The sequence below is a fragment of the Callospermophilus lateralis genome, chromosome 13 (assembly GCF_048772815.1).
Source record: "Callospermophilus lateralis isolate mCalLat2 chromosome 13, mCalLat2.hap1, whole genome shotgun sequence".
Classification (NCBI taxonomy): Eukaryota; Metazoa; Chordata; class Mammalia; order Rodentia; family Sciuridae; genus Callospermophilus; species Callospermophilus lateralis.
The window spans coordinates 38,827,076-38,971,254 of record NC_135317.1 but is presented as its reverse complement, the minus strand read 5'-3'; the positions used below and the strand labels follow the sequence as shown (position 1 = coordinate 38,971,254).

At 38.5% G+C, this 144,179-nt stretch overlaps 2 protein-coding genes across 2 annotated transcripts; one reads left to right on the top strand and one right to left on the bottom strand.

Annotated features, from left to right (window-relative positions):
- The first annotated feature begins 45,997 nt into the window (after window positions 1-45,997).
- Pter (phosphotriesterase related) lies at window positions 45,998-106,300 on the top strand. The gene is made up of 5 exons (XM_076831628.1): window positions 45,998-46,064; window positions 79,531-80,004; window positions 81,276-81,541; window positions 99,225-99,365; window positions 105,499-106,300. The coding sequence occupies exons 2-5, from the start codon at window positions 79,573-79,575 to the stop codon at window positions 105,707-105,709; spliced, it is 1,050 nt and encodes a 349-aa protein (XP_076687743.1). The 5' UTR covers window positions 45,998-46,064; window positions 79,531-79,572; the 3' UTR covers window positions 105,710-106,300.
- Window positions 106,301-108,889: 2,589 nt separating this feature from the next.
- C1ql3 (complement C1q like 3) lies at window positions 108,890-115,427 on the bottom strand. Its single transcript, XM_076832139.1, has 2 exons — window positions 114,840-115,427; window positions 108,890-109,069 (listed from the first exon to the last, which is right to left on the bottom strand). Exons 1-2 carry the CDS (start codon window positions 115,425-115,427, stop codon window positions 108,890-108,892), a joined length of 768 nt encoding a protein of 255 aa, XP_076688254.1.
- Between the last annotated feature and the right edge of the window lie 28,752 nt (window positions 115,428-144,179).

Here is a 144,179-nt window from a genome sequence, read left to right as displayed (position 1 = left end):
GCAGAGGGAGGGAGGTAAAAGGGGGAAGAGAGAGAGAAGAGAGACACTCAAATTAGGTAAATTAAGAATTCAGTAAAGGAATTATTTAAAAGACATGGACAAAGTATAAAAAGACATATAAGAAAGCACAGTAACCCAGAGGGTTAACAGCCCTAAGACTAGAGGGACCAGGAAGGCAGTGGTTACCAGGACATGGAGCAGAGAGCAGGGGAGGGCTGGCTTTAGGAGAAAGTAGTCAGCTGGAAACAGCCTTCAGGGAGAGGGAGGGATAGGGAGGATAAATACCCAGACTCCCTTCTCCCTCCCTACCCTCCTGTGAGTCAGTCCGCTTTGCTGAACACACCTGGAAGCCAGAAGGCAAGGAAGCTCAGCAGTGTGCCTGCAGATCAGACTTTGGGGTACAGAGCATACCTGTGGAGAGGCTAGAACACCAGATGCATAACTTGCAACTCCCAGTCCTTCTCCCTGCCCCATCTCCACCAGTTTGTATTTGGTAGCTAAACACTGGGCCCAGGAATTTGAACTCTTAAAAGCTCTACAGGTGATCTTGGAGTCAGTGCCTTGGACCACTTCACACATTTCTCCAGGTTGAACGTCAGCACATGGAATTTATAATATGGCACCATGGACACAAACGTCCTGAGATTTCATTCTTAATTATACTTATTTATTTACTAAGCATGTCAAAAGGCATGGAGCATTTATAACTCATGCTTTCTGGAAGTCGATGGAATCAGTACAACAGATAAAAGCATTTTATTGACAGTTAGACACTTAGAAAATTAAAGTATTGCAGCTAGGATGCCTGGACAAGAGATTGTTCAAGAGACAGTATGATAGAGTCATCGAGAGGAACAGGCAAGGGCATCTTCCCATAAAGCAGTAGCCATTGTTTAAAGGATCAGTTTGGCAAAAAATCATCTTTTATCTTTGGAAGGTGAGTTTAGAAATAGCTAGAAGGGGTCATCTGACTTCCCAGACTTGTTCAATTGCCTCCTTCTTCATCAGGAGTCTCTTCATAAAATGAGAGGAGCAACAGAAGAGAGAGAACACTTGTTCTCAGGTACTAGGGAGAAAAGTCAAGATTTCCCCAATGGCAAGGCACGTGGTCCACACCTAAATCACTCTGGATCAATTTCACTGGCAGACTAGAGTAAGGTGAAGAAAGTTGGGTTGACTTCAACATCAGTACAGATGCAAACACATCCCCAAGGATGTATTTTTTGATAGTACAAAAAGCTCTGTTTTTACTTCAAAGTACTTACAAGCAAAAAATAGAACTGAAATTACACTCTAAACTCTGTAAAGAATGCACTTTGAATGTATTTTTATCTTGAATACACGTAATAACAGTATGATGCATGCCTCTTGTGATAAGACAGTTACTAAGACATCCATGAGGCTTCCTTTTTATGTAAATATCACAGTAAGTAGGTGCATAACATTTTTTACATAGAAATAGTACATAAATATATTCATTCTTAAAATGACATAAAACATAAGCATAGTTTTAGGTAAAATGACATCTTTAAAGTGTTTCAATTTTTTTCCACAACAGGATATCAATCCCACTTTCTTTTTAGAAGAGTATCATTAGTCGCAGCCTTTAATAGTTTTGTTCTCTGCATCAGCATTTGGCATGATTCTACTACAGGAGGATATGCTTCTATAGACAAAGAAAATAGAGCAGTTCAAGAAACTTCTGAAATCAACAACTTTGAATATGGAACCATGATTAACAGACATAGAAAAATACATGGGTCAACGTCTATGAGGTCAGCAGGGAAGAAACAATTACTGCATGTAGCCATAAAAGATATTTCTGTAAAGTCATCTCTAGAAGTCAGTAGGAAATAGAAGTCAATGTTTCCTTGTGGATTCTCTACCATAACTCCATCTAGAACTGCTGCTAACATTTACAGAATGAGGGGTTAGCTTGACCAATCTAGATACATGTAATATTTATCTAAATATTTTCTCATTAAAAATATAGTTAAAAGTCTATAAAATAAACAAATTTCCCACCTTGACAAATATACCCTTTATAATATCAAAATAGAAAATTGTATATAAAGCAATGGCTTTCATATAACTAAAAATTGATAAAACAGCAGGTGATTGAATTTGATTATTTTTGTATGTATCAGAATATTTTGTCAATGAACCAGTGATGAGTAGATGAATGATAAAATAAAGACTATGGTTCATAAATTCTTATAGATAATTGCATAATTTTTATTTTGTTTTTTTGCCACATAATCAATAATTATGCTATTATACTGAATATATTTACATGATTTTTGTTCAGTAATCACCCAAGGATTTCTTTTAACCTTTTTGGATTGTTAAATTTATTTTATTGGTATATTTTAATTATACATAATTGTGGAATTCATCATGTCATATTTATTTATGCATATAACATAATTGGTCACTCTCATTCCCCAACACCTTCCCTTTCCTTCCTCTCTTACCCCCCTAACCAATCTGTTCACTCTACTAATCTCCCTTCTATTATTATTGTTTCTATTTTAATTAGTGTATTGTAACTATATATACAAGCAGAATTAATTGTGGTATATTTGTACATGGACATAGCATAATTTGGTAGATTTAGTTCCCCAGTATTTCCCTATTCCCTTCTCTCTTCCATCCTTCTCCATCACCTTCCTCTACTGCATTGGTCTCCTTTCTATTTTCATGAAATCCCTTTTTTATTCCTTATATATATCTCTATCTTTCACATGGTCCTTGATTTTTCTAAGTGTGGCTTAAAAATCGTGTTCTCCAGTTCCATCCATTGCCCAAAAACAATACAATTTCATTTTTTATGACTGAATAGAACTCCATTTTGTGTGTATATCACCTTTTTAAGCTATTCATCTGTTAATGAACATCTGGCTGGGTCTGTAACCTGTCTACTATAAATTGCACTGCCATAAACATGGATATGCATGCATCACCATAGTGTGCTGATTTTAGTTCTTTGGATAAATCCCAAGGAATGGGATAGCTGGGTCATAAGATGACTTTATTTCTAGTCTCTTGAGAAATCTCCATACTGCTCTCCAAGGTAGTTGAACTATTTTGAAGTACTATCAATCATTTAAAAGTGTACTCTCTCCCAACATCCTCAGTAGACATCACTATAGAAAATGTTTCAGGTTTTCTCCATGCAGTGTGATTTTGGTTTTGCGTTTGTCATTGACAGGCTTTCTAATGTTGAGGTAAGTTGATTCTATTCCTAGTTTCTTCAAAGTTTTTAACATGAATTATCACTGGGTTTTGTTAAAGCTCTTTCTGTGTCTATTGAGATGATGGTGTGATTTTTGTCTTTAATTCTATTTCTGTGATGAGCATCATTTGTTGATTTGACTTTATTGAACCATCCTTGAATTCCTGGAGTGAAATCAACTTGTTCATGGTGTAGAATCTTTTTAATGTGTATTTGAATGTGGATTGCTAATATTTTATTAAGAGCTTTGTCTATGTTCATTGAGATATTGTTCTGTAGTTTCCTTTTCTTGTATCTTTAACTGGGGTTTTGGTATCAGGATGATATTGGCTTCATAGAATTAATTTGGGAGTGTTCCCTCCCTTTCTATTTCTGTAATAATTTGAGGAGGATAGGCATTAGTTTTTCTTTAAGGCTTCGTAGAACTTGGCCGAGAATATATTTAGTTCCTGGCTTTTCTTTATTGGAAGCTTCTTATTACTGTTTCAAACGTATTGCTTGATATTGGTCTGTTTAAGTTTTCTATATCTTCTTGGTTAAATTTAGGTAAGTCGTATTTGTCTATAAATAGTCAATTTCTTCTAGATTTTATAACTTATTGGAATATAAATTTTCAAATTAATCTCCAATAATCCTCTGGATTTCATAAATGTCTGTGTTGATATCTCCTTTTTCATCTCTAACATTTGTTGATTTGGGTCTTCTTCTCTTTCTTTTGGTTAGTTTGGCTAAGTATTTGTTATTCTTGTTTATCTTTTAAACAACTCTGGTACATTGACTGACCCTTTGTAAATGTTTTATTTATTAATTTCAGCTCTGATCTTAATTATTTCTTGTCTTATACAGATTTGGCATTAGTTTGTTCCTATTTTTTAGGACCTTGAGATGTAGCATTACATTTTTCTAAGGTATTTTTTAATGCAGTGATTTTTAAATTTTTTAATTGTCATGTATTTTCTTTCATATGTGACAGCTAGTAATAAGGAAAAGAGAAATTTCATGAAAAATAGAAGCAAGACCATGGGCTTGAAGAAGGGAGAGGAGGAGCAGAGAAAAGGAGAGGTTCTGAGAGATAAAATTGATAAATTATGTCATGTGTATGTACAAAGATATGACAATGAATCAAACTATTATGTATAATGATAATGTACCAATAAAAATTTTCAAAGTTTTAATTGTGTTCAAAATTTGAGTGCATTTTCATCCAAAATGGAAATTAATGTAAATGTAAAAGATTGAATAATGTTTCATACACTATTTTAAAAGTCATTTTCTTCTAAAAGAGGATCACTAATTAAAATAAGGGGAAATATGAATTAGAATAAATATATGTTCAAAGTTTTGATTTAATAATTCAATTTAAATTTTAAGTGAAATTATTTCAACATTTAGTTTTTGAAAATTTTAAACATTTATTTAAGCTTTTTATGTTTTTATTAGTGCATTGCAGGTATACATAATAGGTTAATCTTGACATCTGCATAGAGGCATATAACATAATTGGCTCCATTTCAATTCTAAGTACTTCCCCTTTTCCTCCCATTTTCATTCCCCCTGATCCCCTTTCTTTATTCTACTGGTATTCCTTCTATTTCACTTACATTTTGAAACTTTGATTAAATATTAATAGATATGTCCATACACATAAAATTATCATATAATTTCTAGCATTCAATCTTCTTCACTTAATTATTACTGTAAAGAATTGATTTCATGCTTCCCTTACCTAGACCAGTTGATTAGAGATAGGAGAAATGTGGGAACTTGGTGAAAAGTAACACAATAGGCAGTGATGGAGCCCATGACAAACTGGAAAGGCCATGCCCACCCAAAGGAATTTCAATTCAAAGACAACAATAAACACTTTGGTGGTCTACGAATCCAAATTTCCTAGACAAAAATGGACTGTGGGTGGCATTTCTGAAACAACTCATCCTAAAGACTGATGTTTGAATTATACAAACTGACTTGCTCTACTGTAATAACAAACATATCAGTATATTATAGATGTCATGGTTACAGGTGATAATCAGGAAAGAACTGCCTATTCTTAGCCCCAGTCCACAAACACAATTTAGTCCAACCCTAGACTGTTTTCTTCTCTTATTCAACAGTCTCAAAAAAAAATGTAATTCCAGAAAACGAAAAACAGAAGTTTTTAATCACTTGGCATGTTTGAGCTTTCAATGGTGTTGTTTTGGGGGGTACTATTTCTTCATCTGCACAATCTCTGAAATTCAGGATTGTTACTATCAACTGAGAAATAATGCTCAGTTTATGACTCAATGATCCAAACAGCTGACAAGGTAAGTAAAACATCTTTTTTTAAATTTCAAACTCTAAAATTAAGCTGACATAGTAGAATGCACTATTGAACATAATTTATTATTTAGGCTATGGTTCAAATAAAAACAATATTTTCTTTTGATTATTAACCCTCTTTAAGTTTCCTGACCTGGGGAAGACATAAATTTCTAATTTACTTTAAAACTTCTGTCTTAAAGGCTAATCAAGATTTAGCATAGGTCAGGGGATGCAGTGGTAGAGCGCTTTCCTAGCATGTGTGGGGCACTGGGTTCGATCCTCAGCACCACATAAAAAAAATAAATAAAATCAAGTTATTATGTCCATCTACAACTAAAAACTTTTTAAAAGATTTAGCATAGGTCAAATTTCATTTACTATCAACAAAAATTTTGCTTCTTTTACAGCTCAGGCTTGAATTGTGACCCTTAGTGTTTTTCTTTCCTAAGCATGGAAAAAACTTCAGTTGGATCTTAAACCTTTGATGAGCATTTTAAGCAATCAGGAGGACTTTATCTACTTTTTAAACATAAACAAAAGCAGAAAGTAAATAATAACTCCCTCAAAAAATGAAATATTTAGTATATGCCATGTGCCTGGATAAAACACTCTACACCTTTGTTCCTTGGAATAAACCTATGAAGGCTAAAAGTACATTCACATCCACTTCAGTAGAGAGCAAAGCAGTTAACTCACCTGCCCAAGGTCACACAGCTAGTTAGCAGCAGGGCCAAGATTTCAGACCATGTTTGCTAGATGTCAGGGATTCATTATCCTCACCTTTCCCTTGTTTTCTTTCTGAGCATATCTGTGTCTCTAATTTTTTTTTAACTCAAGAGAGCTTCCCTCCATTAATTCAATTTATATCTCAATTCTCTACCTAAGTTATTATTTTTGTAGCTTTTAATTCAGATATGATGCTTAAATTAAGTATATTTATTAAAAACTCAGATGGCCTCATCTCTGATAGGAACTATCTTTTAAAATAAGACAATGAAATATTTTCTACATCATAACATTTAAGCATATTTCATTAGAAATTAACAAGAAATGTAAGCAGGTATAAACATATTTCCTCACAGAGACTACCTCATAACCTTAGTTCATATCTCATAAGAAGATCAAGGAATGACTTGAAGATTAATGGAATTAACTTTAAAAAGTGATGAAATTTTCATAAGGTGGAAAGTCTCACAAGATATAAAACAAACTTAAATATAATTTAATGAAATCTTAGAAGGGAAACAGGGCTGTCTGAAACTACTCTTGCTCTATGGAATTCTTTGTCAAAGAAATAGAAAGTTATGCTAAAAGAAAAAACTTACGGGAGAATGCACAAATCTACAACCACTGTAAATTTATTTTTACTAACATTGTTGACTAATTTTTTGACTGCATATGACTTACTGTACTTTGTCTGAACCAGTGGTTTAACCTAGACCCAGTGGTTGACCTTTATTTGAAAAGTAAATAATCATCTACAGAAGTTCTTGATTTAGAGATGACTCATTGGTAACCGCTGTCCGAGAGCACCATACTGGATGGATGGACATCTGCTTCATGATTAACCTCTGCTATGGGCGCAGTTGACTTGGAAACAGAGCAAATGATTAATGAGTCAAGAATTTGTTTGTCCCTCTGTTACTTATAGTGTTTGCACCAAAAGAGAATGCTATGGCAACCAGAATATAGAGAAGTGATTGAAGGATGAGGCTGATTATGACAAAAGCATTTTTCAGGCAGTACTGAAGCTATGGGAAAATGAATATGAAACAGAAATTAAGCCTTAAGAAGAAAAAAAATAGCCATCAAATGAAAGGATGTCAGGGAACAAGAAGGTTTGGCCTTTAGGAAAAAGAAAATAAAACTTCACAGATGTTAAATAAAACGAGAAGGTGCTGGATAACACAGAATACATAATAGTAATAGAATCCACAATTCAAAGGGTTTTGAAGATATCAACTAAAATTAGACAACTTTTCAATCACGTTCGGAGCAGGTGTGCTTTGCTAACCAAATGTCATAAACCATCACCATCATCTTCCAAAAGCATCTAGTAAATGTCAATTGTGAATGACTTGTGAGGTCCTGTTTGTTTTCGTTATTTTTGACTTTTGTTTTTGCAATAATTTTACACTTTTTGTTTTTACCTATAGCACATCAAATTCTTACACATCAAATGAATTTTACCACTTGTTTTGGTAGGATGACAAAGACCATCATGTATAGGAATATAGAATGGGAAAAATAATCAGAAATGGTTCATAATATGCCCCTTAGGAGTTATTTGGAGAGTACTACATCTTGGCAACATAAACTAATATGTGCATCATCAAGATAACACAAAAGAAAGCAGCTACATAGTTGAAGTGACTCAGCAAAGGGGGGCGCTTTACTTTCATCTCTGGGAAACCTGCAGGGAGGAGAAAGAGAAGAGGGCTCTATGTGGGGCCTCAGCCAGTTTAAGGACACCCTATGTATATACCAGATAGGTGGAAACCATTGGCTGACTTATAGGAAGCTCTCTGGGAAGATGGCGCCACATAGCAGAGAACCTTGAACAATTCCAAAGAAACAGATTAAGATGACTTCAAAAATCACATTTGGAGGAGAAGTTTGTGGGGGTGGGGCTGGGCACATTCTGGGATGCTCATCTGCTTTGCTAACATTCCTATTTTCTAGGCATGGAAATTCCAGTTGTGGGGAAAAAGCATTTGAACATAGGAGTTAGCATTGGCAGGAACGTGGGAGAATAACTTACACCGAAGTTAGGTAATCTGAACAGAGGGTTGGGGATGTAGCTCAGTCATAGAGTACTTGCCTAGCATGTGCTAGGACCTGGGTTCAATCTCCAGTAATGGGGAAAAAAAAACCTAAACAAAAAAAGAATACCAAACAAAGCAAATGAATCCTTTAACCATCCAGTGAATTTAATTTCAGCCAAAGGTTACCTACCTGCTCATTTACCTGGCTATATGACCAAGGCCCTTTGACCACTTTTACTTCAGAGCCTATAGAACCGTATGTACCTGTATATAGTAGAGAAATGAACCAATTAGCCAAACCTAGGAATCCACACACACTATTACCAGCTTGAATACCCTACAATCACTATTTGAAGACTGCAGCAGGAGCTCACAGAGGATTATGGTGCTCAAACCCACAATGGACTTTCTGGTTCCAGAACAGAGCTGATTAGACAATGCTTGCAAAAACAGGGTTGAGGTTCCCAAGGTCCAGAAAGGAGCCTGTGAATGGTCGTTTCATCTATAGCAAAGTCTCAGCAAGAACTGGGGAAGGAGGGAATGTGGTCTCCAGCTGGGCTGATGTCTAGTAATTGGTCTCTAAGAAGCAACAATTACTTTTCAGGTGTCCTGTCAATGAAGACCTAAATGCATGCGTACTGTAAAAATTTTCCAAGTATTTGTTATCTGCAAATCCATTACTTGCAAATAGCCTATAGCTTTTGGCCCTAAAACACTGAGATTCACCTCCTTCCTGCCGAATTTCTAAAAAGGGAGGAAAAAGGACAATGGTGCAGAATATGACTAACCCATCAGTCAGTTCACTTCTGTGACTATTTCCCCAGACCCTTTGTCCCCTCTCAGTCAGTATTAACTATACAGTCCAATTAAACCTAGCGCTGGTCGTCCACGGGGATTCTTTTCATACAAAAATGCAATTCTCTCCAAGATTCTCAGCATTACCTAATGGCCTGCATAGAATCAGTGTGATGGTCTCTGGCTGGTTCCCAGGGGACAAATTGATCACCATGGCAATAATCAGAGGCTCTCGCCCTATAGAGGGGCAAGGTAAAATCCACAGAGCCGTGGAAGAAGCATATCTGATTATCTCTGAAGGGCTGCCTCCTTGGAGTGGGCTGTGCTGCCGATTAGGCTGTTCCTACACACGCACGTAGGGCCTGTGCCAAAATGCGGAATGAGGCATATGGTTGGAAACTGAGTGAGGAAAACATGCCAACTTCTGATGCCGCCAGCTGCCTCTGCTCTGGTGGTCTGGGTCAGCACTCAGAATAAGACCTGCTCAGCCCCAGGAAAGGGCTCGATGTATATTCACAGATGTGGGTAGAAATCAATCAACCACCTCGCTCTCAATATAATGGTGTGGGGGATAGGGGGGATGCAGGAAACCCGATCCTATACACACATTAGAAAAAGAAATGTGAACCCAGTCCTAAACCCTACGGTAATTGTGACTTGTTGGATTTTACAGTATTTTTGTAGAGATTATAACTATGAATATTTCATAACTATTAAGGATAAACTAAAATTCATTTAAAAGTTTCTGCATAATATTGACCCTAAATAGGTTGGTGACATTTGCTTGAGACATTCCCTGAAAGCAATTACTAATGAAAATATAGATAAGGGGGAAAAACTAAAACATGCCTCTATTATACAGCCTCTATAAAATAACTTAAATGTCCAGGGTGCCAAACAAGACCAAAACTCCAGCTTGCTACTACTGTGCAAAGGGGGCAGGTTTTCACTCAATAAAGCCAGAATCAAATTGCTCCAGGCCATAGTGAATGTATGCATTCTCATTTCCTATTGTAAGACACACATATACTTTTATTACTTTGTACGTGCAAAGGACTTCAGAACTTGCATTCACAACCATTACTTTTCTTCAATGATAAGAATAATCTAGGGACAGTTTTCCATAGATAATCAAGGCAGAGAAATATTTTCTAAGCCCTCATGGAAAGTTCTCACCCTTGTAAGTTCAGAGGTTGACACATAGCCCCAAAGACAAGAAAGACGTGGGCCAACAGACCACTTCTCAGAGGGGCTCCCAGCAATCAGCTCTGGGTAGAAAGATAGTCCCTTGCAGGACTTTAATGAGCTTGCTGAAAATTGCATTGAACCTAAACACAGAGTGATTCCACAATTAGCAGTTGGAATTGTCTGTTCTCGTACTTTTCTGTCACATTTTTGTTCTGGTGTTAATAGGTCCTTCTAAGTCTTTTTAACTAACCCCTTTAATAGACTGCAATTAAAGAATTTCAATGATGCTATACTATGCAGGATAAATCATGTTCCATATCTGTAGAAATAAAGCTCATCTTATTATTCATTTGGAGAAAAACCATGATATTGTGTTAAATTCAATGTAGTTTTGACATGGTAATTTGTAGAAAAGCTCTATGTTTTAAACTGCTGCCATTTAAAATACATAGCAGTTCCTTCTTTGCTGTGAGAGTGGTGAGAATTTGACTTATTTAGTTGATCTGTAAGTCTCAGTTTCTTTAATCACTGAAGAAATTGAGCTTTGTGTGTCTTTTCCAGAGGTTAGTGGTGAAGATTACATGCTTAGTATGTAACAGTCTCCCAAAACATATAGATTACTTCTTTCTTCCTCCCTTTCCACTAACAATATTTATCAAAACTTTGTTTCAAATATCCTTAAATAATAAAACTTCTATTTTAGTTCTATTTGCTATTTCATAATAGCAAAATGCAAAAACAAATAGTTTTTAAACCCTCAGAATCATAATCCACTGAGTCCTTGGGAAACTGAGGCAGAACACACAGCTACATAACTCCTCAAGATATATTTGTCTTTCAAATCAACCAAATATCATTTCTCACTTCAAATTTTTTCACCCTCCCTTGTCCTCAAGATGGGAGTATGCAAGCTGGGTGTGGTGGCACACACCTGTAATCCCAGCAGCCCAGGAGGCTAAGGACAGAGGATTGAAAGTTCAAAGCCAGACTCAGCAATTTATCGAGGCTCTTGGCAACTTATTGAGACCCTGTCTCAAAATTAAAAAAAAAATTAAAGGGGGCTTGGAATGTGGCTCAGTGTTTAAACACACCTGGTACAAAAACAAAACAAAACAAAAAAACAGTGTGCCAGGATATCCCAAAACAAGATACTGCCCAAACCAAAAGCAGCTGGGAGCAATGCTCATCACTTGAGGGTGTACCCTTTGGAATGATGCAGATGGAATTTCAAATCCCAGTTCTACCATATCGGGCCATGCAATTCCAGCAAGGTGTTCAAACATACTAAGTCTTAGATCTCTCAACTGCACCACAGGTGAAACACAAGTATCTCTCAGCATTGTCAAAGACCCAGGTGGACTGACAGAACTCAACAAAGATGATCTCTAGGACTGCACAGTAAGTGTGGGTTTCTTCCAAGGCCCCATACCTAATACTGTATTCATTTTTTTAAAAACAACCTCTCAACCTGTATAAACTTCAGCACCCACAGACTTACATGTACTTTTGTATGATTAAAAAGGATAATAAATATAAAGTAACTGGCCCAAAGCAATGCCTCAATAAATGGCAGTGTTGTCACCAGACTCAAGGCCATTATTTGGATCTGACTTTAAATGCAGGGAGGGCTACCATATAATGACATTGGTTACAGGTTACACAAAATTTAACCTGTTCCAAAATATGCTACACCTTAGCCCATGGAATACCTGAAACAATCTCTAGTAACATCTGTGGTTGAAACCCTAATTTTGAACATGTAACCACACTTAGGTGCCTTAGGATGTATGACTGTACATAAACCACAGAAGGGTTAACTTCAATGTAGAGGAAGAAACATAAAAGTCAAGAGCAAATAATACCATTTCCCAGGGTTGCAGGGGTATCTTATCATGGAGGCTGTGGAGGAAGTAAGAGTAAAGAACAAGAGCCCAGCGTGAACTCTGTGTGGCACCGCTTGTCCACATGCAACCTGTGGTCATCAGAACCATCTAGGGAAGCTTCATGAGAGCACAATCTCACAACCCTACACTGGCTCTCCAAATCAGTACTCTAGGGTTGGCACCCAGGATTCTCCCTACCTGGTGATCCTGAATCCATTTAGTTTAAGAACTGCTTGTGTATTGAACCTGAAATAGAGAACTGATGACATATTTTTCAGGATCCCATATAGGTTCCTACCTAGCTCAGAAGAAGACCAATTTTTCTACCAATAGTATGACCCTTCTCTTGCATGGTAAGATACCTATATCTGGTTTGTACATTCTTTCTTTGACAGGTCTACTATGCTTGAAGCTAATGAGCTTGCTATTCAGACTCACATCATGATTTCAGCAAAACTAGGAGCCACTTTATGTTTGTTATGGTTTGTATGTGAGGTGTTCCCCCAAAAGCCCACGTGTGAGACAATGCAAGAAGGTTCAGAGGAGAAATTATTGGGCCCATTCAGTGAATTAATTGGGTTAAGAGCCTTAACCTAATCAATGAATTAATCCCCTGATAACTGAAGTGGTAGGGTGTGGCTGGAGGAGGTGGGAATTGGGGCATGTCTTTGGGTATATATTTGTATTTGGCAAGTGGAGACCTCTCTGATTGCTGATCACCATGTGAGCTGCTTGTCTCTGCCACACTCTCCACCATAATGTTCAGCCTCACCTTGAGCCCTGAGGAATGGAGCCAGCCTTCTATGGACTAAGACCTCTAAACCTGAGCCCCTGAATAAACCTTTCCTCCTCTACAGTTGTGCTGGTCTGGTCCTTTAGTCACAGCAGTGAAAAAGCTAACTAAAACACAGCAAGACTGGGAATCATTTTATGTTCTTGTAGATGAGATGGTTTGATATTAGCTAAAATACATATTACTTCTCAGAGAGGCCCCATCCTGCTGAAGAAAGTATTTTAACAGCTATAAAAGCCTGAAACAGGATTTCTAAGGGGTTGACTAAACACTGCTTCATTCATCTTTGTTATCAACAACTTGGAAAAAGAGAGACCTAGGAAGCATGCTTGCCTTACCTAGGAAGATTCAAACCTAGGGATATGCAGATGACACAAAATCTAGAAGGAATAAATGCTCTCAAAATGTGTAATAATCAAGCTACAAAGTAATCTCAACAAGTTAGATTGCAAACCAAACACAAATAACATCATAGAATGGATGGAAACATATGTGAAAAGGTGAAAAAAACATCAGAATGCTTTCTGTAGTATGTCATTGATACAAGTTTATTTGAGCCAACACAAAGATATTGTTATTGCAATAGTTTTACTGTTATATTTTTGTTTTTGTTTTTAGAATAAAATAATCCACTCTATTAAATGCAGCTTAAAGTACTATTGTTTTTTAACAGATCGATTTCTGAGCATGACATTTTAAGAAGAGACATCTTCAAATTACCAAGGAGCCAAAAGTAGATGGCAGGGATGATGAGGAACCTAGAAAACTACTATGTTCAGCTTGGAAGAAAAAAAATTGTCTTTCTTCAAATAATGGATTGTGTGTAGACCTATTCTGTTGGTACTAGGTAAGACCCTGATATGTGAGTTGTGAGACGGCTTATTAAGTTAAATATAAGACAGTGAAATGAACAGCTAAGTATCTCCAGAAATGCAACTGAGAATCCAGAATGGAAGTGAGCTCCCCATTGAGAAGGTAATCAAGCGCAGACGGAAGGATGACAGCCAGAATTGCTGCAAAATAGATTTTCTGTACTGAGAGTGTAGATTTTTTTGTGGATAATGCTCAGAAGCTTTCAGTGCCTTAGGAAGGTTTCTACGATTTGTCTTATCCTAGCAAAATCAGGTTTCAGGCAGCAAGTTGAAGCAGAAGAGTAAGCAACTAAGAACTGAAAGAAGCAAAGAAGAATGTAGACATTCAGCAAATATGCATGGAGCCTGGGCTAAGAGCCAGATTTCATTCTGCAGACACAGCCAGGGGAAAAACTCCACCCAAATCCCCACCCTCAGCGAACTTATATTCTTTAAGGAGACCATTATGAGAGGTAATTTACTCCTGCTATAGGAGCACAAAATAAAATTTTAAAAAAAGGGATGTGGGGAAGGAAATGGAAGCTTAATTGTGCCAAGAAGGACTTTTTACAAAGAACACGTTTCAGCCCAAACAAATCCCAAGACTGTTTATCAGTGAAATGCATTCTGCATTATGATTTCCCTGGCTTCCTCGAAGCACTGCAGTCTGTTCATTCAAGAGAGGGCAGCACCTTTGTGCCCTACCCCCTGTTAAACATCCCCCAATGACCATCTAACTCCATAGATATTGACCGCTTTCCAGGGTCACCACTTACCAGATGTCTCATCCATCAGGCAAACAAGTGCCCTTTGACATATTGATTATTTCATCTTTCTTGTCTTTCAGCCAGAACCTCCTTTCCAATTAACGTACCGTGGGTTCTATCCGTGTGTACATCTTTGATGTACCTGCGATCCTATCCTCTACTTGAATTATATATTCAGCTGCCTGATTCTGGTAGCTGCTGTTTCCAACCTCAGCTTAAATAATCTTGAACCCCCCATTTTTGGTGGCCTTGCTTTAGGAGAAACGTGACATTTTGCCAAGTCCTAATTCTAGTATTGCTTTACTTTACAACTTTATTTTTCCAAGCCTTTATTCCCCTTGTGCATATTTGGCAGTGAATGGCCCTAACTCTAAGAGTCTTAAACAATCAGGTAATGTCCCACTTTCTCTCTGCTTTTTTTTGGTCTGTTTTCTGCTTAATTCTGCTCACCTCCAGGAACGGAGCTGCTGGCCCCTGGAGGTCAACTACAGGGGGGTTTGCATTAATAACCTCAGCTACGCATTGATCTTTAGTTTCTTAGTGCACTCATATTTCTCTCCCTGGAATTAGATGCTCAGCTATCTGCCAGGGAACCTCTTGCCAGACACTCACTGATTTGAGCTAGCCGAGGACTCCTCATCAGGCCGTTAGGGAAGACGAACAACCACATAGCTCATACGGTACTTCCCTCTTGGTGAAGGTCGCTGCATTTTGCCAACCCGTCAAACCAATACCTCAATCACAGAAGATTAATATCACCTTGCTTCCATCCTTGAAGGGGAAAAATTGCTACCACGATTCTTTCCTTCATAAAGGCTTCTGTGCGGTAAGTGGCTGGGATTACATTATACAATCACTTCATCTATTTGTTTGAAAGCCTGTCACTCCTGGGCTGCGTCTGCCAATTTGTCCCTTTTGCAGAGGGGGTCAATCCTGCGGGAAGTGGAAAAGGGAGCCTGATGATGCTGGGTAATATAATTCTAAATACCATCAAGCTCATAAAATGGGGAGTAAGCGATAAATAATTTATATTTATCAGAATGACTGAATCTTATTACAAGTTCAGCAATATGATATCCTCCCTCACGGTACAGACGTGGATGGGAGAAGAGGATCAGAATTTCAATAGTTTGCCAGAGTTGGATTGAATTCCTGTTTAAAGACCTCTCAACTCCATGTGAACCTAGGGGGCTTTGTTTTCAGCAGTCTTTAGGAGAAGAAAAGGTGCTAGCCTTCTAAAAGGGGGGTCAGCAAAAAGAAAAAAGAAATTTGATACAATAAGATAATGGGAAAGAGAAGATAAAATATGGCAATAAATAATGAGACTAAAATGTCATTGATATTTCCATTCTTTTCTCCATTTCAACTCCACCCACATGAACCAAGCAACCCATTCATTCCTTTGGTCTTAACTCATTTCTTCATTTGCTCACTCACTCGTTCACTGTCTTAAACTCCTAGACTATGAAAGATACAGTACGAGGAGTTTTGGAAGCTGCAACAGTGAAGAAGGATCCAATTTCCACCTTCAAGTAGCTTCCATTCAAATACTGCACTGACTCCCGAGGAACCCCAGGGAAGCAAGCTCCAACTGAATGAAGGAAAAGTGAGCTAACAGCATTTCAACTGAAACACTAATAAAGTATCATTCTGCATCCTCCTATTTTGATGGTGTGTCCCTAAGTCAGAACTGGTCCCATGTGAAAAGTTGTCCTTGGCAACCAGACCCCTGCTTTGAAATGCAGAAGTTCAAATGCACCTTCATTTCTTCTCATCAGACTAAAGGTTATTAATGCAAAGCCAGTGAACAAGTAGACTTGGTTTGACGTGTATTTTTGCCAAGAGGAAAAACAACCCATGATCAGCGGAAAACCTATCTGAAAACCAAGTAATCTCTGCACATGATCAAAACTCCAGGCTGCCTTTTTTTTTTTTTTTTTTGGGGGGGGGGGGTAGGCAGGATTTATCTCATACCTGAGCATAAAGTAAGGTACTATGTGTTGGGATTTTTTAAGAAAATACCTGATAGTGTGCTCAATTAAAAGCAATAGCTTCATTTTATTTATTTATTTTTTTCTTTTCTGTTTTAGGGACAGTGATTGACTTTTAGTATAAAGACTGAGTCAGTTGTATAAGCACTGTCTGGGTATGTGGCTGTGTTTTCTTTTAGGACAGGTGCCCAAGAGAGGTTATTAAATAAACATTAAACTTTTTGCAATGTTTCTTTGTGTTCCCTTTGTAAGTTCCACTTAGGAGATGACCAAGGTGCAAAAACTGAGGGATGCAGCTGAGAGCTCTAGCTGCCACTGTTGAGTGACAGTAAGCAGAGGTGCTGGGCTGATCCTCTTTCCTTCTAGCTGTGACGATGGAGGCTCTGGGGCACATGTCCCTCTGTTCCTGGAAGAAGGAAGCACTGCTTTACTAACACCCTGACTTACAAATTTGTCCATTTCTCCTCTACACACACCTTATTATGTTCCCTTGAGAGGCCTGCTTTTAAAAATTACATCAAATCAGCAAGTGAATTAGCAAATTTCTCTAAATTGCCCAAACACACCAAATTTTGTGCCTCTGAGTTCATTCTTGTATCAATCGCTCTACCTGGAGAGGCCTTTTCTTCCCCAGGATTTTTCTCCCTTCAAAACACCACATTGGGGGCTGGGATTGTGGCTCAACGGTAGAGCGCTCGCCTAGCACTGGCAGGACCCGGGTTCGATCCTCAGCACCACATAAAAATAAATAAATAAAGGCATTGTGTTGTGTCCATCTACACCTAAAAAATAAATATTTTAAAAAAAAAACCAAAACACCACATTGTCTTCCAAAACCCACTTCAGGAACTCCCTCTTTATGTTCCTTCCTAGAGCCCAGTGCACTCTGGAGAGCTAACTCCCTGCCTCGCCTCACCTGGTTTTCATGACCTGTGGATGCTGTGACAAATTATTGTAAACTTGGTGACTTGTGACAACACACTTTATAATCTGACAGTTCTGGAGACCTGAGGTCCTAAAATCAAGGTGTTAGCAGGAATGTGATCCTTCTAGAGAGGAGAATGTGCCCCCTGAATTTCCCATCTCCTAGAAGCTGCCTACATTTCCTGGCCCCTGGTCTCTTCCTCAGACCACTCTGATCTCTGCTTCCCAGTTACATTTCCCTCTTTGCCACTGACTCTCTCACCTCACTTTGTCCCTTATTAGGACCTTTCTGAGTACAGTAGTCCCACCCTGAGGATCCAGGGTAATCTCTCCATCGCAAAACCCTTAACTTCATCACCTCTCTGAAGTCCCTTTTGCCATTTAAAGTCACAAATTGACAGGGGATTGGGACATGGACCTCTTTGGAGGACCATTATTCTGTATACCATACTCCATGTGAGCCCCACTCTCCTGATACAAATGTCCATGTTAACTGCAGAGCACTCAAGCATATTTTACTTACAGAAGTCACCCTAACAAGCTAATGTCCCCTAGAGGGTGGTATCTTGGGACTACAAATTATTTCTATAGTGCCTAGAATTTTTCTTGTTAGTTAACAGATGTTCCATAAATTAAACGTGAATGTTTAGAGGCAAGGAAAAAAAAGGAGCAAGGATAATTTAACTTCAAATCTATTATTTGACAAGAAAATATAATCAGCAAATAGATGCCAAAACAAACGATTAGTGAAATGCAATTGAATTAATCCTTTTGATATACTGATTCATAGATAAACACAAAACAACAAAATAAAATTCCACCAGTCTAGATGAGGTGTCAGCAAGCTCTAGCCCACAACTGCCTGTTCTTGTAAAATAAAGTTTTATTAGAATACAGCTGTGTCTATTTGTTTATATATTAGCCATGGCTGCTATTGTATTGTATTGGTAGAGTGGAGTAGTTGAAATAGAAATTGTATGTCCTGAAGGCTTGAAGTATTTATGACCTGGCCCTTTACATGAAGTATTTGCTGATAACCTGGTCTAGAAAATTGGAAAGGTTAAATCACAATTTTGTTCAAGGCAGATGGGATTAACCATTCTGAAAGTGGAATTCACATATTCAACTACCAAGGCTATGAAATGTCTACCTACTTAGCCAGGCTGCCTCTTACCTGCTGGATTACTGAGCTGATATAGTATTCTAATCCCTGGTCATGAAATTGTAAACAGTCTTCGTTCGTTTATTTTAAATATTTTAATGGTTGGGATAACAGGAGTGTATCCAATTACTTAAGCAATGATCAAACTTCAAATTTCCTGCTGGGTGCAGTGGAACATGCCTGTAATCCTAGCCACTCAAGAGGCTGAGGCAGGAGGATCACAAGTTCAAAGCCAGTCTCAGCAACTTAGGGAAGCCCTAAGCAACTTAGCTTATCTCAAAATAAAAAATAAAAAGTTATATGGATGCCGCTCAGTGGTTAAGCTCTCTGGGTTCAATCCCTGGTACCAACGATTTTTTTTTTCCTAACTCCTCCATTATGACCTCTTGGTTCAAATTGTCCTATCAATACTTTAAAAAAATGATGCTCTTAGAAAATTAATTCAGAATTCAGTCTGCATCACTTCTGCTTTCTGCTTGCCTCTTCGAAGGGTATTTAGAGGCACTGGAGGGAAAGTGTCACTTCTCTTTGTTTGTAAGAGGAAATCAAATGAAAATGAGTGTTTCAAAATACTTCCCTTTAATAAAAATAGCTTTACATTTTTCTTAAAGCTACTACTTTCAGTATTTGTGCAAAATTAGAACTTTTAGTGTATGTAACCTGAAGGAAAATATTGATGACATTCTTGCCTTGTCACTTTAAATACTACTCTTTTGTGTTAGTCAGCTTTTTGTCACTTTAAGAAATACCTTAGAAAAAGATTTATTGTGGCTTATGGTTTCAGAGGTTTTAGTCCATGGTTGGCTGGCTCCATTGTGTTAGGCCTGAGGCAAGAACATCATGGCGGAAGTGTGTGGGAGAGCATAACTATTCACCTCATGGGAGCTAGGAAGGAAAAGGAGAAAGAGAGAGCCAGAGACAAAGAGAAAGGGGCCAGGAATAAGAAATACTCTTCCCAGTAATGCCCCAGTAACTTATTTCCACCAACCATGATAACTTCAGTTCCCAGCACCTGCCGGGAGATCATTCAATCATCAAGGGATTAATCCAATGCAGAGGTCAGAGCTCTCCTGATCCAATCAGTTCCCAAAAGTCTCATCTCTGAACATTGTTCCATTGGGAACCAAGGCTTCAACATGAGACTTTTTGGAGCCTCTTAGAGTCAAACCGTAGCACCGCTCTAATTTCAAAAATGTAAGATTGAGCATCAGACACCACTACTTATATAATTTCTAATACTTAACCCAGTTTTTAATTCTCAGACATTAAAATTAAGAGTTTTCCATCATGATTCCAACTTGGCTGCTACTTGTCCTGTGAACTGAAACAAGTCACATTAATTTCCATGGCCTCAATTTCCCCCTATGTAAACTGATTATAACAATATTTTCTCCATCTAATTCATAGCAAGCTTTAACGAAATAAGGAAATGCTTGTGAATTTGCAAAAGCAAGATCCAAGTGGAAGATATTATTATTGTATGATTATGGTCTTAACATCTTCCCAAATGGTCTATGGTTGTTAAAACTGTGAGGGTCATAAAGATATAAAATAATATCCCGCAGTTGATTGTGAAATTCTCCTTGTGAATTTCATAGTTTGGGTTTTATTTTGATGTAATAAACGAGCATAATTAACTTTTATTGTGTGCATTATTTGTGAGAATGTTTTAACGCCTTAAGTACAGCCATATATCTCAGCATTACACAAGGATTACCAAACTGAGAAGAGCTATCTTTAAAAACGGGATGATTTCATTTGGAGGTTTGAGACTGGTTTTATTGCTGAGATTAATAAAATGTTGCTGTTTAAAATGAAACTGTTTTCTTTCCAGCACTTCATATTTTCGCTTGGTTAAAGAAACAGCAGTAACATGATTAGATGTCAGTAATTAAATATCTCTGCAGAACAGTATCTTAATAGCATATATTTAGAACACAGCCATACCAAAAACATTCAATTACATGGATACAGCTTTAATATTTAACAGCTTGTTTCTTAACTTCCAACCTTCTGGTGAGGCGATGTTGACTATAGATGAAAGAAAGCAAGCAGCTTAGTGTCAAATTAAGAAAAGTGGAATATATTATAATGGTACTTTTTATGTCTTGCTACTCTCATATGCAGCTAAGCATAATGTTTTTATTTAATATATCTAACTATCAATTCATCTTTCTTATTTCTAGCAATAGAAACCTTCAATTTTCTCTAAGCAAAGGGAAGGTTTATCCAGGGTCCAAAAAATCAAGACAAAACAAAAAGACCAGTCATTTCATAAGAGCATCATGTGAAAACAAACACATCTAAAAAGCAATAGACATTATCTCATGTTCCAGTAAAATTCTCTGGAAATAAAATGTTGGAACCACTGGAAAGGCAGCTCAGGATGTGGGAAGGGAAGTTACCCTATCTCTCTCTTAGTGATGGGAAGAGGATGGATGTCAGAATCCAGTCAGGAGATCGATCCTCTATGACATAAAATGAGTTTGTAAATAAATGAAATGATCCCTAATTCGTGTGCATTTTTTTAAAAAGACTTAACATTTTCCCAAAAATTTGGATTTTGATTCTAGTTTCATGACTGTTTACTAAAATCTTTGGCCTCTACCTACTGGACGTCAGGACACATCTCTTTTTACTAAGAAAATAAAAAGGTATCCATTTGCTGTGGTTGGGAGTGTAATGATCTTTAACAAGCCGTGAGAGTACAGGTATAGTTCCACCTATTTCTAGGCCCCATGGATGATAAGGATTTTTATAGAGCAAGGTGTTCATTAAATACTGATTGATTTCTCTGGCAGTGGAAGAATGAGCCCGTCTGTCAGATATAGCACATATCACTGAGTCTGAAATCAGGGTACAAAGTTGAGATCTACTACTTGTTCACTGGATGACCCTGGGCAAGTTGCTAACTATCTAAATTGCAGTCTGTAACTTCTGAAATGATAATTAATCATGGTTCCTACTTTCTGAAAATGCCAGAGTACTTAAGCCTGGTAGATAATTAGTGCTTAATAAATATTTGCAGAACAAAGGTGAAACATTGCTAAACAAAAATCATACAAAGGGGAGACTGTATATGCAGAGAAAGAGAGAGAGGGCTTATTTGGATTACAGTTAATCTTTCTTTTAGGGTGGTAGGAAGAAGGGAAGTGTGCAGAAAAAAATGACTTTCACAGTAGGTACACTTTTACAGTAGGAGAGTAAAATGAGATAATACCTCACTGGCACGTTGTGACTCCCTCGTATGAATTACAGTTCCTGAGGTTACCTGGAAATGAGAAGGTTTTTTGACTTAAGTGCAACTACTTCCTCTGGATCTTCATTCTTGAGAATATTGTTCAGGGCATCTGGCCTTTGAACCTAATTGTGATGATAATGACAATGGATGTGGATCTGGAGCAGCCCTCGTGTATTACACAGGAACAATTGCTTGTTCCACCCTCATTTACTGTGTTAATGGGCACTTGAGAATATTCGTTGAAGAGTTGCTATCCTGATGACCTTGCAGCTATTGTGGAGCATCAAGTGCCTTGTATATAGGTGGTGGAGGCCCAAGAGGCAGCTGGCATTACTTCCATCAAATAAGGACACAAGGCCCCAAGAAAGATGTCACTGAATGACTCTGCTTTGTGCAAACAGCCGTTGGAAGGAAAATGAGCCACATAGCAAAGGACAGCTCCCCTCCATTCCTTGACTGTGTTCTCTATCCAAGATTATGATCAATATTCTTTAGCAGTGAATGGCCTATCAATAGCTGAAATGGGAAAAAAAACTTATTTCTGATTTGTATTTCAAGAATCTCCAGAGCAGGAGATTTTGATCAAGCAGAGCAGTAAACATTCTCTGTACCGTGGGGCTGCAAGAACACAAACACTGTTCTCATTCAGTCTGTTTAGGAGGGGGGAAAAGTAAAGCCTGCCGTGGAAGCAATATTTCTATGAAATCCTCCCTGATCATTTCCACCAGGGTCTGCTCAACTTAAAAGCCACACTTTTAAAAAAGAAAGAAGAACGAATATTGCTGTGACTAATGCGAACAAGCAAAGGGAAATAAATGCACAGGGGGATAAGTCAGAGAGATAGCATTAAAATGCCTTTTCATATTCGACATAGAAGAAACCTTATCTTCCAAAAAAGAAAAAAACATCTGATGACTCTAGGAGCTAATAGTCGGCTAGAGCTGAGATTCCATCTTGGATGGAAAAGGGAATGATTTCATTGTGGTGTTTTGAAAAGAAACCTTCGGGGAGTGAAGAGCAAGTGTCCTCACTTGAAGATTGGATGGTGTGATACCATATTCTGAGAAGCTGTCTCCTGTTAGGAACTGTCACAGGATCCCGGATTTTTATGGGATTCGACACATAACAGAAGGGGGGTTGCAAAGAAAGCACTTTTTTAAACTTATGGTTTAAAAACAATGCCCAGAGTAAGGATGTTTCCTCTATCACAAAGTGGAGACCTATGTCAAGTTAGTAGCTAACTTCAAAGTCCTTGGGGTCAAAGAATATTGCGGATGGATAGATAAATTGCTAAAGACTTTGCACCTATGGCTTAATGGAAAATCAGCTATCAACCCATCAGAACTGAGCAGGCTGGAAATTGCTTTATTCATTTTGAAGTAATTTAAATCCAACTCCTTGAAAATATCCGGATACTTTTGAATGACCCTTGCCCAATGTTTCTCAATCTTGACATGATTGACATTTGGGGCTGGATAATTCTTTGTCACAGAGGCTGTGCTGCATACGTAGGGTGTCAGGCAGCATTTTGGCCTCTTTACCCCTAAAGGTAGTAGAGTTCCTTGCCTCTGTTTTGACAACCAAATGAACTGCCCAAGGTGTTCCTGGAAGTGGAAAGATGCAAAATCACCCCCAATTCAGAACTAGTGCCTGAGAATCCACCCTCTTCTCATTGTCCTGCCATCCATTCAGACTCTGTAAGATGTGGCTGGCACCACCACCAAAGTGCTCAAATATCTCAAGACTCTCCTCCAAATGGCCCAGAGCAGCCTACCCAGAGCTAGTCAACCTAAACATGATTTTCCCTAAGATGGTCCTTGTATGGACCATTTTTGTTTCCTTGGGCACTTGGCCAGCAGCTCCACTACTATGGTCTGAATGTCTGCATTCCCCAGAATTCACATGTGGGAACCTAACCCCCAAAGAGATTGCATTAGAACATGGGGCCTGTGAGAGGTGATTAGGTCATGAGGGAGGGGTCCTCATGAATGGAGTTAGTGCCCCTAAGAAGGAAACCCCAGAGAGCTCCCCACCTTTTCTACCATAAGGCACCATTTTTGAGCAGGAAGTGCATTATCACCAGACACCAAATCTGCTGTCACCTTGATCTTGAATTTCCTAGCCTTCATAACTGTGAGACATAATTTTTTTTTTTTTTAGTTTACAAACCACTTAGTCTAGGGTAGGTTGTTATAGCCACCAGAACAGACTAAGACATCCAGCAAACTCTTTTTAGATCTCTATCTATAGGTTGTGGCCTAGCAAGAGGGAAAGAAAACTTATGGCATAGTTGATTGGCCCCGGTTCAAATCCTGCCTCTGTCACTTAGAAGCCAGGAGATTTGGAGGCGAGTATTTTTCTTTCTGAGTTTTTACTTTCTATGAAAAAGAAAAAAGAAAGAAGGAGGAGGAGGAGAGGGAGGAGAAGGAGAAAAAAACAGAATAATTATAACCACTCTATGAAACTGTTGCTGATTAAATGATATCATATGTAAAGTCTCTACCAGAGTCTAGAAGTACTGGTTTCATGAGAAATTAAAAATTTATTGCTTACAATTTAAGGGCAATGTGTTAGTCAGCTTTCCATCACTGTGACAAAACACCTAGGAGAAATCAACTCAAAGGAGGAAAGATTTATTTTGGATCACAGTTGGAAGTTTCATCTATGGTGAAATAGCCCCATGGCTTTTAGACCTATGGGGAGGCACAATGTCATGTCAGAAGTGCATGGAGGGGGACAGCCTTTCAGTTCAGAGCAGGTTTCCACCACCTCTCCATCACCCATTTTGCTATGAATTCATCAAAGGATTAATGCATTTATGGGGTTAGAGCCTTCATGATCCAGTCATTTCCCAAGGCCCTACCTCTATTGCGATGGGGACCAAGCCTTCAATACATGAGCTTTGGGGGTCATTTCAGATCCGAACAATAACAGGTGACAAGAAGGGTCCATTTGGAGGTGAAAGAGTATTTGGATAAGAATCAAAATCAACCTTACTCAGAAGGAAAAAGTCAGGAATGATGGGCAAGAACACAGGTAAGCAGTTTAGTGGTTTCTATGGTCGGGTCCAGAAAATGCCAAATTAGAGATGTACAGAAATGGAAGTAAAAGCAGCTGGTTTCTACTAGGTGTGCTTAAAATAAATATAAATCAAGCTGTCAATTAGGGTTCAATCCGTTTTTACTTCACTGTATTTCCCTGGTCAACTATTTTTACCTCACTGATTTTCTTACTAATTTATAAGCGGCTACCTGTTTGTAAAATATCTACCCATTTCCTTTAGATTAATTTTTTTGCCACTTAGTGTTTCTCCTAATGGTTCATCACTTCAGAATAAAAAATATGTTATTGATTAAAATGTGACATTTCCTTTGCAATTATTTTTCTAATACATGAAAAAGAAAAAGTGCCCCAAAAGTCTTTATTACATATAAGTCATTCAATTCTTCATCTTAAAAAGAAAGTGTTAAAAATCCAAATAGCTTAAAGAATTAGAGTTCAAAAAAAAATCAACTCAAAATGCATTGCATTGTTAAATTTATCTGTAAAGTGGATTTATTTGGGTCTAGAATAGCATACTAATGATAATTGGGTAAGGTCTGAAGATAAATGCATTTACAATCTGCCCTTTAAATCCAATATTAATATAAAATTCCATTGTTGCTTAAGAAGGGCTTGAGATGGAAGGCCAACATATCTTTTTGTTGTAACAATAGTCAGAGAAAAAATACTGTATAGCGTCAAAATTATAAAGCAGAAGCTGGCAATTGCATTTTTCAATCACCTCGCATTCCTAATAGCCCCATACAATCACTATTAGACCAAGTCTCAGTGAGGAGTGTTGGGAAAATTAGAGCAGACAGGCATCGCTTTAAGGCACTTGGTACAATTTAGTTTGACTTAATAGGGTCTTTCTCCGGGAGCCTGAATGGAAGCATAAGCAGGTTCTGCTAAAATTTCCAGATCTTATTTGCATTAGAAATGTCAGCTGCTTCCGATCACGTTGACCACAGAGTCCTTTAATTCGCCTTGTACAAAAAAAAAAAAAAGGCTCTACATGACATTATCTCATTTCTCTACTCACGAAAGTGTTTCTCTGCTTTTGTCTCAGTTTAAACAAATGTGAATCTGGCAATGACTGGCGGAATTCTGTGCTTCCTCCCGTCAGTATTCTGTCCACATCTCTACAGCCTCTCTCTTCAGTTGCTCTGTGTGTCTCCTATCATATCCATTTTTAGGTGTCATGTATGTTATCTCTGCTACATCCAGTTTTATCACTCTATTTTCAAACAACTACAAAAAAGACCTTGCCCTTATAAAAATTACAAATAGAGTCGACTTATTTTTCATCTGATTAGAAGAGAAATCCTATCAATTTTTATTATCAAATGTCATCTCTGCTTTAAATGTTTAGAATGACAATGAATTTCACTTTTATTGCATTTCTATTCCATTTTTTAAAACAGATCAGGAAACATATATAAACTGTGAAACTTTCCATAGCAACAAGATATAAGAAAGAATAAGGCTTTCTTTTGCATTTTCTCGGATAAATGGCTGTGAGTTACTTTGATTCTTGCTTTTTAAATGCATTCCCATATCATTCACAAGTAGGACAAGCCCCAGAGTTTATCATGTGTCTCAATACCAACCGAGTAAATTATTTATGTTTTCTAACTGTATTTTTAAACATGACTAGTCGTAGTTACTGAATTTCAAGGAAGTAAAATTCTTTTTCTATGTGCTCCCATGAGATAGGAGACTCTTTTCTTTTTATAGAATTTGAAATATAAAGAAGTTAATTATTTAATTAAGGATCTTGAACACACAGGCATACACACAGCTAGCTATATAAACGACCCCCAGGATATAAATAATGGAGGGCATTTCTTTACCATCTTGGTAAAGAAAGAAGTGAGGGCCAGGCACAGTAGCACAAACTTGCAATCCCAGTGGCTGAGGAGACTGAGACAGGAGGATCATGAGTTCAAAGCCAGCCTCAGCAAAAGCAAGGCACTAAGCAACTCAGTGAGACCCTGTTTCTAAATAAAATACCAAATAAGGCTAAGGATGTGGCTCAGTGGTTGAGTGCCCCTAAATTCAATCCCTGGTACAAAACTTTTTTAAAAAGAAGAAGGAAGTGATGTAATGTGTTTGTATATTGGAAAACATGGTGCCGTGGTTGATGGTGAATTCCTTAAAGTGGGAGGAAATTCACAAGGTCTAAAATCTCAGGGATCACTGCTCCTTGTCATTTTCCCTGCTTTAGTAGATATTTTATCTCCTGTGAATGAGAAGAGTGTTCAGCTGCAGTAAGGGCATCATAAACATTTAAGATCATGTTTTCCAAAGCCTCAAAACCTACCAATCCACTGGCAGGAGACTCCTAGGTTCAACAGTGCAGCCGGGAAATCTAGACTCAGCATTTGAACCACCTGGTGTTCTTGTGAAAGATAGCAATTGCAAGGCAGTGCCTGGGTAATGAAATTTTTAAATGGATAATGATGGAGGATATGAGGAAGAGTAAGTCCTAATTTTCGATATTTAGGAATAAACAGAATTCACTTTTATTCAAATGTAGGAACTAATAATAGTTCTAAAGGGTGATGCTATGGAAATCTGGCACCAAATTTCTCTGTTTGCACAGTGCATGCCGTACTCAGTCCCTGTGGATACAGTGCTGGTTTACTTTAGCAAAGGTACTCATTACATATTTGTTGATGTTCTCTTACCTTGTGTTGTTGTTAGCTGTTTTATTTTTTACATGAAGAACCACCGATGTAAGAGATTCTGCTTCATATGGCTTGTGAAACATCTATTTACTTAAACATGAAAGTCCATAAAGAAAAAGAGAAGGAGCAAGGAAACATATGCCATAGAAGAGAGAAATTCATTATTTATCAAGATTTGCATATTAGGATTTATTTTTGTTTTTACTAAAAAAAAACTGAACAAATCTCAACAAATATGTGTAACATATATATACAATGTGACAAATTATGACAAAACTGACAACCATGTGCCCATCGACCAGGATAAGAGTGCTTTGGGTACCTTTGGAGGTAAAGCGTGACACCTTTTGTTACGTATAGAGGTGTGACATCATACTTCATTGCATGATGTCATACCACTTCTCCACAGAGGAAAGCACTGCCCTGAATTGATTTTGCTTGTCATTTGACACAAACATTAAATGTTCCCAGTTGATATAAATGGAGCCACTATCTGAATTCTTTTGCAACTTGATTTTTTTTCGTAGGAGAGTTTTTCTTGAGATGTATCCAACTGGATGTGTGTGCCTATGTCTTATCACTGCTACATAGTTACATTTTTCATTTTAGGAAAGAACATACAAAAGGAAGTTAGATGGAAAACAGCATATATCTTGACTATTTGTCATTCAAGAGAACTTCTACCTTCATTTCCATTTTAGTTTCTGACTCGATTTTACTTCCTCTAGAGGAAAAAAAATGATAAAATGAATATTAGTGCTCAAATGGAATTTACAGATAAATTTTCTCAATTGTCTTACCTTGAGTACAAAGTAACTAATGCTCAGGTAAATTAAGGGTTACAAAACAAATAGGCTTTTTGGCATCTAGCCCTGGCTATAGGCTAGGGACATTTCAGAGTCCTTCAAAAGGAAGAAAAGTGTTATGGTTTAAATATGAGGAGTCCCCCAAAGCTCATCAGTGAGACAATGCAAGAAAGTGAAATGACTGGATTATGAGAGCCCCCAACCCGGGGGCTAATCAGTGTGTTAATTCTCTGATAGGGATTAACTAACTGGGTGGTAACTGTAGCCACCTCTCAGGCTCTGAGGAACGGAGTCACCATCTATAGAGGGCAACCCCTGAAACTGTGAACATCCTCACCTTTCCTCCTCTGATCGTTCTTGTTAGGTTCTTTGGTCACAGGGGCGACAAAGCTGACTAAAATAAATAGCTTACTCCCTGTCACACACTTGTGACTCCTTTTTTTTTTTATTTTTCAGGAATAATTCGTTGAGACGTTAAAAGAGGGGTGCATCTGGACTCACTTCAAAGTGACACAGGTCCCAATATTTAGGGAAAAAAAATACAGCAGACCTCCCTGTATAATGCATTTTCATGTTATTAAGTAGTTGTTTCATTCTCTGTCATCTAAAAAAAATGGGCTCTTTGTGGATTGAAAAATTTGCTTTCCCCACTTAAGCCAGAAGAAACTTGTGATGAAAGTAAGTAAAAGAAAAAGGAAGAAGAAAGTAGTGATTCCAAAATTCAGTAAGCAAAAGAATCTCCCAGAACTTCAGAACTGGGGCCACACCTTCAGAAATACTGGTTCAGTGGGAGAATCTAGCAGTCTGCACTTTTAACAACCATCCAGATGACCGACACAAATGATCAAGTAACCCCAAGGGGAAAATATTATATAAAGGAAATAAGCTTGTTAATTGAGTTGCAAAAATCAGTTACCATGACTATTCCTGGATGCCAAGAATAGAAATTTTTTAAAGTTTTTAAAATTTGTTTTAATTAATTATACATGACAGTAGAATGCACGTTGATATATCATATATGGTGTAACATAATTTCTCATTCTTCTAGTTGTACATGATATAGAATCACACCAGTTGTATAGTTATATAGGTACATAGGGAAATAATGTCCAATTCATTCTACTATCATTCCTACCCCCATACTCTCTCCTCTCCCTTCACTCCCCTCTACCTAATCTAAAGTAACTATTCTTCCCTAGACACCATCACCACCTTGTGAATTAGCATCTGCATTATCAGAGAAAACATTTGGCTTTGTAGGGGGGATTGGCTTATTTTGCCTTGCCTGATATTCTCCAGCTACATCCATTTACCAGCAGATGCCATAATTTTATATTTCTTTAAGGCTGAGTAATATATATATACACATATATATATGTATACACACACACACACACGTGTGTGTGTGTGTGTGTGTGTGTGTGTATCACATTTTTTCAATCCATTCTTCTGTTGAAGGGCACCTATATTGGTTTTATAGTTTAGCTATTGTGAATTGAGCTGGTATAAACATTGATGTGGCTGTGTCACTGCAATATGCTGATTTTAAGTCCTTTGGGTATAAACTGAGAAGTGGGATAGCTGGGTCAAATGGTGGTTCCATTCCAAATTTTCTGAGGAATCTCCATTCCACATTCCGTAATGATTGCAGCAATTCACATTCCAGCCAGTAATGTATGAGTGTAATTTTTCCCCACAACAACAACAACAACAACAAAAGGACATGGGCATAATGTAACCAGCTAGAAGTTCAGTTTCAACAAATGTACTTAGGCCACAGAATACCAAAAGTTTAAATGCTATTGCTTTCCATGATAGCAAGAGCAAGTCTCCTAATAGTCTCCTAATGAAAGAAAGTTATTTAATATCCAAGTGTAAACCAACCACTGTTAAAACACAGTTCTATTTCTCCCATAGCACAATATTCATTACAGAGAGTAGCAGACTTGGGTGGTTGTTGATGGTTTTGATTTGGTTTGGCTTTTTGATTGTGCAACATCTGGACTTATTTTTTTTTACACTGGGTAATATTTACCATGTGGGAATTTGTAGGAGGCTAAGTCCAGTTCCTACTACAAAAGCTCAAAATACCAAATATTCACTCTCACAGGCTTCCTGGCAGCTAGGAAGGCTGAATAATATTTAACATAACTGATGACAGGTTAAATCTCCTTAATCTGTCAATACATACACCCTGGACTTAGAATGGGGGGATAATGGCAAGTCCTTTGTCAGCAGTGACAATAAAATCCAATTTCCAGAAACAATAATGGTAGATTAGACCTACATATATGCAAATTTAAGAGCAATGTGAACATAACACAAAAAAGTCCTCAGTTCCTATGTATATAGTGAATACTGCATTAATTAATGTGCATCTTCAGTATCACAAATTAGAACATAAGGCAAAGCAGGAAAATGAATGTTCTGCACACCGAGAAAGGTTATTTCCCTAAGTAAGCATATATTGCACTGATGGTGTCTGCGATGGATCTGACTAGTTAATTCCACTGTCTTGCTACCTAAGTTCCTTTCTGCTCAAATTTTCCCAGTGCTTGGAAGAAATGTCCATTTCTATGTTGGCAGGGATACCACCCACAGATTTTCACAGTGTTGTGTATAGTCACACCTTTTGTTTCACAGTATTGTGTAGAGCAAGAGATGTGGATAAGTGTTTTCCTGGACCCTAAATGGCATAGCCTCAAAAGCAGATGTTTAGGATTATGAGTCACATTATGCCAGCACTGAGTGCCAGGTCCCAAATGTCAAGTATGGCCTGGTGTGTGGGTGGGTGGCAGAGTGTGTGTGTGCATGTGTGTCCTTCTAAAGAGCAGAACCCAGTCTGCTCTGGCCTAGATTCAAGGTGTCAATGGCATTTTATCTAAGAAGAATCAAAGGTGACAACGCCCTTCTCAGAACATTCTGTGGTCCTACACACTAGATAGTCTTAGTTTCCCCTTATTTATGGTCTTATGCGTCTCCTTCCCAACAATTCTTGTTATAGGACATCTATCCATAAAAATGGGTACTTCACAGTTTAAATCCTCCAGGGCTTTTCACGAGTTCTGTAACCCAATCCAGTAAACCACAGGCACTTCAGATGCTCTGGATGCTAAATCATAAGGCCCCATGAGCGAATTGCTTAAATCAGCTATGAAGTTTCTCTTTTTCCTCCTGGTAAGTAGAGATGTGGAGAAAGGAAATGACCTTGAGAATTTTTTCTGTGTTTCTTTAAAAAGCCATGACTGTTGACATACCAGGAGAATTCCAGCTGTAGCAATTTGTCTAGCTCTTTACTGTGATCTAAAAGTATACAAACTTTTCTAATCTCTTCAAAAGGACCCAATAGAGTCCTGACTAGGTTCCAGGAAGACAGCTCTTGCCATCTTTGCATTTCAAAGAGGAAAAGGGAAGGAGCCTAAGAGCAGGAAAGTGCAGGGGTCTCCAGGTTATCAAAGCAGAGACACTCAGCTCCTGCCAAGGTCTTATTTACATTTAAAAAGAACTAGAGGAAAGCAGACTTCTTTTCTGGAGGTGAGCCAGCAGCAGCTTCTTCTTTTGAAAGACAAGGGAAACCACCTGGTGTGGTAGCAGGGGCCTGTAATCCCAGCAACTCAGGATGCTAAGGTAGGAGGATCACAAATTCAAAGCCAGCCTTAAGCAAATTAGTGAGATCCTGTCTCTAAATAAAATACCAAAAAGGGGTGGGGTGGGGGGTGGGAACTGGAGATGTAGCTCAATGGTTTAGTGCCCCTGCGTTCAATCCCCAGTACAAAAAAAGAAAAAAAAAATGGAAATACATTTTCTTTGTCTCTGCTGGTTCCTTAACCTGGTTCTCATCCTGCCATCTCAGGGGCAAGACTGAATGAAGCAACGGAAACTGGCAAACTTGTTATTTACTGTGAAGTGTATAATATGAAATTTGTCCCAGGTCTGATCCAGGACTCTGCATGCATGTATCCAGGATAAGTTTGATAAAGATGAACATTAACACTCCAGCAATAAGATATAGGCCGGATTTTTCAATACGCATTTGTGATGTCCTGCATCAAATCACCAGAGAGAGCTAGGGTTGGGGTGAGGATGTGAGGGGTGTGGTAGCAATTTTGGATTAGGAAAATTCTTGAGACTTGTCCCAAACAAACTGAATCAGGATCCCTTGGCGAGGAACCTGGAGATCGACATTTTAACCAATACCCTTAGGTGATCCCTGTGCCCACAAAGAGGCCAAAGGGACTGGATTTTAAGAGACCATTTGCTTCAGGTCAGCAGTTCTCAATATGTGACTTGAAACACGGGAGGTTTGCTGGCTCCCTTTCTGGGAATCCAGAATGCCAAACTCTTTTTATAACATTGTGTGTGTGTGATTCACCTTTTCTGCTCTTCTTCTGTCACCAGTGGACAGTGGAGCTTTCCAGAGACCACAGGCCCTGTGATGGTTTCAGTGCTCACATAGCTCATAGAGGATGCACCAGCCATTCTTGGTCTCTAAATGTCTTCAGTGTATAATTTCTAATACAATAAATATTGAAAGATATAACCAATATACAAAAAGTACTTGGGGATCCTCCCCAGGGTTTACAAAGTTTAAGAATGTAAAGTGTTCTTAAAACAAACAAACAAAATCTTTGACAAAGGTTATACTGGTTCACAGAGTACCAGAGGTTGATTCTAAGCAGATAGAATTTGCATTCAGATGAGTTTAACACAGAGCCTCTAATTCACAGAGTCAAAGATACTGTGGAAACACTGTTAAATTGGCACCATCAATGTCTGTGGGTTGTCTTGGTCACCTCCCCTGCACTATGCATTCTCAAAGCAAAGGTTTAGAAACTTGGTGTCCTCTTCTGAAAGGTCACATTCCCCTGGGTTAGAGTAAATATTCACTAAAAGACAGTTTGAATGTGTTTGGTAATTTTTAACAACAGTAAACTTTTGTTTAACTTTTAAGTTAAACAGAAAATCCTTTTTTATGGCAATACTTATTGTTGAACATCTTTCCAAACTGCGTTTACTCTTTGCTAAGAAGGAGGTGTGTGTGTGTGTGTGTTTATATCAAGAACAAACTAATAATATATATACATGTATGTGTATATGTAGGTGTGTATATACACACATATACATACATGTATATATGTATACATGTATGTGTGTATGTGTGTTTGTGTGTATTCTCATTAATCCAGTGTCTGCCAATGTTTTAAGTCAAATATTCAGAACTCCAATTTTTGGACTGGAGTATAGTTGGGCTTCTGGTATACTGGCAGGGGGATCATGGTTTCTTTTAATTATGTTTTTATTTAAATAGCTTACTTTCTTACAAATTTCCCCTAAAAACAATTTGGGATATTGTAACAGTTACTTAACCTGCTTCATGTTATTGTTATAAAATATTTTTCCATTATTATAATTCATGAAAAGTGCCAGTGGTTTTTTTTTTCTCTTTTTCACAGAGGGAAAAAATTGAGACTTAGTAGAGTTCAATAAACCTCCCAATTAGTTGGATTTAACCACATATTTTAAAAATAAAGCATTTTATCTGATCTGGTTTATTAGTAAAACTGACCATTTCTAAGCAATATTCAAGTCATGTTAAAGATTAAGAAAATACAGACAAATATAATAACTTCTATAGTATTTTTGAACAAACATTAAGATTCTAATGTGTGTCTTTTTTTAACCAAATCTTTTATGTTTTGGTTTGCTTTTGTAGAATAATATCTTCCCTCATGGATGCTCAAATAATATTCAAGAAAAATAGGAGAATCTACTTTTATTCTGTAAATTGCTATGTGATTATATGCTTTATTAAGCAGTTCATGACACTATTTACTTTTCACCAGAAATTATATACTCTACAGTGGTTTAAATTGACAAGTATTTGTGGTTCTATTAAGGTTTCTCTTTCCAATTTTAACTTGTAGAGGAATAAAATTATTGATATCATCCCAGATGAGATTCAAGTTTATTAAGTGACCCTAATCCCTGAGGTAAAGAGTTCCAGCACAGTCCAGAGTTTCTTATGGGGGAATAAAAATGGTTCCAAGTACAAAGTAGCTCCACCACCAATCGACCAAAGCATGAGAAAGAGATGCAATTTCCTGAACACAGACCTGGCATCCTAACTCCCAAAACATGAACAACCTTCTTAGTTTTCCAGATGTCAGCTGTGATTGCTGGGACTAGAATTGTATTTGGTGGGAGTTATGCATTGAATTATTAGTAAAACTGACCATTTCTAAGATTCTAACTGACAATCTTCAATATCATGGATTCTCTTCTCTGTGTGAAAAGTGGTCACCGTTTGTCCAGGAGACAAGATAAGGCCTTTCTTTATGGTTGTACCCTCTTCTCTCTTGGATGTAGTTGGAAGAGGGCTTCAAAATTCTGGAGTGGGGTAAAGGATATGTGATGATTTGTTTGATTTAACTTAAAAACAGAATTGACTATCTATTAAGGTAAACTGGTGTGACTTTAATTAGTATTGACTTCAAAGCGCTTAGCTTAAAGAGCCACCACAGAGTCTGAAATCTGCCCCATCAGACCAGCGCTACTTTGAATGAAAGCAGCATCTATCTCTAAGTGTGTTCTCCATAGTGCATTGGCAGGTACGTACTAAGGAAAATAAATTACACACAGGTGTTCATTAATGTCCATAAATTTGGAGAAATACTAATTTAAACAACTAGCTGTTTTTCTGTTGGACTTACTGGTGCTTGGAAAAACTAAGAATCACCAATAAATGGAATATAATAGGCAAAGTTTTCCAAACTTGATTGGTCATGAGATAGTGTTTTATACAATGCATCTTGATAGGCTGGTTTTCCTCAGATTAGAAAAGTGGTCACAGATGTCCATTTCTGTGTCTTGGTATCTTGGATGTGTCTTGGTCTATTATAACAAAAAATACCCTAAACTGGCTAGCTTTCAAGCCACAGAAATATATTGCTCACAGTTCTTGTTCTCTTGTTCATCGACGGTATTTACTTACTGAACCCCCACGTGGTAGAAGAGGCCCCCTAGTTCTAGAGCACGAATCTCATTTCTGAAGGTTCCATCTTCATGACCTAATCACATGTCAAAGTCCTCCCCATCTAATGCTATCACATTGGGAATTAGGTATTGATGTATGAATTTGGGCGGGACATAAATATTCAAACCATAGCAGTTTGCAAATATCATAACTAGATGGAACCACTCATGGATCCATGGTCAAGCATATGTACTTGTTTGTTTTGTTTTCCAAAAATAACTGCTTAGAGAACAACCACTTGCAGCAAAACCGAATTTTCATTTTGGAATGATTGCCAGTGAGTGTCACCTAGAGGGAACTGGGATTTGGGTGAGGAATATTGCCAGACTAGTGAGCAAGAAATCTCATGCTGAGAAGGGAGTTTATAATGGGGAAGTAATAATGCTTGAGAATCAACAGAAACTAAAATAGGAGTGAATTGTGAAAATGGTGGGAGATGCTAGGGGCAATTTTTCTTCATGGAAATCTTGTGCCCAGAACCATCTTTACCAGAAAACAAACAAATAAATAAATAAAACACTACTTCTTACTATCAGACACAGCCAGCCATTTTAGCCCTCCCTGATTATAAGGAAATTACCTAAAAATAATTCTTTTTTGAGTCAAATAGAGTATAATCCCAGTGTGCAAAGTAGTGAAGAACTTCGTATATGTTTATGACTCTCCAGTGCTGTAAAGTTGACCACCAACTACATCTTAACTCCCACCCTTTTCTATGGAAAACTAGTTGATTTCATTATTTTAAAAACATTACTCAAACCATGCAAGTTTTAATACTGTATTTTGAATTTACTCTTCTGATGGGAGTTAAAGGTTTTCCCTCCAAGGAAAATCACCCATAATCTTCTCCCACAGAATGTCAATTTCTTCTGTAAAGTGAAGTTTTAGTTAAGACCCTGCATTAATATGCAAATGCCATTCTGATTTTAAAATTTAATTTCTCCATTTACATGATTAGGGATTCTCTTTATCCTAAAAGAACTTTACAACATCGCCTCTCACTATAATGGAATATGGTTCAAAAGAAAGCAATGATAGGGGTTTTGTTTTGGGAGATGACCATATCTCATCAGCACCATAATTCAATGAAGACAAGATGTGCATGTGGACTGTCACTTTGAGATGCATTCTTTTCCAATTGAAGGATAAATGTGTCTTGCTGTAAGAAGAGGGTTTCTTCTTCTTCTTCTTCCCACCCATGTTTTCCACCTAATATTCACATTCAATGAAATATTTTCATGTAAAATTCCTACTGCCTGTCAAAAGGCGCAATCTGTCTATTATATGATGTGCTAAAATATTTGTACCTATCAACTGTTAATTAGCATGACAGCCTGCAACTTTTTTTTTAATTTACTGTAGCTCTTGGTGCCTGGGCTTAGGTTAATAGTGCAGGCTGACATAACTGTTCTCTTTTTACACTTACTCCATGTTCCCTGGGTGCTGACAGAAATATTTTTTTATGCTGATAAGTCAGGCTGTCCTGTTATCTGAAAGAGGAAAGAAGGCAAGCAAAAAAAGTTAGGGAAATAAACATTTCCATAACTTCACCCATGCCAGAAGGAAAGTAATAATCCCATCTCTGAGGGGTCTAAGTGATATCTTATTCCTACATGATGTATTGTGAAATATTGAATTTGCCTGATGTCAAAAAAATTGTTGTCTTCTATTACTATAATAAATGATGTGAGTCATAGTAGTTTGCCCCTTCAAACAAGTCTCTGACTAATCTCAAACTCTGTCTTTTCCACCTCTTTCCATCTTTGTCTTTCTGTTTATCCCCCATCAATCAGGAGGTCATCTTTAAATAAGACTGACTTAGGATCTTGAATCTGAAATGAACCACAAGGATGGCTTGGTTCAGGACCAACTGCAAGGTCAGGAGCAGGCAATGAAGAGCCACAGTAGGTTGTCATGCAATTCATGAGCAAGAATCAACTCCCAAGACAAATGAAGGGACTTCTAGCCAATCTGCTAATCAGGTGGAGGAATTTCACAGCAACTCTCAGCAGCACAGGGCCACTTTTAAATATAGTACAGCTGTCCTAAACAAGCACAAATTAGCCACCAGCATCTTCATTCTGAGATCTTTGCCAAGGTTATCACTGGAGCACAGTTTCTATTATACATAGCCCGTGGTCATGAGAAGTGTGTCAAAATTAGCTGCAAAACAAGACAGATTAATTTCAATTTTCAGACCAATGATATGAAAATACCACTCCACTCAAAATAATGAAACAAGATATCTACGATCATTGTCCTTTTATTTATCTATTCATTTAACTTTATGGAGTGAAAGATGAAGTCAACACTTCCTTACTTTGTCCTCTCCTCCATTCCCACTCCACTTCACATGGCTTCTTATGGCAAATCATCCTTGGGTCCATCCTGGTGTCTATAGTTCCCATGTTTCTTCCTGTTACAATGACCTGGGTCAGGGTGTTTCCTTGGACAAGACCAAGCAGTGTTAAGATGAAGGACTTCCCATTGTTAGGTGTTGGTTAGTAATGAATGGTAAAATGCAAGCCAGTAGCATGGCATGGTCCAGGTTTTCTTTAAATTGCTTTTAAGGCTAATGAATAATTGAGTAACTTGTAGAAAAATAAGAGGTGTTCAAACCCTGAGAATAAACACATGGAAACAAAGAGAGACAATTAAGAAATGAGTCAATGGGGTTAATTCCAGACAGGGTCTATTGAGGTCATTATAAACTTAGAACGTATGGCCACAGATGTCTTAATGTATATCAGAAGGAAATGTCTTCAGTAGTACATCACACTGTGGTAAAGTTTGTCTGATCATTGACCCCAGCACCCACATTAACATAGGTCTGACTTGTAGATATAGCCCCTGCCTGAACAGGATGGTCGATGTGACAGTTCCAGAGAGGACCCACTAAGGTCAAAAACTCCCCTGCCTGATATGAAGGAGAAGTTACACACCTGATTGACCAAGACGATAGAAAGTAGACCCCAACTTTCAAAGCTAAGATAAAGCAGCAATAAATTTGGAAGCAGCATTGTTTCTTTTGTTATTCCTGCTCAGAGATGACCCACTCTCACTCTTCTTGAGAGTGTTCTTTGCTTGAGCTTCACTTTCACTTGTGATAAAATTCTCTTGCCTGACTTTTGCATTTGACTCCTAAGTTTTCTTTCATTGGAATGCAAGAACTAGGGTCTGGAGCTTCAGCTGCCCACTCTCCAGTGACACCATGATGGTGTTCCTCACCTAACTTTGGGATTAAGAGGAATCCTCAAGTCTAATGTGACTTAAAGTTATTTCTGCCTTATTTTCTATGTCTTTGAAAATTGCCATCATTAGTTTCTTTTAAAGACAAGTGAAATTTTGGCAAAAACGTGTTAAGGAATATGGTGTCACTTTGCAGCTCCAATTTATAGTGGTGATATTTTCCCACTATTTGAGATGCTACATGCAGGAGATGGAGGTGGTGAAGGTGCCTGAAATACAGGGTCTTTCTCTGAATCACACACACACACACACACAAAAAAAAATGATTACCATAAAGTTCAGAAGAGTGGCTGCCTCCTGTGGGGAGGTAGGTGAAATGGGGATAAGGCCATGCAAAGGACATCAATGGCTGGTAATGTTGTCAGGGTGATCACAGCTGCTTGTCTTATTACTAGGCTTTGTAACTTGTGTAATACATACTGGATGTTTTCTTCTGTATCATTTTAGAAATACTATGTGCCTGATGTTCAAATAGGACTGTCAAAGCTTGCACACTTTCTTATACCTTAAGTTAGAAAACACAGTTCTTTATGGAAATGACCAAGCCAACCTCACATTCTATTACCACCTAAAAATCAGATTAATGAAACACTCTATTTTAAAATGTTTTAAGGAATCTTAAGGCAAGAATGCCAAAGCCTAATATAGAAGCTTTCCTATTACATCTGTTACTACTGACACTTGTTCCAACCTTCCTCTTTCACACATGCAATGATTATAAAATGCTCTCCGACTCATCCTGCTTCTCTAAGGTTAAAACCTTTCTCTGGGACTTCAGGCTCTTTGTGTTAAAAGCCCTTTTGAGTTTACTTGTTTCTCAGCAGTTGGTGATTTTTTTTAAAAAAAAAATCCCTACTTCCAAGAAGAAAGGGTTGGCTACTAGATTTTTTAAAGATCTTCTTCTAGCTCTAAAAATCTTTGATTCTGTGATAATCAAGGCAAGTGCTAGCTTCCCTTTCCAACACCCTGTCGTTATAAAAGTATCTGGTTCCTTCCATACCCAAGTGAAGAGAAAGAAGAATGCTCTGGAATTAGAAAGAATTTTGATCCTTGACTCCTCATTTTTTTTTTTTTTTTTTACTCTCTGATAGGAGTCAACTTTCCTTACTTGCCAGAAGACCACTCCTGTTTCCTTCTTCTACCTCTGGTGGCTCCCCTACACACATACACACACACACACACACACACACACACACACACACACACACAGTCTCCAGGTTAATTCTAACAGTTATTGACCCCTTCACTATGTACTGTGCTAAACAGTTTCCTTAGATTTCTAAATAGTTCTTAGCTTGGGTTGTAGAGTTATCAAGTCCTAGATTTGAATCTCAGCCACTTAATGGCTTTTAGACATTGAACCAAAAGAATTTATATCTCTGAGCCTGTATAAAATGGAGGATTATATAGATACAAAATCTTTAAAATGTTACAAAGAGCTACCAGGATACACACTGACACAGAGACTATCAGTAAATGGATGGTTATTCTGTTACCATTATTATCATTACTGCAAGTGTCCCTGCATTGCCACTATGTTTAACTGAAGTTCCTAAATCCTTGCTCCTAGGCTCTTCTTAATCCAGGGTCTGTAATTTTCATGAGCCCAGTCTGGGAGTCTCCTGACCTTTGGATCTTGAGCTGTTGTCTGCAGTTCCTGGCATGGTGCTCCCTTAGAGTACGGAAACCTGAAGCCCACCTACCCTCTCGTCTAAAAGCACATTGCTTACTCAATTCCGCTTGCTATTTCCAGCTTCTCTGTACTTAAAGTAATTACTCTCTCCTGTCTAGAAAACCTCCCCATATGATTCTGAAGACTCTAGATAAGACACTTTCTAATTAATCTACACACCAACCCCATGAAGATATGAAAGTCTTGGCCATCTTCAACATGTAAACTCTCTCTGTGGACCTTCCTTTGAAAAGAAGGAGGCGGCTTCTTCAATTCTCATCCTTTCCCCGTGGGATGGAGCACATGACAAATCTGCCTAGTTCCATAGCCTTGCCAAGCTTCCACAGAGTTCAGAAGTAGTATTATTAACCGGGTGGCCACAAGCCCTGCTAAATTACTAGTGTGACAGAAAAGGAAAATGAATCTTAGAGACAATAGTATTTCCATTTTATATGCGAGCACTGTAGCTCACAAAAATTAAAGAGTTTCCATTACAAGAAAATTGAAGAGCCAGGAATTAAGAAGTCCATCTGACTGCACAGTTACTGTGGGTACTGCCTGTGTCCCCATGTTCCCTGAGAATGCAGCTACCACCAGCACACCCTGGCAGGAGACTCCTTCCAAAGAAAAGGTCCGGATCCCTTGCTCATTCTACGTAGGTGATTGAAGCACATTGTTTTCTTCATTTATTCGAGCTACTACATGATTTTTGTATGCCCCAATAATTCTCTTAACAACATTTACTGCATAAGCAACAACATTCACAACCTACACGTGCAAAAGAGTTCTTTAGCAGTAAAGGCTAAAAGGCTTGTGTTCTTTATGTTAAACAATGATTAAAAACAGCATTTAAACAAAAGTTTCTGATTAGAAATTTAAACTAATTCCATGGGGGAAAAAATTAAAGATTTTCAAATGACAGTAAGAAATAGATTCATTTATTTAAAGAAAAAAGTTATTTGATTTATAAATTTGTTATCCTTCCAGTATTTGGTTCAAGTCTACATTGTTTTGCTTTTCAGTCCTGGGAAAACTACCATTTGGTATTCTACAGACAAGACACACATTCTTGGACTTAACAGTTAATGAACAGCTTTCCTGCCAACTTTTTGGGGTTTAATTCATTCTGTTTAACCTAATTTTCAACACTGCATTTATTAAATATCAATAATAACATTATTGTGTGCTAATAGATTCCTCTGATACTTAAATAATTATCTCAAGAATTTGAAAGCCATTTAATATTAAGTTATTAATGCCTGGCTAATGGAGAGTAGTTTTCAATTTGCAAATGGGTACATCCAATTCTCCTGCCAAGACAATATTCTATTAGTCAGGCTAGGCTATCTGCAGTAACAAATATGTAATTCCCATATCTCAGCGACTTAAAACAACAAAACTATATGCTTTCTGGTTAAAGTTCTGCTCAGTTAGCTCCAGAGTCATTCAGATACAGTCTCCTGTCTTCTTGAGGCTTCTTTCCCCACATCCTTAGAGTTCTTTACATCCAGACCACAGATGGAGGAGAAGAGGGGATGGTGATTGGATGGGAATTTTGTTGACTGGTCAGTTCTAGAAAGCACATGTCACTTCTACCAAGAGCCACCAATGGACCACACCTAATTGCAAGGGTGGCTGGAAAATACAGCATATTTCCTATGCTTCCAGTGAGCAACCAGTCACCAGATATGAATTAGCCTTTGTCACAAATAACAAAAGGAATTGCTAAATTATAAACATAAACAAGGCAATAGCAGCAGAAAAAAAAGCAAGGCCAATGATTTATTTTATATTAATGGCAATTAATTTTAAAGTGATAGCTTTTGTTATTTAATACTTGCAAATACAAGTGAGAGTCATAGGTATTCTAATTCAAGGTTTCACAGGATATCTACAAATGGCTATCTAAAGTCAAGCACTTTTTTCTTATTTATTGTACCTAACAACACAATTTACCAGTTTAACCATTTTTAAGTGTACAGTTCAGTGGCATTAAGTATATTCACTTTGTTGGGCAGCTATCACCAGAAAGTGTGCCTTAAATAACTTCTCATTTTCCCTGTAACTAACCCCTAGCAACCACCATCCTACCTTCTGTCTCTTTGAATCTGACTATCAAAGGTATTTTGAATAAGTAAAAGAATATGACACTTGTTGTTGTTTTTTTTTTTTTTTTTTGAGTCTGGCTTATTTTACTTGGCATAGATTCTTCAAGATTCATCCAAGGTGAAATGAAATCCTATTGCATGTATATAACACATTTTGTTAAACTGTTCATCTATCAATGGACATTTAGGCTGTCTCCACCTTTTGGCAATTGTGAATACTGTTACTATGAACATGGATGCCTGAATATCTTTTTGAGTACTTGTTTTCACTTCTTGATAACATAACAAGAAGAGGAATTGCTGGATCACATGGAAATTCTATATTTAGTTTAGTTTAATTTTTGAGGAACTGCCATAAACTTTTTCAAAGCAGCAGTAAAAGTATTTTTTGAGACAAACTTGTAATCAAATCTCTAAAAAAAAGAGTATAGTTATTTATTGATAAAGCATACTCCCTATTTAAAAGGTTTACTCAATTGGGGGGTTATATGTTTACAATTTAGCTCTTTAAAAACTAGAATAGTTTCAATTTCCTTTTTTCCACTATTAAGTGAAATAATAAAATATGTTGAATAGTTAGTTGTGTTCTCTGTGATATAAAAAGATTAATAATTTGATAGAAAATGATATGTGCTAAAAGTCCTGGGCCTCTTAGGACATTGGTATCTAAAAGTTTTTCTAGAAATGATAAGACTGGTTTATCCCACCATGACTGAAATGTAAACTAAGAACATCTCTGTACCACTATAAATGTTAACTTCTAATTAACAATAAAAACCTGACAGAAATGCTACTTAAAGAATTGACATAATTGGCCTTGCCTTTTTTTCTGCTGCTTATCTGATAATTATATCTAGGTTACTTTATATTTTATTGTGTGTAGATTGTTTCTATAGGGTAGCTTTGTATGAATATTTAAAACACTGAGGAGGGTGATGAAAACCTGGGTACATTCTAGAAATTTAACCCAAACAGCAAGGGGCTTTGAATGTTTGGTTTGGATTTCATTCTCTCTGCTAATTTGGCATTTCTGAGGAAATGCTGTTGAAATTCAAAGATACTATGAAAATGAAAAGCAAGTACCGAAGAAATGAGAGTGTATTTGAACTACACCCTTAACAGAGAGATTGATTTGGAAACCTTTGGTTCTTTAATACTCTGATTTTTAACTTTGGTATTTCAACTATAGGGCATTGGTATTGTAATTTCAAAAAAATATTTCCAAGTTTTTTTCTCCAGAAGGAAATACTTAAAAGTGAAATTGGGCACAAGTTTGAAACCAGATTATCATTTTTGATAGCAGAACATCATAAAAAACCCCTTCATGTTTGCCCATATCCAGGGCTGGTACATTTTGAGGTCTGTACTGAAGAATGTTTATTTTGCTTATTTTAAAATACAATAGCATTTGGTGCTCAATTAAGCACAATAGTGCTTAAATTACTTATGATGTGCAATGAGATTAGAGTATATATCCAGATACTATCTGCTCAATTTTTTCATTCTCATACCTTAGGATCATATGATCTTCTTGCCACTGGTTGGAACATGCCTTTTCAAACAGTTTGATACAGTTTCTGATATAAATCTTTTGCATTTTAATTTGAAGTTTCTTCGTGGACATTTCTTTCAAAGAGAAAACCTAGAGTGTTTTCTCTTTAACACTATCTTTTAAAGGGGTAAATTCATAGAAATAGAATCAGCATGTGAAATTCATTACAAATCTTGCTCAAAGGGTTTAATATAGGCAGCAGAGAATTTAGTAACTTCCATAAAGAAAAACCAAAGTCATTTTTTAGCATGAGCCTTGTGTATAATTTTACATCTGGCAGCATGGACCACTAAAGTACATAACATTATAAATAATGGACTTTTAGGCCTCTCCTTAACAACCATTATCAGGTCCACATTTGTATGGCTTTATGGTAGCAGTGAATGCAATCAAAGTGATAGCCAGCACTGAAATCTCTCAGAAGCCTCCCTCGATCCATCTGTTCATTATACAATCTCAGTAGGAGCCCAGTCATTCTAGGAATATTCAAGTCTCCCAGTACTCATACCTCTGTAGTTCTTAACCTCTACATTTGTTCTTGTCTCTCCTATTCTTGGGCACTACTTTTATCCTCATCCCTGTCCTAAGAGTTACTCAGTCATACTCCTTAAGCACCATTGTCCTTTCTCCTCAATATCTTCTCTCCCCCTATCCTTTACCAACCAGCCCCTTTTCTCAATAACTTCTCCTACTTTTACACTCCCAGAAAAGCAAAGCAAAACAAAATTTCAAAAGTCATGTATTTCTCCTTTTCTTCTTCTTCTTCTTCCTCCTCCTCCTCCTCCTTCTTCTTTTCCCTGACTTAAATGGGTATATTTCCTAGTCTTCTATAAAAGTATTCCATTCTCTAAAAGTACCCTAAAAAGGCATGGTGAACCAGTTGATGTTAATCAAACTGTTAATCTGCTTTATATCTGTAATTGGAGGGAAAGAGCTCTTACCACACACATGATGCTCTAAAAATTAAACAAGGCCTGTTATAAAGTCTGACAGAGTTGATCTCAACAAATATCATTGATTATTATTAAAACTCTACCTTCCTTTGAAATGGCTTCTGTAGGTTCTTCCAACAATGAATCCCCATCCTCTTTTTCTCAAATTTCAGGGGAAAATTGAGTGTGGTGTACTACCTAAAGGTATTCCTCTTTATTGTGACACCGGCTCCTAGTACCATGTTTTGCACAGACTCACCCATATTTCCGAAGCCTATTTCAAACACTCACACAAAGTTCAGGGGCCAGTTCAAATGCTGTCATACACCTCTCTAATTTTAAAGATGAGGAAACTCTGGCCCAGGGGCATGAAATTAAAAAAAAAATAAAAAAAGAAAAGAAAAGAAAGAAAAGAAATGGGAATACAAACCCAAAGTTCTATGTATTCAGCACAGGGATCCAGAACCTATCATGATACCAAATTGCTGGCACCACCTCTGGATTTTGTTTTCCTTGGTGAAAGGCCCCATTGTTCAGAACTGGGATTTGAGGGAAATGCAGTTGCTTCCTTTCCCCTTTGGGACCTGGACTTTAATTCTTTCAAACTATCCAAACCAAAGATAGATAAGAAATCTCTCTTTGCATGATATGTGGGGATATATACACAATAGACTCTTGCAACGAGTAAGTGGACTCCCAGTTCAGCCGCAGAGCCCATCCTGCTGCTGCAAGCCTGCTTGCATAGGTGTGGGCTGCCAGCTGGCTGGAGCCCAGACAGAGTCAGACACAGACCTTGGCTGGGGCAGAAACTTACTGGGCGTGGCCTAGGACTGGAGGCGGGGCGTGGCCAGAGCCTGACGGGCGTGGCTTTGAACTAGGTGGGGCGTGGCCGGGGCCCGTTGGGTGTGGTCTAGGGCTAGGGGTGGGGAAAAGACCAAAGGGTAAAGTGAAGTGGGAGGGGAGTCGAGGGACGGAAAAGGCGGGCAAGTTGGCCTTGCCCCGGGTCCCTGGGGAGAAGGCGGCGAGCTGAGTGGAGGGAAGGTGCCCGAGAACCGGAGCGGGCGCGGAAGCTGTGGGCCCGGTAGGAAGGGTGGGGCCCGACGCGGGGGCCGGGGGCCAGGCCCGGGGAGCCCGGAGGCGGCAGCCCAGGAGAAAGAATTTGAAGCGGCCTGTGCTGAGGCTCTGCTGCCCTCCCCATGCGCCCGGGGACGGCTGCAGACTGGGACGGCAGGCTGCGGGAGCTCGGGCCTTGGAAGCTGTCCTGGGCTCCGACGGCTGCTTGCCCCAAGTCTGAAGTCCCTCGAAGCCTGACTTGAAGGCAAGAGACTGAGGGTCGCCCCTTGCGGCGCCAGCTCCGCGCCACTGGCGTCTTTGCGCATCTGTGCCGAGGCAGGGGCGTCTGTTCTCTGCTCGTGCTCCCTTAATAAGCTTTGGACATCATACTGCTCAGCCTAGGGCCTTAGCCTTGGCATTTATTTTTACCTTCTCTCGGTTCTTCTGTCACATATTTCAAACACTCGGGTGCGCCTCCCTAGGGATAATGGGCCAGTATGCGCAGGCGTGGTTTGGGTGTTTGTAAACACGCCTCAGGTGCAGTGGTACCTGCCTGGGAGGACATGTGCAGATGAGAACTTTCGTGTTATGTAGAAATTCTAGTCCATTCGTCCTTAAATCACTTCTAGAGTGGAGGAAACTGACAAGCATTTATTCCTGTCCTAAAGGATCATCACATTCCTTGTCGCAGAGAATGAATGTTATAAGAAAAGAGGCCTGGGGCTTATGACATCTACTTGGCCTGTTACTTTTGATTTTACATAGACAGTAGGCATGTTCGGCAGCTATCCTCAAGGCTTGGTGTAATTCCAGAAATAACTAACCCCTTTCAAAAAGAAATCCCAGTGCAAACTGGAAAAAAAAAAAAACCTGAATTTTTTTAAGGGGGGGAGCTATCAGAAAATTTGCTGACTGTTGTTGTAAAACTTGCAACTTAAAAGAAGATAGTTGAAGCACCAGATTTGCAAAGTGTGAATTTATAATATCATATTTTCTTTTGTGAAAGTTGGATGCTGCTTTAGTGTTAGATAAGTCATTAAAATATATAATATAGATTTTTTTACATAAATGAGGAAATATATTTTATTCTTATTGCTTAATTTTGAAATCATTATAGGAATGACTACATGCTCACACCTACTTTTTTTTTTTCTTTTCCTTTTTTCTTTTCTTTTTTTTTTTTCCCCCTGACCATAGAAGTTAAGGCCAGGAGGAGTGGTGTCTGAGTCCTGCACTCTCTAGTGTTGTCTACAACACAGCACTGTAGTCTTGTGCTACACATGAGAATGTTAAGTAAGGCACAGGGAGCCACAGTGCCTGAAAGTTTAAAGACAGGAAAAAAAATGTTTTTCTAACTCTAAAGCCTGTACTCTTACCCTTGGACCACCCCACACTTTGTACATCACTCATCTGCCCTCTATCCAACAAGGACTAAAGGTACAGGGTGGTGAGAGTGGTTGCTGGTTTAAAGAACTTTGGACCTCTAATGAGGAGACTCTAATTCTAGCTCTTGTTCCAGCTCTGTGACTTTGTATAAGTTGTTTATCTTGTCTAGGCACATGAAGGTAAATTAATTTCTAGATCTCTGCTTGATTTAATAGTGTATGGGTTTATGAAAATCAGATCCTGATTTTAGTATTTAATGATATCTTCAGTATTCTTTGATGTTGAAATTATCAAGTAGTCAGGAAGGATGGATTTATTCAATCAATAAATATATGCTTGTACCTAGACATGCACTGGTACTACAATAGAGACCAGGACAAAACAGAGAACAGAAAATTGGAGAAGGGAGCACTTTGGACATAGTGATACAGAAGAGGCCTCATCAATGAGATTGCTTTGGAAGGAGAAGGACTTGATGTTCATTTCTATCACTGAGTCAACAAGGACAGAGGAGGCACGAAGGGATGATACACTCTAGAAATTGCCAGAAGGCTGGAGTGTCTACAGCTTGAGTGATTGGCTCAATAGCAAGTTGGAAAGCTGTGTGGGACAGGTTGTGCTGGGCTTTGGGCAGTCTGCTAAGGACTCTATATTTTAGTGTAATAGCTACTGGGAGCCACTGGAAGATTTTAGACAGGGGAGTGACATGAAAGTGGCTATGATGAAGCCCAAACAAATGCTGATGATGGCTCAGGTCAGGGTAGTACAGAGGAGACGGAGAAAGTAGAATTTTCAAATGTCACTTTAACACTAGTGCCTTCCTGACCACCTTGTTTAAAAGAACCTTCTGGCACCCCTCACACACCCTGGCATATTCCTACTCCCTTTACTTTCCCTCCATGTTATTTATTCCTGTATGACATGCTGTATGTTTTATTTGTAAATTGTTATGTACTCCTCCCTTAAGAATGTCAAGTACTTGAAGACTGAGTTTCTTTCTTTCTTTTTTTTTTTTGCCTGTTTTGTTTACTGTTGATTTTCCAGTAGCTAATGCTGTGTCTTATGCAAAGTAGAATCTTAATGCATATTTATTGAATGAATGGATTTGTTAAGTATTTTGGATTTTGATTCCATAGAACTTGCTGATGAATTGAATATAGTAGTGAGAGAAAAGGAAAATTCAAAGGTGATTCTCAGTTTGCTAGCTTAAAAACAGGGTAGATGTCAATGTTAATTACCAAGAAGAGGAAGGTAAGGGAAAGAACAAATTGGGGATCAGGATGGGAGCTAGAAAGTTGTATTTCATACATATTAAGTCTGTGGTATGTGGATTAGTTATCTACCGCTACGTTTTAAAGTGCCCTAAAATTTAGCAAATTAACAGCAGGCATTTATTATCTCATAGTTTCTGTGGGTCTGGATTTTGCATGTGGTTTGCTTGGGTGGTTCTGGCCCAAGGTCTCTTATGAGGTTGTCATCATCACAAGGCTTAATGGGGGCTGAAAGATCTGCTGTTTAGCTCTTTCATATGACTGTTGACAGACTACAGCTGACTCTTAGCTGAATATCTCAGTTCCTTACCTCATGGATCTCCATGAGGGCAGCTTATAATATGGCTTCATTCAGAATGAATCCAAGAAAGAAAGAGAACCCATAGTGAAGCCACAGTCGTTTTAGAACCTGATTTCAGAAGTGGCATACTATCACTTCTGCCGCTTGCTACTGGTCACACAGACCAAACCTGGTATGGACTGCAGGGAAGTACACAAGATAGAAGTACCATGAGGGTTGGTTGTTGGGAGCACTGTAGCGGCCACCTGTCACAAGGTCGGGTTGCTGTGGTTTGAATGTGGTTATTCCCCCAACAGTTCAAGCACTGGACAATGCCCAATGTAATGGTATTGAGAGACAGTGGAATGTTTAAGTGGTGTGACTTAGTGGGAGATAATTAGATCACAGGAACATGTCCTCAGAAGAGATTAACACCTATTTCTTGGGAGTGTAGTAGGTCTTGTGGAAGTGGATTGGTGAACAGGAGAGGTACCTGTTATAAAGCAAAGCCACTTTTCCTATTTGCTGTTTTCTGCACATGCTGCTTGCCACTGTCATGTGCACCTTCATCAGGTGTTGCCGTCTGCCATGTTGTGATGTATCCAGAAGACCCTCACCAGTGGCTGAACAAATGGGACTGCCTGATCTTGGATTTTCAGCCTCCAAAACTGTGGACTAACTAAATCTTTACTAAAAGTATCCAGTGTCAGATGTTTTGTTAGAGCAACACAAAATGGACTAAGTTAGATGTCTAAATGGAAATGCCACATAGGCTGTCGGGTACAGTAAACTATAGCTCACAGGAAGGGTCTGGGATACAGATAATTATTTGGAAGTCATTAGTCATGACATATTAAACTTTTTGGAAATATACAAGAGGACCCAGGGAGAGAGTATAGGGAGGAAGAGGACTTTTGACCTGGTCCCAAGAAGCCCAACACTTAGAGGACAGTAGAGAGAATCCAGTAAAAGTGTGACCAGGACTGGAAGAAGATGATCAGGACAGTGTATATTCAGATTTCACTGAATAAGTGTCCCCTTCCACAGGAAGGGCAGAAAAATGTTTTGTATATGGCAGAAGTGGAAAGCATTTCTGAAATAAAAGTGTAACTTAACTCAATTTAAAGTGTGAGCAGTTAAATTTTAAGCCAGATGGTAGCAGAAAACAGAGCACACAGAGATTGAACATTTATAATCCTGAGAAGTACATGTGTGTATATGGTATGTACCTGGTCTGGGACTTGTCAACAGCTTCCTGTGATTATAGTAAGTAGAGAATCCCTCGCCTAGCCTACTTACCATACACAGGTGAAGGTCTGAACCACAGATATCCAGGAATTTCTGTCTCCAGTTTACCAGACTTGGGAGCCTCAGAGAAGGGGCTGCACATGTTCATCTTATAAATAATGCACTTTTACTGTTGGAGAGATGGCAGGTGCATGAGGTCCCATAATGCTTAGGTCAGCCTTGTGATTTTAATCAAAGGGAAAAAAATAGTATTTCGATGCAAAGATTTTAGAGATTGCTCTTCTAATTAAACCTGAAGACAAAATGATGAACTGTATATATCATGGGATGAACTTGGACTATATTCACCCTTGCTTCTGAGTACTATACATGAGGAGTCAGTCTTCCCAAATGTCTCAAATATTTCAGTAAAACATAGAATAACTATATTGAAAATTCCTGGTTAACTCTATCCTGCTCAGTGGCCCTGTGAACTTGACTGAGATGGTTGTTAATGTATATTTTTTTATATAACAAATGTGGCCCAGTTATTTATTTATTTATTTATTTATTTGCTGCTCTTTTGTATTTTCAGTGGTCTAGGTTTTTCTAAAAAGACTTTTATAATAAAAGAACAAAAGTCTCATTCATGGACATGAAGAAGTAGGAGGACAAGAAGAAGCAAACACCTGGCCACCTGGTATAAACTGGCTCTGTTTATGAAAGCCATATCTCCCTGAATATAAATGCCTCTCAAATATCCTGCTTTCCCAATGTGGGAGTCATGAGTGTTATCCATTTCTATGTCTCCTTCCAGCCCATATGGCCCTGTGAAAGGTTTACCCAGTGAAATGTAAGTGGAGGGATGTGTGCTACTTCCCAGTGAAAGTTTCCAGGGCCAGTGAAAGCTCCATCAGAATCTCTTTCCCTCTGTCACAGTGAGCCTACAGATAGTGGCATTTCTGTCAACCTGGGCCATGGAATGAGGACAATGAGCATAAACCCCTGCCACCCTGTATTAGATTTATATGATGAGCTAGAAATAAATATTTGTTGCATTTAGACCCTCAGATTTGGGGCTTTGTTTGTTACTGCAACCCAACCTCACCTAGCCTACCTACCATACACAGGTGAAGGTCTGAACCACAGGTATCCAAGAATTTCTGTCTCCAGTAGACCAGACTTGGGAACCTAGAGAAGGGGCTGCATAGGCTCATCTTATAAATAATGCACTTTTACTGTTGGAGAGATGTCAGGTGCATGAGTTCCCATAATGCTTTGGTCAGCTTTTTGATTTTAATCAAAGGGGGCAAATAATAGCATTTCAGTGATTAATTACATTCTGTAAGGGAAGCCAGTGTTAAAGTATAAAGGCTCAAAACCTGCAAGAGGTAGAAATTAAGGCCCTAATTTTTAGTTTGATACAGTTTATATATTTTAAAACTTTCAGTGTGCTGCCAAGTTTTCTAACTCATGGGTGAGTTGCAAAGAGACAGTTCTTCCCAAATGTAGTTATCAGTGGATGCATCTCAGAAATCATTTTGTCACGAAAGAACCTTTGAAATGAATCCTATATACTTACCATCGACTATTTTTTTTTCATGCAGCTTTAAAGCATATTTTAAATATGATTTCCTGGCTCTCTTATTTCAGATGGAGGAGTATCAGACCTCAACTTTCATCCTGGAGGCAATGTGTTCCCTGTTTTACTGTGACTTAAACAGAAGTGAAGCAGGGAGCATTTTGCTTTAGGCAGAGCTTTGCTGCATTCTGAGGGATGTTGGCTATAAATCCAGCCTCCCTAGAGGTTAACAATCAAAGTTCTCCCCCTCTCGTACTCCGATGAGTTATATGATGATGATAAATTGCTTGGACATGACTGCCCCAAGCACTAGCGTGATGAATTGTGTTGTTCAGGGCACGACCAAAGATTCTCTATTGTCAGTCTGCAATGCAGAATATTGACAATATTCATAAATACGCTTCTGCCAATTTTGGTCTCTGCTTTGCATATTAAATTCTGTTTTCACAGGTCATGGTTCTTAGCTCTTAACCATCTCTATTTTCCACTAAATTCACATAGATAATCAGCCTTCTGTTCTTTGTTTTCAATTTCCTACTCATTAAAAGGGTGTGAGGTGTGCTCAATTGTGTATAGTAAACACTGTCTTTCTTCACAGAAACTGTTAAAATAATCATTATTAGTCTTTTCACTAAATCTGGAATAAAACAGCTTATCTTGCAGTGGCTTAATTGGGTAATTATTTGGTGTTTGAAAAGCACTTTGAATGGAATATTGGTAAATATTGTTAATTTAATTCTCTTCTGTGTAATTGAAAGCCCATTGCATTTACAAAATCCTCAGTATTAGTAGGTACCAACAAAGGATTCTTTCTGATATTGTTTACTATTACTAAGATTATTTAGATATTGATTTTTTAAATATTTTAACTATTTTTCATAAATTCTCAAAATTAACATTTCTGTATGTCTCATTAGATATCTCACATTTCTGAAAATTTAAATGTTGTCCATCTTACTGTTTAAAAGTTTGGAGGAAAGATCCCCAGTTCAGGGCTATTTTACATTACACAGCTTCTCTGTATGTTGTGATATCTGCTTAACTTTTCAACAAGCTTTCCTGTTATACCCTGACAAATAATTGAGACGATGATTTATTTGGTCTAGGTCCATACCCTAAGTTATAACCTGATTGTCACAAACTGTGTCAAAAACAGTTAGGCAATTTCACATGTTCAGCCAGGTTTTCTACAGATTTCCTGTTCACTTTATAGATCCAGAACCCCCAAGTGTAATTAAAGGCCATTTCTGTAACTTACATTAGATGATCTCCAGTACTGACTCTCTCTCTCTCTCTCTCTCTCTCTCTCTCTCTCTCTCTCTCTCATATATATATATATATATATATATATATATATATATCATTTTTTTTTGTTTGGGTTACCAAAATAAGACAAACTGGGTGGCTTACAAAATAGAAATGAATTTTCTAACGGTTCAGGAGACTGGAAGTCCAAGATCCTTGCGTCAGTGGAATTGGTTTCTTCCAAGGCCTGTCTCCTGGACTTGCAGATGGCGCTCTAACCCCTCTCTTGGTCATCACATGGTCTTTTCTCTGTATCTGTATCTGTCCTAACCTTCTCTTCCTGTAAGGACACTAGTACTATTACGAACACAATAACAACTACATTTAATTAAATACCTCTGTAAAGACCCTATCTGTGAATACAATCACATTCTAAAGTACCTTGGGTTAGTACTTTAATACATGAAGGTTTGGGGGACCAAATTCAGCCCATAATCCTGTCCTGCAATCATAATGGTCTCTGTTTGAAAAATGACCATTTTTGGAGTAATTTTCTTTGATTATCCTATATGAGCATTCAGGTGATGACTGCAAATGTTTGGAGGATCCACTCAATTTATTAATTTCTTCTTAACATTATTTGGGGGAGAGATTTATGCTTATTACTTACAACATTGAAAGAATTATGTAGAAACGGAAGCAACATTATTAAATGATTTTGGGAGAGATTGTTAAACAGTCAACCAAAAAAAAAACATACATAATGAACTACAACCATCAAAATATTTAAGTACCTGCAGATATTTTTACCCTAAAATATGTTTTCTGGATCAAAAACTTGCTATGATTAGTCTTCATACTCACACCAGCTAAAAGGGAAAAGGATGGAGTGTGCTTGGGCCTGTCTCAGCTCTTCTCTCCATGAGGTGGTATCTTCAGTTTATGTTGCTTAGTGTGTTGTGTATTGTTATCTCCAAATCATCACTGAAAATGTCTAAGAAAGCAGGAGTCTCTGAAGCGAGAAGTGAGCCCATGGAGCTAGCAAAGCCCTTACATTTGAAGAAATATTGGGAAATGGGATAGAATAAAAGACATCAGATTCACAATTATCTGTTCACATATACCAAGTATACTAGTGTGGATTTTGGAAAGTTTTGCAGTATTCCTTCAGAACAGAATCACAGTCAAGGTGTGGTGGCACACACCTGTAATCCCAGCTACTTGGAAGACTCAGGCAGGAGGATCACACGTTCCAAGCAAGTCTGAGCAATTACCATAACCGTGTCTCAAAATTAAAACAAAATAAAAAGGACCAGGGATGTAGCTTGGTGATAGAGTGCCCCTGGGTTCAAATCCCAGAACTGCCAGAAAATTTAAAAAAGAACAGAATCATAGGTTTTCATTTTTTGTTTCAATCAAACAAAACAAAACAAAAACCCCAAACATAACCTTTTCTAGAAAACCAGTAGGCAGAAATCCTATAGGTTCATTTTGTGGGTGTACAAGAGGATGTCAGTGAAGTTTGAGATATTGGTGGTTTTAAATAAGTTGTAAAAGGATGAATTTTACCTTTAAAAATTATTTTACATTGGAAGTTATTGTTTTAATGGTAACTATAGAAGGTTCACAATGCTGTGGCCTCTACATTTGTTAATTTTTTTTAAAAGAGAGAGAGAGAGAATTTCTTTTAATATTTATTTTTTAGTTATCGGCGGACACAACATCTTTTGTTTGTATGTGGTGCTGAGGATCGAACTCGGGCTGCTCGCATGCCAGGCGAGTGCCTACCGCTTGAGCCACATCCCCAGCCCACATTAGTTAATTTTTGAAAATGTTCATGTTAAAAAGTTTAAAATAACTTTTTTAAAAAGAAAAAAATGAGTAGAAATGAACATAGTATCCCAAGATGCAAAATTGGCTACATTTTCAGGACAGATTAAATGAGGTATAGACATGCATATGTTAGACAATATACATGTAAGTAGAACGTGGTTTTAACTACCAGTTGCTCCATAGAACAGTTCTGTTGAAATTCTCATCCAAGAATGGCTCTGAGAGTTCCTCTCCTAGTTTTGGCCTAGATTATTTGACACATATTTATTCATCATGCTCTGGCATACAATATGTCTATAATTTTCATGAGCCAGTGATTTTCTATAAGTTAGAGATTTTCCCAGGCTCTCAGACTGCACTTCCTCCAAGTTCAGTCTTTGATTTCAGAGACTTTCTGTTCACCACTGCACAAACCACTCAACACAGGAACTTAAGAAGAGGATACTTCCCTCCAATGCACCATGTCTGGCTGGTGCCTTCTGCCCAGGACTTTCTATAAGAACATCCTCTGCTATTGCAGAAGGAATCTTACTGACATTAGACAAGAATGTCATTAGGAAAGAGTAGCTCTTCCCCGAGTGTTCTTCAAAGGAGTCATGCTCTGAAGTCCTTTCCCTTTCTGTCACTTGCAGAGCCTATCCACATTTTCCCAGTCTTCACATCTAAGATTGGAAACTATTCTGGGCTTTACTTGTGAGTCTTGCATTTCTGCACAAGTCTCAAGCCTGATGTAGATTTCCTTTTGCTTCTGCGTGGCTTTGAACTTGCCCCATTATCATTCAGTAAAGTTCAACTTCAAGAGTGGTCCTCGTTCTCCTGTGTACTAATATTTTGCAGTAGTATAGAACCTGGTATTTCAAGTTCTGACAGTACTGACACTTTGACTCTGCAGCCATATTTGATATGGCAGATATACATAGAACGAGAAGGTTCTTGCAAATAGAGTGGCAATGCCCCTCTTTGACATTCTTCATTCCTCTCTGGCCTTAGCCTTTCACTTTTGTCCATCAGTGTATTTGAGTAGACAGAGATCAAATGATTTCAAGCTAACACTTGCAAGTTTAAAATGATCTCCATGAAAATTCTGTAGTTCTATTGGTCCATTGCATTTCATTTAATTATTAGATTTGTAATATAAAAGAACATGCTGCCTTTCTTCACATTAGGGATACTTTATAAATCATTGCTACTACTTATTCTTGCTATGTTGAGGTCAAAATAAATTAATTTCTAAACTCTTTTTTGATAAGCCAAATCAGGATTTAAAAATATTTGTATGTGTAATTTTTATGTGTTACATGATGACATTGTACTTTTTTGTGAAACTGTTCCCACTTTATTTTTATTTTTGTTGGTAATACGTTAGCCAAAATAAATTTACATTACTTATTCCTATGTAATAGAATAATTTCTCAATATTTTATTAGTTTGCGCTTTCTATTTTTAGTACTGGGGATTGAACCAAGGGTCTTGTGCTTGCTTAGCATGTGCTCTGCCACTAAGCCACACCCCCACCCCAGCCCTCCACATAAAGAGAGTTTCTTATATGTGGTTTCTTACAAAGAATGATGTATTAAAGTTTTAGTCTATAAATATTGCAGAGTTTAATAAGTAGCTGTACTGTGTCTGACAATAATGTCTTGATCCATATTCTTTAAACCATATATCATATTTATATTTTTAAACCAACATCATTTAAAGTAATGTCAACAATTACAGGATCAATACAAAGGTTTGAGAGTTAAAATTGGATAATAGCTTTCTCTGCTTAATTAGAAGTCAAGATTATATTTCTTATGAGTTGAATTCAATGTTAGGAGTTAGTCATTTAACAAGCCAAAGAAAATGAATGTGATATACAATATTGTATAGAGATCTATATGAATGTGATATAAAATATTGTATAGAGATCTATAGGCCCTTGAATTTTCACAAATTCAGTGTGATTTTTGTCAATTCTCTTGAAGCTTGAATAATTCCCATATCATCTTCAGGAGGGTTTGCGATGCCCGTGTACTACCTAATTAATACTACTAATTACTTAACATTTGTTTTAAAACCAATTCACTTTTTAACTTTAGCTTTATCCTAAGGAATGCCTATGAAATCACTGGCTTGTAATGTTTATTAATGTTTTCCCTAGAACACATTAAGATGAATAAATACTTGCTTAAACACTTTTAAATGCACATAGGTCACCTAAAATCAGTTTGAGCCACCAATGGGATATATGTCAAACTTTTGAAAAAGACATTGACAAATGCCTAGCAGATTACGGATCTTTCTTTCTTTCTTTCTTTCTTTCTTTCTTTCTTTCTTTCTTTCCTTTCTTCCTTTCTCTCTCTCTCTCTTTTTTTTTTACTTATATCATCATCTACTAAAGAATAAAATAATTCTCTGTTGTTCAGTTAGCCCCAGATTTTCAGCATAGTTTCTATGTTTGTAATGTGATGATTCGAAACTGTATAAAACTGTGTATGTGTACATATAGAGATGGATATGGATAATGGATCCTCTTAGCTGTTATTTGAGAAATAAAAAACAGTTTTCAGTTGCTTTAGCATCATTTATTTGAGGGCTCAAGAAGCCATCATTAGTTTTTACTTGTGCCTTTATTTTATTCTTACTCTCAAGCAGTATAAAGGATGATAATAAATAATTAACAATCTGTAACTTCTGGGTCTTGAAGTATTTTTATTTCATTCATCTGTTAGTAATAATCTGTTGTTTATAGTAAGTTGATAGTCAAGTAAATACTATAATATGGTTTGTTTGAGTGTGGTTTGCTTAATGGGATATCAAATAAAGAATTCTTATAGAGAAAGACCTAAACAGACTTCATATTCCCTGTAAGAAATATTCTAATTTTCCACTACCCATATACCCCTATTAAATTTTGGATAAACTGAACTAATGGAGGAAACACAGAGGCCATGTTAAACTGTTCCATACAGAGTCACAGAACTTGTACCTGGAAGGGATTTTGGAAATCATTTTGTTTAACTTTCTGTTGATAATGAGAAAACATTTCCACAAGACTAAGTGATTTGCTCAGAGATATGAATTCAGCATATTGACTCTGTAACATTTATGCAGTAGGAAAAGTTCTAGCTTTTGTTCCCCCTTGGGAAAGTAATGATAAGTTCAGAAAAGCATTCTGTTGAACCATCTGTGTCCATTCTTCCATTTTTGAAATGTAGTAAGTTGACAATTTTTGGTGATACTTGACATATCTTATACCTACTGTCATTTATATCAATAAAAGATTAACTTATTGAATTAGGGAATTAGCCTATTGAGTCAGGAATTATCTCTGTTTCTTTTAATACACTTGCAAGAGAAAAACTCTGATATTTTTCTAGGTAGTCTCAAAATATGCCATACATAATAAGGGTAATTTCTGTTCTCATGGAGAGTATATGTGGATTTAAACATTTTAAGTTCTTGATTTTTTGATCTATGACTATGCCTGGTAATAGAACCAATAACAAAATTTGATAATCATGTAATAATAATACATTTTAATATTAATACATAATGAAAATTTTATGAGCTAGGTCATTGTAAAGAGTAAACCAAGAAGTGAGAGTTTACTTTCATGTTGTGCTTAAACAAGTACTCAAAGAAGATTAGAATAGCAAGCACCATAAAGTCTTTACCTATGAAGTTAAAAATAACTTCCAAAGGAAGGACAGCTAATTTTGTTTATGTAATAGGTTTATATTACTCCACAGCTTGTTGATGAAAGTAGCTTTGAGCACTCAGAGAGCATATCTTTATCCTTACTGTGTTCCAATTAAAAATCTGTTATTACTTCTTTTCAGAAACGGAGCCTTGGAGTAGTTCTGAGGTCTCCCAGGCCCACACAATTCGAGAAAGGGAAAATTAGTGGCCATTATTCCTCAGAACGCTGTGATTTGCCATAACCAAGAAGGCAAGCAAGTTTTAATAATATGAGAAGCAATGCCAGTTGTTAATTCTTCTGCTGTTAATGCTACCAGAGAGTACATATTTCAAATCTATTCCGTGTTTTCAGACCCACAGCAACTCTGAAACCTGTACATTCTTTCCAGTCAAGTTAATTTATTCATCCACCCATAAACATTTATAGAATGCTTGCTATGGGCCAGGCATGGTGCTAAATGCTGCCGGTGACGTTTTTCTCACTTAAACATTGAGCAGAGCAGATTCTTTATGAGTTATGATAATCCATTTGCAATTCTCCTGTTATGTCCCCAGAGAATACTAGAAGATTAGAGGCCCCTCAAATGAACAAAATATCCTGCTACTCTCTGCAGTGTGTGCCATTTGTCATTGACACATGATAGTCATTTTCTACTGTAATTTCAACTAAGACAAGCAAACCAAGGAAACTTGGAGGCTAGGCAATGCTTTTCCAAACCAGAATTTGTTTTTTCTGATCCTTGATCTGCTGTTTCATGAGAACAGCTCTGCTAATTCTTCTCCTAGAAATAAAGAACAAGCTCCAGCTTCCATTTTTCTCCCAAACCAATAGAAGTTCTGGCAGAAAATTTTCCTGCCTGCATCAGTCCATTTTGTATTGCTATTACAAAATACCTGAAATTGGGTAAGATATAAAGACATGAAGTATACTTGACTTATGATTCTGGTGGCTGGAAAAATCAAACAGCATGTCTGGCAAGGACCCCCTCATCATGTCACAAAATGGCAGATAGATAGATATGTGTGTGTGGAAAGATCATATGTGTGAGAGACTGAAAGCAAGAGATCAGGAGGTGGTCAAGCTCACTCTTTTATAATGACCCACTTTCTTAGGAACTAATCCACTCAACCCATTCCCCAAGACCAACGTTAAATTCTCCGTAACAGAGATCATGAGCCAATCACCTCCAACGAGGCCTCACCTCTTAAGAGTCTTACCACATCTCAATATTGTCACATTGGGGAATTAGGTCTCAACATGATCTTTGGTGGGGACAAACCACCTTCAGTTCAGAGCACTGCCTAGAGTTCTTGCTCCTTTAGGATGGGGCTCTGGCCACATCTCCTATCCATATCTCTAGTCGGCTTTTTCTCTTTCCAGAGTTAGTGACTATAAAGATGCCAACCAAACTCTTACCAACCACAGCACACACATTCCATTTCGGTCACAGTCCTTGTATACATGACATTTAATTATTTTCTTAATTTCAACATTTCTTCCTCAGGAAAACCTAGTTTGGTTACTCTTACCCTCAGGTCACGCCAGTTACTTCAACACACTTTGTTTATCACAAGGGTGTCCATTGTGTTTACCTACATTCTGTATATAATGTGCCGTAAACCTGATTAAATTGTAAACTCCTTGAAGTCAGGGACCATCTGCTTTTTATTTCTATGCCATGGAGAGAGACTGACCCAGTTTATTAGTGTTGTATGAATCCTAAGCAAGCAAACAAAAACAAAATCCAAATGCTTGCCATATTGGGAAAGAACATATATTCAGTTAAGTGTGGTATGGTGACCTCACCGGAGAACGCATTGACCTTTTGAGAAGAGAAGTTTCAATGCCTTATAGCTGAGCATTATTTTTTTTTAAGCTCTCATATCACAACTTGGCTCCATCACAATTAATCGTATCTGGTAAGGCAGTGACAATGAGATGATTTCTCTAGAGAATCTATGCTAATACTATTAAAATGCTCTTACAATGTCAAAATGATTGCAGTGGAAGCATGTGGGAACCGTGCTTATGTGATTATGATATTATAGTGATGGGCGATTACCATAGGAAACTACTAATTCAACCCTGCAGGGACTTGCATTATGAAGCCATTATAACATGAGATTATAATGACACAATAACTTGGATGCACATTCGTGATGTGAAAACTAAAAGCTAATTTGAATGCAAGTAGTACTTCCATTAAATTGTAATTAAACACTGAAAGCAATGCTTGTTTAAATTTGAGACGGAGACATACAATTCAGAAATGAAAACTGTGAGTAAAAAAAATGCAAGCCGAGTATAAGCTTAGAATTGGTTAGCAACAATCAGCAGCTCTGCCCTTCAGTATTTACTAGACGGAAAAGCTCACATCAGGGTGGCTTCCGCAGACAAGCAGTATCAAGACTGGTACCAAGTTCTGGATCCAGTTATTCCTATCACAACCACTGATTAACATTTCCAGCCTTCTTGTTTCATTGTCGATGTGGGTATCACAATACATCCATCAATAGAAGAGACCAGAGAAAATTATTTTTCCACAAATAATAACCTTTTGATATACATTAAAATGAATGCTGAGTTCAAAAAGACAGGCGCAAAGAAGAAAAAGATTTTTAAAAGTTGCTGAGATTTTTCTACCCCTTTGAGATGACCTATGTTAGCATCCCTGATATCTTCTTTCAGACTTTGCTATTTTATTTATTTGTTTATTTTTTTGTAGTATCAAGGATTAAATCCACAGCCTTGTGCATGTTAGGCAAGCACTTTACCACTGAGCTTCACCCATCCCCCAAACTATTTTCTATAGATAGTATACTGATTTTTAAAAATTTTAAACTATGTATTCTATGCTTTTAAAACCTACTTGTTGATTCTTCTCACTCCTTCCAGTTGCAAGGTCTATTTCTTACCCAAGAGAATCCTGTTGATATGTTTCTTGTTATTAAAGGACTGATCAGACTGGCCAATTCTGTGTGTCACTTGGAAAACTGTATTTCACTATTAGGGAACAATATTTGGCAGGGATGCTCTCCATGGATTAGTCATAGGATAAACGTGTAATAAATCCTTCATATTCTAATACTATAGGTACTTAGCTCGGCTCTGTTTGTGAATCAGTCATGCCTTTGGGAAGTGAGACTTCTAATTTGTTCGCAGGTGGTAATTATCACATGGCATAGGTAAACATAAAGATAAATTATGAAAAAGTAAGAAAATTTAGGAATCAGCTATGCACTTTTTAGATACACACTTGCACTAGCTTCTCTGAATACTATAGGAACCCAGTAGCTCATGTGCACTCTCTCCTAATCGTGACTTCAAGTTCTTATTGCTGTGTGGTTTAAATATAGTTGAGCTGACTTTTTGTTATGAAGTATTTAGTTTGCATTTAGCTGTGCTGTATGCTTTAGAGTTATTTTTATGATAATTTCTTGTAACAACCAAATTAAAATGGTGGGTCTAAATTACTAGAATCTACATTTTTATGATTAGGAAAAGGAAAGTGCTGTGCAGTGCCTTCTTCACATCACCCAGTCAACAGTGGAGTGGGAATAGATTTTCTGGTTCTGGGTAGTTGTGGCCTCTTTTTGAGACCAATGAGTAATGTGAATCGTACTTCCATATTAATGGAGACTGGGTTAGCCAATCATGATGTTCATAGTAACTATCTGAATGAATTAATAATAGTCTTGGTTATCTGACCTTCAAAAGATCAAGGATTCAGTTTTAGCATCTAAATATGAAGACATGGAAAAAAAAGGATCCTCCTGGTTCCTTACATTTCAAAAATATTGTGATCAAACAGCATATAACATTAAAGGAATCTTAAATATTTTTATTATAAATATACATTTCAATATTTAATAAGAATATTTAATATCTTACCTACTTTAAAACCATTAAAATCAAAACCATTCCTTATTTGAAAGGCATTTAACAATTTGATATCTTTTAGCAGTAGATTTGTGGCTTGACTTAAAATGTCTCTTTTATTCAGAAAATTTACTGAAATTATTAAAGTTGATGATATAAATCAAGTCTAAAAAGTGATCAAAATTATAGTACTTTGGTATATTGACAGTGTTGACCCAGTAAAGTTAAAACTAAAATTAAAAGCAATATTTCCTTGGTGTTTGTTTAAGTATCTAAACAAGTATCTAAAGAGTTATGAATTCTTTAGAAGCAGGTGATAGAATGATTGAAGTACATAATTAAAATGTAGTGCTAGACAAATCTTTTTAAAATATTTTAAGGCACCTTATATTTATGGGGAAAATATATGAATTAATAATAATGTATTTACATGTATGTCTATGTGGGGGGGGTGCATAGATTAGTTAATTAAAAATTTGTTATTTGGTGTTTGGGTTTTTCTCCTAATTTTGTGAGACTTTTTCTCTAGAGAACTTAGAACTCCATTAGAGTTTATTTACAGTCATCTCAAACACTGGGAAGAGTAATTATTGCTCTAAGATATGGGGAGTTATTACAGATTTGCCCTTGATCTCTTCATAGGAAATAAGCTTTCAGGAAAAGAAATAAGCTGTTCATTACCTTACTTTTAGTCTTTCCCCAAAATAGGATCTCTGTGCCAGTGCCATGCTCTTTTAGTACTAAGAATTTTCTACCTTGACTTCTTTCCTGGACCCATTAATAAACCTTATGTTTAAAGCACTTTTTCCCTCAAACTTGAAGTTTCACAAATTATCAACAAAGTTTTTGGTTTGGGTTTTCATTGCTTTTGATAGTCTAAACAATTTTAAATATTCTGGATCACTAAATCCATTTTACAGCCAAAATTGCCACAGGATTTCATTATTTGTATCTCTAGTTCTTTTTAAGACCTTAATAATAGCAAATTATTCCCCCCAAAACACCAGTATTTATTTGTTTGTGATTTTTTTTCCTCCAAATTGAAGTCTCTATTTCCCTGGAAACCATGACTGTATTTTCTGGACTTTAGGAGATGGTTTGATTGACAGAGTGGTATCATAGTGTGGTAATGTCCTTTATAAGAAATGGAGTTGGTTTATATTCCAAACTCTCCAAACTCGTATATGATAGTTGCATACATGTTTGTTTATCAGAGTCTGATTTTAGGTTCTATACTCTATCCTAAGGGAAGTAGCAAGAGTCAGGACTTGTTCAGAGCTTTCTAGTTTGTATCAGTCCATTCTCTGTTGCTATAACAAAATACCTGAAACAGGTATTTTATTTTTTTTTAAAAAAAGAGATTTAGTTAACTCACAGTTTTTGAGCTTTAAGAGCATGACACCAACATCAGCTTATATCATGGGAGATAGTATGCAGGTGCTCATGTGACAGGGAGAGGTCATGTAGAGAAACAGGAAGCCAGTAAGATGCAGGAAGGGTCAGGTTTGCTCTTTTATAACAACTGTCCCATCAGAACTAACCAGGGTCTCAAGAGAACTACATCCGTTCCTTCCAAGGGCAGTAACCGCAGTGAGCCAATTACTTTGCACTAGACTCAGTCTCAGGAAGGTCCTACCACTTCTTACACTGCCACCCTGAGGACCAAACTCCCAACACATGCACCCCTGGGGACACTCTCAGATCATATCCAAACCATATCATAGGTTTCTCAGTGTTTTAGCTCTATAATTTGTGCCATGTCTTCAACATCATCAGCCCAACTCCTAACATGACCTCCTGAAGCCCAGTGCCACTCACCCCTCTGGAACTGAGGGAAATATGGGAATAGAGGGAGGGAAGCGGTAAAGTAAGAACTCAGCTGAGCTCCTGATGACCAGTGAAAGCTGAGAGCTATCCATCATAACAAACGGGGATTCATGTCCTACGTGCTTTTAAAAGAAAAAAGCATGTATTTTTCCTTTGGCCCACATTTTAGGAATTCACTTATAAGTGTTGGTCGACTCTCAGAGGAAGACCCTCTGGGGTCATGATTGTTGTAATGTTTTCAAAGTTCCCTAGGGGGTGCTTCCTGCGCCTACAGCAGCAGCGTGTTCTGCCTTTAGAGAAAGTAGCATACAGCTCCTCGTCCTTGTCTGAAAAATAACCCCCTTTCCCCGTTGGTGAAATGGAAACAACAAAAACAATAAAAGTGGATTTCATCTGAAAGTGCATGCTATGATCCAATCTTCCGCCCTTGGATACTTTTTGGTGACTCACCTCCCATTGGTCCCCTGCTGACTTCTCCTGGACATTAGGAGATTTAATTAAAGTGTACATAGTGCCTTAAGCTCTTCAGGGAAATGCCCGGCATTATTATTGTAAATGACTTTTTTTGGTATTCCAGAAACTCTTGAAGGTAATGAAACCAGCAATATAGAAAGCTGAGGTCTCCATACAGCTAGAATTTTATGAAGACACGTTCATACACTGTTACATTAGTAGCGATCCTCTCCAAGGGTTTCAGAGTGCAGAGTTCAATTACTGTGAACTTTCTCTAACTGTCCTAAGTGTTCTGAATTAATTTTTTCCATCAACAAATAACACATTTTAGAGGTCAGTTCAGTAATCAAGTCATTCTGGTTTTAGATAACTTTTAAGACTCACCTATTATTTTCAGACAATGGTCTTTACAATCCTTTTGCAAGTTCCAAGGGGAAAGAGTGTTCGTCAAGGCTTACCTTTGCCTTGAAATGTAGTCCTGCCCCGAAGATCCCTGAGGAACCAGGAAAATTGCTTTCATTTCCTAATTCTTCTCCTGGCTGCCTGTCTCTGCAGCACTCAGCCTACACTCCACTTTAATGATCAGCCCTGAATCAGGTCTCATCCTCTGGGCCATACCCCATGTGTCAGTGTTTTTCACAGTGGACCCTGTGTATGAGCCCCTATAGGCTTCTTTTTAGTCCTAAGACATGCCCTTAATTGCTCATGCTGTGACCATGCCACCTCCTCCAAGAAGCCTTCTCAGTTCCTCTGGTATTTTCCAGACCCATCCCACAGGGCATTTGCTCTGGGCCTTACTTCCTAACATTGGCAGCAGACTGCTTTACATCACTAGGCATCTCATTAGAATATTTAATATATCAATCTCTCACTGAGTGTTCACTGTGTAGCAGGCACTGTGTTGAGGGCTCTTTAATTTGCCAGGAGTAAGACTGTTTCCTTATTGTCTTTGTATTCCTTAATCTCCTCCTTCAGACATAGTAGACCCTCATCGAGCATTTGCTACAACTGAATTGAAATGTTACCAGGTGAAAAATGCTGGTGCCTTGACAACTGCCTTCCCTGTGTTTCCATCCCATATATGGAGAATTTATAGCCCAAACTTTCCCCTCTGATCTGTAAATCATAGCAGCTTTTGCTAATATTTCAGAAGAATAGCAATACCTGGTCATAAGACTATAAAGAAGACACAAGAATAATGAAAATATCAGATTGTAAGGTGACATTCTATAGTGCAGAAGTGAAAAGTGGGTAAGATAGAACAAAACATTGGTGGGTAGATATTTACTGAGCATCTACTTCTTCCTGAAGTAGATCATAGCTCACCATTGGTACCTACAGCTCTGTGTACAGGAAATAGTTGAAGGAGTTATCAAATGAAAGCTAGTTAACAAGTATGACCCTCCTCTCACCAAGCATGGCGTGGTGGTTCTCACACAGGTGTCCAGGTAGGCAGCACACAGCTCGCCAAAGAAAGACGACGAGGGCTGGCATCACCGGAAGTGTCTCTAATGCTCCTTGCAGTGACTCAGACCTTTTCCTGCCTTACTACCATTTTTTACACCAAGCAGGTTGGGTCTGACTGTGTAAAAACATATCTGGTGTGGTTCATTTGAAGTCTGAATTAGCTAAGCAGAGCAACAAAAATCAAGACATTTTTTTCCCAAAAGAGTCTACTGTGTGGCCTTTAAGATAAAGGATCTGAGAATATTTTGTGGGAAATGCCTTTTAGATATATAGTTAGTTGTGTAACTGAATCACAAAGGCTTTCTGCCATTCAAAGGAGATTATTTTAAAATTAAATTGCCTTAAAAAGAAATTAGTGTGGATGGTCTGTACATTTAAAACATTAGGATAAGAGTCATTATCCAGTTTTACTCCTTGTGGGGGAATGCCCGTGACCATGAATCACCTGCTGTAATTTTACTAGGTATTTATAGTTTTCTGATTTACAGTTGACTTCTACTAACTCAGAAAGGAACTGTCCTTGAAGATGAAGTCACTGGCTGTTATTTTTATGTGCTCAAATGTCTTGTTTTCAGTAAAGGAAGTTAAAAAAAAGAAAGAAAGAAAGAAAGAAAAGGTTTATATTCCTGCGTAGTGGGCACAGAAGAATCAGCTAAAGGCATGTTCATTATCTTCTGAGACCTGGGAGAGTGAAGACATAGAAAAGTTGAACACACATGGCTTCAAATTCTACAGTCCCAGATCCCAGGGGAAAACATTTTCCATGCTTTTTAATCATTTTTAAGTGTTCTGATTTAGGGAGGTAATGTGATATTCCATAAAAGAATCTGTTATGATCTCAGAATTATCTATTATCAGAAATATATTAAATAACTCTTCCAAGGAAAATGTGCAGCTCTTTCCTAAGAATTGTTAACTGCTATAGACTACACATTTACATTGTTCTTTATTGGTCCTGATTCTACTTCTATTTGTAATTTTCTTGCTCCTGCTTTAAAAAAAAAAAGTGATTTCTTCATTATATGTTTCCTTTGTGAAAGTCATGTGTGGAATAGGCTGGGTTAAAATAAGCAGGCCTATAAATATTAGTTAAACCATACTGTGTGCCAGGCATTGTGGAGAGCTGAGGACTGATGACAGATAAGACACGGAGGTGCCTCTGAGATTTCCAGGTCCCAAAGAGACAAAACAGAAGAAGTCCATTTTCAAGGTTAAGCTTCAGGTGCTATGAGAGTGCCTAAAGTCAGCACCTTGCTCAGATTGCTTGGGCAGGGACGAAGAACATCAGGAAAAGCTTCTAATTAGAAATCAGCCAAAGTCACATCTGAAGACCAGGTGGAAATCTGTCATGATAGGGACTGTGTTCGGGAGGCAGAGTAGGGCTGGGACGGGTTTTCCAGCTGAGACCAGAGAAGCAGAAACCCATTCAAAGAGCTCAAGGCAGGTAATTCTGAGTCCTGTCTGAAGCGCTGAGTGGAATTGGGGGTATTACCAGACTACCTTTAGATTTGTTTCTAAAGTAGGAAGAGGCTCGGGGAGAGACACACATGTGTGTACATTTCAGAGAGCACTGTGTAGGCTTGGTGTGATGGACTGGGAAGGCTGGAAGACCATTATGCACTCTTACCCTAATGCATCCTGACAAGATGGAGCTTCCCATTGGGGCTGTGAGGATAAAGAAGAAAAGATGAATTAAAGGTCAATAACAGGGAGTCAGACTTACAGATTTGGAAACCAAATGGATATTGGTGAGGCAGGAATCTTGGATGAAATCAGAGTTGTTTGTTTGTTTACATGTGTGTTGGTAGATGCAGTGTCAGAGAGAACATGGAGAATATAGACAGCCAAACCCTCAGGACTAAATATCATGACCTGTGTAAATTACCAAATGCCATGTTGGGCACATAGTAATTATTCAAAAGGTTGATATTGTTGTCATTGGAAGGTTAACTGGTCTGGTTAATTTTAACAGAATTATCCCTGGAGTGCCGTCCATAATCAATAACTAGCATCCTTTTAACACACCTGATTTTAGATTGAGACTTTCCAGCCCTGGGACAAGTTTTTAAGATTTGCTTGGCTTCAGTATCCTTGTCTACATCAACCTGGCAGCGTTTGTGAGAATTCAAGATAACAGATGCGAAGTGCTAGGGTTGTGGCTCAGCGGTAGGGTGCGCACCTAGCGTGTGCAAGGCGCTGGGTCGGATCCTCAGCACCACATAAAAATAAATAAATAAAGGTACAGAGAGCAAGGGGGGCGGGGGAGGGAGGAGGGAGGAGAGATTCAAAGTACTTTAAGTGGCACCTGTCACTTTGTAGGAGCTCTGTAAATGAATAAAAGGCACCATGTTGTCCCCAGCCTCAAAGTGAGGGTCCAGAATCCTCTTATTACTCTTTTTATCTCCCGTAGACTCTTCCTACCCAACCTAGCAACTTACACTTAACAGATGCTCAGCAAATATTTACCAAGTTTATGACAATTGTTTCTTATTTCATCTTTCTTCTTGTTTTTCTGCTCATCTGCCAAGGCTCTTCACCATCCTTAGAAAAGGATTCTTTTTATGGTTCTATCATTACATAATTTATCCTAATTTAAAATATCTTTTTCTTGATTTTTCTTTTTCCACTTACAAATGAATGATATCCATATTTTCTGATCCTTTCTTTTTTTCAAATATTTATTTTTTAGTTTTAGGTGGACATTATATCTGAATTTTATTTTTAAGTGGTGCTAAGGATCGAACCCAGTGCCTCATGCATGGTAGGTGAGTGCTCCACCACTGAGCCACAATCCCAGCCCTTCTGACCCTTTCTTATAAAGCATCTTATAAAAAACAACAACCTCCCCCATCTCTACTCCCAACCCCACACAGAAGTGTATTCAGGAGATCCTGGCTCACGACACTGAGCCTTCTCCAGAATCGTGTTTAGGCTCCAGGACTTCCACCTGGAGGCCTTGACTTCAGGGCCAGTCGACTTCAAGGTCAAATCCAACTTAATATTTAATATTGCTAAACTACATTTCATTTCATTACATTAAGGACTTGGTCAGGTAGTTTGAATTTAATCAGAATGACCTTAACCACTGAAATGGCATGCAATTTGATCTGAAATATCTGCATAAGAAACAATATGAAATGCCAGGAAAGACCAGAAATCAGCAAATCTATGACAATAAAGAAGAATCCGAAATAACTCTTGAGTGCATAAATCTTTGCCTACTTGTGTGCTTTAGTTGGGAAATTCAAAACCTATAATTGATGATTTTACATGTGAAATTCCTATAGGCATCTGATGGGTGTACAGTGGTAACATTGATCCTTTTCCATTTCATTCCCTTTCACTGATTACTGACATCATATATAAGCATAAAAAACTAGAAATTACTAAATTATAAAGAAGAAATAAAATGATCTATTTCTGCTCCTCCTACCACCCAAAGGAAAACATAACATTTTTGTATGTGTAGTTGGTAATCTCTACACACATATACTTATCATACTTAGTTTTGTGTTTTGCTTTTTTACATATCATAATTAGAGCATCTTCCTATGTCATTATTCTTTGAAAATACAATGTGAATGGTTATACATTGTATATGTAAACATTCTCTTATACATTTTTGTTGCTATTCTAAATAATATCATGATGAGATCTTTGTGCATAAATATTTTTACACCTGTCTAGATCTTTCCTGAAAACAGATTCCTAGTGGCAAGTAACATTTTTAAGACTAAATAATATTGCTAAACTACTTTTTATTACAGTTGAGGGAACTCAATTTTGCCAGCATTCTATTTAGGAGAACTCTTGTATCATTGTGTTCACTACAGTCTTATCTAGTCAATAAAATAGCCAGATGTCTTTTAGCTGAGTCCCAAATTATGCTTTCTATTGGATCCCACAATGTGGCAACTTTTGTAATTTTTCAGGACTAAGGTACCATGTAAAATGATAAGGTTTTTTTTTTTTCCTGGAATGTGAAAACTAGATTTCTATTCATGAAAAATTCCAGTTGGTTATTTGGTGTTCCCTGTATTGTGTTGCTTGTATAAGTTAAGTTTCTTAAATGTTGTAATGTTGTATACATTAAAGTTCACAAAAACTGTGACCCTTTTCCCCCACCATGTCTTGGAACTTATCTGGCAGTAATAATTCCAAATAAATGCCTTGGTATTCCATGAGTTGACTTCAAAATATACTAAAAAGCTATAGTAAACAAAACAGCATGATATTGGCATACAAACAGACACGTGGACCAGTGGGACAGAATAGGAAACTAAGAAGACCACCTGCTCATCTATAGCCACCGACCTTCAACAAAGGAGCTAAGAATACACATTGGGAAAGGACCATCTTTTCAAGAAACGAGGCTAGGAAAACTGGAGGTCCACAGGCAGAAAATAAAAGTTCACTCCCATCTCTCGCCGCACACAAGAATCAAGTTAAAATTTAAGACCTGAAATGAAACTAAGTAGAGGAAAACATAGTGGAAAAGTTTCAGGATATTGGGATGGGCAGGGATTCTTTTTTTTATATGAGACCATTGAAGCACAGGAAATGAAAACAAAAACTGTCAAGTGAGATGATATCAAGCTGAAATTCTTCTGCCCAGTAGAGGAAACAAGAGAGTGAAGAGACAACTTACAGAATGAGAGGAAAATATTTATAGGCTCTACATTTGACAAAAGGTTAATATCCAGAATATATAAAGAACTCAGACAACTCAACCACAACAAACAACAACAAATAATCCGATTAAAAATGGGCAATCACCCTAAATAGACATTTCCCAGAGGAACACATACAAATAGCCAATAGGAAAATTTAAAGTGTTCAGCATCATTAAGCATCAGGGGAATGCAAATCAAAACTACAGCGAGATATCACCTCACTCTAGTTACAGTGATTATGATCATAAAGGCAAAAGATAAGTGCTGGTGAGGATTTACAGAAAAGGGAATCCTTGCACACTGCTGAGGGGAATGTAAGTGAATTCAGTTACTATGAAAAACAGTAGGAGGGGCATTTAAAAATTAAAAATAGAACTACCATATAATTCATCAACCCCAACTACTCGGTACTTATCAAAAGAAATAAAGTCTGTATATCCAAGAGATATCTAAACTCTCATATTCATTGCAGCAGTATTCACAATAGCCAAGAAATGGAAGCTGATAAATGAATAAGAAAGTGTATTATATATATACACAAATAGAATACTATTCAGTCCTTTAAAAGGAAGAAAGCCTATCATTTATGACAACATAGAAAGAGCTAGAGAGCTAGAGCGATGTGAATTGAAATAAGCCGGAAATAGAAAGACAGATACCACATGACCTCACTCATATGTGGAATCTAAAATAGTTGATCTCATAGAAGTGAGTAGAATATTACAAACAACAATAAACGTTGGTGAGGATGTGGGGAAAAAGGCACACTCATACACTGCTGGTGGGACTGCAAACTGGTGCAGCCAGTATGGAAAGCAGTATGGAGATTCCTTGGAAAACTGGGAATGAAACCCCCTTTTGACCCAGCTATCCCACTCCTCAGCTATACCCGAAGGACTTAAAAACAGCATTACTACAGGGACACCAGCCACATCAATGTTTATAGCAACACAATTCACAGTAGCGAAATAGTGGAACCAACCTAGATGCCCTTCAGTAGATGAATGGATAAAAAAATGTGGCATATATACACAATGGAATAAATTCAGCAATAAAAGAGAATAAAATTATGGCATTTGCAGATAAATGGATGGAGTTGGAGAAGATAATGCTAAGTGAAGTTAGCCAATCCCCAAAAACCAAATGCTGAATGTTTTCTCTGATGTAAGGAGGCTGATCATAGTGGGGTCAGAAGGGAGAGTATGGGAGGATTAGATGAACTCTAGATAGGGCAAAGCGGTGGGAGGGAGCATGAGGGTAGGAAAGATGGTGGAATGAGATGGACATCATTACCCTAATTACAGGTATGAAGACACGAATGGTGTGAATATGCTTTGTATACAACCAGAGATATGAAAAATTGTGCTCTATATGTGTAATATGAACTGTAATGCATTCTGCTGTCATCTATAGCAAATTAGGAAAGAAAAAAAAAGTGAGTAGAATAATGGTTACCGAAGGCTGAGAGTAAGAAGGACAGGGAAAGATTGGTCAATGGGTTCCAAGTTACAGCTAGAGAGGGATTAGGACTTCAGCATATGAATTCTCGGGGGGACTCAGGCATTCCATCCATAGCACCAAATAACAGCCATTTAATTATCTCCCACAACTCTGTGGGCGGGTCTTGGGTGTCGCTGGCTCTGCAGTTAGTGAGGATATCGGCTGCACTTGAATGTCCAAGATGGCTCACTTACTTGTCTGGTATCCCACAGGAACAGTCCCAGGCAGAGGCTCAGTGGGGACCTTGGATTGCTGGGAGCCCCCCTGCCTCCTCTCCCTGTGGTCTCAAAGCATCTCTTTCTCTGCAGGAGGCTGTAGCCAGACTTCTCACACTACAGCTCAAGTTTTCCCAAAGCACAAAAGCAAAGCTGTTTTGGAAGATTTAGGTCCCAATCTGGTATTGCATCACTTCTGCCATATTCTCTTGGTTAAGACGAATCACAGGCCAGCTCAAGTTCAGAGTGGAAGGAGCCACACACCAGGGTGAAGATAGGAAAGCATGTTCACCGAAGGCCATCCGTGGAGACTGCCTAATGCATTGTATTAAGTGCATTCATTTAAAAAGGCATTTCCAGTTCCAGTTGCCCATGGATAATGAGGACCTCCTGCAGCTGTAATCACTTTGGTGGGCATGTCCAAAAGCCTAATGAGTTCTGATGTCAATCGCAACAGTCAATCTACTTTTAACAGTCACAGGCCTGAAGTGAAGGCATTCATTTTTAAGCAAATTAGAGCCTACATTTGATTCATACACTTCAACCCCCTATTGTTAGTTTTTAAAAGAATAAGTTTAGGTTCATTTGCCTAAGGATACTAAGCAAATATTTGGAAAATAATTCAAAGTTTGATGTACAATAATAATTCCACACATTTGTAGGGTGCTTTATAATTTAAATAGTGCCTTTAAGTATCGTCTTATTTGCTTTTCATATCTTATGTGGTAGGTCAAGCAGGTTTTATTCTAGTTTCCAAGTGAGGAAAATAACTCATCAGAAGCTTTTAAATTTTTCACAGTCACACAGTAAGGAAACATTGAAGCCAAGACCCTGAATTTCTGGTTCTTTCAAACCATTCATTCCTTCTAGAGCTCTCTTTAAAATTTTAAAGCCCCTGAAACTGAAATCCAACCCCCCCATTACATGTATATGTATGTCTGTACACGTATAGAAAATGCACATTTTAAACACCATTCTTAAAGAATGCTTCAGTGATGGTTAATATCTATAGAAGGCCAATAAAATCCACTTCAAGATAAAGGACCCCACAGAAGCACAGATGTCTTTGAAAAGTCAACTGATTCAGCATCTTCATTACACAGATGGGAAAACACGGCCAAAGTGACACACAGTTATTTAGTGGAAGAGCTACAAGGACTCTTGACTCTGAACCCAACTCTTCTTCCACCTAGACCTGGCCCCCTTAAGAGCAGACTTCCAAATGAAATTGTGTGGAAAAATATGGACATTTCATGTATTTAACACATTAGGAATTAAAAGTATCAACAATTTAAAGTTCTTTATTAACAAAATTAAGTGACATACCCACTATAAGACTTCCTCAAAATATTGCTGTTTCTGGGTAACATCCAATTGCTAGGAATCCATGGGATAAAGTTCTTTTTATAGAAAATTGAGGGTTGCTGGGTGTCAGGGAGCACAACTGTAATCCCAGCAACTCAGGGGACTGAGGCAGAAAGATTGCAAGTTTAAGGCCAGCCTCAGAAACTTAGGATCTAAGCATTTTAGTGAGACTCTTTTTCAAAAGAAAAAAATAAAAAGAACTAGGGATGTGGCTCAGTGGTTAAGTGCCCCAAGGCTCCATCCCTAGTTCCCCCCCCCCAAAAAAAAAGTGAGGTCTCGCCTCAGTGTGGAGGGTTCTTGGTGAAAGGAAAAGACATACCTGTTGTATCTGGCAACTAGGTAACTGTCTCATTCTCAGGACTATATGTTAGTAGTGAAATCAAGATATGGACCTGAAACATTTCCACAACATTGAGTGTGGAAACTTCTTCTGAGAGGTAGAAGGGTTGAGATGAGATCTTGGCTTTTCAACTTAGGAAAAACAAAATGTCAGTTATTTGCCAGTGTTTTGACAATACTATCCCACTTGTCCCAACTCTAGGCTGTTACTCCAATAAATAATGAATATGTTACATTTTGACCTAAACAGAGATGGTGTTTTCTTCTTCCCATTGCCTCCCTCCTTTCCTACTCTTTTTTCTTTTAAAAAAATACTTATTTAGTTGTAGATAGACACAATATCTTTATTTATTCATTTTTATGTGGTGTCTCACATGTGCAAGGCAGGCGCTCTACCCCTGGGCGATAGCCCCAGCCCACCTCCTTTTCTTTTTAAAATAAAACCATATTTGTATTTAGTTTACCAAAAGGCAACAAATTGAAGAAATCAGTAGTACTAATTACCAGAATCCACAGAGTGTGCTGACTTGAAGGGTTGACCAGATGGCCCATATTTGACTGACCTGAAGAATCAATGAATTATGTCATAAGCTGGATTCTTTCAGTCAAGCACTCTGATATCTTTTCCAGCTTGTCTAATAATAATACCTCCAGATTTTCACTTTCTTTGTCAAATGGGGAAAAAAACCTTAGGAATGAAACCTACCATTTTTGTCTCAATATAAGATACGAGCTGTCCATTTGTATCTCTGAGCAGTTTTGTTTTATTTGTGTCACAGTTTGCAGAACTTGCTGGGCTGGGTCCCCTTATTGTTCTGTGTATCAAAGAGGGTGGATTTCTTTCTCTTTATCTGGCATAGTTTTTTTTAATTTTTTTACAGTGTTAAATATTAAAAACAGTAAATCTGCATGCAGTAGAACCATTTCATCATAAATATCTGAGAAAGTGGAAAGTCAGTGGCTGCATACACAGAGGGACTCCTGGTGTCGCCCTTGTTCAGCAACCAGACCCATGCTGACTGGGAGAAGACCTGTCACAGATCTGAACCTGCATGATGAAAGTATTCAAACAAGCTTTAAAAAATATTATACAGTTTTAAAAATATTTTTGTCACAAATCAAATGTCAGCTTTAAGTGCAGTGTTTATGGAGTGCTGCTGTACTGCGTGATGTAACACATAAAAAAATAGAAGTACTGATATATTTGGACCATTTATTTGAAGTATACTTTTTTAGTAGCAGTAAGTCAGCAAGAAAGTCCAGTTAGAAAGTTCCATCTGCTCTACCTCTTCCTGCTTCTACTTTTTTGCCATCTCCACTGATGTCACCTCAGACCAAGCCACTGCCTGATCTTCTCCTGGTTGATGGCAATACCCTATGGATCTCTGCGCAGGCTCCGTTGGATTCTCATCCATCCCTTCCCCACAGAGCTGCCAGAATTTTCACTCCATCTCTTCTCCCATGTCAAAGTCTGAAATGCCTGCCCATTTTTCTTCAGCAAGGGTTTGTTCATGGAAACAACTGAGTGGAATGAAACAAGGGATTTGGGATAGGGATTAAGACTTCCAGTTGTGGAAGAAGTTGGGGGAGTCAACTGCAAAGCAATTCACTAAAACTCAGTTTGACCAATTAAGTACTGCAGCTACAACTGCAAGACAACCAGGTCTAGGGCCACTGCAGCAGAGGCAGGAGCAGGAGAAGAACATTGTCTACAAAATAGAATGGAAGACATACATGATGTATTACATTTAAAAGAAATCTGATATATCAAGTATGCAGAGTTCTGGAAGTCTTCCCCTCTTCAATGTAAAATGCAACTGAAATGGACATTCAAGCTAACTACATGGACTAACCTTAAGCCTGATGGCCCAGGTTTTCAATAACGGTGACCAAATCTCAGGGAAGCTAAAACTAAAATTTTCTCCAAAGTTCCCCCTCCTTGCTGAATCTTCAGCAATTAGGCAACTAACTTTTCTATATATTTCTTAAAAGTTGGATCATACATATACTTTTGAAACAGTCAAATTCTACTAATTGTTTCTGGCTTAAAATTGTGTTGTAATAGTTGTATTGTTAGGTTCTCTGATTCTCCTCCTCCTGTCCTTTTTGTTTTAATATTTTTTTTTAATTTTTTATTCTAGAATCATCAGGATTAGAAGGGTTATTATCTTAGGTCAAGTAGTAATAGAAATTTCCAACTATCCTCTGTCTCCCAGATGGTTTATATTTCACATTTGAAGTACAACCCAGCTTTTGGTTACATATTGACAGCTCCAGCTATCCCTGTCCCCTTTAGTACAAGTATGTGCAATACCAAAGCTTCCCGGGGATGCTGGGGAATAAGCCCAAAGTCTCCCTTTCTTGTGGGTGGTCACTCCTGCCTGCCCAGCTGTGCACTGCTGCTCTCGTCATTCATTACTTCCCTCCTGGTTCTGTGAACTCATCTCTGTGATGGAAGGTCCTGAACAGCCACAGACCCATATGTTAAAAAGAGAGCAACTTCCAGGCCAAATACAAGCAGAAAAGGGCTCTCCTGGTGCACAGGAATCATGAATTCTAGGTGTGTACTTTATCCCATTCACAGACACACTCTGACTTGAAGCGATGTTAGCCAGTTTGTTCTTTAATCTTTCTTTATCCTTTGAGCGTGCATTACATTGTGTATGATCATAGGAGGAGCCAACCAACAAGCTCTGTCTGAGAGCATTAGAGGAGGTTCCCAGAAGGGATGACATTTCTTAAGTGATTTTGTTTTTCACAAAGACTCACAGCTTGTGAGCTTGAAATGGACCACATTGCTCTTTCAAATATACATCAATTAAATATGCCGCTTGGTACTTTTCTAGTAAAAATGGGGGTGTTTTATTAGTTGATCCTAATTTCAACCCCTCTGTGGCTCTCTGGAACACATCTGAGACACCATCAGCCAGAAGGAAAGAAATAACAAATTAATCCATTTTGGAGGATTGGATCTATCACTAGTGATGCTATGATGTAATCCACTGAAGGAATAAAAGGCATGCTGATTGCTCTTGATAACAAGGAGTCACTGAACAGTACTTGCCTAGATGTCATCAGTGACCACCACGGGAATGGCCTAGCTATTGGAGGCTTGGCTGGTAGAGGAGCGCCATCAAACAGGACTTGATGGATACATTAGTCACAAGTTCTGAAGTGTTCTATCAGAATGTCTAAATCAGACTTGGTGCAGTGGTGCACGCCTGTGATCCCAGTGGCTTGGGAGTCTGAGGAAGAAGGATCGAAAAGTTCAAGGCCATCCTCAGCAACTCAGCAAAGCCCGAAGCAATTTAGTTAGTAAGACCCCTATCTCAGAAAATTAAAAGGGCTAGGGTATGGCTCAGTGATTAAGCACCCTTGAGTTTGATCCCTGGTATCAAAAAAAAAAAAAAAAAAGAAGAACAATGTCTAAATCAGGTACTTCCATGGGGCCAATATAGCTCAAACATCTATGTTCAAGATAATTTCAGTGACTGTAAGTAAATTGACTTATAACCCTCCTTTCCTGACCTCGAACTTTGTTTTCACCTTGTCTCTGTTTGCACTCTATACCAATTACAATTTTTTCCACTCCCAAATCATCAACCTCTTCTTGTGAAAAGAAACAACCCAGGAAATGCAAACTACTTCTTAGACCCAGGGGAACAGAGCTGGAATTTGTTGGCATGGGCTGTGCTCCAAACACTTCCGACAGGTATTTCTACCTGGATTATTTCATCTCACTTTATTCTTACGATAACCTATGAAATTCACAGTGTTATTCTGATTTACTGATCAGAAAACAGATGCTCAGAACATCAGACAAGGCCTTCAAAGGGTTGTGGGGAAAAAAATAATGATTTCAGATTTCCTTGCGTAGGAAGAGTTTCAGAGCTTTCAAAAACGCTCTCCTTTCAGTTCCCAGTCAATTTTTTCCACCACCCTCTGAACGTGTCTGGCTGGTGCTCGGCATGGAACATCCTTTCTCGAAGTGGTTTTGCTCTTGGCCACGTGGGTGTCTGGAGTCACCAGTGTCCACAGCACCTTTTTCTTTGCTAGCCCTGTCCCTTCACTTAGGAAATGTACTTTTAACAGGAAAGTGCTGGAACTGGGGTTCATGCTGTCACTGATAGAAACTTGATGAATACTTAATTTGTGTAAAAATGGAAGGATGTAGAGGATAAAGAGGTCTGTGCTCTTTTTTAGGACACCCAGTTTCAGTCTCAATGGCATCACAGTAGCTTTCATTATGACAAAGATTTTTTTGCTTTTAAGTATTTTTGAAGAGTTTCTTTCTGTGTGCCCTAGACAATAAGCCACCTCAGGTGGAGGGGTTTCATTATTAAACTCAGATGTACTTTCCCTCCCCCCAGCTGTTCTGGGGACATCCTCTCTGAAACCACGCAGGCTAGCGGTCTCATCTTATGCTTCTTTATTGCTCCAATTTCTGGTGCTTACTGGACCTTCAACAAAAGTTTGTTCACTTAGATTGCAAATGAACGATAAAATAATTGGTAGCTTCAGCACACTTACTTTAGCTGAAAACTGATGAAACTGTACTGACATATGGCTGGTTTTGATGCAAACTATTGATGACGAAGAGTTGTGGGTTTTTGTTGTTGTTTGTTTTGATTTTGTGTTTGCAGTGCTGGGAATTGAACCTAGGGCCTCCTGGAGGCTAGACACGTGACCTACACTGTCCAGCCATGAAGATTTTTTTTAATGATTATTGTTGAATTATCCAAAAATGCATAACTATAACTAATGAAATTCAATTAGGTTAAAAAATAAATGCGAGTCAGATGTGGTGGCGCACTTCTGTAATCCCAGTGGCTTGGGAGGCTGAAGCAGGAGGATCGACAGTTCAAAGCCAGCCTCAGCAACTTAGTGAGGCCCTAAGCAACTCATCGAGATCCTGTCTTTAAATAAAATATTGAAATGGCTGGGGGTGTGGCTCAGTGGTAAAACACCTCTGGGTTCAATCCCCAGTACCAAGAAAATAAATAAATAATGTGTATTAAATATCAAGAAATATTTCCAGGAATTGAACTTGGGACTAAATCAAGCAGGCAAAGTTTCAGTGGAAGTGGAGGGGACCCGTACTACCACTCATGGCACTCAGAGCTGCCCAGGGGTGGACTCTGACTTTGGCAGGATGATAAGTGAGGTTGATTCTCTTTTTCACAGGGGCATGTGTTCACAGCCCCCCTACTCCTTATGGGTATAAGTGTGTTAAGTTTTCTGATTATAGGTTTTTTTCCCCCTCCCAGGAAACACTCCTTTCAGAGCATCTCCTGGTGGTACCATCAGAAATGTCTTCCTTAAGTGGGAAAGTGCAAACTGTTTTGGGCCTTGTGGAACCAAGCAAACTGGGCCGCACCCTGACCCATGAACATTTGACAATGACCTTCGATTGCTCTTACTGCCCACCTTCTCCCTGCCATGAAGCTATCTCTAAGGAACCCATCATGATGAGAAATTTATTTTGGATCCAGAATAATCCTTATTCCCATAAAGAGAACCTTCAGCTGAATCAGGAGACAGAAGCCATAAAGGAAGAATTGTTGTATTTTAAAGCTAAAGGTGGAGGGGCCTTGGTAGAGAACACAACCACCGGGATTAGCAGAGACGTGCAGACCTTGAAGCGGCTTGCAGAACAGACTGGAGTCCACATCATAGCTGGAGCTGGGTTTTATGTGGATGCAACTCACTCTGCAGAGACCAGAGCCATGTCAGTGGAGCAGGTAAAAAGCACTAAGCTCTTGGACAGTTTTTGTGTTTCAATTCAGAATAGCCCAAACCTTGAATATGCCATTGATTCAGAAGTAGTGGGCATGCAGCAAAAATTTGCTAACTAGCAAAGGCATCTGCCAATTGAGCCTCTAATTAATAACCTTTTATTTCATAAAGAAAAAGTTTAGAAGAAGGACATATTAATGCTTTAGTCATTAAAAAAAACTCTACCTATTAATTCTTAGATTTAAGTGTATCATATCAGTCCTCAGCAGCGGCACCACAATCTATTTGTAAACCTCAATTTTCCATTATAAGCTTTAGTTATGCAACCTTGATTTTTTCCCCCTGGATTTTGTAATAACCAGCAATGAAAATTCACTGTAGGGTGAAACTTGGCAGGCAGAGACTTGGCACTTTTGAAAATATGTTTCCTTCTCTTTTTACAAAACAGGAGGGGTGGGAGAAAATCCATTCTCCTGTTCTTGTCATAATATGATCTTAAGCAAGAATGGGCAGAAGGAAGAAAATCTTTCATGAAAAAATATCTTCAAATATGTGGCAAAGTTTTTTTTTTGCACACGTATGTGTTCTTTCTAAATGCACACAAATCTGTATACATGTGTTTATACAAACATGTAATATTCATATGCATCTTTCATTATATGTTCAGTTGAAGTTTTAGCAAAAGATCAGTGAAAGTTTAAAATGACTTGTATTTGAAATATTCATCTGTATTATTTTCTAAAATTAGGATTTGATTTTTAATATACTTATATTATTTAAAGACTAAGATGAAGAAAGGGATTATGTTTGACAAACCACTCTTAGACATTAATAATCACATGAACCAAAATGTGTCATATTGATATTGTGTGCTGACAGTATTGAATAAGAGAGAGAAATAAAGAATTCCTTGATTCAATCAACATAGATTCAGTGCCATTCATAGATACTGCTTCCAGATTAAATTATAGATTTTTCTCCAACTGAATATACTCTCATAGAGTCACTTTTTTTTCCCTTTTGCTTCCTCGAGCTGTGAATTTCTTGTGAAATAATCACAGTAGGATGTTATTGAATCTTAAATTTAGAATAGCTTGTTGAATGTGCTATTTGCCCAACAAAATACCTTTCTCACTGGCCAATATTAATTGAATAAATATTGAATATGCTTTTAAAAGAATGCGTGACTGAATAAATGAATTCATTCATGTCCTATGATGAATTTATTTTGATAAATTCCACCATCAATAAAGCATGTTCACTCCCACTTGCTTAGCTTACTGATGTCCTTATTAATGAAATTCTCCATGGAGCTGATGGAACCAGTATCAAGTGTGGCATTATTGGAGAAATTGGTTGCTCCTGGCCTTTGACAGAGAGTGAAAGAAAGGTTCTGCAGGCAACAGCTCATGCACAGGCTCAGCTTGGCTGTCCTGTTATGATCCATCCTGGACGGAATTCAAGTGCACCATTTCAGATTATCCGAGTATTGCAAGAAGCTGGTGCAGACATCTCGAAAACAGTTATGGGCCACCTTGATAGGTAAGTGGGTTATCTTTCAAATTGGTGTAAACCACCCTATGATTAATGGAGAATCAACTTTTAAAAATCATCGGTAATAAAATCAATGGGCTACTAATCGTGTAAGGGAAACTCACTACCTCAAAGACAATATTAATAAAGTGTTAACAAACTAGCATAAATGAAAGTCAAACCTGCCATTTTTGTGTCCCCCACCCCTGTTTCAGATAGTATCAGCATTAGTGTTCATGAGTCTTTTCTTTAGCTTACGTAATCATTTATAGCTTTTCATAGCAAATGTCACTGTCTACTTCATTTCTTTATCTTATGGTATGATATCACAATAGCTGCCATTTCTACCTGTTTGATGCTTGTCAGTAGTTGGGATAATAAATATATCCACAAAGATAAAGGGAGGGAAATTCAATGGTTTTACCTTGAAAAGAATCACTACTATAAATTCTTATGATTGCATACCTATTTATGATTTGAATATGATTTGGAAAATGCAATTATAAAAAATAAGATTAATGAATATGGTATCTGATAGAACCGTGTATTAGTTTCTCGTGGTGGCTGTAACAAATTACAACACACCAGGAACCTTGAAATAACAGAAATTTAATCTCTTACTGTGCTGAAGGCAGAAGTCTAAAAATCAAAGTGTTGATGTGACCCCCAAAGGTGACAAGAGACAATCCTTCTTGGCTTTGTCCATTGTCTGGTAAATCTGGCTGTTCCTTAACTTGTATCTGCACAGGTGTACTTTCTGCCTCTCTTCACATGGCCCTCTCCTCTGTGTGTGTCATTTCTAAGGACATTTGTCATTGGACTTAGGGCCCACCCAGATGATCCGCTCAGGGCCTACTCAGATAGTCAAGGTCCTTAACTAAATTATATCCCCAAAGATCATTTTCCCAAATAAGGTCACTTTTAGAGGTTTCAAGGGTTAGATTATGTCTATGTGATTTTGAGGATCCACCACTCAAACCCCTCCATGTTATATTAGCTGCATAGAGGCCAGCAAAACAAATGCCTCCATGAACAGCTGTTGGCTACCGTTAATTTTATGAACAAACCTAATAGTGTTGCCAAGGCTAGCCATAAGTGTGTAGATTAGATTATTTTAAAAAATTAATAAATACCAGGGAGTCTAATAATATATTGTATTTAGTTCTATTTTGTATTTTGGAATAAAGCCATATTAACAGATTGATAAATCCTGATCATCCGTCCTGACATTCTGATATTTAATAAATGAACAGACCTACAGAATGTCTTGATAAAATGCCTCTACTTAATAGAAATATTGCAAAATCCTGTACAGAAAAAAATAAACAAGTTATAATTGTTGCAGAACAGAGAAGCCAATAATAAGTGGAGAAACTGAGGAACAGCTAGGTAAAGGTAGAACTCCTGGGAACTGGGTCGGTATCCAGATCCATACTTGACTATCTTTGGGAATCTTCTAGTTGTACTCATAAAACAGTGGGGTGAGTCTAAATACTGGTCATAGAGGTGGTGTGGCATAATAAAAAGACTAGAATCCTTGGACCCAGAGAAACCTTTAAATCATGACTTTACCATTTGTTGTGAGATCTTGGGTGGCTTCATTTGAATTTAAATTTAAAACAATGTATTTCTGGGCACAGTGACAGGTAGTCTATATTGATTGTCCTGTAGTTCTAGCTACTCAGGAGGATGTGGTGAAAAGATTGCTTGAGCCCAAGGATTTGAGACTAGACTGGACAACAGAAAGAGAAGTGTCTCTAAATCAACAAATAAATAAAACCAATTGCTCAAATATTCTGTATGCCTACTGATTTTTTTTTTACTCTGATCTATTGATTACTAATAGTATATTGAAATCTCTCATAATGGATTTTTGTTTCCTTCTGGTACATACTTCATATTTTGAAGGTGTATTGCTGTAGGCACACAAATTGTTGTGTCTTTTTAAATCTTGTATCAAAATATGTTGAGCTATCTTACATCTAGTAAAGCAAGTGATGTTTTATGTTTTGAAGGCTGTTTTGTCTACTAATGTAAATTCTAACACAAATATTTTGTTATTGCAAAAATATTTGTGTTAGCATTGCACTTACATTTTTCCTCATACCACACTTTCCACATTCCAGAGTCCTCATGTTCTAGTTGTGTCGTATATACAGAACATGTGGCTGGTTTGGCGTTTACCTATTCACACATTATTTCTCTTTATAATGGAGAAATCTGTCTATTTTCATAGGCCGTGTTTACTAATAGGCTTGTTCTAGGTTTTTTTTTTTCAGAGTTAGTTATTCTTTCTTGATTTCTTTTTATTACTTATTTCCCTCATTAGTCCTTACTTTTTTGGTTGATATATATTACTATTTCTAGTCTCTAATTATATCAAATTTTAAATCTAATAAATATTTTTGCCCTTCTTTCTAATGATACAATACCCATGGAATCCTCAATTCTATTAACCATATAAATTGGATGTTATTTTTTTCCAGGATGTTCAGTCGACCTGATTGTTTTAAGCCCAGTGATTAGACATTATTTTTCTATTACAAAGCTTTCTTCTTGCATCTAGACATCTTAGGTCTTTATTCTATAATTACTTTTTTTCCTGAAGTACATTTATTTAATATTCTTTCAGTGAAGGTGTGTCATAATATTTAGCTTTCATTTATCTTGAAAATGTTCTTATTCTTTTGTTCACAATAGATAATGTCATAAAATTTGTTAATACAAATAAATAATTCCATTTACAAGGTATTTTTGTAAGCCCTTCAAAGATATTCCATTTTCAACTGACATACATTATTCCTGCTGATAAGTGAGCTGAAACTAGCTCTTCCTTTAAAATTCTCTGTCTTTTCTTTCAACATCCTCCTTTCTGGTATTCTGAATTTTTGCCATGATCTAAAATCAGTGCAAATTTCTTTTTAATTGTAAACTTGGCATTTGCCTGTAATTCCTGAAGATGAGGATGTATCTTTTATTGTTTCTCCAAATACTGCTCCACTCACATGTTCTTTATTATTTTCATCTAAATGTGTGTAGGACTTTCTTACCTGCTCTTCATATGTTTTAACATGTCTCTCATATTTCCACTCATTTTCATCTTTGAGCTGTCATTTCTCCAGTTCTTTCTTCCAATTTATTAATTCTCTTTCTAGCAGAATCAATCCTCTGCTTCCCCTATCTGGTTTATGATATTAAGACACAGTTTTTCTTTTACTCATTAAATTCTGCTTAGTTCTTTTTCAAGTCGGATTGGTTACATTTGCTAATTTGTTTTTCCAACATGTTTTCAATTAAATCTTTAAAAATATTTAACATCCAATATTTAGCTTATAATTGATGCCTCTGATTTCTATCTTTTTAAACTACTGTAATGACTATGGCAAACTATAAAGTGTGTTTGTTCTTCTAGAGCCATTCATTTAAGGTTATTTCCTTGTATGCCAGAATGTTTGTCTTAGGAGCACAGCTCAGATTCTGTGGAAATTATGAGAAGTGGGTTGGTTGTGTTTCTTTCTTCTTATTATTGTTGGTTTTATGGCTGTTCATTTTGATTGTTTGTGGTAGGCAATTAGGAGGCTTGACCAAGCTGAGACTACTTTAAATTAAATTTAAAGAAATTTTAAATTTCTAAAATTTTAGTAAAATATATACATGATACAAAATTAACCATCTTAAACATTGTGAAGTGGACAGTTCCATCGCATGAAGTAGATTCCCTGCCATTGGCCTGTGGCAAGCACCATTCTATGTTCCATCTCTATGAATTTGACTGCCCTACTGCCTCAAAGAACTGGAGTCACACAAAGATTTTTGCAATGTTTTAAACTCAATTTTTTACTTGAGGGATTTAGACTCATGTGCTGATATGAATCCCTGAGCTTCGAGCTTGGTGAGTGCTTTGTGGTTATGGATTCTCTTTTTTTTGGGGGGGGTGGAGAAGGCAGGGGAGGTGGTACCAAGGATTGAACTCAGGGACACTGGACCACTGAGCCACATCCCCAGCCCTATTTTGTATTTTATTTAGAGACAGGGTCTCACTGAGTTGCATAGCACCTTGCTTTTGCTGAGTCTGGCTTTAAACTCTTGATCCTCCTGCCTCAGCCTCCCAAGCCACTGGTATTACAGGCGTGTGCCACCGCCCCCCATCCCCTGCCTCTGTGGTTATGGATTCTGAAGAGAGTCCCCCAACCACTCACTCTGCCTGCCTCCCTTTCCCAAGAAGACAGACTGAGAAAGACCTATAATCTCTACAGAGAATCTTGGGGCCAAGCTTTTATCTAGTTCATCTGCAAGGTGCTGTCTTTGGGTGAAGGGCAGCTCCCTGTATGTATCTGTACTTTGATCTCCTTCCCTGTTTAGTGCCAACTCTGTCTCACTAATACTCTTAAAGCAATGCTAGATCTCGCCTTGGTCCACACTTGATCATCTTTCCCGTTGTTCTAACCTCCTGAGCAAGTCTTAACTTCTCAATCACTCAACCAGTCATTTAAAATATGGGTGTTTTTCTCTTCAATTTTATTTAGTATTTTATATGTACTCTGCTGGAAAGGTTTTCTGTGAATGTTTAGTCTGCCATACTGCTTGAAACTGGCTCAAGATGCTTCTTAAAGAAGAATTTTATTCTCCCTATCTATTTACAATTGGAAGTATATGTAAGTTAGAAAATTATGCTTGGCATAAATAGAAAATAAGCTTTCACAGTAAATTGTGAAATAAACCTTAACTCCTACCACAGTAATATTTCCTGGCTCATAAAATCAAACAATGTATAATGTACAAGTGTTCATTTCCTAGGATATACATATACATGCACACCATACCTATACATACGTGACATAAATGACATGAATATACATAGAAATGTACACATATTTTTTTTTCTTTTAAAGGTATGTTACCTGACTTCCACTGGCTGCAATTTCAGTATTTCCCTCTTGGATGGCTCAGGATTGAGTGGAATGATTGATCTGATATCACACAAACTCAGAGCATTCTAGAAAATCCTGAGATCATTGCTACAACAGCTGCCCGTTCTCCACCTTTATTGATGGATTATTAGAGTTTCCAATGTCTGAAAAAGAAATACATGGAAGCATTTCTATGGGAAAGCAACCACAGAAAATAGCTGTAGAAAAACTAGTACATTTGGGAAAACAAACCAAATGAAGTAACAGGAAAAAAACATTTAGGAGGCATATGCTCTCAAGAGTGACTTCACAGCAAGCTAGTTGGCAGGCTGCATCTTGACGAGGTCACCCTTCCCCACACTCTCTGGGGTCAGCTGGGCCATGCACACTACCTGATCTGAACCAAAAGGGCAAGGAAAGCTGACTTTCTATAATGGGGACAGGTCACAGACAGGCATGCATTTCATGCAACAAAATGCAGAGGATACACAAAAAGAAGATCCTCCTGAGAACATGGCCTCTAAACAAAACCCAGAGCAAAACGAAATCATTTCCTTTCTCCCACCATGCCTTTCCAGATATAGAGGAGAACATTCTGAAGCCACAGGCTGTTATGTTTATGAAACAGTAAGTAGGCTTTGCCCCACGGCCCCTCTCAGAACACTGGCGCTCTCCAGCAGGACAGACCGTTGGCCTTGACCACCTATAAAATGTTTATTTTCCTGTCCAAAGTCGTACTTCAAATTTTTTTGAGAACATGAAAATAAGATATTTCAGTATGTCCAAAAGGTGAAACAGTTAAATATTTCTGAAGGTACATAAAAACTTCATTGGGATTCATGCCTTCACACAGCATGTGTGTACACACACACACACACACACACACACAAAATACAACAACAGCTTGCCACATGGCTATCCAAAAGAGACAGTTGCTATACTGAAAAGAAAGAGTTAATGAATGGCCATCACCTTAGGAGACCTCTGAACCACATAGTTGTCATGTGACCACTTGTGACCTGCTTAAGGTCATTTACCAGGAGATAACAGCTTGACAAGATAAATCTGCTCCTGTGTCTAGGCCCTCCCCTAACCATCTGTTCCCTTGAAGAAACATGGGCCTATTGAAGAGCCAGTTGCCTGCTGTGAATTTAACCCTCAGGGACATCACAGGGGGCTGCCCTTGACAGATACAGCCACCCAAAGTCAACATTTATTGGAAAATAGCAACAGCTATTGTGATCTTGTTTGGACTTTTAATCCACAAGGCTTTCCACCATTTAATCATTTATAATGATTTTACTACTTGTTAAAACTCTATCTGTATTTCCAAGTGGCGGACAATGACAGCAGCCCCTCTGCTATATATGGGCTATATGTGACTAAACAAACACCTCTCAGATGTATGCCATTCATCTTTAGGTTTTTACCTTGATACACTAGTAGAGTAACTGTAGGTGCTTTTATGACAACAAAATTCTTTAGTGACTAGTGAAAGCCAGGTAAAACGAAGTGGTTGGTGGATATTTGGATACTATTTACTGATTAAACTTTTGAGCTTCCGGGAGTGCAATAGACGGATGTTATACCTGAATCTTTTTTTCTTTCTTGATTATCTATTTAACCAACCATAGGAACTTGATGGAAATCCAGGACACAGGGTTTGATTAAGGGCACAAAAATTAAGTGTAAGAAGATCACTCTCTTTGAAAATTGTTCCCTGTGGAAGCTAAAGAAATTTGACCTCAGGGAATCTGAAGGATGACAAGAAGGGAAAACTCAGGGAATGGGCCAACAGCACATTTTATACTTTTTGCCTCTGATGTTCCTGCCAAATCAAACCAACTCTTGAAATGATACAATTTTGAAACATTTTTTTCATGCTTTTTACTAAATAGAGGGGAATATCACTTCATTCATTCAACAAACATGTGAGTGACTAATTATCATATGTATATACCAGACACTGAGCTATAGCCAGGAAAAAGACCCATTCTCTGCCTTCAAAATGATTATTTAATTATAATTGTGGTGACTTTTAACCTTAAGGTTGCCTTTGAAAAGCCACAAAATAATTATGCGGTATCCTTGGAACTGTACATTTTTTCATTCCAATAAATACCAGTGAATTAATGTGAAGTCATTCAAAAACAATTCCAAGCAAATGTTTGGCAAATGGAAATTGAATGAAACATCTTTATACAGTTAAATAGCGTACTAGCATTTTTAAAAAGAATAATTGGAAAGTTAGCCACATGGAATGGTTTATTACATTTAAAGTCCTGTGAATGTGGTTCTGTATTGTTAACAGTTTCATATTAGGATTATGTATATGCATACATTATATACATAATGTATGAAGTGCATTGAGAAAAGTGCATATCCTCTGTTTTTGCTGTGACAGAAGATTTTTTAAAAAAATTAAGAAAATCCACATGCTCTTAAACATGTCACACAGCCATTCATATGTGTGTTTGGATACAGGTGATGAATTTTAAATAAAAATATATATCGTTGTATAAAGAGTACCCAGTGACACAAACCTTGAATACATTTTTGATGACTCTGGGTACAGCTATTCTTTCATTTATGCAACACAGATTTCATGTCCATGAGGGACGATGGAGAAATAGAGGATACTGGAGCCAGGTTGCCTGGTTACAAGTTATGACACTAGCATTTACTTGCTGTGTGACTTTCAGCAAGTCACCTAGGCCTCCAAAGTCTGTTTGCTCATATGTCAAAGCAGTTAAGAAAAATTATTTTTAACCCTAAAAGTGCTATGTAAATATCCCTTTCTATTATTACTTACTATGAGACCTATATAAACAGACAGAGACAGAAGAAATAAATCCAGGCAAACATTTGACAAAGTGAAATACAGCAACACTTCTTTATATACATAAATAGTGCCTAACTAATGCAATTGCCTAGCAAGTGAGAGAGAGAGAGAGAGAGAGAGAGAGAAGGAATTTCTAAAAAAAAGAGGACCTTATGAAAGTAGAAGGGAGATGAATAGAATATAGGAAGGAGATCCAGAGAGAGGGAGGAAGGGAGGACATGGGAAGTACGAGGGAACGAAATCTACCAAATTGTGCTATGTGCATATATTTAATCTACCACAATGAATCTTGCCTATATATGTGTGTATGTACACATATGAAATTATAATGCACTATTTGAATAATAATAGAAGGGAGATCAGCAGAGTAGAGCAAGTAGATCAGGGAGAGGGAGAAGAGGAAAAGAAAAACTCCTGGGGAACGAGATTGACCAAATTATGTTATGTGCGTATATGAATAAGGCATAATGAGTCCCACTATTATGTATAATTATAATGTGCCATTCACAAAGAAAACACCCAACATTAAGAAAATGCAATTACATTATGATGGCTACTGACATTTGCTGAGTGTCCCAAATTGTACTCTTTAACTAAGACATTTGAACAGCTCTGCCAATGCCAGGGCAAAGCAAGACCTGGCTGTGGATTCTACCCAGTCCATTCTACCACTGAAAACTGGCTCTAGTAATTTTTTTTTCTGAAGCAATTTTTCATGCCTCTGACACCATTCGCATGAAATGTGACATTTTAACAAATAGGATTGCCATGTCTATGAGATTTATCTTCACTCTCCTCAATACCGTCATTTTTCTGAACTGTGTAGCGCCTTACAAGAAAAACGCAACCTCTTTTGTGCTCTGTGGCAGCTGGAAAGTTCATATGGTAAAAAACTCTTCCTCGGATGTATAAACTGTGAAATGTATTTTAAAATAACATTTTAATTACTTTTTGCAATTTGGAGCCAGCTTCTCGTTTTGGTCTAATTTAAGCAAGGGTTTTTCTCTCTTGGAGCCATCTGTTCCTTTTGCTTAAACCTACACTTAAGTCATAATATTGAAAGTGTGACGTCATTCCTTCCTGTGATGTCATCAAACATGGACTTAAGCAATCGGAGAACTGAAAAGTGTGGGCAGAAGACACTTGATAAAATATAGATAATGGCAGTCTGAATTACTTTTCTATTGTTTTTTATTCCCAGTTAATCTCTAATATTGAAAGTTCTCTTCCCTTAAAGTAATGGCTTAATGCAAAAGAAATCCTATAAAAAGCAGAAGTGAATCTTTAAAATATTTATATATCTATCTATAGGCATAAGCTGGTACATTAGTGTGAATGCAGCATTGAATTTAAGTGAAAGAAAATTTCTTGGTAAATATTTAATTGAAGTAGCAAATTATGATTTTTTAAAAGAATAATTGGCAATGTTTAAATCACATATCATTTCTGACATTTAAATTTATTTTTAATTAATTAAATTTACTTTTAATTAGTTGAAATAAAGTGAAGTGAAATCCATCAATTAAGAATTTTTTAGGGACTGTTGATTTAGCTCAGTGGTAGAGCTTAGCATGGGTCCAATCTCCAGTGCCACAAAAATATAAATAAGTCAATAGATAAATAAATAAATAAATAATTTTCAGAGTTTATCTTTTAAATGGAGCTGCCATTAGCAGTGTAGGAGAACATATGAATCGTGTTTTGAAACTGTCAATATTTAACTTTATTAGATTAGAGTAAATTAGATTATAAGCATTAGCTTATAACCACTTATTAATTTCTTTAAAATTGCACAAAAATATTTTAAAATTCATTTCCGGTTATTAGGTGAATATTTCTAGTTTAGTAATTCTTCTAAGTTGCAGTTGAAAATGGCTAAAATAAATGAAGGAGAAGAATAAAGAATTTTGTATGATTCTATCTGTATATTTGTATATCCACTGGTTTTTAATTGAGAAATTCAAGGATGAGGAGAATGGAGTATTTTTGGAATCACTTTTTTGATAGACAGCTTTTACAATGGTTAGCCATTGAAATTCACTTTTAAATTAATCAGTCATATGTAAGAGTATTGTTGCATTTGTGTGCCAATTTAAAAAAAAAATTTGATTAAGGATAAAAGGTTTAGCAGGGAATATGTTTCATGCTTTGCCCTAACTAGCTCAGTGAACAAAACAGAGCTGCCCTCATGGTACCCAGCCTCTGGCCCAGGAATTCATAGATTGGAATGGCTGACAGCCTACCATCAAGTCACAGCACAGCATAAAGCAAAGAGCATCAGACTAGGAGTTGGAATAACAGGGCTGTGGATCACATAAAAGATCCATGCTTTAGCTTTGCATTTCTGTAACACCATTATGATTTGTCTTAATTATTTCACCAGTTTTTTTCAATGAGTTTCAGAGCCTACTCCTTCCACGTTCTTGGTATCATTTAATAGCATTAATCATTTTCCCAAAACCTGCCCTTGAGTTTCCTCCTTCATCCTTGTTGTTGTGTTCACAGTGCCCCTCATTAATTACTGCTCCTCCTTTCCCTGTTCTGGTCAAGGACAGTACTGTTCACCCAGTGGTGTAGCTAATTCCTTCCTTCGCTGCACGCCCACTTGATAAGACTTGTCAACCTCACTGAGATCTCCCAACACAGCCCTGCCTGTTCCTCTGTTACACCTGAATTCAGGCCCTCAGTTTTTCATCTGAACTCTTAGGAGTCGGCAGAAGAGAACCACTCCCTTGGCCTTCTTCCAGAATCTCACCTCCACAAACCACCAGATTGATCACTTCTCCAAGTGCAAATGTGATTACATTCCTGCCCCCTGACCTATGCTCTAGATTCCTTACTTCTCATCCACCTCTCCCGTCATTCCTCAGGAACCACACAGAATCTGGGCTACAGCCACATTGCCCATGTCTTTGAGTGCCGTGAGATGGTCATTATTATGGCTTCCCCCACACATTAGACCTCGGCTATGAATCGCTGGCAGTCTTCCTTCAATATTCAACTCACAAAAGGCTTTCCTCTCTCCAGATAGTTTACTGAAATAGCCAAGCTGTGTTTGCTATCTTTTTCTTTTTGCTAGCCCAGTTCCTAAAAGTATTCTTATTAATATGCTTGGTAAATTCTATATAGCAATTATTTGTCTCCATGTCTCTTTTCCCCAGTAAACATTGAACTCTTGAAGAATAGAACTGTGGGTTATTTGTCTTTGTTTTCCATCTCATGCTTCATAGTCAATAGGTGATTGACAATTTCTTATAAAATGAATGGTTGGATGAATGGGTAGATGGGTGGATGGATGGGTGGAGGTTTCTTCCCTCTTGTACTTTACCTCTGTTAGGCTACAGCCTTATACATCAAGAATAGTAAACTATTTTCTTTGACTCTCAATAGATGTTGTTATGGAATGTCCATTCTTCACCCCACACTGGAACCTCATCACACGTTATAGGAATAGTACACTCTGACATTAATACAAGTGAATTACTTCACTCATTATTCTTTCATAATATTTTGTATTTATTTGTACTATAAAAGCTTTTAACACAATTGCAATCACTAGTTTAAATATCTATCTTCTTTCACAGGCTTTAAGTCCCCTGAGACAGCAGCTGAAGTTCCTTATTCATATTTGTATTCCGAACACAAAGGATAGCACCAGATAGGTGACAACAGATATTTTTTGAATTAATTTTCAGAGATGTGTTTGAATGTATGGAATAAAATAATGTGTTTGGGAGTTCTTTGAAACTGTAAAGCTTAAGACAAGTGGTCGGTGTGGTTATTGTCACTCATTCCCATGAATCACAGCCTCTCCTCTGCCATTTAGTTCTTTCTGCTTGGAGAGCTCAAAGACCCCATCTTAATTATCATTTCACTCAGTTTCTTACTCCCACTCAAGAGTGCATTTTGACATTAAACTAAACCCCTCAGCACATGGATAAGATCTAGAATATAAAGGGGTTGAAAATCAGAATCAGTGTCTTGTGTTTTCATTCCAGCCTTAAGACACTGGGTAAATGATATGTATAATCTGAAAAAGAAGATAGCCAAAATCAATTCAGATACCATTTTCTAGGCTGATGGCAACATGTTTTTACTAAATTTATGTCTGTTCCTTGTAAAGATGTATCAATTTATTTCATATTATATATATAATACCGATTTACTAGTTGGAAAACAAAAGTACAAAATATGCAGCAGAAGACATTATTTCCTATGAATGATAAGAACAAATACTTAATACAAAAATCTCCCTTTCCTGAAAGGAAAGCCCAAGATATTTCATTAGTGATATTGTGATTATTTTAACCTCCTGAAGAAGGGATTTTCCTTCAGTGTGAACTGCAGTAGCTCTTCTGTATGTCACAGCTATCTGTTTAGGGCATGATGTGAAAAAGGCCTACCATAAAACCTAGGAAAGAACAAAATAGGAAAAAAATAGAATTACTCATAGATGTGGAATATAAAATGAGGGAGACTGAGATTGGTTTCTCCACTCTGATCAGATTTGCTATGAGATCAGTGATGTCCAGGAAGGGCAAGAACTCTGCTTATCCTCATCTGTAGGACATCAAGCAGAGTCTGTTCCCATGGTGCCATACTAACATTTGGGGTCAGTTCTTTCTCCAAGTGGAAAAAAAATTCACTTGCATAAATGAAATTTCAGGTGGCATATTGGCAGTCCCTTGAGGTCATCCAACTGATGGCAATGTCATGTAACTACATCACTTTGTTAGATAATGTGGAAGAGGGTGCCCCTAGGCGTCATCATGATGGTGCAGAGTTCTCCACAGAGTGAGATCTGGCAAGGTAGAATAGATCTAGTCTGATGGGTGTGTGCCTCATCATGGACAGGATTGGTTTAAGAACATGGTTCCTACATACAAAAAATAATCTAGGCTTCCTCACAACCTCTCAATTCAAAAGCTCAGTTACTTTTCTGAGACTTAGTTGTCTCATCTGTAAAATCAGGATATTCATACCTTCTTCATGTTACTTTTGCAAGGGTAAAAAAAACTAGATCTGTATTAAATAACTGGTGATTATTAGGTGTTGATTTTCTAGCATTATCTACATTCCCCTCCCTAATCTTCATTATCATCCAATGCCTATTCCCTCCTCCTGCCTTTTTTTAGGACTTTCCTTTGAAAAATATGCATTATCGTTTAGGTTGTTTTCTTCCCATGAAGTTTGCACTGTTTCTTTCTTCCACAAGAAGAATTTAAATGAATGTATTTCTTAATTGCTTAATAATAATGTTTAGTTATCCAGAAGAGGGAGATCATATCACTAAATGGCAGTTAAAAAATACTAATAACTTCATATAGAGATACACAATTGTAATGACAACAAACTTGTGTCTGCCTTTCTTTTTCAACTTCATTTTCCTAATGTCCAAAATACACATTTAACTACTTTCCTTCTAAAGAAATCTTCTACATATGACTATAAAATTTTAAAGAATATTTTGCAGATGAACCAGTTCCCTCAAAATCATACTGCTTTTTTTCCTTTTGTGTGTGTGTGTGTGTGTGTGTGTGTGTGTGTGTGTGTGGTGCTAGGGATGGAACCCAGGACCCTAAGCATGCTAGGCAAGAACTCTACAACTGAGCTACACCCCTATCCCTTATTAATTTTTATTCTGACACAGGATCTTTCTAAGTTGCCCAGACTGTCCTTGAACTTCTGATCCTCCTGTCTCAGCTTGAGTCACTAGGATGACAGGTGTGCCCTTGACACCTGGCAAGTCACACTCCTTTCTATATACTTTCTATATACTCCTTTCTACAGGGTAAGAATTCTCAGAGTTTATTTATTTATTTAACTATTTTGTTTTGAAACTTACATGTGTACATAAAATCTCATTGGTCAGTGTTAGTCTTCCTCTAGGAACAGATCTCTACTTATGATGACATTCTTCAGACAACATTTACAATATAATGTTACATTTACAATGTAACATTTATATATCCTTGTAGAGAATTGGGTCCCTCTAATCCCCATTCACTTGCGATGAGGCTTTTGGAAGACCACATGGAAAGATATCACAAGGGCCTTGCAGCTTATCATAAGGCCTTGGTTTTTACTCTATAGGAAATGGGAAGCCACTGGTGGGTTCTGAGCACAGGAGAGGCTTGATCTGACTTAGGTACAGAAATTACACTTTTGTTGCTATTAGAATAGACAGTAATTAGCCAGGCATGGTGGCACACACCTGTAATCCCAGCGGCTTAGGAGGCTGCTGCAAGAGACTCAAGAGTTCAAAGCCAGCCTCAGCAACTTAGTGAGGCCCTAAGCAACTCAGTGAGACCCTATCTCTGAATAAAATACAAAAAAAAAGGGCTAAGGATATGGCTCAGTGGTTAAGTGACCCTGGGTTCAATCCCTGGTCCCTCCATTGCCTGCCTCCCCCCACAAAAAAATAAAAAAGAATAGGCAATAATAGAGCAAAGGTAGAAGCTAAGAAAGCAGTTGGGACTCTATTGCAAGGATCCAGCACGCCAGGAGTGTAGCAAGAGAGGCAATTTTGAACATTGTATTTTAAAGGTTGAGCTAAGAAGATATCCTGTTAGATTAAATGTGAAATTTGGAAGTAGGAAAGTGATCAGGAATGACCACAAGTTTTTTGGCCTAAGCAGGTAGAATGAAGTTTGTGTTTGCGGGAAGCCATGGGTGAATTACTTGAGGGTCTTCTCCTGGTATGGCAGCCAGGGATATTTTAGGTTTAACCTTGGAAACTATCTGTATCTCTCCCGTGAAAAAGATTGCCCAAGGCACATGACCTTTATCTCTGATCTACTAGGAAGATCCCTCACAGTGGCTCCGAAGATGGGTGTAACCCCTTGGGAATTGGACAGCCCACCTTCAACCTTTTTTGGTGAAGAACATTCTATGGAAGGCCTTTGATGTTTCCTGACATAAATAAAGCAAGCATGGCCTTCATTTTGCTTTTTAGTATACAGGCTCTATCGGTATGATCTGCTAACCTGTCCCACCCTTGCTTTCTGAAAATATTTTCTGTGTCCTGTGGTTTTCTTGGTGTTCTATTTTTCTTAGCTTTTATTTCACAGCCAGCCCATTCCACCAAGGGGAACCCCATTCCTATCGCCTGTGCAGGATGCATGTGAGAGTGTTGGTCAGCTTTCCATTCATTTCTGTAGCAAATTGCTGATATAAATCATGTTGTAAATAGAAAGGTTGATTTTGATTGACAGTTTAGGAGACCTAGTTCATGATCTGGTGGACAAAAGGGGCTCCTTATCCAAACCATAGAAGAGTTGCCACCAATTGAGACAGAGAAAGGTTTTGGAGCAGCCAATTTGGGTGGTGGATGGAGGGTTCAGTTTGGGACATGTTATGCTCAAACTATTATACATCTAAGTGGAAATCAAATGTAAACAGTACGTCTGATCTGATGATAGAAAGTGGTCCTGTATCTCTAAATATATGCATGGAGCCGAGACCAATGTGAGTTTTATAGGAAGAAAGCAAGCAACCATCATGACTGAAATTATTCCATGTCCTTTGATAATGACATTCAATTTGTCCAAAATAACTATAAATCTTGCTCATTCTACATAGTTACATTCTGACTTGGTAATTAAAGTTGTCTACAAGCTAACCCTTTCTTGCCTTTCTGTGAGGGTTTTTACTTCCTTACTCCATATTACCCCTCGATGGTAAATTCCTACTTTTTCAAATGCCATTTAGGGTGTCTTGGGGAGGAAATAAAATCTCAAAGTAAAAATCTCAAAGTAATATGCTTTATGCACTGTAATTCTACTGAGAAAATCAGGAATAGGAAATACATATAGTATGATGGTGAAGCGTAGAGGTGCCAGCCTTAGAATGAATCTCATTTCTCCTGTTCTAGTTTCTTCATCAGTGAAATGGAGACCCAAGAGAATTATGGAGAGTATTGATATAATAAATGTATAACACTTAGCAAAATACCAGATACATAGAAAGTTCTTAAATTGTTAGCTATTATTATGACGATAGGCAACTTTACTTTTTATTTTCAATTGGAACTAAGACTGAAGATTTTCTATAATTTTTACATTTTTATTTTTCAGTAAGTATATACCTCACTTTAGAAAACTTAGTTGTAGAATGTTAGGGAAAAAGAAGGGAAAAAGGCATTAGAAACAGAAATAAGAGTCTGATCCAACTTATTGGTACCTCCATCTGCCTCCTTACTTCTCTCACCCGGTACCTTGCTCATATTTGGGTAATTAACAAATCAAATCAAATTGACTCATGAAGGAAAATACTAAACTTATCTCTTCTTCCTTGTGTTATTTTAATTGTGCATATTTTGTTTTTAAGGATGGTTCTTTGGGGGAAAACATAACATGTTTACTATAGAAAAACAGATATTCTTTTAGCCTAGTAATTTTGGAAGCAAAAGATGGTCTCCATGGTAAGAAGATGGGAAAAGGGTAGTATTAATAGAAGATAACATGGTGCTAATGCATATTATAGAATATGAAGGAAAGATTGCTTAGCCTCTCTTCCTAAAACAATACTGTGAACTATGAATTATGAAAAATTGGTGAATAGAAGAAAATGAAGCCAGCCATAATAATATACTGGCTCAGAGTGAAAGTCCATACTCAACTCCCAGGAATATAGAAGACTCTCGTACCCATGACACATGGAAGCTTAATTGGTCTTCCCATGGTTTGGAACAAAAGCTTCAAAAATATTTCTGACCTCTTAGAAGCAGATTTTATAGACATTTAATAGTGCATCAATTCTTGCATCTGGAGTTGCCAAAGGGTTGAAATGTCAGCGTGGCTAAAAGCCAAATAAAGCAATGACTGGCACTGCCCACTCTTCTCCAGGCTAAGTTTAGATCCCAAACAATCACTTCCTTTTCTAGGTCCTGGACTCTCTTCACTTAATGTCTAAATAGTGATTTTCCCTCACATGTTTTTCATATTGTTCTCTGGCAGGATGGTCATTCTTATTTTTCTGTGGCTTAATGCCTACAGTGATACTTCAGAGTGACTTTGATGCATATGTTTTTAGTTTTTATAATCTAAATTTATTGCGGTAATCGACTCTTGCTCCATATCCTATTCCCCATCTGTAACCTGTACTTATCTTACATTTCTCTGTCTTCCCACTGACGTACATATTTGTATGCTAGAAATAGAGATATTTAATATACCCATTAAAATGAGACAATATCCACAAAATTTACCATAAATAATCTTATTTTTAAAATAAACAGAACCAAACATATATATTTGTATAAGTATTGTCCCTTATAAAAATTCGAAGTGATAGTCACATAGACTTTGGAATTGATTCTAGAGCCCCTTTTACAATCTTCCTAAGGAAATCTCCCTGCTACATTAGAGGAACACTTCTGTTTCACCCAGATTAGTACTACTCACCTAATTCACAGACCAAGTGCCAAATTTTCCTTGATACTTTCCATTGTTCATGGAAATCCTTAGAGAATGAAAATTTGATCCATTAAGGATTTTCAGAAGAATGGGAAACATATCATAAGGACAGTTCCAAAAGATGGTTACAAAATTATTTTTCAGAAGTACCAGAGTAGTTCAAATAAGCCATATAGTTCCCACACATTTTAGAAGTGAAAACTTCCTTTTGGGTGCGAGAATCTTTTGTTTCTTAAAAACACACTGAACTAATTTTTTTTAAAGCATTTAACCTTTATTTATTTATTTTTATGTGGTACTGAGGATTGAACCCAGGGCCTCACCTGTGCTAGGCAAGTGCTCTGCCACTGAGCCACAACCCCAGCCCTGAACTTACTATTTTATGGTCACATCATAAAAAGCAACTCAAAATTTCTTTTGGTTGACAACTATATTCAAGTACATAGCATGTTTAAAATTTCTAATCTGTGTATGTGGAGAATATGCTCTTAATAATAACTAGATGTCTGTCTTATTGTCTCTAGGTCTATATTTGATAAGAAGGAGCTAATGGAGTTTGCTCAACTTGGCTGCTACTTGGAATATGATCTCTTTGGTACTGAATTTCTTAATTATCAATTCAACCCAGATATTGATATGCCCGATGATAACAAAAGAATTAGAAGGTAAATATGATAAAATCTCTCATAGTGTTCTCTTTTACCGGTCCTTTTGGATTTTCATATCTGGGTGAGTATTAGCAAAGATTTAGAAAACAGTAAGCAGGCTGAACCACAGACTTACAGAGGAAAAATATATCTGAGCTGTTTCAGGGAGGAAATTTCTATATATTATTTCAAGGAGAAAATGAGTCATCCTAAGTAGGATAAGGCTTAGCAGAGCCTTAGAAGTTCACTTCAGATGGGCAACTGACAAAAAAATATATATATAATACTCAATCCCTGCCACAACAGTAAGAGAACAAAAGACATTTTCCCCCTCTTTCCCCTAATGAAACAAGCTGTTTCTATTCCAGGTTGACCACAATAAAGTCAGGACTTCCTACAATTAATATTTGAAATGCTTCATTTAAAGGATTCTTTAAAGGTGCTACTGCAACTTAAATGCTAAAAACATAATGTCCAAGCACCAAACATCATATAAAATACAATCTCCCCAAATTTCCTAATTTGTAATAAAGCAAACAATAATAGGATGCTTTGCAATCACGTACAAAATTTTAGCAAGTCAAGGATAACTACCCAGTTTGGTCTTGGTTGCATGGTCATATGAAGATTGAATGAACCAAGCTCAGGAACCTGGAAAGAGAAACAGATTTGGATCTGATAATGAAGACTTTAGAAGTATTGTTGTTATCTTGTGGGGCCCTGAGGTAACGATGTAAGTCTCAGGGCAGAAACATAAATTTATGTCTCTGATTTGGGCTGGGACATAAATTTAGACCTCACTGGTAAGTGAAAGTTCCATCCAAGAGAATGAATGAGATCACTCACAGCAAAGATGAGGATCAGGACCTGGGGGCACAGACATTTGAGGAATAGAGTTTTAGGAACAGCCATCCAAGAACAGGTGAAAAGATTTTCAAATTGATAACATCAGAGGAAAATGTTATGAAAGTCCATGGAGAAGTGTGCTTAAAGGTGAAAGGTTAAACACCTGTCATATGTGGCAGATCAAATGAGATCAAGACTGAAAGTATCCGTTGAATCTGACAATGAGGAGTCTTTCCTTTCATGGTCAGTAAGTATGGCCTTGAGGAATGAGGAGGTGAGAAAGAAGGAAGCAGGGAGGTGGGGCTGAAGTTAGAAGGTAACACAAGATCTCAGGAAAAGTCCGTTAAGAAGTGAACAGCTTATGTGACTTACAGCAGGAGCAGAGACAGAGAGAAAGAGAGAGATGAGACAGAAAGAATGGATCCCGGGAAGCAATGGCATTGCACAGGAGAATTATGGAACTTATATGAAATAAAGTATGCAAAGTTTCTGAGTGCAGAATTTGGAGGTATTCAATAGATGGTCACTTTAAAAAATCTGGAGAGATAAGAAATATAGATCAGGGCTCCTTTCAAGACGAATAGATGGACTCTGGAGAGTAAATAGAAAATTGGTTAAAAGGATGATTTTCTCCATTGCAATGAACAAGCTCAAGCAAGCAATGGTGTGAATGCAGAGAAATGTCTTAGTGAGAGGAACAGGAAATGGAGTCCACATAGCCACAGGTTTTGTAGTGCCCCTGTGAGGTAGACCTGGTCATCTTCTGAAAAAGAAGGAGTGGATGCAGGGAAGGATCTCGGAGAGGGGAATAAAGGCAAGGCATGCTGTTGGTGAGTGAGGGGGACATGGAGAGACTCAGCGGAGCATGCTACATTGACTGTGCATTGCCACCAATTCACATGATTTGGGGATTGTGTTCCCAAAAAATAATTTGAGTTTTTGGAATAGGATCAGAGAAACTTTGTGGGTAGAATGAGAACATCAGAACAGTCTGATCTAGGGTTGGGATTCTATCTGAAAAGATGTGGGTGATAGCCAGAGGAACAAAGGAGGGGTTGACATGAGGGCCATGGAATCAGGCTGGAGGAAAGAAGTGTAGAAAGAAATAGGAAAATATATAGGAATAGCCCATAAGGGCAACGAACTGGAGGCTTCAGTGAAGTGGGTGAATATGTACAGTGCCACGGTGTAACTAGTAACAGTAGACAGAGGTCTCATGATCAGAGTGGGCAGCAGAAAGTTGAGGCCTCAGAGGAATAGCTCTACATGATGACAAGGACCAGAATATGGTTTTGAGTGTAACACGTTGGTTGAAATAGGAGTAAGCAAAACTGGAATTGAGAGGTGATGTCCAGAAACTATGAGGTTTGAGAATCAATAGTTAAACATGGCAGACTCTGGGGTTGAAGGAACCATCCTAAGCTAGTGGTCACAGTTGGAACATCCTTAGGATTGCTACCCTGGGACATTGACCATGCCATTCTCATGCCTTCTGCTTCCCCTATGTATTCACATTCCTCCTTGCCTCAGTACTATTAAAATGTGCTTAAAGTTTAATATCATTGGACAGATATTAAATGTCTGTATAACATTTATAGTATAACATTTATCAACTATATAATATTATATACTCTGGATCTCCTTCCTTTTCCTATATAATATTATATAGTTGATAAATGTTATACTAGCTATGTAAGGTGGCAACCACTCTAATGAGCAAACCACTTGAATGGACTTGACTGATGAAGCTAGCAGCTAGGATTTTTTTGATTTGTTTTGTTTTGTTTTTGGGAATGGAGTTTGAAACTGGGGGTACTTCACTGAGCTACATTTCCAGTCCTTTTTTTATTTTGAGAAAAGGTATCACTAAGTTGCTGAGGCTGGCCTTGAACTTGAGATTCTCCTGCATCCCTCTCCTGAAGTGTTAGGATTACAGGTGTGCAACACTACACAGTGCTCCTGTTTCTTTTCTTTTTAAAATCTGTTTTAATTTGTTATACATGACAGTAGAATGCAATTTGCTGTATCATATATAATGGAGTATAATTTCTCATTCTTCTGGTTGTACATGATGTAGAATCACATCCGTTGTATAATTATATATGTACGTAGGGAAATAATGTCTAATTCATTCTACTATTCTTCCCATCTTCATACCCCCTCCCCTCCCTTCATTCCCCTATACCTAAAGTAACTCTATTCTTTCCCAGCCCTCCCCGCATTGTGAATTAGCATCTGCATATCATAAGTGGATGGAACTGAAGGATCATGCTAAGCAAAATAAGCCAATCCCCAAAAACCAAAAGCCAAATGTTTTCTTTTTTCTTCTTCTTTTTTTAAACCAGTTCTATGACAAACAGATTTATTGTTCCTTTTCATTTTGATTTTAATTTTCTTGCTCAGGAATACCAATATAGACAAATAGGTTTCCCTAGGGAACTACCAGTTTGGTTTTTACTCAGGAGAGAATATTTTTTGCCCAAAGATAATCATAATATAAAATGGATTGGTAGGTCTTTCTTATCTTTTATGATCTTAAAAACATGATTTCATGATGAATTCCTTCAACATGTTTTGCAATTCATCTTGGAAATGGGAAGTTTGCACTCTGGATCTGCTTCCTTTTCCTAAGTAATGTGTGTCTTCCACCCCTAGCCTTTCCACGAGGTTCACAGACCTTCTGGATGAAGAGACAGGAGATCTGAAAAAGGGCATATATAAAGGAGATATGAGGGAAAGGTGACCAGTGGCTTCCACAGAATTCCTTTTTAGCACCTTCTGACCAGTAGTTCAAGAACAAAAATTTAATTTTGGTTATCTTTTATTGAGCCAAATTTAATTATTCTGAATGCATGAACATACATCAATATTTTATATGTGAATATGTATGTATATGTATATAAATGGGATACACGTGTGCTATTCCATATATGCATATATTCATAGGTATGTGTTTGTATGTATGCTTAATCTTCTTTAAATTATAGCCATGCCTCGGGGTCACTCATGTTAATAACAGAATGACCTTGTGAGTTGTGTGTACTCCAGAACAGCTCATGTTAATAGCTGAGTGACTTTGTGGGTTGTGCATACTCCAGTACTCCATTGTTCCCCACATCTTGGTTTCTATCATTCATCTGCAGTCCTGCTTAGCCATAGTAGTCTGACATCTCTGAAGTGCAAAAACATAGAAGCATGCTTCTGCCTACCTCTGGTTTCCAGCACCACAAATTCTGTGTCTAACACCTGTTTTCAATCTTCTGCTCCATTTCTCAAATCTTATTATATCTCTGCCTTTTCACACTTTGTAGTCTCTCTCTAATATTTGTTTGCAAAACACTAACTCATTTGTATTGCTATAATTACTGTGATTTTTTGTCTTCTCATCTGTAGCGGTTCCTCCCTTCTGGCGGCATCTCTTTAGCTCCTGTTCTTTCCACAGTGGCACATGAAAGATCATCTCTTCGTTAAGGCATGATCAGGCAGGTTTCCCTAATAGTCAGAATAGTATTGTGTTTCTATAGCCAGAACATGATCTGGCTCATGAGATAACTGATCTCCAGATCATTGACTTAATGAGCTTTATTAGTTTCCTGTTTTAAATAAGAACATCTTGCCTACCATATTATTTTCTTTACTGATTCCCAATTTGATAACCTTGTGTTTCAAAATATGACAAAAGGCATCTTGTAGGAATTTTTTTATCCATATATATGCCCTTGTGGTAGTGAGTTCTCATAACTCTCAGATAAAGAAAAGAAATCTAAAAATTTTTCAAAATATTCATAAAACATTGGGGAGAAAGTGTCTTCTACAATATTCCTTTGCAGGTGTGGATGAAAGTACATCACACTAATTTTCAGCATCTTGTATGCATTCTGTCAAATCTTTCCCTTTTTTCCATTAATGATCATATGCCCCTTCTAGATAATTCCCTTAAATAGAATTAGTTCCAAAAGGAATTGCAGATCAGGGCACATTTCAAGGAACCAAATAACCTGATGGCACAAACAGCATTTGGTGCATTTATGGGACACACATGGGATACCCATGGCATAAATGCTGATTCCTGGACAAAGCACCAAGGTTGGCTCTTCTGCTCTGGTACTTGCTTTCCTTTGACCTGCCAATACAATATCTAATCTTCAATTATAATGTATTTTAAAATGCACATTCTCAGAATGCAGGACTTTGAGCATGAGTGTTTTGTGTGAGTGCCTTACATTTTGCTTACCACGGTAGTTATTAAATAGGTCTCATGCAGGGAATGCAAAGAAATGGTCTCTACCAAAAGCAAAATGATATCTTTCAAATGCTCAGAACCTGGAGGAAAGTGCTGTCCCCCCAGCTGCATCCATCTGGGATGCTCAGTACCCAAACAGACTGAACAAGAATCTCAGAGAAGAACCATTGTTTGCAAATTTCATTTCTGCCTTACCATGGGAATCAAGACAGACCCTGCCCAGAGTCCAGACACATACAGATGGTGGCTGTCGGGAGGTGACTCACACTACAGATTACAGCACTTAACTAAGCAAAGAGGATTACATTTTTAGACAACAGTCAGGAAGCTGTTTCTTCATCAACTGACTATAAATTTAAAGGAACCACTTATTATTTTAGCAATCTTATTGACAAGGAAGAAGGGTGGAGTAAATTTTTTTGGTCAATTTAACCCAATGCTCAGAGACCGCTACTGAGTCATAGTTCCCATAGACTTCAAAGGAACAAAATCTCAAAAAACAGAAGTGCTTTTGCCAACCCTTCTTCAGTGACTGTACAGCTGCCCTTCATTTGCAAACCAACTGATTTTTACTCTCCCAGGGCTTTATCACGAAGATTCCTTTTGTTTCTGTATTTTAATCCCAAATACCCACTAATTTTATTTGCTAGATCAAAAGAGAGAGTGAGAATGAAATCTCAAAATGGGCCTAAAAAGGGGGGCATTTGAGAGATCAGAGCTGAATACAAATCCGGAATGAAGTTATTTAGTGAAATGCTAACGCGGTCATTCATTGGAACTGGCACATCCTATTAGAAGCTATCTTTAATGCAGCATTGCCAGGCATTGCCATAAATATCACAGGCTAGAAATTTCTGTGTGCGTAGAATAAAGATTTTTTTTTCCTTCTAGGATGCAGCAATACCTCCATCGTTGCCACACAATGTTTATTAAGGGTCTCCCAATACACATGCCACAGTCTCTTCACCATAAGCACAATAGGTTTCTGAGCAGAAAGTTTAAAACACCCTGAAAATCCAAACTGTGTGCAAATGGCACATCATGGGTTAACATTTTCCACAGGGTGCGTCTCCTGGTGGAGGAGGGCTATGAAGATCGAATTCTGATGGCACATGACATACACACGAAGCATCGACTGATGAAGTATGGAGGTCACGGCTATTCTCATATACTCACCAACATCGTTCCTAAAATGTTACTTAGAGGTATAACTCAGCGTGCAGTTGATAAGATATTGATAGAAAACCCTAAGCAATGGCTAACTTTCAAATAGGATGTTATGTGTGAGTTTACACCTTGAGTATAACCCTTGCAGGTAACATTCAGTGATTTCAAACCTACTGTGAGATATTAGCCAGAGCTACATAGAACTAATGACAGATCATTTCTTTCTTATGAGAAAGAGAAGTTTGCTTTCTCTGAAACTGGCCAACTATTAGATTTGCACCTCTGGGGAGTTACTGAACCTAATTGAGCCCTGTTGTTTTGCTTTAACAAAATAAATACAGGATTATGTATTCCCAAACAATGATTTAAAGCCTGTATACCTTAAGTAGGGTTTTTGGGTTTTTTTCCTAATCTATCAATTGCACTACTTGAGAAAATTTAAAGTGTTTCTAGTTAAATTGCCCCCTTCTGGAGCAATCTAATGTTTCTTGTAATATTGATGATGCTACTAATTATCCTGCTGTTCTTTAATTAATGCTTAATGAATAATATGGCGATTTAAAATAGCTTTTGCAGTAAGGGAAATTAAATTTATCAAAGACTACTGTAATATAATTACCAAATCACAACAATAAAAATATTTTGGAAGGTTAATTATATACCATCTATCTACCTACATATACCCATAATAAATAAGTTTTTATGCCTTTTGCTTTCTTGTATCCATTTTTTCTATAAATTTTGTTGTTTTGCAAGGTTTGTATAAAAACACATAACAGTGAATTATAAAATTCAATCATTAAAGTCAAAATATATTACATAATATAGTTTAATGAATCATTACATTTATAATAACAAAGGCCACAATTTAATTAATTTATAAGATATAATGCAAAAAAAGTCCCTTTATTTCCTTTACATTTTTTGTTTGTCCTCGGGCCTCAACAGAGAAAACAATGCTTATTTATCCGAAGAAAAGGTCAAGTCTGTTGGAAATGACAGTCTGATTCTAAAGCCTACCTCTTTAAAAGGTATCCAGCCCTGATATTTTGTGTAAATAAACCCTTTTTTAAAACTGTTGATTAAAACTTAATTGATATGCACTGTTGTTCATAAATTAATCTTTTGATTGAATCCTCACTATGCCATTTGGTACCTAGAACATGTCTCCAAACTTTTACTGCCAATTTCTCTTTGATAAATATATATTGTTAAATAGAAATAAAAAAACTATTAATTCATTTGTGAGCTATCTTATATATCAGAAAAGCCAAATAGAATTCGTCATTATTCTTGATGAAAGGGCTAAGTGTTTTTAATCATATAAATCACGATGGTTACTCAGACCAAGGCATTTAAACAAAGCAAGCATCACCTTCAGAAGGGAACACCATGAATAACTCTTGGAAAGTCGAAGTTTGTTAAATTAAAGATATTTCAGCTTATCAAAGATGATCAAGCTCTTCGTGTATTGGAACAGAAAGTACCAAAAAAAGAATGAGCCAGGATAACAAACCAAATCCTTTAAATGAAAAAATGCAAATGTCCTTCATCAGTAAAACAAGCAGATTTTTAAATCTCTGTTTTCGAAACCTACTTGTCAAAGTCTTCAAAGGCAATGAAACAGGAAGCGATTTCTCATTGTAATGGTGGAAGTTGTGTGATAGTTAATACAAATCAACATGCATTTTAATCTTTTCCTTAGATTAAAGAGATGGCTTTGGGTGGTGGTGTGTTTTAACTAGAGAGAAAGGGTTTGCACTACTCTAAATATCTGCTTGACCGTCAGCTTCAATTCAACTAAGAAAAAAGAAAATAACTGATAACTCAAATGCATATTATTCATAAACACTGTGAAGGAAAGCCACTTTATTTCTGCAGTCCTGATATTAATAGCCTGCCAGATAACAGCAGTTAAAGTATTGATTGGCATATGGTAATAAAGCAACCATAGGCTTAACTTACATACATGTGAAGATAGGGCATTTTAACCTAGTTAAGATTTCGTTTTCTGTATAACTCTTAAAGAGAAGTTGTTTTAATTATTTTGATAACTCCATATATTTTCATCATCTAAAATATATTTCAGTCCAAAATAAGTCAAATAATTTATGCATGTTTCTGTGTGTATATATACACCTTTTTAAATTAAAATTTTGAGGCTGTACAGTCACTGTGCCTCATGGACTGAAGCCATATATATATAATATTTCATCTAACATATATGTATATGTATATAAATGTGTGTGGCAGGTATTTATATAAAATATATACACTTTGTCATCATATTGGTTAGATGTGAAATTGTTAATTTTGAAATAACCTCAGGCCACAGATTTGTAGTAACTGTTTGAAGGCCTTACCTAGTGTCCCCTTGGTGACGCATGCAGAAGTTCAAATTAAACCTTTGTGCATTGGGTTATGTATAATCTTTTGTTCCAAAAAAGGCAAAAGCCTCAGTCTGATGTAATACCAAAGAATAAATTTCTCTGACTTTCCAAGTAAATCTAAGTGTATTCTATTGACAAAATGGACACACAGGGGATTTTCTAAATACCATACATAATTACACATTTTCACACTTAGAGGGTAATCCTATGGTACAATTTCAATATCTATTTTTAAAGACTATCATCAGAAAGGAAAAAAAAAGAAAATTCATAAGAAAAGGAAAATGTGAAAATGGTAATAGGCTTGGGAATTCCCACAAATCCAGAAATTTCCAGGTTAAGGCTTGAAGTTGAATCTTTCCCAGGTCTAGCTCTAAAGTTAACAAGAGTACAAGGCAAACAATTTCTTTGGGGACAAGCAGCATTACTTCAATTAGACCTTCTCCTGCAGGGTAAAATGATTCTTCCACACACTATGAATGGACTCCAGTATCATAATAAGCAGGAAAACTCACAAGAACCAAAGCTGACATATGGATAAGAGCAGCAAGATCACAGTACACCAAAGTATCATATATATTGAAGAAATAATTCAGTGTCTTAGATTTTTCTATAAAAATTTGTGATCTATAATAGGACTTCATTCACATGGACACTAACGATAGGAGTATTTGCTTTGGCGGTAGTGGATCACACATCTGCTTATCTTGCTTTAAATACTTTTTTACATTATGTTTCTGAGTGATACAGATGTGAGTCAGGTAGCATTTGATTTCCCCACATTTACACAACCGAGGTGCCCTGCAATTGGCATCCCCTGGGATCCTTGATTCACTGACGGTAGCCATTCAAATCCAGTGTTCAAACTCAGAATAATAAGCTTAGTTTCTGCATTATCAGTCAGCATAAATAATAAATCCAGAAAACGTGCTGTATTTGTTGTTGTTTCCTCCATGGGCTTTCCCACCATCTAATTTGATATAGACTTCATCTCCTGGCTCCAGATGCAGAACCACACTGTTACTGGCATAGTCGTAATTCTGATCAGCATCTTGGGCAATGGCACTAGCACGCACCTATATGAAACAGACAAGAATTAGAGTTTGTAAAAGAGAATTCTCAAGTTTTCGTCTTTTTCCATTCACACAGCATCCTAAGCAGACTTGCTGCTGGAGCACAGGGAGTGTGGGGACATCTACTTGGCCTCTGAACTTTGCAAGTCCATCTCTGTAAACAGTTGCAACCATGTTATTGTAAAGGAAGGGAGAAAACGGTGCTTCACTGAGGGCTATTCCAGCAATCTTTCTATCATTGTGAACAAAACATATCAATCTAATCTCTTCCTACATCACTACTTTTTCTAATTCCTTGAATCCCTATGCTCAAAATCACCTTTTGAAATGGAAATAATAGTATTGTTTTGCATTTCAATATAAACCAAATAGCAATATTCTAACCAACTGTGTTTGAATGCAGAAGTTCAAGTTTAACTTCATTTGCTCATCACAATTGTTAGAAAATTGAGATCCATAGAAGGTAAAGACCCAGAGAAGTACCATTCTGCTACCTATATAAAAAGAAAAAAAGAAAGCCCTTTGCTTTAGGACTTTCAGAATCTAACACAAATAAAGCCCCTTTTCCCAGGCTGCTTCCAAAGCTCAACTCATTTAAACATCTTTAGCTACACCACCCACGTTTTCAGAGTTCTTTTTTTTCTATTTGTGCTTTTTTGTCAATCATATGTGCATTTAAATCAACAATTTAATTGCAACATATCTAAAAGTTATAGAAGGAACTAAATCACCATGATTTGAGCTCTCTCAAATTTCTAGAATTTTTGAATGCTCATTTAATATCCTTTTATATTTTAAGGTGCTTTTGCTTTGAGGACATAAGTTGCTTATAATCTGCTCATGTTGAGCCTGTGGTCTCATTAGTGAGCTGATAAACATTTGCAAACAGTCAAATTGCCTATCTTATCATGTAATATAGACATTCTGTCACATCCTCAACTCAAATTAGGCTTCATATTCATTTAGACATATTTTGATTCTGCCTTGGAAACTCTTTCAATAGGCAGACTTGGATTTGATTTATTTCAGTAACACATCTTCTACTTTGTAGCTTGTTTCTATTCCACTATAATGATATTTCCCTGAATAACATAGCAAGTGATTTAGTGGTTTTGTAAACCTGCACTATGTAATAATGCATGACTTGGGGTACAATATGCTGGATTTTATCACTTGGCAAAATGAGAGAAATGAGACATAAGTCAAGAATTGCCATGCATTTCTTTCAAAATTTAAATGATAGGTTCTCAAATTAAAATTTCATGTGATATATCCTCACATTAATGCTGAAATGTTAAAAAAGGAGAAGGCTCTTTGACACTGCTGAACTTGTGAAGTAATATGAGTAGTATTTTAAAAATTTCTTTTTGGATATCATATAGCAAAAGGAGAAAAGGGCTTAAAGGATTTAGAACTGCTTAACAGTGTGCTAACTGGCACTAATTTGATGAAAGCAATATACCATGCAATTATGATCAGAGGCATTAACTCAATAGTGAAGTGATCGGTCTTGACCACTAAATAATAACACATTTACACACATAATATTTCCTAGGAATTAATCGTCAGATTGTAGAAGTTGAAGGCTTGATTAATTTAATTAATTTCTTCTAGTCATTAAATCTCAGGGGGAAAAAATCTACACCAGAGGGTTATGACTTGATTTTTTTTAACATGTGGATTTTTAATGGATGAGAAAATTTAAATACAAAAGAATACTTAGCTATGTTAGTAATATATTAAGTATCAAATATAATATACATCTCAGCTATTATTAATAACCAGATACACATTTTATTCAGTGCTTTGTGTATTTAGTGTACATTCTATGAGTCTTGGATCATTGTTTTCTACACAAAGATTGCACTTGGCAAGCAGGACACATTAAAAATCACTTAATTTAGAGAAAGTAGTCTTTTTTAAAATGTAGTTTTTATTCTATAGGGTATAATCACAAAGTCACATAAACACTACCATTTTTAATTCAAAACCCTGAAAATGCATTGGAGAGATTCCAGAGACTGGAAGGTCTCCCTGAACGGTTTTCACTTCCTTTGTTGGATAAAGCCAGTGTGATTGCTGTATAATGAAAGCAGTTCTCTAAGATTTAAACCTAAATTCCACCACAAGACCTTCCCAATTAAGTAATCTCCATACTTCAGTGCACAGGGCTTGAGTATGCCCACTCACCTTTCATACTCTACAGGTATAATGAGACTTGAAATTTCAAGCTCTAATATCTAACACAGTGACTTCAGCAATTCTTCCTTTAAGCCATCAAACTATTGAGGAAGGTAATGCATTCACCCTGAAGGCTATTTTCAGGTTCCTAAATGTACAATGATTTCAGCATTTTGTCAGGGACTAGATGTGTCCTTTTCTATAATATACTCATTTCTACCTGTATTTGCTTTAAAATCTTTTCTTATTAGGTAAACTATTTAGATTCTGCTTTATCTTTAGTCCATCTTTCACTGCCCCTACAAAAATAATTAGTCTGATGTGTCATTAATCTCTCTAATAAAGTAATATCAAACCACAAACTATTCATTTTTTCCAATATATTTCATGTTTATTGCCATAACTAATAAATTCTTATGAGTAAAAAATTGGTCTATTGTTCTTTATAATTCTAATCCTAAACCAGTTTCATTTTTATTAGAGTGGCTTATTAGAGCAGCATTATAATAATTGTATTCATATAACATTTTTTTTCAGGTTTCCAGCTACAAGTATAAAAGCATTAAAATTTTTTCCCTGTATCTCTGTAAGCTATTTGAGTCCAACTTTTACCTTTAATATGCACTGTCATGGGCTCTCAACAAATGGTAAGATTAAATTTAGGTTGATGGTTTCATGGGGAATATGAGAACCATGGTCCTTTTAGTGGTCTGTTTTGAGGATGTAATAGGTTGTATAGTTTTAGCATTATCTTATTGTTGAGGGCTTATCATTAGAGACAATGTTGATGGTAACATTTGCTAATTTAATTAATTGCTGCTGATGTTCTCATAATTTCATTTTCATTGTACTTCTGTGGAATCATAAACAAAAGGTTAAGTGGCACATCAGGTTAATTTACTGGCCTTTTATGTTTCCATCTGTGATCCTACATTCAATAGAAAGAATTTTAAAAAATGGCTCTGATACAGTTATGGTCCAAAGGCATTTCTCCCTCCTAGTGTGAACTGTATTTTTTTGTTTAATTTTTGCACTTCTCAATCCACTCAGTCCATAGAACATTATACTGACATGGATCTCTGAGTTTTTTATTTCATGAAAACAAACTGGTTCAACTTGGAGAGTGGGGGAAAACTGCCATTCTAAAATGTGATCAGACAAGAGTATAATTGAAAATCAAAGATAAAGTATTTATATAAAATAAAAAAGAGATTTTTACAAGATTTCCTATTCATAAGTGGTGCAGATCAGACTTGATAAAATAGTTCTAGAGAGAAAATTCCTTAACAGTAATATTGAAATAGAATCATTTTCTAAAATAGTCCACACCAAACTCAAAATATATATTGTTTACCACTATATTATTTATTTTTCTGAATTACCTGTTGCACACCTTTTGCAGAAATAGCAGCTTAATATTGTCAGCGGAAATCATTATACCTTGTAGTTGAACTATTTTGCCTTCCTTGTTTTTCTGATCCTCATAGAATGTGTAAGCTAGAGTGATACAAAGGAGCAGCTTATACCCCAAACAATGAAATAATTTTAAAAACAAAACGCACACAGAGTATCTGAAGAAAATGTTTTGCTTAGAACCCTGCAATGAACAATCTCCAGAGTCTAAACATAAACACTTAAACTAATTTTTATATATTATTCTGACGTGGGTATGCAGTTGCAACATCCAGATGTTTTAAAATGTGACCATTTTTATACACTTTGGACAAAACTGGAAACTTACTCCATTTTAATTGATACCTCTAAGGGAAAAAAAAAATCTCTTCAGCCTGATAGTATTTCCCAGACCTAACCTTTTGGTCAGAAGAGAGCCAATTTGTAAATAAAGGGGTGCCTCATAGCTGCCTGTGGAGGGGCTGTTCAGAACCATTTTGTCAGAATGACACACTAGCTCTATTTTGGTAACAGTGAGTCATGCCCTTTACAGCCATTTACCTATAACTATCCCACAGCTCCGTGAATAATTTTTATTTATCCTAACATTATTTTCCTGTATAATAACTATAATAAACAACCCTGCCAGTGCCTCCTGGTGGTCATTTCTCCTCTTTTTTGTTCTGTGTGCCCTAAGGTACCCTAAACTATTTGTAGAAAAAGATAGGGTCAGCATTTTTTTTTTTTTAATTTTCTCTTACGCATCTTCGGACATTTGTCTTTCACTTTTGAAAGAATTCTGACACTGAATTACGTCATTTTTCCATTTCAATGGTTGTAGCTAAGGTGGTCTGAATTTCCAGAGGGCGGGTGACCTGAAACCCTATAACCCTTGTTAAGTCAAAGTTGTTGCATGAGATGAGGCCTCTTGAGGGCAATGGCGGGGTCGCGGGCCGTTCCCAGTGCCACTCAATAAGCAGGCTAAGCCCAGGAATTTATTCCCGACCGCAGGCTGCAAGCTGCAAGGCCTCGCCCCATCGTCCCATAAGCTGCTGATTTGCCGAGTACAAAAGGTCACTTTACACTTTTAGGTAGTAGAAACGTTCTTACCCTCCTCTGACTAAGAGATCAAACAGGCTTCAGTGTTGCAATGGTCGCGAATTTCTCTGGCAGACGGTATAGTGGCCCTAGCCTAACACTGCAAACCCCTGGCCCTCATGTCAGCGGCTAACAACTCAGGACAGCAGGTCTTAGTGACTGAGGCTAATGTGAGGCTATTTTAATCAAGGCCAAGGCTGCTTCCCTGGGTGAACAAGAAGGCTGAGTTTAGAAAGGCTCTCTCACAGGTAGCTGGGGTCTCCCTGGAGGTGAGACCCATTGCCACACAGCGGGGATAGAATAGGTCGCCTGACCTTTCAGGCCACCTTCCTGTGTGTGTTCTTACTCCCATCAGTTAGAGTTTGGGTCCAGTGTTTGGGTGCGTGATTTCACTGTGTAAATCCCGACTCTCAACTTTTGCTTCTCTTAGCATTCCTTGCCTCTTCAGCTGACAACCGGTTTCTTCAGCCAAGAACTAAACTCGAGTGTGAAATTTATTATTTGTGAGTTTCTCTGCCTGGGACGCTACAAGGGCCCTGTGACTCCGGGTCTTACTGTCCTGCCTCTGCCCTGGATGCGCCCCGCTTGGACTCACTCCTCTGGGTCCCTTCTTTTTCCTAGGAGCCCTTGTCTGTCTCCCCTGAGTTTGTCACCTCGACACGCCCATTCTGGGCTCTCTGAATCCTACCCATTCCCGGCAAAGCTAGCGACCCTAAGCTGCTGAAAATCCCAAACCCAAGGGGTTGTTTCCTGCTCCGGACCTCCCCCAGCGCACGGGCCGTCGGAGGGAGTAGATGGCCCAGCGCTGAAGCTACCGGCTTCTCGCCCCAGGAGGGTAGTGCTCACAAGAGTGCGCGTACGGAGCGCCGGGGAGAGACTTTGGAACCACCCTCTCCAGGTTGCGGGGCGCCCCCCTCGATGTCCGACCCCCGCCTCTCTAGCTCAGCACCACGTCCGCCTCGTCCGCCTCGCAGTAGCTCCCGGGATCAGGGTTGCCGCGCCCTTCCTCGGTCGGCTCCCACCCCCATTTCCGGGGTCTCCTCCCTCTAGCCTGTACCTTTCATCCCCGCTCCCCGCCCTCCCCACTGCCAGTCGCACTCACCTGGTTGTTTTTGCAGAGATCAGCCCACATGCTAGTGCCGTCCCCTCCGCGCATCAGGACGTGGTAGGTGAAGAAGTAGATGCCCGGGATGGAGCAGGTGAATTTGCCGGTAGTGGGATCGTAGTGGTTTCCGAGGTTGGTGACCACGTCGTCGAACTTGAGCACCTCATAGCCTTCATGCTGCCGTTTGAGGCCAGCGTAGAAGGCAATCTTGGGCACCGTGCTGTAGGTGGCGGCGCTGATGGCCCCGGCCGCGTTCAGGCCGGGCGCCCCAGGCGGGCCCGGCAGGCCTTGGCGGCCCGGCTCGCCCTTCTCGCCCGGGGGCCCCACAGGGCCCGGCGGCCCGGGCTCTCCCGGGGGTCCACGCGGGCCTGCTTTTCCCGGTCTGCCGGCCTCGCCTTTGGGGCCCTGGATGAAGGTGGGCAGGGACTGCATGAGGCCACGGTCGGGCGTGGCGGCGGTGCTGGGCGCCTTGGTGCCCCCGTAGGGGTCGCAGACCATGCGGCAGGTGCCCAGCATCTCGTAGTGCGCCGACGTGCCGGCCGAGCTCACCAGCACCGGGATGAGGATGACCAGCAGCAGCACCATCACCACCCCCAGCGCCCCGGCGGCGATCAGGCGCCTCCTGCTGCCCACCAGCCGGCTCAGCGCGGGGCGATCCTCTTGTCTGCTTTTGGACAAAATTTTGAAGGTTGGGCGGGGACCTCCTTAGAACCGAAAACAATCCCCTTCGAACCCCAAGTCCCCTGGGCGGGCGGGCGCCGGCCGCTCCTCGCCGGCTCCTGCTCCCCAAGCTGAGGTTGCGGCTGGGGAGGGAGCTCGGGCGCCAAGTGACTTGAGCTGAAGTCCCGAGCAGAGGGTGGGGGCTGGGGGAGGGGTGCGCAGGGCGCCCTCTCGCCTCCTGCGAGCCCCTTCGCACCTGTGGCTGGCGCGGGCGCCGGTGCGGCCACCCGGAGGGCAGAGCCAGCTGCTGCCTCTCGCGCTGGTCCTGGTCGCTCACACTTTTATGCCACCGCTGCCTGCGATCGACTTTTCCGTTTTTTGCAGACTGCGCCAGTTCGCACCAACTTTCCGTCTGAAGTTGCCTTTTTCTGCCTCCTCCTTCTCTTCTTTCGCTGGGTCTCTTCGCTCGTCCCCTGCCTTTCCCCCCCTCCTCTGCAGTCACCACAACTCTAATAGAAGCGCACCTCAAAGTCCCGCGCTGGCCGCACGAGCTCTGACCAGGCGCCCCCCGGGTGCGCGGAGCGGCGGCTGAGGCTGGCACTGTCGGCTCCGCGAGCCTCGGGGCTGGAGTGGAGGAGCTAGCGAGCAGCGGCGAGCGCCTCACGGCCGAGAGCGGAGCGAGAGAGAGACTGAACGCTGAATTCTGCCTGGGTACCACCTGCCAGGAGAAGAGGAGGCTGACAAACGCGCGCCGGAGCAATTTATAGGCACCCAAGGCACAGAGGAAGGGGAGCCGCTTTGGCATCTCATTGCAGCATCTGCTCTGCTCATCCCACTCAGAGAGAGTTTGGCATTACTCTGACAATGTGGGATTTTTTTTTTTTCGGCCTGTCTTTTTTTTCCCTCTCTGCACATGGATGAACAGTGAGATCCTGAATACTCCCTTGTTGAACCCAGGCGATGGCAGTGCTCTCGCTGGACATACTTGGGGGAGGGAGACAGCTGTGCAACAGCTTTCAGGATTCAAGGGTCACACCTAAGTCCTCTAAGTCCCCACTGCTGGCAGCCTCAGTTGGAGGGTGGAGGTGAAGGTTGAAAGGAGGGTGGCTTGGTTGACAGTATTTCTCTATTGGCTCACCCGCAGTCAGCGCTTTCAGGTGTTTTTCAAAATACCACTTTTAACATAAGGAAGGCCCTGTAGAATTTTCCAGATGGTACATATGATTTTTTTTAACCTTATGATTTTTCTCCCCTGCCTTCTAAATGAAATTAGATGTTAACTCTGTGAACAGTGAGATGGGCTAAAAAACAAAAAGACATTTCTCAATGATTTTAAATGGACATGTCCACTGCATAAAGAAGGGCGGGGGGGTATTGGTTCTTTTTACAAGTGCTGCACAATAGGAAAAATATCCATCTGTACTTGACTTGCAGGCTTACAATTCTAGCAGCCTTTCAGAAGATATTGTCATTGGACCTGAAGTCACATTTGCTTAAAGGTGCTACATGCCTGAGAAATAATCACTTGTCAAAATACCTTCAAAAGTCTTAGGACAAAGCAAGCAGAGCCCACACAAGTGCTAGGCCAGGTCTTTTCCTAAGATATGGAAGAGTTCTACATGTCCCATAGCAGATTTCCTAAATGTACCTTGGGGGAGAGACAAATAGGAAAAATATGACAAAAGTCCCTATTCACATTGGGAGAGCAGAGGAGGAAATAGCCTGGATTTCAAATATTAATAGAAAGCCCTTAGAGTAGATATTAGGTGAGTTACCCCACCAACAAATACATAACAAGAACAGCTTTAAATAAATAAGTAGAATTGATTCCTAAATCACACTTCTGCATTCAGGAGCAATGAATGTCAATCAAACATAGATGACATTTGCTTGTCAATATGGGATGATGGCTGGGAAGACGTTCACTTATTACATCAAGGCAGGAATCTGAAATGAGAAGCAGGAACAAATAAGGCCACAGCAAGCAAACAATAACATCCCGTGTGACCATAAGCAGCCTGTGATCTTGTCTGTAAGCTCCACAATGCAGACGTCTCCTTGGGGCTTCCCCAATCCCCTTCACCCACTTCACCTCTCACCCTACCTCACCCCAACAGTTTACTCCTTTCTTACCTTCTTCTCTGATTCAAAACAAAATAAGGTCAAATGACAGACTCAAGGAAATAAAGATTCATTGATTCAGTTAAGAGGACCGTCAGCAGCTCTTTAAGGTCTTTGTAGGAGAATCAACTAGGAGTTGGGCTGTGCTGCTCAGCATTGCCCAGGTATCCACATTATCTGTCCATCCCACCTGGATGCTGACAAACCTGGTACCAGAAAATAGCCCTTCCCACTTCTCAAAATTTGAATTTTTATTTTAGGATGGTGGTTTTATAAATGTACATCCATAACCCATAAATTGGGTATAATTTATATATTTTTTTTTCTGTAAATTTCTTTTTTGCATGAGCTGTCTTATTTTTATGTTTTTAAGCAGCGAACATGTAATGAGTTCTCTCCTGGCCACAATATGTACTTTCCTAACACACCTTCTGGGTTTGCTTCTCAAAGTCACTTTTAGGAGGAAAAACTGGCGAGATATGGTACCAGCAATGAAGGGTAATGTGTTGATAAAATAAACTATTCTCTGGTGTCCCAGATTATCGAAATTCCTAAGATCCCCTTAGCCTAAGGAGAATTTGGTGAGGGATTAAAAAGGAGTTTTTAAAATGTAGAGGTATACAAATAAATTCTCATCCCAAACTTCAAGAATGTTTATATGGAGGAACCCATCAAAGATGACATGAAATATGAGAGTTGGAACAGATCTGAAAAGTTAATCTTTATTTTGCTCATGCAGAGGAAACAACTGAGAGGGGCGGGGAACGCTATGAGTAGAATCACTGCCATCCAATGGACTGCCAGGGACACTTCTCTACACAATACTAGAACACCCCATGGCAACCTGAGATTGATGGTAATAGTCCTAATAATTGAGGTTTTTCCTCCTTCCATTTTCTCTGATGCCAAAGCAAAGATTTATTTTGCAAGTGAATGCCTTCACATCTCAAATTCTTCTGATATTTGGAAAGTTTCTCACTATTCCTTATTCATAACGAAGGTGTCCTCTCCCAGGCCCTATAGCTAACCCTAGACTTTCGGTCAAGTGGCAATCAAGGGTAGCGCATGGGTAATTGACTTTTGAGTGAAGTCAATTTGAGTTATTGTCTCCTTCCTGTCTAGGTGTATTCCATGCATTTGGGGGGAAACCCTTTTTTGATTCCCCCAAGATTTTCAGGGATGATTTGGTAGTAGATGGAGGTCTGACTGGTTACTGCCACTTTATGTTGTTGCATGGATTTCACAGAAGCTTCTCTGGAAAGTTACTCATGCTTCAGCGCTTGATTGACAATTTGAATAAACCATCTGATATGGCATATTACTCATCTGCTATATGTATATAATAATAGAAAATGTGTCAATTAAACAATAAGTCCTCATCACAGAACCAAGTTTTCTTTCCTATTTGATATCAATCTTGGAATTTCATTTTCCCAGCACATCCCAGCCATGCCCCACATTCCCACTCGTGCTTGCTGCATGAGGACCTTTGGGACCTTTCCGTTGATACAGCCCAATCCAGAAACCCATGACTGGGGTTTGGTGGCAACTCTCTAAGTTTTATCTTCTCCACCTCCTTTCTGTCACTTTCGAAGAGCGGAGCAGATCCTAAGCACATGACTCCCACACAGACGTGCAGGGCCATCCATTAATCTTTATTCAGCACCCACTGGCAGCCTAGCCTTTCCCTGGGCTTTTACTAGGCAAACAAATATTTAGTCATGAGAATGATTTCCAAACTCAGCAGCACTTAAACAGAAATAGCATTTCTTATATCAAGGAAAAAAATAACAAATTAAGAAATCCAAGGGCTAGCCACAGAAGCAGGCATAAAAAATATTAAAAATTGGAATTGGATCAAACTATTTACCTTTAATTTCTGGGTCTCCAAATTGTATTTCACAACATATGCTCTTTCAATTGAAGAATTATAGATTTCCAGCCAGAAAGGGTCTGCTTGGAGTTTTGTAGGGAAGCAGTATATCCTTATGGCTTTGGAACCAGATGGGTATTAATTTCAGTCTTAGCTGCTTAATTTAGTAGTTTTGAAAGTGGCTTCCTCTGCGTGAGCCTCAATTTCCTTTTTCATAAAATGGGAATGACACTAATACCCAAATCACAGGTTGTGAAGATTAAATGAGTTAATATGTGTAATTATAATGGTACCCAACTACTAATAAGAGCCCAATAGATGCCAACTTGCATCTTTGTATATTACAGGAATGCTGAGTAGTGTGTGTGTGTTTGGATTGGATGGCAGAATAAAAGGTTTGTAAAGGAAGCTAAAGCCAATAGGTCAGACTTAAGACAACTGGACAATTGTATTATAGACTTAGATAAAACTAGAAAGAACACAAAAGTTCTCCAGGAGAGTTATTATGTGTACCCTTCTACAATGCAAGACAAAGCAGGACAAAACTCAAAACAAGAATCACTTTACCCTTCTCCACAGAAGAAAGGTTATTTGAATTCATTGCAGTTTGATAGACCAAGTTTTCAGATGCAGGGCCTAATAGGATGCATTTTGTCCTCTAGAAAGCCCCCTAAGTCAACAAGTTGTGATCATATTTTAAAGTTATTGAGGTAGTTATCTGGGAACTGTTCCTTTGGATGATGATTCTCAAATAAGCAAAGATACCAAAGAGGGCTGCTTTATACACCAGCCAGAAGAGTAATCACCCTGAAGGACACCTGAGTCATAACCACATCCAGTAAGGACTTTTTAGCACAAAACTCTCCATAAAATAGAGTGAGTTGGAAAGTAGTTTGACAGATCTATTGTCAGAAAATTATTAAACAGCCCAATGGAAATAGTAACTCGCACATTACAGAAGACAATGTATGGCTTCCAATTGGTCTCAAATTCTGTTATGTCAATAGAAGGATAAAATCTTCAGGATGGATATATTTTCTACTTTCCATGGGTAGAATGCTTGGTCATTCTGACCCTACTGATGTAGAATGAGATCTAAAAGGTCAGCAAGTTTTCTTGGACTATGGTTGTGAGAACTCATTCATAAAAGGAAGATGGATGGATTCAAGAAACCAAAACCTGCTGCCTTCAAACTATAGGGAATGCTCAAGCAGGAGATCTGTCACAGGGACACAAGGGTGGATCAGTGGACAGGTTGACTGGGCAGGCAGTGGTGAGAATTGTGATGGTCTCATTGCACTGTTTTGTTTTGTTTAAAAAAACCTGCAGCATCGTGCATTTTGGAAGAAAAGGTTACAGGAAGCCTCCAACAAAGCGAGACCCTGCCAACAGCAGCTGATATTCTAGAATTTGGGTCTAAAAGTGATTAGGATAGAGAAGGCATGAAAACCAAGTACAGGTGTATGCTCCCCCACTCCTAAGTGAGTGCATTTCCAGAGCCACATGTCTACCTGTAGGAACAACTCACCCCGTGAACAAATACCTGCCCCTTGGGCGCCTGTAGAAAAATGGGCATACAAACTTTTTCCTAATATAGGCAATCTCTCAGAGATACTTATTTCTTAACTTTGTAAAAATAGATATTATTTAAAATCTTATTTCTAAAACATAAATTGAAGAGGTATTTTAGATTTGTAATTAGCTATCAGGGGAAAGTGAGAGCAAAAGTTACCCATTATTAAGTAGTTGTGTGCTCAATATACATAGCTATAAGCTGTACTTAATGTTTCCCACTGAAAATAGGTATAATAGTTCATTATTTAATTTGTTAATTCATAACTTTTTCTTTGGCTCTGGAGTGTCGGAAAAAAAAAATCAGTGAGAGTTAGTGCTACTTAGATCAGGGTTTTGTGGTTTTCTTTTCCTGTTTTCCTGTCTGGCTCAAGGGACAAGTGGAATTCCTTCCTCTTATCAACATCTGCAAGGGCTTTAAGTTTTCACTCAGGCCTCTGCAACTATGCATGGACCCGGCTGGTACGGGGTTGGTGTATGAGCTCTGTCAGGGATGCTAATGGTCTTGGGAGGTTTTGTCCTTTATTGATTGCTGCTGCCGTGTTTGGACCATTCTAGCAAGCTGGCAACTTCACAGAGGAAGAACAGAGGCAAAACTGTTTTGCTATCAATTGGTACTTTTGTGAAAAGTTAAAACTATCTAAGTTAGGGGATTACCTGTACTTGTGTATTACCAATAGCTGCCATCATATATTTATTGTGCATATTCTCCAATACACACACACACACACACACACACACACACACACACACACGTATATATACAATTTCTTTTACAGTTTCTCTCTCTCTCTCTTTTTTTTTTTTTTTTATAATAGGGATTGAACCCAGGGATGCTTAACGACAGAGCCACATCCCCAGCCCTTTTTAAAAATGTTTTACTTACAGACAGAGTCTTACTAAATTGCTTAGGGCCTTGCTAAGTTGCTGAAGCTGGCTTTGAACTCGAGATCCTCCTGCCTCAGCCTCCCAAGCCTCTCAAGTGCACCACCACACCCAGCTTAAGGATTTGTTTTTGAGAGTGAGCAGAAGGTCTTAAGAAACAGATAATGAGAGCCAGATGTTCACTACCTAGGACAGTGTCTCTTTATTGAAAGTCCCAGAACAGGATTCTAACACCACAGTACACACGAGTACTTGTTCTGCCATGACACGGACATGGATCAGCTCCCTGTGCCCATTTTCCCCAGGGATAAGTTCTTGTTTTAAAAGCTCTAGAACAGAAAAGCAAAAAAAAAAAAAAAAAAAAAAAAAGGAACTAATGAAAGACAATTTTAGGAGAAGTACATTTCTCAGGGAAAAAAATCATGCATTAGGTCTAAACCACATAATCAACTTTTCTCTCAGAAATGCCGACCATGCTCAGAGGCCGTAATCTAGTGCTTTATCTCGTGTCTGACTGCACTGGTTAGAATGAATTCTCTGGATAAATCAGTTCTATTATCTTCTCATTAATGTGTTCCATTTAATTCTATTCGATTTAATTTAAAACATGCCAGAAGAGAACTCAACGTGGCTGTCCATTTCCCCTTCCTCCTCTCTTTCCCACCTCTTTTGACAATGGCTCAGAGCCTGTCCTTACTCTGCTCAGAAACAGTGACTTTCACATTGTCCACATGGTCAGGAAGCCTAATTTCTCAAGCTCAGAATGCCTGGCTCTTTGTGACTGGGGCAAAGACTGACGTAAGTGACCCTCCATTCTACCCTATTCTTCAGTTATCAATTCATCATCCCTGGAATGGCCTGGCCACTTCTGATTTTGCTCTCACCATTCCCTCTACCTTTTCAGCCCACCTCCTTCCTCTCCTCTCTCCTCCTCTTCATGCTTCTTCCTCTGTCAATATCCTGCTCCAAGGCCTCCCCCCTTTGTCTCTCCTCCTAACAGCTTAGCATTATCCTGCACCCCCTCACCTCCACCCACTGGATCTTTCTTCTTTGTACTTCCCATGCACATTGTGTTTCTCCTCTTTCAACACCAACCTCACTCTGCTGAAACAATAGGTCTTTCCTTTCTCTGGTTATTGAGAGAAGTACCAGGTCTTTTCATATCTGCCCTCCCCACCCTGTCTTCATCCATTTTGTGTTGCTATAACAAAATGCCCACAGGCTGGGAAATTTACAAGGAAAAGAAATTGACTTGGCTTACTCTTCTGGAGCCTGGGAAGTCCAAGGGGCATAACATGGGCATCTGTATAGTGTCTGATGAGGATATTCTTGCTGCATAATCCCATGGTGGAAGACAGAAGGGCAAAAGAGAGAAAGAAGGGAAGGAAGCCAACTCCATCCTCATATCAGGAGCTCTCTCCCATGATAATGGCATTAATCCATTCACAAGGACAAAACTCTCCTGATCTAATCAACGTTCAAGAGTCCCATTTCTCAACACTGTCATATTGGGGATTAAGTCCCCCACACATGAACTTAGGGGGACACATTCAGGCTGCAGAACTTTCCATCCACACTCATACACACAGACACTAAAGACGTGTTTACTAGAGACTAAATGCATGCTTGCTGATTTATATGGCCAAAATCAGAAATAAGCAACACTGCTTTCAAAAGAACACTCTTGGGTGGATGAAAGCTGAATGTCATGAGCACACTTGACCTGGAAAACAGACATTTTTTTAAGATCCAAATACCCAGAAAACACTGGAAATTCTTCCCACTCTGCCATAAAGCTTAGATTAAGAGCCAGTTTAGTATCAAGTCTTTATAAAAGAATATAAGAACTGAGAAATAACCTGCACAAAAGTTGGAGTTCAAAATGTATTAGGGCATTAGACGTCAGACCTAATGCATTTACTGTGCAAGGATCTATGTGTGTAAACCCGTTGATACTCAGCACCAGTTCTAGCAGTTTAAAAATATGATTAGGTATGTTTAGCCATTGCATTTTCAAAATGCCTTTCACCACGTGTTTGGTGGGAAGTTGAGATCCTACTGTGACCACTGATAGGAACATAAATTCTTCAGGGATTTCTGTCTGAGAGGGTGGCCATATGAACCACCTCGTCTTTGTGTCTTAGAGGATCTCCTGGAGGTCACCGATTTATTTAAGTTTGTGCACAAATATTTTGCCTACATCCCATTAGCTGTAAATGGAGAAGAAAGTATTTTGCTTTCACTTTATGAGAGAAATAGAGAAGAAACGTATTTCTTTAAAAATATAGAATGATCATGTTAATTCTTTAAGAAGTATTTGAAGTTTCTGATTTTAAAAAGACATAAAATTGTTCTTTTAAATTATATTAAGACAGCTAGATCTAAGTGATTGCGAGATGGTACTACAACACTATGTCAAGGACAATGGCTCTTTGATGAAAAATAAGATATTTTCTGTGTTCCCCAGTAGCCAAGGCAAAAAAGGAAACACCGTGGATTAACTTCATCTCATGATTTATTAAAGGAAACATTCCATGATTTCACAAGAAAAGGAGCTTTTCCAATCATGGAATTCTGAGAATTTCTCAAGTGAAGGCTGTGAAACAATAGAATGGATAACAATCAAAGGTAGATATGCAGACAAGGAAATGTTCCCATTGAGGAGCTCAAGTATTCAATCCCTCAGCTCACCATTCCTAGTATATCCTGAAACTCATTCAAAGAAGTTTGGCATGCTGAACAAGAGGCAAATATTATCCACCCCAAATACATAACTGGCAACAGCAGAATGGCTGAGAGTGAAGTGTAAGTCAGAAGGGGTGACAACTCATTTTCAAATAAAAAGCAAAATGTACTATAAATGTTAACATTGGAGTGATGAAGCTCAACTAAAACAAATGCAAATAAATTCCACATTTTGTTTCTTTTTAGTATGTAATTTGAAAATATCAGTCAAATGTGACTCTTTGGCAGATTTGTTCCCAAGTCATGCCTACAATATTTTGACCTGTGAATTACTACAGATATAAATGTGTTACCACTTGTATTATAACAGCACAACCTTGAGCAAATAAGTTAACTAAATCACATCAAATTTTCCAGTTTTGGGCTGGGGTTTTGGCTCAGTGATAAAGCGCTTGCCTAGCATGTGTGAGGCACTGGGTTCGATCCTCAGCACCACATTAAAAAAAAAAAAAAAGTAAACTAATAAAATAAAGTTTTAAAAAGTCCAATTTTACAAGTAGAAAATGATTGCACATGCTATTTGATATTGATATGCATAAACATTGGGAACTATTTAGTTAAAAAAAAAACTATCGACTGCACATATCCTGATGAATTTGTAAACACAGCTCTATTTATTACAAATTCAAAACACCTTCCCCACCTCACATTTGTTACTTAGAATATTTCAACCCCAGTAACTTCTTAATGTCATGTATAGTAAGTCACTCTTCAAAATATAGAAGCATATATTCAAGGTAAATGGATCACAGTATTCTTGAGATAGTTGGTGAATTTTCTGATGATTTTTGAGTATGCAGTGCAGTACAAATTTTGATGAGTTCCAGCTCCTCTTAGATATACACACAAATACTGAAATATGTATTGTGCAATGCAAATGAACTTGAAATGGTTTCAGTGGATGCTGATACCATCCCCGTGATGCTTGCATTAATACTCTCAGCAGAAATCACTCAGGTAGCATTCTTCCATTGGCAAAAGATTATAGGCAAGCTGCTCTATCCAAAGTGACAAACAAGATATAATAACATGTCACAGAAGAAAAGAGGACTAGGGAGATAAAAATACAAGAATAAACTTACTTGATCTACACTGGTTAAAAAAAAATAATCTGATGAGAATAAATGATTTGCTGATCTCTTTTCTTTGAGGGCAATACATGGCAGCTCTCTCAGAATAACTCAGTTTCAAATATGACAGCAAGTTGTGTTGAAATTTGAAATCATTGTGGTCAGGGCAAGCAAGATTTTGAGTCATTGTGGGCCTATCTAAAGAACTTGAATCTTTTTGAAACAACAACTATAGTGTGGTCAGTGCAATTAGAAATAACTTATAGAGGGCTGGGGTTATAGCTCAATTGGTAGAGTGCTGCCTTGCATGCACAAGGGCCTTGGTTCAATCCCCAACACCACACAAAAAAGAAAGAACCAATAGAGAAGAACAAAGGAGATTCACCATACTGTGGTCTGCCATTTCCTTTGACTTACTCAAAAATCTGTTGTTCCTACTCAGCGCTCGGGACCATGATAAACCTTGGTCCTCTGTATTCATCCAAACCTTGATGGATGTGCACTATGAGTGGATGACTGGGAGCGAAACAACTGCAAATTAAAAATCTTCGCTGTTTCCTCGGCCAGGAGATTCATTTTCACTGTCATCTCCTTCATATACCCCACCCTTTGTTTACTGATTATTAATTCTGGACTCATTAGTGATTTAATTTTTTAACCACAAATGCAATCATTTTAATTATTCATTTGTGTAACATTTTTCAATTTAATGTAGGAGAGAGTTTAATCTAAATCTAGTTCCCTGAAATGAAGTGGCCTCTTTATGGTAGACAGCATATTTTAAAGGGATTTGAAGTCTTTGTGTGGAATTTAGCTGCAATCATAGAGCTCAGCGTTTGGGGATGAGTGGGGTATACATACATACGCTGACTTAAATCAAATGCAGATTGAAGTTGGAAAACTCTTTTTGGATGAACTATTCATGAAAGTGGAAAGTGATAGGATTTTTTTTCTCAGTAAAATAAAATTTAGGGCTATGGGAAGATACCATGCTAGCTGATCATGACAATGAGAGGTTGTTGAAGAAAATGAGTTGGTTGCTTTGAAGGGAAGGACTCCAGTTTGGGAGCTGTTTGTTTGCTTCATGTTTCATAATGATGAAGCAGCAAAATGTTAACAATATTCATTAAACCTGTTAAAGTAAGAAGCAAAGAACTCAGTGAAGTCTACTTCCATTCAGTTCTCAGACTGATCCATTTTGGATGGAACAATCTTATATTAAAGGGTTAGATACATTTTGTAGCGAGACAGGTCCCTTTTTGTGTCTCCCAAAGCATCTGTAACTAGCAGCTGAGCACTCAAGTAAGTCCTCAATAATTGTTTATTGAAATAGGTAAAGAAAAGCCTATGAGTTGCTTGTGGCTTCTGAAAGTAAAGATCAAAGCATGTGAAATAATTACTGTACAATGGAAGACTTAGGATCGACCACTGAAGAGACACTTTTATCCAGAACAGTGGTCCCCTACTAAGTGGTCTCACTCTCAGTAATTCCTTGCTCTCTCAGATCCCTGGGAAGATTCCGGGATGGGTAGCCTGTGGCCATTTTGTCCCCAAAGTCCTAGGGGCCAGCTCCTCTCTAGCCATGTTTGGCTGAGTAGACCCTGGTGTCAACATGAGCCATTCAGATTTTCTGTTCTCATTTTTGAGACTTGGGATAAAAATACTCAGAGACCATGGGCAGTGAGGAAAAGACCATGAAGGGCTTCTGCTGAAGTTTTTGGAGCAGCCTGGGTTCCTCCGACTTTCCTTCTGATCCTGTGAGACAAGCCCGAGCGGCCCAGTTTTAGTCAGCTCTCTGTTGCTCTGACAACATGCCTGAGAAGACCACTTAAAGGAAAAAAAAAGATTTAATTTTGTTAGTGATTTTAGAGGTTTCTGTTCCTGGTTGGCTGCCTTCATTGCCTTGGGCCTGACAAGAGGCAGTAGGTTATGATGGAAGGGATTTAGTGGAACAGGGCTGGTCCATTCACGGCATCTGGGGAGGAGAGAGACAGAGACAGAGTAAAGAAGGGAGGAAGGGGCTGTGGACAAATAGTCCCCAAGGGCACATTTCCAATGAACTGCTCGCTTCATCCACGTCCTGCAATTTCTACCACCTATCATTAGTTCATTCAGCTTATGAAGCTATCAACCGATTATTACATCAATGGGGTCAGAGCTCTTATGATACCAATCATTTCCTAAAAGCCCACCCCTGAATATTGCTGCACTGGGGACCAAGCCTACAATGCACAAGCCTTTGGTGAATATTTCAGGTCCAAACTGTAATAGGTCCATCACTACTTCTCCAAATCATCTCATCTTTCTTGATTCCTTTCTTTGTCTTCCCCTCCCTCCCTTCCTTCCTTCCTTCCTTCCTTCCTTCCTTCCTTCCTTCTTCCTTCCCTCTCCCTCTCTTTCTAATGTATCTACCTTGAATGGGCTTTCATGTAACTTACAGTTGAAAACCTGAACAAATACAACCAGGTTGGGGCTAATAGGGAGAACTATGCTATCTTCTGTACCAGCACTCTTCACTAGAACCTTGTACAGTGAAGGAAATATTTTATACCTGTGCTCTCTGGAAGGTAGCCTCTAGTCACAAATAGCCATTGAACACTTAAAATATAGCTAGTGCAATAGAGAAGCTGACTTTTTCATTTTATTTCATTTTAATTAAGTTAAACAGCCACAGGTGACTAGTAGCTATGTCTTGGATGATGCAGTATGATGAGGATGGTTTTTCTTTTTTCCTCCATTGAAGGACATATCAAGAGAAAATGGACTTAAATCGAAGTAACAAGGCTACAGTCACTGGTTGACTATAGGACTACCTCAGAAAAAGAGGGTCCAGAAAGGCTCCTGGGACCTCCTCCCCTCTCCCTCATGCTCAGAAGTGCTCAACAAGGCAGAGTGGCATATTAGTTAGGGGGGCTGCAGTTACAGTATCAAACACAGTCAATTAACAACAGAAATTAATTTTCTCAGTGCTGGAAGCTTGAAGTCCGACATAAGTTGATAGCAGATTGGTTTTCTCCTAAGGCCTCTCTCCTTGGCTCATAGATGACAGTTGCTCTAGTTTGGATCTAGACTGTCCCCCAAAGGCCCATGTGTTAAAGTTTTAGTCACCAGTGAGATTCTACTGGAGTAAAATTTTTGAAAGACGGGTGCTTGCCCTTGAAGGGAGTGGTGGGATCCTGGTCTCTTCCTTTTGCTCTTTCATGATCTGGGCGATGAGGTAAACGCTTTTTGCTCCACCCCAGTGAGTGCTTCTTCCCTGCCTTGATGTTGCCTCATCACAAGCCCAAAGCCATGGAGCCAATGGATCATGGGCTGTAATCTCCAAAAGGGTGAGCCCAAATAAGTCCATGCTCTTTAAAAACTAACTACCTCAACCACTTCGTTACAGTAATGGAAAGGTAACACAGCTGCCTTCTCCCCGTGTCTCCATCTGGTTTTCCCCCATGAGTGTCAGAGTCCTAATCTCATCTGAGAAGGACTCCAGTCACCATGTTAGATGAGCGTCTACCCCTATGGTCTCATTCTTCCTTGATCACCTCTTGAGAGACCCCCATCTCCGAATATAGTCACGTTTGGAGGGCTAGAGGTTTGGAGCTTAACATTTGAATTTTGGAGGATAAAAGTGAACTGGAAAATAATGTGATGTGGGTATGGAGAGAGCCAAGAAACAAAGGAAAGATGAAAAATTCCAATCACTAGTATGGCCAGAAACTTGCCATCCCCAGAGACCAGAAACCTGCTCAGCATTTCCAGCCTAAGTTTGGCTACACCTCATGCATTTTAATTGCAGCATCCGATGAACTGCAGACACAGGCATAGCTCTGCTCTAGGTGACCATTTCCAGGGAGTTTAATGAGTGTGACTTATTTCGTGTAACTAAGAGATTTCAATGCCGATTTTGACTCAGTCGATTCTTCCTTTGAAATTATCTCCAGTTTTGTTATTTGTCTCCTTCCAATTGCTTTCTAAAGCAGGTCTCTATGACCACATGCTGGGGCCCTCATAATAGCTTCCTGCATGGTCTCCTGGCCTCCAGCTTGCCCCAGTCCTCCTTCCACATACTGGGTTTAGATTCTTCTTCCCGGGAGACTGTGCTCGTCGCTCCTCCCACTTCCCAGAAACTCTCAGCCCAGTTATCTCAAGATAAATCTCTAATTCCTAACTTCATACCAAGGGTGCTTGAGGCCAGCATATGGCTTTAATACCTAGTGATACTGGAAAAAAAATTACAGTTCCTCTGCATCATCCAGATCTGTCCCTGTACTTTCCATGGGCATCTTCTCACACGCATTTCTAGGACCAGGTCCTTGCTCACTCATGTTACCCCACCTGGAATGCCTTCAAGGCCACCCCCTAACAAATTTATTCTTCATTGAAAGAGAACTTTTATTCAAATTTGACACCCTTAGAAATGTCTCTCCTGCCCATTTTGCCTGAAATAGGTTTCCATCAGTCAAGGTCCAGAAACCGGCTTTGTCTTTCTTGGTGGTGTTCTTATGGGCTGCATTGAATTCTCCTCCTCATTCCTAGGTTATGTTCTGACACCCAGGAACTGACAATGCTTCCTTATCTGGAGACAGGGTCTTTCTAGGTGTGATTAGGTTCAAATGAGGTCATTGGAAAGGGGCCTATCCAGTAGGGCTGCTGTCCTGATAGGAAGAGGTGATCAGGACAGAGTCACATGCTTAGAGAGAAGCCCACATCACTCAGGGAAAAGACAGCTATCTATGTGCCAAAGAGAGAGAGGCCTGCAACAGATCCTCGTATACAGTCCCCAGAAGAACCCGGGGTTCTTGCTGACACCTTGATCTCAGACCTCCATCCTCCAGAACGGAAAGAAAGTCAAATTTTGTTTATTAAGCCGTTTAGTCCATGGTACTTTGTTATGGCAGCCCTAGAAAACTAATATAAATATATGTATCACATTCTCTTTCTGTGTGTCTCTAGTTCAAACCCCTCCCTGACTAGGAAGTAAAATTCACAAGGGTACAAACTTGGTTTGTTCCCTGCTATCTCTCCATGTGCTTGCAATAGGTGTTCCATAAATGGAATTAGGAATAGCATTCTACATGCTAACTCCGCAATTTAGTGAAGGAAGGCCATTTGCCTAAAGATAAATATTCATCCTCTAACCTAGCCTTTTTTGATAATGAAGGTAGTACTTTGGTCTCTCTGCTTTGTTCCTCAATTAGCTTAGAATTTGGGCAAGGAGGAGAGATGACAGTTATTAGTATCCTTGCTCCCTGGCACCCTGAAATATCTTGCAAGAGGCAAATATTTTACTAAACAGATTCCTATTTAGATGTTTCCTGATAATTTCATATATACCTATTTTGGTTCCCAACTTAGAATCAGCTTCTAAAGGGAAAAGACTGTCCTTAATACTTGTCATTCTTCCCTCTCATAATAGTGGTTCAATAAATAATTAATGAATGAACAACCAATATGCCCATTCTGTGGTGCCCTTGGGGAATATTAGTACAGATGTCCACCGTTCCCCTTCTCTGAGGATCATCTCACCTCCCTAGCCCTCCATGTCTCCTCCGAGATGTTCAGATCAGAGAGGACAAAGTAGGTAAGCTTCTACCATGTGTCTCTGTTCCACTTCTGAGTCACATCCTGGACCAGAGTGGACACTGTGCCATGCAGATGACTTCCTCCAGTAACATGGGTTGAGACCAACAGACGAACAATAACCTCTTCTGGCTTCAAGACTTACACTTTGAACACTTGGGCAATAGAAGGGGGCAATCACAGGCACCTTGTGGAACATAGGCCGTGCACAAAGAAAGAGGGCTATGCAGTCAGGCCTGGGGAGCAGCCATAGGATCCCCACACGAGCTTCCTGGGCCAGCTTCCATGCCTGCCCCTTCCTCTCCACTTGACGTTTCTGTGTTCCTACCATCAATTCCTCCTTCTTTGCTTAAATTGGCTACAATTTGCTTCTGTAGTTTTTTGGGGAAAAAAGTCTAAACAAACAAAAACCCAAAACAAAACTGCTAACTCACCCCTGTGATCTTTTTTGACAAATAGGGGTAATTTCCTTCAGAGAAGGAGGCACAAAACCCTACCCCTCTTCTTAACCCTCAAATCACCAATTAAAGCCCATTTCCTTTGAGGTAATTTAGGAGTCATCCTCATGCATCAACTGATATACAGCGTTGGACAGCATTTCTTTGCAATTCTCTCCAAATGGAACATAGTACACCTGTGCTCCAAAATCTACCAGGAACACTCAAAGTTTCAAAGTGTCTCCCTAAATTGCCTCATAAATTCTTGCTGTTCTCAGGATCACCTTTTTCAAACATCCCAGCTGAGATCAACTCAGGTGGTTACCCTAACAGCTCCAGGATATGAAATCTGAAATGCTAAACAAAGACCTTTATGAGAAGGGCATCCTTTTTTTTTCTTGTGTTGACTGCTACACTGTTCAAGAGGAAGAGATGGAGGGAATAAAAGAATAATCCCAGGGTAGGAAGTCAAATCCAGATTGACTGCAAACGCAGATTTGTTGGGCTTCCCTTCAAGGACGCCCACCCACCTTCATTAGTACCTCACTGCTAACCAGGTAGGAGGCAGCTGCAGTAGACCAAGTCAGGTGGTGGCAGAGCCCAGGTCTCACTGGTGATGAGTGAGGACTCGGTAAGAATGAGAACCAGGAGAGAGAACAAAGAAGAAGTAGATAATAGACATGGAAATCCAATACAGCAATGAGAAATTCTGCGAAAAACATAAAAGCAAGGGGCTGGGTCATTTCCCTCCCTGAGGGTACAATATGTAAACTATGGAAAATCAGGAGAGGAAAAAGATTCCAGGCTGAGGGAGCAACTCAGCCAGCCCTCCGAACCCTCCGCTGTGAAGGAGACTGGCAGGCCCCAGAGACAGAAGGAAGCTCAGTGAGAGTGTGCAGGGCGAGGCCAGGGGCAGAGGAGGTCAGAGAGGTGGGAAGCGGGCAGCTCCTCCAGGTCCCTGGCGACTCTGGTCATGTGCAGCCAGAAAAACGGGTCTTTGTTTTTCCTGCATTTGTCCTTTAAAAAAAAAAAAAAAAAGTTAATAGACTATTTTTAGGAGCAGTGAAAAAAAAAAATCCAAAGCAGAAAATAGAGTTCCATATATCCTCCCCCCATCTCACACAGTGTCTCCCCTGTTAACATCTTCGCTGTCATGTGGTACACTGGCTATAATTGAGGAAACTACACTGAGGTATTATTATTAATGAAATGTCCATAGTTTGCATTAGGGGTCAGTCTTCCGTTGAAGGGGCCTTAGCCTGGTAGGGCTGGGACTGAAACACTCAGAGTTACAGTTTTAAAAGGCTTAGGTTCACAGAGCTGTTGTCATGGGCTGGATCACATCCCTTAAAAATTGATATACTGAAGTCCTCACCCCCAGTACCTCAGAACGTAACCTTATTTGGGGTCATTGCAGATGCATTTGCATTAAAGGGGCCATTGCAGATGTATTTAGTTAGGATGAGGTCATACTGGAGGGTGAGCCCCTAAGTCAAAATGATTGATGTCTATCAAAGAGGGAAATAATGATGGAGGCAGGCAGGTGCAAGGAGAACATCAGGTGAACATCAAGGCCGCCTTCTCCAAGCCATGAAGAGAGGCCTGGAACAGACTCTTCCTTCACAGCCCCAAACCTGCCAACATCCTGTCCTTGGACTTGTAACCCCCAGTTCTGTAAGACCATGTAATTCTAGTCTTTAAGCCAGCTAGTCTGCAGTACTTTGTTACAGCAGTCCTAGCAAGCTAATAAACTGTGAAGAACTGCTGTAAGAAAACTACTTACTTTTATTCAACCAAACATTTTCCAATATTTTAAATCAGAAGGTCCCTTTTTTTTCTATTAACTACTGACCTCCTCTACCATTTCTTGGTTCCACTTTGGGAATCTCAAACTGGGATGTCAGCTCCAGGAAGAAAGGGAATTTGCTTTCATCATCTGAGATAGTGCCTGACATTCAATATATAACCTGCAAATGAATGAACTGAACTTGGGCCTGCGTGCTGTTCCCTATACACATACACCCTGTCCATGTGCTTTTGCAGTGTCCCTTGGCAAATCTTAGAAACTTTGTTCCTCAAGTTAAAGGTGAAAACTACCTCCTAGCTTTTCTTCATTTTCTTTTTTAAAAAATCTTTTTATTCGTGCATTAGAGTCGCACATAATTTAGGGGTTTATTTTGACATAATCGTACATACATGAAACATAATTTGCTCCATTACACTCCCCAGTGCTTTCCTTTTCCCCTCCCTCCCTTGTTCTCTTTCCTCTACTAGTCTTCCTCTTATTTATTTATTGTTTTTAATTGGTGCTTTACAGATATACATAAAGAGGAGATTCACTGTAACCTATTCATATAATAATATAGCATAATTTGGTCAATTTCACTCCACAGTTCTTCCCCCTTTTTTTTTTTACCCTCCTCTCTCCTTCTCTATCCTCTTCTTCTACTCCACTGATCTCGCTTCCATTTCATGAGATTCCCCCACCTTGTTTTATTTGTCTGTTTGTTTGTTTGTTGTTGTTCTTCTTATTATTTCTCAGCTTCTGCATATGAAAGAAAACATTCAAGTCTTGACTTTCTGAATCCTGCTTATTTCACTTAGCACAATGTTCTCCAGTTCCGTCCATTTACCAACAAATGCCATAATTTCATTCTTCTTTATGCCCAGTAAAACTCCATTGTGTATATATACCACATTTTCTGTATCCATTCATCTCTTGATGGGCACCTGGGCTGGTTCTATCTCTTGGCGATTATAAATTGTGTGGCTATAAACATTGATGTGCCTATATTATTATAGCTTGCTGATTTTTTAGTTCTTTTGGATAAATATCTAGAAGGGATAGCTGGATCATATATCTCCTTTATTTTCTATGAAAAAAAAATTACAGGAAATTGGGGTCAGCACCATTCGAAGCCAGTCTTATGTCGATGTCCACATCAACATCATCAACAGGACTTGCTCTTTGGGTGTTTCTTTTCTATCTAAGTTTTGTAATTTTCTGTACTTATATTTTTCCAAAGATACATAAAAAGCATCCCTATAAATAATAGGAACCTCCATCAGCAAAACACATCAACTTTTTCTCACCATTCTCTACAAAGAAGTCAGGCTCCAAGGCACCTGGTGTTCCAGGTGGGTATATACCAGGTAACTGTATTCTCCAGAGAACTATTGAATCTTTTGTGGATCACTGGGGTGGCAGAAATGTCCATTCTTAGAAACCAAGTGTAGAGAGTACCTTGGAAAAATAGAAAATGATCATCTTTGTTCTGCATAGTTTAAAAGCACTTTTATGAGATATTTAAGAACAACAAGGGGCTGGGGATGTGGCTCAAGTGGTAGCGCGCTTGCCTGGCATGCATGAGGCACTGGGTTCGATCCTCAGCAACACATAAAAATAAAATAAAGATATTAAAATAAAAAGAACAACAACATCCGTTCTAGAGATTTTGTATGTGTGTGGTGCTGGGGTTCCAACCTTGAGCATCTCTCATGCTAGGCACATGCTTTACCACTGTGGTATACTTCCAGCCCTGTCCTAGGGATTAAATTAGGCTATTTACATGAGTCTCCTCCTGTGGAGCTAAGATCAATCAGAAAGAAGGAAGAGGGTCTCCCTTGAGCAAATGAAGCAGAAGTGGGTGTATACATTTTAAGTAACTATTGTTATAGTATATTGTTATAATTTTACTACCAGTTATTGCTAATCTCATAATGTGCATAATTTAAGAATTAAACTTTATTACATGTGTATAGGAAAAAATAGTACCTGTAGGGTTCAATGCTCTCTGCTACCTCAAGCACCCACTGGGAGGTCTTAGAATGTGTCTCCTGCAGATAAGGGAAACTATCTCTTCCTGGTTTCTCTCTGGGTATAAGCTTATTTCTCCCCTAGGTCCCAATTGACCATGTTGTACACTCCTTTCCATGTTCTGGAGAGAACTAGTCTTTGCTTAGTGAATTACAGTTGTGTCTTTAGGCAGAGTCCTTTGTATAAGGCCACTTCGGGTGATTGGGCAGACTTAGGGTCAGGCTATCTGGGACACTTCATGGGCTTCACAGGTTGCATACAGTGACACTTGGGCTGCCTGTGGGCTATGTGCCCACAACTGGTCAGCCAGTGGCTACCCTTGCAAAAGAAATTAGGCACATCTAGGACATTGTGATTTTGCATTCTGTCCACTTGAATCTCAGATCCCACAGGAGTTCTATTTTAAAGCTTATCAATCTGAAATAGCACAGAAGATGGACACAAACTTCAGGCAACAATGACAATCTCTTTATTGGTTTTTACCATATCTGTGAACTTTATTTAATCTTCCTTATAAATCATATTTCATTTGCACATAATATCAGATATGCAAAACTCAATCTCGGTTGAAAATTTACAAATATTTGAATAACTTCAAGTCTGAAAACTTCAAATATTCAAATAACGTGAACACAGCATGCTGAAAGTCATTTTTAAATACAGATAAAAGAGAAAGCCTGATCGCAGCAAATAGAAATGTAACAGTGAGCACATGGGGTAGGCCCTTGTGAGGAAAACCATCTTTTAAGAAAGTGACAATGAAAAGTGACATCCCATTTCCCTCGCCACATCAGTGGATCCTGTGTTGGCTCACACAATTGGAGGAGAATGGAAAGTTTCCAGGAACAGTGAGCACAACTCTCTGCTCCTCCCCTGCCCTTTCCACAGAAGGACACACTGTCATTGCACCTCAGAGGAATGCCCTCATCCAGTCCCTTGGCTTGACATCTGAAGGTGGTTAGGGAAGGAAACAGCTTGGCTCTTGATAAACAAAAGCAGAGGGCTCCAAAGAGCATCTTCAAGAACCTCATTTATTTTCCAGCAACCTCTTAAAAATCCAAGGGCTACTCAAATCACAGTGAGAGAGAGAGAGAGAGAGAGAGAGAGAGAGAGAGAGAGAGAGAGAGAGAGAGATTGCACAAAGTATGGGAATTTTTTAAAAAATTATGAAAGCATTTAGTCACTTGAGAAAAACATGTAGATGGTACTTTATATACTTTATAGATACACAACTATCTTACATATAAAATCATCTTGGTTATTGGAAAGGAAAAAGGTGCCAAACTTGGGAAATGGCAGCTTCCACCAAATGTGTGAATGAGGAGAGAGGCTGGTTTGATTCTCCCTGCCTTTGTGAATCCTGTCTGCAACAGGAAAAGGCTGTCCTGTTTCTCTTTTCACTATATACTTAGCAGCTCTGAAGCCAGATTTTTGCAGAGGAATGAGGGATATTGGTGAGAAGCAAAGTCTGAGATCTGCAGCCATTTGGTTGGCATCGTGCTTGTTAAAATGGGTTCTGTCGCTTCATATTTCCCCAAACCCCCAAATCACCCATTTTAAAACAAGGCAAGGTAACAATAGCAATCAATATTTATTAATTTCAAAAGATTAATAGCAAGTAGCTGTTTTAGATTTTAACTTAATCTTTGATGCTTGAACTTTGATCTTAAATATCTATTTAAAAAATTTTTTCAACACCCAGGATAAACTGGGGAGTCATGATTCTGCTTTCTTTCTCTCTTTCCTGTTCAGTCTGAATTTTTTTGGCATGCACTCCTCTATTTCCCTTCGCTTCTGCAACAACATATGCCAATTATGGTGTTTCCTCTCTCTTTCCTGGTTGTCAGAAGCAATGTTGGTAGACTGCATCTTCAAGCAGAGTTGTGTTAAGATGGGTTGTTGATGGCAAAATGTAAGCTCCCTCTGCCGGTTGTGGGCTCCCTCTGCAGAAATAAATGTCTGAACATCTATTTAGAGGGTGGACATTTTCATCCACCTGCCCAGCTATGAACGGAAAAGACAGTCTTTCTCACAGTGGCGCTGTAGATGATCTATAAATCTGAGACTCAGGGAACCCAAGGGGCAAATGCTGGAGTGAGATCCTTGGAGGGTGCTCTCTGAGGTTCTACATCATACAGGCTAACTCTGATTCTGGACAGAATTAAATTATGAGGTTTATCCCTCTGAAGGGGACAGATGGCAGATCTACCCTGAAATAGCTTTTATGGAAGGGCAACACATGGTAAATTGCATTAATTGTAATAATTGCTTTTTATGCCTTGATAAAAACTGGCAAAGACCTTCAAAGATCTTCTAATCATGGCAAATTAGCACAGCTCCTCTTAGCAGTGACAGCTACAGTGCCTGCAATGGCTCTGGCTTTTGTTTAGAGAGACCACAGGATTAAAAAGAGTGTAGTAGTCCCTGGTTTGGGAAAGGATGGTCAGCTGAGGCCCTGAATTTAGCACTTGCTGGAGAAGTACCTATGTCAGGTTTGGGGTCTTGCTTATAGACACATATTTGGCTGACTCAATAGCCAGTTACATAGGATTTTGAGAGTTTCCCCCTTTAGCAAGTACTACAGGTGAGGGTTAGGTTGGCATCATTTCTTTCTTCCTTTATACTCAAAGGAATAGCAGAAGAGAGTGCAGGGCCAAACTTCCTATACTCTATCATTTTCCTCTGTTATCTAACCACATGTTATAGCTCTGATCTTAAGTGTCCTCCAAAGTCCCATGTGTTGAAAACTTGGTCACCAGTGTATAGTGCTATTAGGACCTTTAAGAGGTGGGGCCTAATGGGAGGAAGTTAGGTAATTGGGGGTAAGCCTTTCATCTCTTTTTCTTGCTTCCTGCCACCAAGAGATTAACAGGCTTCCTCTGTCTCACAATCCTGCTATGATGTAGTTGTGCTACTGTAGAACTAAAGCAACAGGACCAAGCAACCACAGACTAAAACCTCTGAAACCATGAGTCAAAATAAGTTTTTCCTTTTTTGAATTGATTATCTCAGGTAATTTGTTGCAGTGATAGAAAGCTGACTACCAGAGAACCACTTAACACAGGAAGATTTCTATTATTTAAAAAGGCTTTCTAGTTTTTCCTTTTCTACTTCTTCTATGAAGACTTTTATGTCTTTCTTTTATTGTGCTTTCTTTAAGTGCATTGAGCCAAACTTCTGCTTTGTGCACAGGATCAATCTACAACTTTGGATATTTTCCATTATTTTAATCTTCCAGGAATATTTATGTCTTTTTCTTCTTCATTCACTCTGCCAACAAATCCAAGAAACCTTTATGGAGAATGCACTAGATTTTAGGTACTGTAATAGTGTGAAATTCTTTGGTGGCATAGGTGTAAAAAGATTATTAAAGCTAGCACTATTTGTTCCAGACAATATTTGGAAGCTCTTTTATGATACCTCATTTAATTCACACAGCCATCCTATGAGGTCATTATTGTTTCTGTTTTACAAATGATAAGTATGTATCCCAGACACATAAGTTTTTCAAGGTCACACAGTTTATAAGTAACAGAGCCAAAGCTTGAAATGAGGTGGTTGATCTCCAGAACCTTGTTCTTCATAGTCTGTACCCTGAAGGACTAAGACTGTGACTACATAGCTAAGGAAACCAGTAGGCAAGTCATCAAGCCATCAATTTCCACCTAAGACATCAAGAGCCAATGACACATTTGTACATGTTTAGCAAACTTCTTAGGTCAAATTAAAAAGCAAACTTTTTCCGTCAGATCATTAATATTTATGTTTTGTGGGCCAAGTGGTTCCTGTTGCAACTATTTGACTCTGTATATTATCAAGAAAGCACCAAAGGACAGTGTGCTGTGTTCTAATAAAACTTTATTTACAAAAATGGATGGTTTCATTTTGTGACAGCTGGATTTGTCCTGCTAGACTATAGTTTGCCAGCCCCCAGGTTTAGAGATTATAAGGAACAAAGCCCCAATTTTGCAACATATTTTTGATTGAAACAAAGATGAAACATACTTTTGAATTAAACCCCAGATCTGAGACAACAAAGAAGGAGAAACATATTCTAAACAGGCAAAAACATTTGGGGGAATCATTACTGTTGACTAGAAAATGGATATTTGGAAAAGATATGAATGTGTGAGTGACAAGAGGTACATATGACACCCGCAGAACATAGATCTCAAAAGGAGGATTTATGTTTCCACCAATAGTTTATTATAAAATAATTCTTTGTGAGCAAGTATAATTAATTTGTGCATTTTTCTTTGTTTTCTTCTGTTAACAACTTGTTTCTCATTCCCTGATACAACTTTGATATTTTCCTCTTAATTTGTGGCATGGAAAATATCTTCCTATACAATTTATCAGTAAAACAAAAAGAAGGGAAGTCACAAAGAGTCATATGGATCAAAGAAACACAGAATTTCCGAGACAGCAGACTGACACATTTGAGGAGATACTCAGATAGAAGATGAGGACAAATTTTTGTCTTTTGTGAAACCCTGTGGGTGTAATTCTGCTATTAGTCAAGATAGATGTTTCCATGTTGAGACATGAGAAATCTCTGAAACTCAACGGCATAACAAGAATGCTGCAGGGAAACAAAGTCGATGCCATTCTTTTTCTTGGGCTTTACATCAGCTAAAGTTACTTATGAAAGCTTGTTGGTGAAACATGATTTATAATGTTCACTGACACTTGTCCAAGTTATTAAGTTTATTAGAATTACTGCATGGAAGTGGAAGCTGTATAGTGCGGTTTTTTGATTCCATTTTCCAAAGTCAAGGGACAGAACTGGGATCACTTCTCTATAGGAGAAGAAAATGGAGATGGAAGACCATCAGTTTCCCTCAAAACATGGATATGTCCTCTCTCTGAAATCAGATTTCCTTAATTTAAGATTTCCCATATGGGTAAAGTAAAGAGTTTCCACTGAAGTTTTGGCCAGATAATATTCCTAAATCAAGGGCCAAGCCAAGATGTAAGTTTTTAAGAGAGAATAAGAAATGCTACAGGATTCTTCAGCCTCCTGCTCACATCTGAGAAATAGAAGGCTAGGAAAGAGAGCTTTCAAAATACTTGGAGTCCCACTTCCCCACAGCTACCCAGGGAGCAGGATGAAGAGGCTCTGCCCTGCAAGCCTAGAGGGCCTTCCTCAGGACTCCACAGTTGGGCTGACATGGGTGGGAACCCAGTGGACGGGAGTCTGGCTCCTAAGGGGTAGAAAGCAGGCTGGTGAGCTGGAGGATGGGGCCACTCTACTCTCTGAAAGTTTGTCAGAGCAAAAGGTGCATCAGAGTCTCTTGTAGACTGGAGATGGGCCATGTGGTAGGGTGCCAATGGCAGGCCAGGTCTTCATCCAGTCAAAGATGGCTGCATAGAAAGTGAGATGACTTCAGTGGAAAGAGGCTGGGCGTGAATTCCAGATTCACAGAGGTCAGCAAAGATCCATTACAGACAGATAGAAAGAGAGATTCATGTTCCTTCATTTGGAGAAATGGAGGTGGGGACATCTTCAGGCCTGAAGACATCTCCAAAGAGCCCATAGAGGTGTCGCAAGAGAGAGAAAGCTTTAAACCAGGCTCAGAAAGCAGGAAGCCAACTTTCAGCAGCCTCACCCTCATAAGAACTTTCATGCTGCACCTTCCACCCACTTTGTGACTGTCCCTTCCCCCTTCTCAGGGGTGGAGGTGTCAGAACCTCACAGCCCGGGGGAGGGAGGAAGGGAGAAGTAGTAATCAGAGCAGAACGAATCCTACCACCTTCTCTTACGGCAGCTTCCTGACTCCGTGAAGCCTGAATTTGGAGAAGGAGGAAACACATCAACCTTGATCAGCTTTAACGTATGGACTCAGAAATGCAACCTGGACATTCTGACCACCAGATGGACATGGGTGTTAATGACCTGAGAATGAACAGAGAAGGCATGAAGTGGGCCAACCCTGTCGTACGGCACAAGGTGTTGGGTAGCCTGAGTAGGAAATGTCAACAAAAACGAAAGAAAATAAAGTTACTTGGAGTAACTTTGGTTCTGTATCTGTGCTGGCCCTGGGCTTGGTTACCCTCCATTTTTTTTCCCCTCTCCCACTTTCCTCAGCATCTCAAGGTGGTGGGTGCAGAATTCGAAATCCCCAAGTCCTCAACCTCCCGTGTTCACACTGTATAATCTCCTCTTGGGGGTGGACAGGGTTTGTGAAAATAATAAGATGGCCACCCTTCAAAGATGCTACGCTGGGAAAGACCTCCTTGGAAGACCAGAGAGGGAGCATCTTTGCCAGCTTCCAAGAAGTGAGATGAGGTGTTCTCAGAGGGCCTTGGGGCTAGGACCTGAGGGTGGCCTCCTGGGCTCTCTCTGGACTCCACAGCCAGCAAGAAAGCTCAGCCGTACAAACCACAGGAAGATTGATCCCAACAACTTGAATGAGCCTGGAAACGGATCACCTCCTCACAGGAGACCACAGCCCTGTTTGATACCTTGATGCCACCACGTGGGATCGGAGCAGAGGACCCAGCTAACTCAGGCCTGAATCCTGCCCAGGAAAGTATGAAATAATGAGAGTGTGTTTTTTCAGACCTCTTTGTTTGTAGTGATTTGTTACAGATTTAGAAATCTAACACAAGGGGGATGGTTCTAGAAGCTTCTTTCCGAGGCTGCCGGGAGGCACTGCAGAGAAATGGGGGTGATGGGGGTGAGAAACCAGGGTATTTCCCTCACTCTCTGCAATGAATGCCCTCTGGGGTGGTCACTGTGTTTGATGGTTGTCCCTTCTTTCTTCTCCCTTCTAATGACTTGAGATGTCAGAAATGGCTATCAGCAAGACACAGAAGCAGAAGAACAAAGTTAGGAAGGAGGGTGGGGAAGAGGAATAGAGAAGAGGCTCATAACACCTGGTCTCTGACTTCAGGCTCCTTTAATCTTACTTCTTCCCTCTCCCGCTGCGTTGCCAGTTTCTGACTCACTTTAGCTTCTGGGAAGTTCCATGCTAGGATTAACGACCCCCTAAATTAAGTAAGTTAGCTTTAAAAAAAAGTGGTTTCTTATTCCTGGTGAGATCTTAAGTGACAGAGCATTCTATGAATCATGTGTGTGTGTGTGTGAGTGTGTGTGTGTACATGTGAATGGATGCTTATATCTATGCCTGTCTGTATACACACGCACACACAAACATATACATATTTGAATATACAGAAAATATTTTTTGTAAAATCTGACCAAGGCAGATTCAGCGGGCTACCACCACCTTCAGAACACCTTCAGGTAAGAAACTTACTTAATTTAGTAGAATGATAGGTTGAAGGCTTTGATAGTTCTTTGACCAAATTGGGAATCCCCGGTCCAATTTGGGTATCTAAACTGTGACACATGAATCTCAGGTGGCTTTAGTCCTCTGCAGAAAAGCTGAACAGTTTCAAGGACTCTGAAGAATTCTACTTCCTGCCCGCCCTGCCACCCACCCACCATCCTCTCCTACCTTCAATAAGATCTTGCATCATCCCTGGCCTAAATCCACAAAGCACAGAATGAATAAGCACAGAAAGAAAGAACACACTGAGTGTCCTGGTCTTCAATAGCATATTTCATTCATAGTTAAATAAGACATTTTAGGAACCTGGAAATTTGTTCTTGCTGGTAAATCTGACTGTTAGAGACCTTTCCCAGAAGGAATTGAATTCCTGTGATAGAAATTCAGCTTTCTTGCTCTTTGATGGCATGCACCAGTGGCTTAAATTTGACAATAAAAAAAGTTCAGCCCAACAAAGGGGAAGCTACCGCATCAGCCCAAATGTTATTTAACACTTGTATATGTGTTAAACAGCCAGTCAGTGGCCTGGACTGGGGACAAGTGTTCCATGCTGGACTTTCAGTTTTTTACTGGGCAAGACTGTTTTGTGAATGCAGATGAGTTTGCTCAACCTGGGCAGAGACCTTGCCCATCAATGGCTGTAGGCAGACAGACAAGGTGAGAACCATTAAGTGATCTAACTCCTAATCAGAAGCCAGAAGGTTCCTATGTGCTGGAGGATCTGTAGAGCCATCTCCTCATATGCGAGATTCAATGTCCACTGGCTGGTTACACTCTGTCCATCAGCCCCTGCCCTTGTCTACACTGGGTCGTGGTCAGGTTGCCCGTGTGAGATGTTTGGTTACTAACAACACACAAGGCTGAGCATTTGCCCTCCTGACCTCTGATGTTGAGCTCACAATGATCCTGTAAGAAAACAAAACCTCAAACCAACGGATCCAAACACGAGCCAATTGATTCTAGAGGATGCTGACTTTTGATACATTCCTGGATCCGTAGGCAAGCACGGGTCGGGTCGTGCATGACAAATGAGCAGGGTTCTGACGTGAATGCCTATTGGTGTTCGCATTCGCCTTAATGAGTAAAAGGAAAGTGAATCAGTGAAGAAAAGACAGGCTGCAATTTCATTCATTTGTCAACAACACAAGTGACTTCTTTGCTGAATCAGGTAATAACTTTTGAAGACGAGAATATCACTTCCATTTTTGGTGTTGGCAGTGCAGTGACCACAAACACGTTTTAAATTTTAGATCGCTTGATTCGCATTTCCTCCATCCCTTTCTTAAGT

Excerpts from the sequence above, each read along its gene's own strand:
- C1ql3 (XM_076832139.1), bottom strand. The coding sequence starts at position 115,427 with ATGGTGCTGCTGCTGGTCATCCTCATCCCGGTGCTGGTGAGCTCGGCC. Across the intron at positions 109,070-114,839 it reads ATCTCTGCAAAAACAACCAG|GTGCGTGCTAGTGCCATTGC; the intron begins GTGAGTGCGACT and ends TGTTTCATATAG.
- Pter (XM_076831628.1), top strand. The coding sequence starts at position 79,573 with ATGTCTTCCTTAAGTGGGAAAGTGCAAACTGTTTTGGGCCTTGTGGAA. Across the intron at positions 80,005-81,275 it reads GAGCCATGTCAGTGGAGCAG|CTTACTGATGTCCTTATTAA; the intron begins GTAAAAAGCACT and ends CCACTTGCTTAG. Across the intron at positions 81,542-99,224 it reads GTTATGGGCCACCTTGATAG|GTCTATATTTGATAAGAAGG; the intron begins GTAAGTGGGTTA and ends TATTGTCTCTAG.